Here is a 126,712-nt window from a genome sequence, read left to right as displayed (position 1 = left end):
CAGCCTGTTTGGGTGTGAGCCCCTATTCATCTTTGCCATCATTGCCCTTGTGTTGGTTCAGTGGCAGGTCTCTTTCCTTTCTTTTATGCAGTTTTTCACTCATAAATTGTTACTAGTAAATGTGACCATTTCTGATCATCTGGGGAAATGTTTCTTGCACGTCCTTTGAATTTTGGAGTATACACTGTCTTTCTTTTTTGACTTCTCTGTCACACTGGTCACCCCCCACCCTTAGAATTTACCCTCATATTTATGGTCTCTACTTCTCTAGTTAGTGGGACTTTACATTAGTTTTCCACATTTCATTTTGGCAGCGTGTTCAGGGGGTTATGTGGCTAGCTAGCTTCTTTATGTCATCCACAGTGACTTGTTTGGCATGGTTTTAGTCAGGCACTTCTGAGCATGTCTCGTATGTACTGCTGGCTTGGTGATTTTCCTGATTCTTTCTATTTCAGTATTTTATTCAGTGTAATAAACATATTGGAGGAAACCCCATGACTCATAGAGGAGGTATCATCCTGAATCAGATAGTCTTGCTGCTGCTGCTTTTTCCACAGTAATTATTAATAATACCCAGTGCTTTCCAAAGGAGGTAATTACTGATGGGGAAATTGAGGCATGGGGCAATTTCTTGCCTAAGGTCACCCAGCAGGTCAGTGACAGAGCAAGAAATAGAATCTACATTTTCTGACTCCTAATCAATTTACCCTTCTCACTTTGTCCCCCCAACAGTAGAGATATTTAGCAAGCTCTTACTAGCTGAGTTATGCTGTGTGGAGTTGGTTCTCTCAACATATTAAAACAGGCTCAGTAGTAGTGGTTGGATTTTTTTTTAAGGTAAGTGGAAGTTCAGTAGCTTGACTGTAACTGGGCAGCCTGTTAGAATAATTACATTTTATTGCATAAATATATAGAAGTATTGGGTAGTATTTCTATTAAGGTGAAAGTACCCAGAGCAATGAATAAACGATTGATTTTTCTATAAACAAATACAATAAATAAAACTTTTGCTCTGGTTGGTGTGGTACAGGAGGAATGTTTCCAATAGCACAAAGTCCTAAGGGTTAAAAGAAGTGCAGAAGAAGAATTCTATTTCATTCAAAATAAGAGAAGTACGAGCTGCCAGGATAGAAGCACAGATGACTAGAGCTCTATCTGCTATAGGTACTGATTGCAAGGTAAACACATGAATTCTAACCAGTATCCATATGGGTTCATGCCTATGGTTGAAGATTACAGGCTGAGGGGTCTCTGATGCTGCCTGGGTGTGGGCTGTCATATCCAAATGTACCCATCTCGGAGCTGAAAAGGGTATTGCCGCAAAACCCACCATGTCTGGACTGATGGGGGAAAGGATGAAGGTTAACTTCTTACCATACAATAGGCTTCTCCCATTCATCTTCCATTAGCCCACCCATTGTATTTGTTAAACTAGTTTAGAAGCAGCTGACTCAAGCTCACTCTTCAGTAATCCGCCTCTGTATATCACATCCAGAGAAACAAGTTGTCACACACCAACCACACCTGTCTATTCATTTTCAATTAATATTTTTCTTTGAGATGTCTTTATTTTGAAAGAAAGGGTAGGTGCGCATAAACTCAGAAGAGCGGAAGAAAGAATGGTAGATAAAAATACCTACAGCAAGGATTTGTTTGTGGAGGAGGCCAGGGAAATGTTCCTGCCCCCTCCCACCTCAAAAAACTTTTTCCTTTGACTTTATTATCATCATAGCACCTAGTAGCCCTTACTAAGGACCAGGATCCCATTATGGTAGGCACTGTACAAACACAGAATAAAAAGACAGACTGTAAGCACTTTGGGGGGCAGGGACTAAGTATCAGACAAGAGACAACTGATGGACACAAAGACAGCCATGTGAATATAAGGAAATGTTAAGACAGTATTGGTCAGCCCACCAGTAACGAAGTTGTCAAGCTTTTTGTAGGCATCACAACAGAGAAGTGTTTTAAAGAGGGATTTGAAGGATATGGACGTCGCTTTGCAGACGTTTTATGGGGAGTTCCTCCTAGGCATGAGGGACAGTATAAGAGAAAGCACAAAGGTATCTTCCTAGCCAGCCAGCCCACCCTAGTATGTTTCCCCCTTCTGCCTAAATGATACAATCATAGGAAAACTTAAAATCTGGAAGGAAAGATGTCTTATGGCTATTATAAAGCCCGTCCTGAGATCTGGGTTCTATTCCTGACAACTGCAAAGCTGCTTTACCTCCATTTTTCCACCAGGCTAAAGACAATTACTTTTATCACAGAGATATTCTATTTATTATTGTTTGTAAAAAGTCTGAGATCCTTAGATAGAAGGTACAATAGAAATGGGTAGTACTTATTTATAGGAAGATGTCCAAGCAGGAGGGTGAACAAGATAAGACTCCAAGATCACAATTTGGCTGCAAATTACTGTAACAGTTCCCATCTCTCATTTCTCTTATGGGGAACACCACACTTATTTTAGGCTTTTAAACGTACTCCCTTTTGATCCTAAGACTTTGAAGAGAATGATCATTAGCACTAGTTAGAGCCAGACAGTGGAGGAAGGCTGTGTGCAATTTTTCCCATAATACAAGCTTGGCCAATGGACCTAGGGTCTGCACTTTTAACTTCTGCTGCTGTTCCGTCACATGCTTCCCTCTCTTGAGCAAGTAATGCCAATCATCCCAAATGCTGTGACAATTTTGTGAGTTAGACAAATATTCCCTAGTAAATATACCATACACCAAATTTCCATGAGATATTTTTCCATTATTCTAGACTTCCTGGGGGATTCTAGAGTTTAGGGTGCTAAAGTTCAGTACTCTAAAGTCACATTTATTGGTCCCAAAAATTGTTTTATAGAAATAAGCTCCCTCAAGTGAACTCTGCTCTTTCAATATCCAACTCAGAAATGTTCCTGTTGCACATACGCAGGAGTGGGTAGAGAGCATGGCTCTAAGGAAAACTTCCTGTACCCCAACCCCTGCTCATAACTGTCTGCTTTTCTGACCTTTGGGCAAGGTCTGTCCATTTCTGCAGCATCGCAGGAGGAAAAACAAAAATAATTGGGGAAGGGAGGTGAAAGGAATAATCAGTATACTGCCTGCTGAACCACTGTTACTGGTGTAACTCTTGGCTGGGCGAAGTCACAGAACTTTCCAGTCAGACATGACTGACTATTCTTGCAGCCCTGGGTCTGCTTGCATACGAGGTCTTCAAGCACTGTCTGGACCTAGTCACCCAACAGATATTAAACATGTTGTCTGGTGAGTGCATGTACACCAATAATGTACCAAGATTCAAACAGCTTTAAAATCTAATCCTAACTTAAATAAGCTCTTCTCTCCAAAGGACCACTCTTGCTGCACTTGCAGCTCCATTATCATTAAATAGGAGTTACAAATGCACAATGGAAAAAAATATTTGAACAGCACTTGCATTACACAGGGGGGTAGCTAATGTGGAACCAAGTATGATTTGTTTCAGTGATGTATGGGAGGAGTAAGAAATAAGTGGAAGGAGATGGATGTTTTCACTACCCTTCTCATGTAGCTTTGGTGTGCACTATGAACTATAATGGTCAAAGCGAACAGGGGCCCCAACCACATCCATTTTTTGAGGTTACATTGAAGTCTCTCTCCCCCCAAAGAAATGGGCAAGAGATGCTTTTCATACAAGTGAAAGTTTAGGTCTCCAGTTATCAAGTGATGTCCTTTTTTAAGGTGGCTTGAGCCAATGATCCTAGTTAACAACTGAAATGGGGTTGTAAATCCACAAAAATTTTAGTGTAGTCTCTATATCAGTGGTTATCAATCTTTCCAGACTACTGTATCCATTCAGAAATCTGATTTGTCTTGTGTACCCCAAGTTTCACCTCACTTAAACACTACTTGCTTATAAAATCAGACATAAAAATACAAGTAAGTGTCACAGCACACTATTACTGAAAAATTGCTGACTTTCTTATTTTTATCATATAATTATAAATCAATTGGAATATAAATTACATACATTTATGTACTTACATTTCAGTGTGATACTTGAGGCCATTTTTCACTTGTGAGCATTGTCTGAAGCCCAAGCCCCACCGCCCAGAGCTGAAGCATGTAACATAGCTTCATAGGGCCCCTTGTGGTGCGGGGTCCTGGGCAATTGCCATGCTTGCCACCCCTAATGCTGGCCCTATACTTGCGAGCCCCCTAAACCCATCCTGTGACCCCCCCCGAGGTTGAGAAACACTGATCTAGATGAGTTGAATACCCCCCTGGAAGACGTCTGGTACCCCCAGGAGTACACATACCCCTGATTGAGAACCTCTACTCTAGATCTGCTGAGGGACCCCCATAAACTAAGTTTTGATTTCTCTCGTTTTCTGTTCTTTGCTATAGTGACTTTTTTAGAAAACTAAACCTTTTGTACACTATCTTTAGGATGTCAAATTAGGAACCCTCCTGTTCAGGTAACTTCAAACTTTGTTGAAAGATTTCGTCACAGCCCCAGATCTAACTTACTGATTTGAAACCAGTGTGACTGGATTTTAGGGACAGGGGAACACTGAGCTTAGAATGGAAACTGAAATGCAACTTTAAGTATGGAGTGATGGCAGTCACTCTGTAATATAGTCTACTGGTGAAAGCACAGTATTGTTTTTTAATACTTAACTCCTCTTCGGGGGTGCAATGTTTAAACTCTCCTTCCTATCCTAACTCCACTGCACCACAAATTACATTCTCAGAGGCCCCTCCTTTCAGTCACATAGACATGGGCATTCTTGGTTCTTTGCCACTTTCTTTAGGGGGACATTATTTATTCCTCATGTACATCCTCAAAAATTCAAAAAGCCACCTCCTGTGGCAGTAGGGTGTTAGAGAGGGGAAGCTGGGTGTATCCTGAGTAGCTAGAGTTCATCAGGGAGCTGCAACACCCACTGCCTGGAGGAGGAAGGGTTACATAAAGACGTGTATCTATTTTCTTCTGGGCAGTGTCTGCTAATCAGGGTGTTAGGGATTGCCTGCCCCCTGCTGCTAAATGATCTTTCTGCACCTGTCACATTCAAGCTCCAAACGGTTGCAGGTATATCATTTTTACATCCCTTGCAAAGAAGTTGCTCCCTCAGATATTTCTCACACTTGCTCTGATTAGGGGACAGCCTTGCAGTGGCCCACGTAACCTTGAGCTCTGGAAAAGTCAGAGTACATAAAACAAAGGACATAGTTAACGAAGACTAGCAGAGGGAATACTGTGCTCACAAAGTGCTTGTGACAACAAAGAGTGAATTTTGTAGAGTGATATTGTAAAAAAAAGACTTCTGAAAGTCATGATCCTAGAAACAGAAGTGGGGTTTTTTTGTTTACTGTTTTTGAGGTGCAGGAGAACATTAAAGACCAAAAAACTAGTCAGATTAAGTAATTGAGAAAATGGACACATTGAGGGAAAAAAACATCTAACCCACCCTAGTCTACTGGAGATTTTGTGGCTGAAACGACCTACTTCACAAAAGCTGCCAAGATCACTCAGGAGACAGAATCTGCATAGGCTACATCGGTCCCCCTGATTCTGAAGAATTTACTGGGACTCCCTACAAATGGTGGTGGTCACTTTTGTTGCTGCCTGAAAGAAAATCCACCTCTTTCAATAGAATACAGTTTGTGGTGTCACCCTCACTGCCTGAGTTGAGCCAGGCCAGCCTGATGGGCTACCAACTAGCTCTGAGTTTCCCCAGGATGCTGTCCCTCCCTACCACCATCTGACAAACCAGCCTCAGTACCATTCCAGGTGGCTCTCCCAGTACATTCACAATCTATTGGTGCCCTCCCCATCAAGAAACCCAACAGCAGCATGCCAGCCTCGCTTGCAAGTAACAACGCCCACCAGTATAAGTCTGTCATTTGCTCACCAGAAAAGGCTCATTTTAAGCATATCATTTGTTTATTTTTATTTCCAAAGTTTGTTTTCCTGAAACCAATTTCTTTACAAGTGTTCCTGACATTATTTGTCAAACAGGTATTTGAAACACTTCTTCAGAAGACAACATTATGTAACGTGTGTATTTATGCATTATACACATAGGTATGGTTCATAAAGTTTTCACAGTTAAATTTTTTGTTTTGAAGAACCTGAAGACATATAACTGAAAGACGGAGCAGATATGGGATTTTCAAAGTGCATTAAGGAAAACATTCTTTAAGAACAAAATCCATATCTGCAGCAGGTTCGAAATAGTTCCCATTCAATTATATTATATCACCCTTAGGTTTGGTCACTGAAATAAATTTTCTATTTGGAAAGCAGTGGCATGGAAACATTCATCATATATTTTCAATCAAACAAAGATTTTCCTGTTTGTTTAGAGCCCCTAAGGTAAAGAAAATGGTTCAAGCATTACATTTATCAAAAATTGTATCAAAAGTAACAAAGGACCCAGTTTATTCATAATTTTTCCTTTTCAAAAATAATTTACAAAACAAGAGGTCTTGGCCCTTTATTTGTATAAATTACACAGCAACTATAGTTCTTTTAAGACAACGAGAAGAATCTGCATTTAGCACCTCAATCATTGTTCTTAACGTTGGAAAACTCTCTGATACTGATGGAAGACTCTTGTAAGAAGGAGAAATACTGAAAAAGAGAACAAAATTAAACTGCAATAGAGTTTAAAAATTTACTTCAAGGACAAAGTTTCAGTCTGTACTGATTTAGGGCCCAATCTTGGTCAGGAGTTTGCTGCTCAGATCTTTTGCTCACCATGACTCACACCTCAGCAAGTAGCCTCAGCATGGAGAATGAGCTAATCACAATATAAAGGAGCCTTCTGGGATTGCAATAATTAGGATGAACTATGATTTACTTCTCTAACAACCATTATTCATTTTGTAAAATAACCACTCCAAACTGATATACCATTGCATTACTCTTCATAGTGAAGGTGGTGTCAACACTTGTTTTAATACTTTAATAATACATTAATGAAATGTGTGAGAGATTAAAAATTGCAAAATGAACATTTACAGTTTGCACATGAGTATTAATTTTAATACCATAATATGTATACAAGACGATAAAGTCAAAGTTTGTGTGGTTTCAATTAAAAAAATACAACAAAATATGGTCTGCTTCAATGTTGCATCAATGCAGTACATTTAATGTATTCCTTTCCTTTATATAGTGTTGTTTATATAAGGAAACTGAAATTGTTTGACTCACAAGTACATTTATTATCTGAAAGTGCAATCAGTCTCAGATTCAAATTAATGTACCTGAATGTTTATGCTTTCCTTCATTTAAATAGAATATAGTTCTTGTGAAAGTTAGCAGGTTGACAAGTGCTATATGGTATTTAGCTGGTGGCAATTTTTTAAAAAAATCTGTATTAAGTTACAGTTTAAACAATTTAACAATTCTAATATCCTGCTGATAACCAACGGTGAAATTCACCGCAGTACAGAGGGTCTATGCAAGGCTATATGCACCACATTAACCTTTAGCATAGGCATTAAGTGGATTTTCATGGGTACATATGGCCTTGTGCATGCCCTGTGCACTAGAATGAATTTTATCATGACAGGCTGTAGTACAATAAACTGGCTCAGAGGAAGCATGATCATCTTAACATTTATGGTTTACTAAGGACTATCACAGGTCATATTTGTTTTACATACACGTATACATTTTGTTTAAGTCTGCATATAAGAATTTTGAATTTTTTTTCTTTGACAAGACATTTACCTTTGGAGATTCATCCAGCTTCTGGCTATTTTGCTAAAGGCCTCAGAACCAGGTGCTGTCATGGCTTCAAAATCAACCAACTGAAACAAAACAGATCATCAACAAATAATTACAAAGGAGTAAGAAAGTATAGCATTTTGAAAAGTGCTAACTTATTGTTAGTACATCCATGAGAATGACCAGTGCCTTTTCTAATCTATTAAAAAAGACTAAACCCATGGAATTAGAGACGTACCTGTGTTGTCACCAACGTTCTCATCCTTTTGCAGTGGAATCTAGCATATCTTCTGATGTCTTAATCAGAATTAATGGACACAAGTGATTAAATGCCATAACATTATGAAATCAAGGGTGGTTTTAAAACAATAGATTGCATTCCCCATTAATAAATAAAAATTGGAAGGCTGGATGTTTGTTCTGTAGTATTAGTGGATGGCCTACTGAAGAAATTCAGTAATGCCAGAAATCTGGGATAATATTGGGCTTTTCTTGCATTTTGTATCAATCTAATTCTTCCCATTATGTATTTCTGAACGCCAGTTTAGCATTAGTAAGAACTATGATTTAAGGGTGGGTTTTTTCGTAATTTTGACATGTATACTACTAAACATAGCCAAGACATCTGGGCAACATCACTAAAAGCCAGTCAAAGTGCAACACCCTATTTCAGTGGTGGCAACCTGTGGGCCGCACACAGCCCATCAGGGTAATCTGCTGGTGGGTAGTGAGACAGTTTGTTTACATTGACTGTCTGCAGGCACGGCCGCCTGCAGCTCCCAGTGGCCACAGTTCACCGTTCCCGGCCAATGGGAGCTGCAGGAAGTGGCGGCCAGCATGTCCCTGTGGCCCACGCAGCTTCCCGAAACTCCCATTGGCTGGGAACGGCAAACCGCAGCCACTGGAAGCTGCGGGCGGCTGTGCCTGTGGACTTCTACGTAAACAAGTGTCTTGCAGCCGGCCAGCGGATCACCCTGATGGGCTGCGTGAGGCCCACGGGCCGCAGGTTGTCCACCATGGCCCTATTTCATCTCATAAAGGTCAATCAAAAAACTATTCAGAAAAATACATTTGGCACTCTGCCCTGCCAAATTCATGCTCCGGCGGATTGCTGGAAAGAACAGGTTAGTAATTGGCCCTCCACTGACAAAAACTTGCTCCTGGACATGGAAAATTCAAAGTGCAGTTCACTTTGAAGTGACTAGAATTGGCAGTGAGATTCTATTAGAATTCTTTGAGGGTGTCAAGCATGTGGACAAGGGTAATCCAGCTGATACAGTATACTTGGATTTTCAGAAAGCCTTTGACAAGGTCCCTCACCAAAGACTCTTTAGCAAACTAAGGAGTCAGGGATAAGAGGGAAGGTTCTCTCATGGATAAGTAAAAGATAGGAAACAAAGGGTAGGAATGAATGGTCAGTTTGCACAGTGGAGAGAGGTAAATAGCAAGGTCCCCAAAGACTCTGTACTGGGACCTATGCTGTTCAATATGTTCATAAATGATCTGGAAAAGGAGATGATCAGTGAGGTGGCAAAATCTAAAGACAATACGAAGTGACTCAAGACAGTTAAGTCCAAAGCTGATTGCGAAAGTTACAAAGGGATCACAGTAAACTGGATGACTGGGCGACAAAATGGCAGATGAAATTCAGCGTTGGTAAGTGTAAAGAAATGCACACTTGAAAACCTAATCCCAACTATACATACAAAATGACGGGGTCTAAATTAGCTGTTACTACTCCAGAAAGAGATCTTGGAGTCATTGTGGATAATTTTCTGAAAACATCTGCTCAATGTGAGGCAGCAATCAAAAAAAGCTAACAAAGTTATGAACCATTAGGAAAGCGATAGATAACAGAAAATATCAAAATGCCAATATATAAACCCATGGTATGCCCACACCTTGAATACTGTGTGCAATTCTGGTCACCCATCTGAAAAAGGATATATTAGAATTGGAAAAGGTACAGAGAAGGGATATGGAACAGTTTCCATATGAGGAGAGATTAATAAGACTGGGACCTTTCAGCTTGGAAAAGAGACAGCTAAGAGGGGATATGGCAGGTCTATAAAAACATGAATGGTGTGGAGAAAGTGTTATTTACCCCTTCACATAAACACAATACTTAGGGGTCACCCAGCGAAATTAATAGGCAGTAGGTTTAAAACAACATAAGGAAGTACTTCTTCACACAACGCAAAATCAACCTGTGGAACTTGTTGCCATGGCACATTATGGCCACAAGTATAATTGGGGGCTCAAAAGATGGTCAAGGATGCAACCCCTTGCTCCAGGTGTCCCTAAACTGTGAACTGCCAAAAGCTGGGACTGGATGAAAAGATATGGATTGCTCAAAATTGCCCTGTTCTGTTCACTCCCTCTGAAGCATCTGGCACAGGCCACCATAAGAAGAGAGGATACTGGGCTAGATGGACCACTGGTCTGACACAGCATGGCCATTCTTATTTGTTCTCTACTTATTGTCTTAATTTTCAGTATTGAATTAGCTCAATTTTTTCTTGCTATCAGCCTTCTAAACTCATCAATAGTGAAGAGAGAAGCTAGGTTCTGTACTTCCTTTTTCATGCTTCATCGCCAGTAAAGGGTATTGCAAGCCAAACTCTTATCGGTTACACCTGCATAATATTTTCTTCAATGTTTTTTTTAACTCATTGGAGCTTGGTCAACAATTCTGTTGGTGAGCCATAAGGAGGAACAGAAACCAGCTCATTCTCCCTTAGCTGAATTGGTTCTGCAGTGCTAACAGTAAAAAAAGAGGTTACTCATCTTGTGCAGTAACTGCAGTTTGTTCAAGATGTGTCCTCGTATGGTGCTCAATTTCCATTGCGCATGCACCTCTCGAGTCCTTGATTAGAGATTTGTACACTAGCAGTGCCCCTTCAGCCTGTACACATGCCCTATGCCTCCTCATGCTGGACACCGAGGCAACGTAGGGAGAAGTGGACAAACCACCCTCAGTTCCTTCTCCACACAAATGTGTCTACAGAGAACAATCCAAAGCAGAGGTGAAGGAAGCGCTGGTAGCGGAGCATCTATAGAGATATACATCTCAAAAAACTACAGTTATGGCACAAGGTGAGTAACCTCTTCCTCTCCTTCGAGTAGTGTCTCAGACTGCTCCACTTCAGGTGACTCCCAGAGGGATGAGCGAGCTTTGGAACTGAGCTCAGAACTGAAGATAGTACTGCAGCAGCCAGAGCTGCATTGGATTTGATGACATGGATTAAAGAGTAGAGCTTCCAAAATGTATGTACTGAAACCCACGCAGCAGCCCTACACATCTCAGACACTGGTATGTTCTTAAGCAAAGCAGTGGATGTTGCTTGTGACCTGGTAGAATGTGCTGTCATCCTTTGAAGAGGATGAAAGCCTGCAGTCTCATAACATGTGATACATCCAGATATCCATCCTGATAGTCTCTGAGCAGAAATCATGGATCCCTTGGATCTATTTGTGAAGGAGATGAACAGCCTGGGTAACCTTCAAAATTGCTTTATCCTATCCAAGTAGAAGGCCACAGCCATTCTAAGACCCAGGGTATTAAAAGAGGCCCCTGCAGAGAGTTGTGTGGCTCTGGGAAAAAACACTGGTAAAATGAACAGATTGGCAAAGAAGGAACCTCCAAGAGAACCTTAGATAAGAATTTAGGATGTATATGTAAAGAAACCTTATCCTTGAAGAATACTGTAAAGGGAAGATCTGCCATCAAGGCACCAATCTCCCCAACTCTACAGGCCATGGCTACTAAACATGATGGCTACTAAAAAGGCCATCTTCATAGATAAATGGAACAGAGAACAGGCTGCCACAGGTTCAAATGGATGTTTCATAAGGTACAACAGAACCTCAGAGTTGTGAACATCAGAGTTTCGAACTGACCAGTCAACCACACACCTCATTTGGAACCAGAAGTATGCAATCAGGCAACAGCAGAGACCTCCCACCTCCCCCAAAAAGCAAGTACAGTACTGTGTTAAACGTAAACTACTAAAAAAAGGGAAAGTTTAAAAAAAAAGATTTGACAAGGTAAGGAAACTGTTTCTGTGCTCGTTTCATTTAAATGAAGATGGTTAAAAGCAGCATTTTTCTTCTGCATAGTAAAGTTTCAAAGCTGTATTAAGTAAATGTTCAGTTGTAAATTTTTGAAAGAACAACCATAATGTTTTGTTCGGAGTTACAAACATTTCAGAGTTACGAACAACCCCCATTCCTGAGGTTTTCGTAACTCTGAGGTTCTACTGTAATTGAGTACCAGATTGAGGGCCCAGGCACTGCTAGTGGAAAAATCTCAGATCAAAGCCTCGAGAGGTGCATGTGCACCTGGAGTGTGGCCCCTTAGAGATACTCCTCAAAGAAACAGCTTATTTTTGTCAGTAAAGTCAGCAGCTATGACTAACTACACAAAAGGAACATATCTGATGAGAGAGGTGGTATCATTTTTACATAGTCACTTTTCAGACCAGAACTTCACTTTAAACTCCAGAACCAACAGCAAAGGTTATTCAGCAGTTCATACATAACTCCTGTGGCAGAAGATGGGATGAGATGCTCTTTCATATAAATGTGTTTCAGACCATTTAGAACTCTGTAAATTGCAACCACATTGAACTTCATCTGCAAGCAAAGAGAAAACACTACTATTGCGTGCCCATAAGAGCCCACTGCACTCCAGAGATAAAATTTGCATTCTGCTCAAGCTGAATCTTCAGAGACTTCTTCAAGGGGAACCACAAGTAGGAGGTCACCACTGGGATCTGGCCTCAAAGTTATTAAGGCATGGATTACTGTGGGAAGGTCCACATCAGAGGGGAACAGCTGCAGCCTCAGGGCTAACCATCGATGCTGAAACATACTTTATATCACAGTTGTCATCTGAGAATCCACAAAAACACAAAAAGCAATGAATCCTAAAAAAACACTATAAAATTGTAAGCCACCATGGTAAAGCATGGACAAACACCTGATACACACACCGAGTCCTTGCTTATTCCTTCAGCTGCTTCTCCATACTTAGAAGTATCACTTCTGTTATCTAGGTTGAGCCAGTGTATTTTTATGTAGAACTTGCCTTTCCTTTTGGTATTTTTCCTGCTACTTCTTTCCCACTTGCCATCAGTGCTCCCATGATCACCGAATAAGCTATCACGCTAAAAAATAAAGAGCAACAAGTCTCTTTCCGTAATATTTTTCAGTTGGAATTATTTTACATTACACAAATTCAACTTCTTACTTGTTAGTTAAAAATTAAAAAAGCACTTCAAGGTATTTTTTTTTAATTAGAGATAAAAACGGACATCTGACACCTTAGTAAAAATCAGGGATTCAGGTACTGAGGAGCTGTAGTTCTATAGCCTTATTGATGGACTGGTTACTGACTGATTAATTAGTTAATATTGATTAACCACAGAGGTCAATAAAGGTTTGGCCTCCTGAGGGCTACAGCATCAGGAATGTTATCAGTATCATTAGAATAAGAGACCCTAGAAACACATGAGAAACTGCAGTTTATCACAAGTCCCTTTATTAAAAAATCCACTAAGCAGATAAACAATCCCACATTCACTAAAATAGAATAGCAGATGGACAGATAATGCACAAAATCAGTCACTAACCTGGATCCTCTTGAGAGTGGCATTAAGTTATAGAAGTAATAAACTAAAGACAGGATTAGGTTGCACACAGCATCTGCCTCCTAGGTAAAAAAAATGCAAGCAGGAGCTCAAAAAATACTTTAGTGTACAGATATGAGATGAAGAAACATATAAGAATGTTAGTGTACTTTGTAATACCCTCCATTAAGTAATTATACAATATACTCAACAATACGGTGGGTTGTTTTTTTTTTAAGAAAAATATTTCATAAGTTTCAATAAAACTGAACCATCCCTATCGTGAACATTGGAAGATCAAGTAACTCAAAAAGGTCAAGCTAAGGAACTAGCTTGAACAACAAACTAGCATTGTATTTCATCCAGCATTAAGGCATTATGCTATGTTAAAGATCCTGATAAATCTAAAGCACAGCGAGCTTCTCAGGTAGAATGCAATCAACTTGAAAACAATTCTATTGTTTTATCATGTATTTATGTCAATTCTCATTTTACAACTAGCTGTCAAGAACCAGTCTATGAACAACATTAAATAGTGCTCATCATGGTAATAATATGCCATGGTTGCAAGCCAGGATAAAAAAAAAAATAATGGCATTTTTATTATAGAACATTTCATGCTGTGTGTTTGGAATTAAACTATTACTTAGCAAAGCAGAGCAACTTAATAGGTTTCCATTGTTTAAGGGTAATCTTTCACTTAATTTCTTCTTACTAGTAGCATTTCAATAAGAGGTGAATTTTATTACTTTTTTAGGAACTGTGCCAAACAATCTGAATGCACAGTAAACTGGAATGTATTTTGACAAAAATAAAAAATGATAGTATAGATATTAAAAATTAATTATATAGAGGATTCATGGACCACACAGCATGAAGAGACCACTGTTATCATCCAGTCTGACTTCCAGCATAATACAGGCCACAGAACTTCCCTAATTAATTCCTGTTTGAACCAGAGAATATCTTTTAGAAAAAAAACATCCAATCTTGATTTTAAAATCGACAGTGATGGAAAATCCATCACAACCCTTGGTAAGATTCCAATGGTTAATTACCCTCACTGTTAAAAATTTGCCCCTTAAATCAGGTCAAAATTCATGCTAGCTTCAATCAAATTAATTGCTTCCATAAAAACCTTACCCCAAGTTCTGCAGATAGAATTAGTACTTTTCCTTTGGCTGTTAGATCCTTATATAGTGCATCTATTTCTGCATGATACAATTGTGTTCTTTCTTCCGTTGTCTGAGTTTCCACTGAAAATAATATGTTCCCAACTCTAATACAAAAGATTATTTGAATAAATGTCAAGACGCTAATCAAATACTTAAAAGAGGTGCAAAAATGCAAGATAGTTAAGGCTAATATTTCTTCCTTCTGCCAAAACCTTCTCCCATATCACCCCTACTTAAAGCAAGAAAACAAATCTGCTGCCCACTCAAATGAGAAGCACTGAGGTTGAAATAGAAACATCAGAGAATATATTTTAATATTCTTACTGACAAAGTGGTAGGTGCTATCTGCAATTTTTAATTGCAAATAACTGCTAATATTTTGATGGACGGAAGTCTAGAGGCTTTGGGGATTTTTTTAGACAGAGCATTAAAGTTTTATTTTTTACATTTACACCCTTCCTGCACCAATGTTTGCAGACAGGGTGGAAACCAGCCTCCTCCATTAACCACCGTTATTTGCTGCTCCTTCCATTTGCTCTGTGGTATTGAGATAGACTAGCCTGCCCTCCCTGCTAAGGGCTCTTTTTAAGGTTTCTCTTGGGTGCACGCATTTCTTCATACCAGTTGGTTTCCACTTAACAGCTTCATGGCGGAGCGTGTGTGCTGGCACCACAAGTAGATGCCCCAAATATGTCTAACGCTTTCTGGTTCTGGTAGCAATGCGCTGCTGGTTGGTGATTTCTCAGGTCTCTTCGTTGGTGACTAAGTCTTTCCAACCAATTCCCAGAGTCTTTTGTTGGCATTTATTTTAAAATGTGTCTAGTTTTCTGTTTGATATGTTAGTAGATCTCCAGCTCTCACAGCTGTATGATAGCAATGAGATTAGGTTTGAATTGAAAATTCTTAGTTTTGTTTAGGTGACGTATATCTTTGATTTCCATATGCTGTTGAGTTTAGTAAATGCAATGGATGCCTTTCCTATCCCTGATCTCACTTCCTTCTTGAGGTCTCTGTTGGCTAATATGGTGCAGCACAGGTATATGAACTGTTCTACTCTCAATATTTTTGCCTTCAAATGGGATGTTACTGCTTAATGTCTGAGTTTCAAGGATGTTTGTTTTACCATAACTAAATTTGAGCTCTACTCAGCCTACTATTTTTGCCAAGTTGTCTGTCTTTGTAACTTTTCAGAGGTGTTACTCAGAAAAAAAAAATTTATCCACACAATATGAAAACAAGAAATTTCAAATGATCTGGAGAAAGGGGTAAACAGTGAGGCGGCAAAATTTGCAGATCATACAAAACTACTCAAGATAGTTAAGTCCCAGGCAGACTGCGAAGAGCTACAAAAGGATCTCTCAAAACTGGGTGACTGGGCAAAAAAATGGCAGATGAAATTCAATGTTGATAAAAGCAAAGTAATGCACATTGGAAAACATAATCCCAACTGTACATATAGAATGATGGGGTCTAAATTAGCTGTTACTACTCAAGAAAGAGATCTTGGAGTCATTGTGGATAGTTCTCTGAAAACATCCACTCAATGTGCACCAGCAGTCAAAAAAGTGAACAGAATGTTTGAAATCATTAAGAAAGGTATAGATAATAAGACAGAAAATATCATATTACCTCTATATACATCCATGGTACGCCCACAGCTTGAATACTGTGTGCAGATGTAGTCGTCCCATCTCAAAAAAGATATATTGGACTTCGAAAAGGTTCAGAAAAGGGCAACAAAAATGATTACGGGCATGGAACGACTGCCTTACGAGGAGAGATTAATAAGACTGGGACTTTTCAGCTTGGAAAAGAGACAACTAAGGGGGGAATATAATAGAGGGCTATAAAATCATAACTGATGTGGAGAAGGTAAATAAGGAAGTATTATTCACTCCTTCTCCCAACATAAGAACTAGGGGCCACCAAATGAAATTAATAGGCAGCAGGTTTAAAACAAACAAAGGAAGTATTTTTTTACACAACTCACAGTCAACCTGTGGAACTTCTTGCCAGAGGATGTTGTGAAGGCCAAGATTATAACAGGGTTCAAAAAAGAACTAGATAAATTCAGGGAAGATAGCCACCGATGGACCTATTAGCCAGGATGGGCAGGGATGGTGTTCCTAGCCTCTGTTTGCCAGAAGCTGGGAATGGATCACTTGATTACCTATTCTGTTCATTCCCTCTGGGGCACCAGGCATTAGCCACTGTTGGAAGACAGGATACTGGACTAGATGGACCTTTGGTCTGACCCAGTATGGCCGTGCTTACGTTCTCTCATGGTACCTTCTATTTCAGTCTGTTTTATATGTTTAGAATCCACAGCATGTTTGTTTTGTTAACTTTGAAACTCCAGAAATGGAATTGTTTCCTAATTAGTGCTAATTACTACAAATTTGGTCTTTATGTGGAACTATTCAGATTCTTACCAAAATTTTACACTTGTAATTTAATTTTCATAGTTGTGACAGTTTCACAGAGATAAATACTTTCCTAATATAATGAAACTATCTTGTGCATCATCCCATTATGAATGTGCAGAAGGTCTAGAGATTAAAATTCAAAAGGGAAAAATCCACTGGGGTTCAGTAAAATGTCTACCTTCCACACTAAAGATGCCTGCAGTAGGTTGTAGAACACTTTAAATGATAGTGTAGAATTTAGATTCCCTAAGTAATCTGAATGGAAAGAACATCTAAGAAAATTATCAATTCCCATTATCAATTGTTGTAGTCAGACCACAAAGATCTTTTGAACATGGGCTTAAAAATCACTCTTTAGGAGTGCTGGCTTCTTGCTTCTCAAAGGGGGTATTTACTATCTCAACCAGTAATGGACCCAATGCCTCCTCACTACAATTCACCAACTAGGAATTACATGAGTCTAACTAGTAGGGTATTGCCTGAAGCGCCACAAAACACTCAAAAATCTCAGTAAAATAAGAAGGCCAAAAACCCCTGTTCTGTCCATCCCTACTTTTAGAATGGATCCATTATGATGGTGATTTCCAATCCATTCTGATTCAGAGCACTCAGATCTGTTTTTATGGTCTATGAAGTAGACTGAAAAGTCCTCAAAGCAGAAAACATTTTACTCTATACATGTGGAGATGGCTTGGTGAATCAAAACTGTCAGCCATACAGGTCTGCTGATCAGAATTTTGTGGATACCATTATGAAGGATAAAACTTTTCAAAGTGCATTCAACAGCATGAGTTGAATAATAGGGTCACTGTCGGCTGAGATGCTGCACACTTGAGAACCACTTCCAGACTCAGTGAGACTAAGTCATCTACACAAAGGGCCCAATCACACAAGTACAAAATGCCACTAGAACAAGAAGTTAATTGCTATTGATAATTCATACTTCAACATTTCTTCATTGCCATTTCCTTAAAGATCAGAATATTAAAAATATGAATTTTTAAAGCAAACGTACTTGTCTCCTGTTATTGTAATTGTGAATCCGTCATATTCCTTCCCTTGATCTTTGAGGCTAGGGACTTTTGTGTTTACAGTAAACCCATCTCTTGTTTTACTGTTAAACTGCTTTCAGAAAAAAGGAAATATATTAGAATAAATATAGTAGGATAAGCTTTCTAGCCACTGTTCTGTAACACTGATTTCTAGAGGACAGTTTTAACAAGAGATAGCTAGTGCAGCTATGGTCTTCTAAATAAAAAATTTAAATAAAAAAGACTAAGCTAGAACTACACAGACAAATGTTTTTCCCAAGCCCCAGTATGATACTCATCATTTGGCATATTAATGTGAAAACAGTAACATAAGTTGTAGAGTCTGTATTTTACTTTTATACTTTGTAATTAAATGAATTACTCTAAATTGCATTCCAGAACATAGCTCACAATTTTTTACTGTTAGCCAATCTCATTCAACATCCTTTGCATAGTTTTCTCCTCACCAGAAGGAAAAACAAAACAAAACACTTTTTCAAATTTTGCAAAGCCAAAAAATAGTGATTTAAATTTAAAATTGAAGCCAAAAGCCATAACTAATGTGACAATTATAAACCACAATAACTTTATTCAAATAAAGCTAAGAGTCAAGTTCTATTCAAAGTTACCCACCTATTTGAACAACCAGACCACTTAAATACTAACTGGCTCTCTCAATTTATCCATGCAGCATTAAAGACAATTGCTCCATTTCCATTGTTGAGTGAATGGCTTTTGCAACCATGTCTTTAAAAATACAATAGTATGATCAATGGAATTATGTTTTGGCCAAGGATTTCATTATTTAAAAAGATTAAAAGCTTTTATTGAGAAATAGCATTCCAATGTGATATGTACAATTGAGAAGGATACACATGCAATCCAAATCAGATCAAAATCATTGTTTTTTGAAAACCAGGAATATTTGTTGCCAATTCTTAGGAAGAGATCTTTATTTCTAGCTAAATCATTCACAGTTCCTTAAATAGTTATATATTTTTGTCATCGCTGTACTAATCTGTGTTTTCAAATCAGCTGATAACATTTCCCTTTGTCAAGTACCTCCGCAAAAAGTGGCATCCATTTTGCTTTAGAGGGCCTTACATTATGATTTCCAATATCATAATGTGTTGTTCAGGACAATCAAATATCTTTCAATTTTTCCTTCCCAGCCTTTTGTTTAGTTTTACTGGAATCCACTCCAAAAGAAGGTGAGCACCGGGTTGGAGACTGAGAGCTGACAGGGCTGTAAAGGTATGGTCTTAAACTCCCCTAACCCTCAGACAATCCTTAATATATGCTTTAAGAAAGTAACTTGGAGGTGACATTTGCGCCACTTATCAGAGAACCACACAGAAAACCTAGGTAGCAGTGTTTAAGCTTCTGTGAAGACACCTATACCTGATCAGTTTGAATTACCCTGCTTTGATTGGTGTGAATGTTCCTTTCCGAACTATTCAAGTCTGAATATTTTATTTATATTCTGTTCATTTTAGAGATTTTTTTTTTTTAAATCAAGCCCTTCTTGCCATATTCCCAAAGATTTAAATACTCAACTAACATTAGATTTATTTGAAAAATCTTAGAACTAAACCCTGAGCTGGAAGGACCTAATGGTTAGTAGGGATGAAAGAGTAACTCAGTCTCCATGCCACATAATCCAAAGCCTTTTTATGGAGGCTACCAACAGGGTGCTAATAATTGGAAGGGCCGAGCTGGGTTTGGTGATTCTGGCACTTTTCCACTAGATCAGAGTAGATCACCAGTTCATTCCACGTTGGTCATCAGCCATTAACAGGCAACTACTTTTGCTCATTGCTGCTCTGGGCCACATTCAAATCAGTGGCCCTGAACTGAAAAAAAATGTTCCATACTTGTTAGGATATAGATATTCAGGCCTGTCTGTAAAGGCCTATACTCTAAGAATTTAGGTGTATTCTTATCACTTGGCTAGTGATAGAGGTATAAAAGAAAGAATCAAAACCACTGTCTGCCAGTGTAAGGGCCTTCTCTTACTGTGACAGTTTGTGGCCCTGTGGTTAGGCTCAGGCCTTTGGCTAAGCAGCAGAGGCAGCCATAAGCTGGGAAGCGAACGGTCACATCCTCACATTCCAAACTAGTCACATTGAAATAAGGTGCTATTGGGCTGTTAGGCACTATCAGGACAGGATTGTATTCCTATCACCTCCAGAGAAAGGGAAGTGCCTAGAAAATGTAAAAGGAAACTTAGTTTGATAGCATCCTGTCTGGCAAGAACTCACTTATCAATAGCTGGGATGTGAAATCCTCACTTCTGCATTGTTTTGTCATTATAGTTCCCACTTTGCTGTTGTTTGTCTGTATAATCTCTGTCTGGTTCTGTGATTGTTCCTGTCTGCTGTATAATTAATTTTGCTGGGTGTAAACTAATTGAGGTGGTGGGATATAATTGGTTACATATAATTGGTTACATATAATTGGTTACATGTTACAATATGTTAGGATTGGTTAGTTAAATTTCAGGAAAATGATTGGTTAAGGTATAGCTAAGCAGAACTCAAGTTTTACTATATAATCTGTAGTCAATGAGGAAGTGACTGGGTGTGGGTGGGGGTGGGCATGTGGGTGTGTGAGATGGGAACAGGGAATGGGGGTAAGAAAATTGGAATCATGTTTTGCTAAAGGGGGAAATGGGAACAGGGAATGGGAGTAAGGAAGTTGGAATCATGCTTGGCTAAGGGTAGAAATGGGAACAGGGACACAGGTGTAAGGCTCTGTGGTGTCAGAGCTGGGAAGGAGGATACTAAGGAAGGAAACTGGAATCATGCTTGCTGGAAGTTCACCCCAATAAACATCGAATTGTTTGCACCTTTGGACTTCGGGTATTGTTGCTCTCTGTTCATGTGAGAAGGACCAGGGAAGTAAGTGGGTGAAGGAATAAGCCCCCTAACAATACTCCATAAACTCCAATTCCATAAACTCTTTTCTTCAGTTTGTTCAATTATGTTTTACACAGTTAAGCTGAACCAGTCATTCAGGTTCTAAATAAAAATCCTCATCACTAGGAAGCCTGGCTTCAAGGAACCAGTACACACAGAATTTTTTCCTCCCTTTTACAGGCATATTTTTCTTTTACTAATTAAAAATAATTATTGGATTAAGTCTTCTCAGGTACACATCACATGCATCTAAGGGAAGGATCAAGCCTTAGATGAGCAGATTTGCAGTTATTTTGATTAGTATGTTAATTCTTTAGAATACAGCCAAAGTTCCTACAGTTGTTCATTTTAAATTAGACATACAACTGTCCATTTAAATTGTTACCCACGAGCTGAAGGTTGTTGCAAAACTTACCTTCATTATGGGGAGAAGGTCTTCTACTTTATGTACATTTTCCAGTGCTTCTCTAACTTCTAGCAAACCTTTAGGATTATTAGCACTATAATAAAACATATGCAACAATTTTAACATACAGAAACACAACGGTCAAACAAATCTAGCATTTTTCAGAACATCCATCTAGTGTTACTGTAACCAACCATTTAGATGGTCAATGGAGTGAACTACTACATTATATTCTATTGCATTTCCCTTGGCAAATTTCCCCGCTCTTCCCATTTGGTCAGGGGGTGAAAATTAAACAATACAATAAGACATTTTTTACCTAATGATTTTCTTTCTATGACTGAATTAGGGTTGCCAACCCTCCCAGTTTTGCCAGGAGTCTCCCGGAATCGGGCTCTATCTCCCGGAGGCTACTGAAGCCAATCCAGGAGATTTTAGCTCGCTTAAAGTCTAGCAGCGAGCAGGGCTAAGGCAGGCTCCCTGCCTGCTTGCCCTGGCCCTGTGTCGCTCCAGGAAGCAACCAGCAAGTCCCTGTGGCCCAGGGGAGTGTGTGTGAGGGGGTAGGGAGTCTCAACGCTGCCCCTGCCTGCAAGCACCTCCCCCGCAGTTCCCACTGGCCAGGAACTGCAGCCAATGGAAGCTGCAGGGGCGGTGCTTGCAGGCAGGGCAGTGCACAGAGCCTCCTATCCCCCTCGTGCTCGCTGCTTCCACAAGCGGCACAGGGCGGGGCCAGGGCAGGCAGGGAGCCTGCTTTAGCCCTGCTGTGCTGCCACCCAAAAGCCACCTGAGGTAAGCGCTGCCCCAGCCAGAGCCCTCACCCCTCAGCCCCTTCTACACCCCAACCCCAGCCCGGAGCCCCTCCTACACCCAAACTCCCTCCCAGAGCCCACACCCCAAACCCTGAGCCCCATCCCGGAGCCAGTACCCCAAACCCCCTATCACACCCCAATCTTCTGCCCCAGCCTGGAGCACCGTCCTGCACCCAAACTCTCTCCCACACCCCAAATCCCCTGCCCTAGCCCTGAGCCCCTCCTGCACCCAAATTCCCTCCCAGAGCTTGTATCCCACACCACCTTCTGTACCCCAACCCCCTGCTCCAGACTCAGCCCAGAGCCCCCTCCCTCACTCTGCACCCCTCGGCCCCAGCCCAGAGCCCGCACCCCCTCCCACAACCCAACCTCCTGCCCCAGCCTGGTGAAAGTGAGTGAGGGTGTGGGAGAGTGAGCAACCAAGGGAGGGCTGATGGAGTGAGTGGGGCAGGGCCTCAGGGAAGGGGCCGTGCCAGGCCAGGGTGTTTGGGTTTGTGTGATTAGACAGTTGGCAACCCTAAACTGAATTCACCATAGATTAGACATTCAGATTGCACCTGTTCTGTAAACATTCAGACTGGCCTTCAGACTTCACCACACCCCTTCTTACCATTTCCCCAGATTCATACTTTCAAAGCTGCGAGGAAATGCTAAATTCTGATTAGGAAATTAAACACATACATCATGATAAAGACTTATTCAACAATATTAACCATTTACCTGGATCCACAAAAGACCCACAGACACCCAAAAAAGCTGGTTAGGTAGGGCAAACTGGAAACAGAGGTCACTCACAGAAAGGAAATCAAGTAATAAGATGGCAAATCTTCCATTCTGGAGCCTGATCTCTCACGCACTCAGACATTTGGGACAAACAAGCTGAAAAGAAGAGAACTACACCTCCAGGTTGCATACTAGGTGTCATGATCAAGCTTCAAAACATAGCGAATGCCTATATCATGACAGATCCAACAGTCCAGCCCCTTAGTTTTGACCTTTCACATCATCCCTGAGTAAAGCCTAATTGCTTCTGATGCAGAGTGACCAGATGTGCTATTAAGGATCATCAGTGGGGCCTTTTTGATTCCACATTTTGCCACTGTGGCCAGTTAGACAATGTTGGTCATATACTTGCAGGCTGCACGCATTGGCAAAGACTTTATGGTTCCCTCATGGACTTAAAGGCCCTTCCTTCAGCTACTGAATGGTTAAGACACAGACTACACATGCTTGACTTGATCGTCTATGTAGATGCAATCACAATACACACACACACACAGTATCCCATGTACTCTCAGTATCTAAGCTGTGAGGCTCAAGTACCCTTGACTGGGATAGAGGGGCACACCCTTTTGCGAGTGGAGGAGAAGCCACCTTTTGAAGGAACTGGGAAGATTCTTCAGCAGCTCATAAAGCCTTGCTTACAGGTGCATGCTTCACTAAAGTCACAATATTTCAGTGGGGGTGGGGGAGGCAGGGGTAGTTTTAAATTGTTGGATGCCAAATCTCTTTTAAAAGTTATTAAAAATATTTAGTTTAAAGAACAAGAAGTGCTAGGCCAGCTCTAATTGTTTCTCACTAGTTTAGCAAAGTCATTAGATTCCATGGTGGAACATAAAGCATTTTACCATTTACACAGCAATGGCATTAGGAGCTTTGCATTTAGCTAACATATTTGCAAGTCTGCGTTTCACAAAGGTGTTTATCATTCCCATATTTAAAAAATAAAAGAACATTTAAAACATTTCCAACTACACATTTTCCTCTACATTTTTAAGAGCACAAGCAGATTTCTTTGCCAGAGAGTGGGGGTTGGTAGAGCCCACTTTACCTAGATTTCTTATTCTGATAACACAAACCTACACTCCTTTCACAATCAGGTTTCTTCCAAAAAGTGTTTACACGGTTTGTGTCTGCTTGAGGTTTGCTTGTCTTTGGGAGATAGAAGCAGAAACCTTCTGGAATACCTTTGACTAGTTTTAACATTTTGTAATATAATTAGCCAAATGTGAATTGTTTTATTTCCAAGCATCCTGGCTCTAACATTCTTGTAGCTATATCAATATTCAGAAAACGTGCAAACAAGCTTTTAATGGCTTTTAAAATAAGTTATAATACTTATTAATATAATTTTGTATCACCATTGAGGTCTCTTCTCCCACAAGTATAATACTCTGAAAGCCTTGACTCCCCTTTCTATAAGATCTTTGGGAATGACATCTTCATATTTTATGTTGTGTTTTTCCAAGATGCCACTGCTCCAATCCTGTGGATTGTGAAGAGAGAATCCTTTAGTTATAGGATTGTAGAATTTCAGGGCCTGCCAACTAAGTCTCTTCCATTTGTTGGGCGTTCTTACTTCTTCCTATAGATCTCTTCAAAAGATGAATCAAGGAGGATAGCAAATTCTATCTGAATTTGGGATTGGAGATACATGTCCTTGGCTTTAGTCTACTCATCCTCTCTCTGGCTAGATCTCAATGGTAGTCACCCCCTTCCTCTCTATGGTTTCATATATTTTAAGGCCAAAAGGGAGCATTATGGTCATCTAGTCTGATCTCCTGCATCACACAAGCCATCAAGTTTCACCCAGTGATTCCTATAGGAAAACCAATAATTTGGATGAAGATGGAGCATACATTACAAAATCATCCAATTTTGATTTAAAAATTTCAAGTGACGGAGAATCCAGCTCATGATTTGATAAGCTATCTTCACTGCTTCACACACATCTAGGGGACAAATAGAACCTCTCTCCTGCACCTTTGACTCCTGTCTATTATCCAAAGCCAAGAATTCCCCTTCTTCAGAAGGGAAGCTAGAGTTTGTGGAAAGAGATTAGGATCTGGAGCACTGTTCCTATATTTGGGCTTCTTTAGCATTGGTAAGATTGGTCATCCCTACAACCTCCCCTTGCTTGGTGTTCCCTTTTTGGTTTTAGCCTGTTGTGGAGATCCTGAGCTCCAGTGCTTCCTCATCTTCAGACATAATGGGAGAGGCAGTGCAAAGAAACATCCTAAAGAAAGTCCAGGTCTCACTCTTGGGATGAAGTCAGAAACAATGCTATATTCTTTGTCAGGCAAAACACCAGCGGATACTTCTTTGGCAATACCTCCATGAGGACCCTTGAATCCTGCTCAGTTCTTGAGACACAGTGAATTGGACCATCTTCATTGATCAAGTATTCGACAGAGGGAATTTTGGTCTGATCCCTGAAACTCCCTGATCTAATTAACTTGTAAAGTAAAAAAGCTCCCAGTCCCCTCATAAATATGGTTTATACTGTCAGCCTTTTCCTCCTCACTCCAGAGGCCATGAACTGTTTGGGTCTCCAGGCTTGTGCCTGCTACAAGGACTAAAGGATCTGGAAGGCAGATGGGTAGGTCTTTCTGGATGTTGTGGGCTGATCATCACTGTAAGGAGTTGAACATCTGTCAGAACCCATACCTGATCTTTCATGTCTTCTGGGCAATGGTCCCATACCTTTAGTACGAAGGCTTAAGAACATAAGAACAGCCATACTGGGTCAGACCAATGGTCCATCTTAGCCCAATATCCTGTCTTGTGACGGTGGCCAATGTCAGATGCTTCAGAGTGAATGAACAGAACAGGCAATCATCGAGTGATCCATTCCCTGTCATCCACTCCCAGCTTCTGGCAAACAGAGGCTAGGGACACTCAGAGTATGGCGTTCCATCCCTAACCATCTTGGCTATGAATTTATCTAGTTCTTTTTTGAACCCTGTTATAGTTCTGGCCTTCACAACATCCCCTGGCAATGAGTTTCACAGATTGACTGTGCGTTGGGTGAAAAAATACTTCCTTTTGTTTTAAACCTGCTGACTGTTCATTTCATTTGGTGACCCCTAGTTCTTGCGGTATAAGGAGTAAATAACACTTCCTTACATACTTTCTCCACACTTGTCATGATTTTGTAGATCTCGATCATATCCACCTAGTTATCTCTTTTCCAAGCTGAAAAGTCCCCGTCTTACTAATCCCTCCTCATATGAAAACTGTTCCATTCCCCTAATAATTTTTGTTTCCCTTCTCTGTACCTTTTCCAATTCTAATACATACTTGTTGACATGGGGTGACCAGAACTGCATATAGTATTCAAGATGTGAGTGTACCATGGATTTATATAGAGGCATTATGATATTTTCTATCTCATTATCTAGCCCTTTCCTAATGGTTCCTAACACTGTTAGCTTTTTTAATTGCTGCTGCACATTGAGCAGATGTTTTTAAGAGAATTATCCACAGTGATTCCAAGTTCTCTTCCTTGAGTGGTAGCAGCTAATTTAGAAACCATCATTTTGTATCTATAGTTGGGATTATGTTTTCCAATGTGCATTACTTTCCTTATATCAACATTGAATTTCATCTGCCACTTTGTTGCCCAGTCATCCAATTTTGTGAGATCCCTCTGTAAATCCAAAGCTGACTGTGAAGAGTTAACTATCTTGAGTAATTTTGCATTGTCTGCAAACTTTGCCACCTCTCTATTTAGCCCTTTTTCCAGATCATTTATGAATATGTTGAATAGGACTGGTCCCAGTTCATTTTGCCCCATAGGAGCTGTGGCTGTCCTGATGGGCAAGGGATCCCAACTGCCTATCCAACTCGCAGCACTGGGACCTAACAGATTACGGACGGAGGTTGGGCACTCCTTACTGTCTGCCAAGCCAGGGAAGGATACTTCACAAATAGAGCATCACTTGGATTTGACCCAGTGCTTTCTTGGCTGCTCTGCCATGCCTGCAAGGGAAAGAGGAGCCAGCAGGGAGATGATGCAACAGAGGCTCAGGGAGGGTTAAACCTCCCAAGCGATAACCAACCCAGGAGGAGGAGGAGGAATGCAAAGGAGGAAACACTGCTCAACACTGCCCAAAAAACTGAGCAGAAAAGTTAAAATAGAAGGAGTTAGGGCAGGAGCAAAAGAAACTGCCACTCTCTGTCTGCAGAGGCAGAGAATCTGGCAGCAAGCTGGAACACAGGGGGAGTGGCCAGACTGCATGGCACCAAAATCACTGATCTGTCTTTGTGAGGTGAAAGGTGAGAAGAGCAGCCCAGACGTCCAGAACTGTGGGAGACACTGGGTTGCAAGAGTTAACTCCCTGCTGCCCCCCACCCACCAAAATCAGCATTTAAATCTCAGATTGCAATGGGTGAAGTGGGAATGCTAAATCCACTGCTCTGTCTGTGCTGCTGATGGGAGAATCTGGCACAAAGAAAAAGAGCATGGTCAAGCCCCAGAGCCCAGTGGACATGTCGAAACTATTTCTAATATTGCAGCCCAAATGCCTTAGATTTGGGGGGGGGGGCGGGAGTCATGGTCAGGGTCAGGAAACAATAGCTAGGCTTTGCAAAAAAAGCTTTCTGCTCTCAGACATCATATGGGAGTATAAATTGTATTCCCCTAGCGCCCAGTAAACAAGAGCATGCAGGACCACTCTGAGCAATACGTTTTAATAAAGCACAGAAGTTTATCTATTCCTAAATAGGAGAATAATTTAATTTTCCAAAAGTAAATCTGCTGTTTATGGAAGATGCAAATCAACACCCCCTAGCTACTGAAATATACTGTTTGCACACAGGGTATGTACAACATCGGCAGCAATATCACAAACTTTCCACACCGTGCTTTGCCACTTGATCTAGAGGAACTAGGGATGTAAATACCATTTAAAAAGTTAACCGTTTAAACTAAATATATTTTAATTGTTTAAACTGTTAACTGATTGATCTGTTGGGGCTGACCTGGCTGGTGGGGGGCAGGGTTGGGGAGCTGGGGTTGGCGGGCTGGCCGGACAGCGCAGCAGGGCCCACTCCGGACAATGTGGGGCTGCTGGGCCAGCCGGTGTGGGGCTGTTGGGGCTGACCAGCAGGCCAGCCTGAGGTTAACAGTTAAGGTGGTTAACCGGTAAGATTAATGCTAACCGGTTAACCAGTGAACATCTTACATTCCTATGTAGATATGTCCGCATATCTATTCAAGGGACACCATCATAGGACCTAATCACATCAGCCACAGTATCAGAGGCTCGTTCACCTGCTCATCTACCAATGTGATATATGCCATCATGTGCCAGCAATGCCCCTCTGCCATGTACATTGGCCATACCAGACAGTCTCTAAGCAAAAGAATAAATGGACACAAATCAGACGTCAAGAATTATAACATCCAAAAACCAGTCGGAAAACACTTCAACCTCCCTGGGCACTCAATTACAGACCTAAAAGTCGCAATTCTTCAACAAAATTAGAGACATTAGAAGGTTGTAATTCACTTGTGAGGAAGTCAGAAAATATCCTCTATAGTCCAACAGCAATATTAAGTATCTTCCTTTTGTCCTTAATCACCTCCCATCAAACTTTCTCCAAACTTCACTATTCCAGAGAAAAGCCTTTAGGGTGGCTTTTTAAACTACAGATCACACTCACTTATAAGGGCTGAAAACACTCTGATCCCCAGCCTTCATAATACCTGTCAAAGATAACAATTTCCTACATATTACCCTCCACAGATGATCCATACAAAGCCATGCCCACGTCTCCCACCCTATTATAGGCTGCACACATCAATCACCAATATTGTTCAGAAAAATTAATTATTTCATATTCCCGTAATCTGGAGTATGGATCAACAACATTTTCCATGACCACTTTGAACACCCTCCCTTGTAAGACAGGGCTAAGATCCACCCATGCCTGATATAGGCCAGAAGGATGGGTACAGGTACTCTTAAAAATTAATTACTTGAATTACTATTATCATTCATATGTAAAAGAGAAGATTACTTTGCTTTCTTTCATATGGCATTTCTTCTCCCATTGGTAAGAGGACACAGTTATGGGTGTACTGGAACTTTATGAAAATATTTCCCCAGACTTTCTGTATGGTCTATGAATATAATACAATTTTGAATTGATACTGAAGGTGGAAGGAAAAAATATTAAATAAACCATTTACCCATGATAAACAAGGATCCTGTCTTTGATAAAATGAAGTATTTTTTCAAAATATTCCAGGTACCTCATGTTAATGACTTGTCCCCTATAGAGAGAAGATAAACAAAAATGTCTTTTAAAATGTCTACTAGGATAGTCCACTTCATAACTAACATGTATGCTGTTCATAAAAGCATGATATGTGGTTTCCATACAGTAGTGTATGGAAGAGTAGTGGAAGCTTAATCAGAGGTTTGTCTGAATAAATAAGTAAGCCATGTATTTTCAATAGGGGCTTGTAGAATCTTCAAGGTCTCACTGCTCTTGCTGCTTTTCAACAAGCTATTTTTCATGTGTGCTCTCGCACTACCACCCGTGTTCTTGTGTACAGTTAAAAAAAAAAATCAGTACCACAATTACCAATTTGGATTTGCAAATATTTTTTGTATACTAGAAAGCTGTATGTGTTTATCTGTGAAGAAAAATGCAGGGACTGATAATCCTAACTGTAACTGGTTTACTTTGAGCACTGGTATGTGATTGTGATGTCTGTTCTAAACAACTTAAGTATCCTCTTCTTATGGATGTGTTTGTATTAACTGTCCCTAAATCCCACACATAAAATTGTAATTATTTTTGTTTTAAATCAAAGTTTTCTGGGATGATTCACTGAATCTAGATTCAGAGTAGGGGAATATCTTAAGGACACTGCAAAATATCAAGTATGCACATTTTTTTTTAAAGGGGTGGGGGAGAATGAGTGGAGTGCAATAACTTTAAAACACATTTCCATCTAGAAAGACACCAGATGTTTCCAACTCCAGGACATTTTCAAGAAGATTTTCAGTTCTAGATATTATCTAAATACTGTACTCTACTGCTCTTCCAGGAAATTAAATATTTAATCAGCAGTCCACAAGCAAACAAACAAACAGCTGACTTGGCGCCTTCTTCCTTGAACATTAGGTATGAGCCTGTAAACTCTCAAAAGAGTCCTGTCAGAATTGTAGCCATACATAATGCCTTGAACGGGAACATTACGTACCATTATTGCATTGTAGGAATCCTTCATGTTCTCCAGTCTACAAAATAAGATTTTATATAGCAAACGTTACAGCTACATATACCAGGAGGCTAAAATCACTGTCAATCATAGGAGATATGTTTATAGCCAGTCTCTAGCCTCTTTCTATAATTATTCAGGGCTTGATTATAGCACCTTAACTCATTTTTGTGCTGCACTCCTTACTACTCACACAGTCCTACTGATTTTCATTTACCTCAGTGGGAATAAACACTGATCAGAATTAGAATACTCAAGTGTGTATGTTAGAAAAGAAAGGGAAAGAGAATGGATGATAAACAATTACTGATAAGATTTGCCCTTGTTGTACGTCCCATCTTATTTCATCCTACACAAAAGCTTTCTGTACAACAGGCAGAAGTATAAAGGAGTAAAAATAAGAAAACAGCATTTAACTGAATGACAGCTTGGAGAACTCAGATACCAAAGTCAGCCTAAAAGGATGCTGGATCTAGCCAGTGAGAAGTGGTAATGAATAAGGAAAGACATCAGGTAGAGGCTCAAGAGTTATTTGTTGTTCCTCAACTCCCTCTACTTGATAGGCGCTGCCACCTCTTCAGAATGCCCAAGAACAGATAGTAGTAGTGGGTGTCTCAACATATACTTGGAGGAATACTGACAGCTTTCATCACTGAGAACAGGTCTCAAATCCTTGTTTTGCCCATAAAAACAAAAGTTTAGACTTTCAAAAAGGCAAAGAAAGATTTGATAACTTATAACCAGACGGAGATGAGCCTAAGGCACTCTTATACGGTCTCAAAAGAGCAGAAATGGCAGCTTAAGAATGCTAAGCCCTAGACCCGTACAGAACCCTAAGAAAATCAAGTGAAAAGACTTTGTAAACACTTGTGAGGCGTTCCCAAAGGACCACCCAACAGAAATGTTCCATATTCAAGTGACTAAAAGACTACGGTGGAAAGTTTTCTGGGACTCTCCAGTGGTTAAGCCTCTACAAGGAAAAAATCGAATGCAGAAACCATCATTTATCATCCTCCAAGATGCCAGACTGAGGTAGTAAGAACTGTTGAATGGAATTGGACCCTGCATAAAGGAGTCCCAGACAAAGAAGGTATTGTTAGTATGGACCTAACAAAAGGACTATTATGTACAGAAACAATGGTGACAGTATGGGCCAAAGGGATCCTATGAGACTAGGCTGAGCACCGTCTGACCTGATCTTTCATAACTATGCAAGGAAATCAGGTGAGTGAAGGTAACAAGTTTCCAAACCCTTTTCCCCACTCCCAGGAGAACACGTAATTTATCCTGCAAGTCGAAGTGTGGGAAAAAGAAAGAGGTTATTTTGGTTCACCTCCAGCCTCCCAGCAGTCTACTATGGGCTCTACTGCAAGCAATCAAACTTACTGCTCTTGGTACTCCTTGAAACAACCTACACAACTTTTTGGTTCATCTAACTACTATATATAAAAATCAAATTGGGCTAGTTCGTGCAGCTCTGAAAATTAGTACTACTTTTTTGAGGCTGCTATCTTGTGCTCAAGACTCCAAGTTTGATAAAGATTAAGCCCCTAGCCTTTATGGTTGTGAAAATAACCTTCAAAATATAAACTGAACATAAACCAATGCCTAAATCTGCCTGAAACAACAGCCCAGAGGTATGAAATGATCCCATTAATCTCAACAAGGTTTTCATCTGAAGCCTAGTTATGATATATGAATTAGCAGTATTGCAAAACTATTTCATGGCTGATTAAAGCACACAAGAAAGGATTATCCTATTTGTGCAGATTTGTGCAACAGATCAGCAGTATTGCATAATCTATTGCAAGTGATATCTCATTTTGATGGTCATGAGTGGATGGAAGGCAGAGCTTGGGAGAGTACTACTACCTACTACTCTCTCCATCTGCCTCATTCAATCCCAGATTAAATGGTTATTCTCAGAAAGGAATTCAATGATGTGCAAAGGAGAAAGTGGGCTCTTGGACTCAGAAAGGATGCAGTCAAAACTTGTGATGGGGAAGCAGGAAGGTTCATTAGTCTGGGAAGATTTAGGCCCTTGCAAACTGTAATCCAGGTAGGGATATTAATCAATCTTTCTGTCAAGAAAGCACTATCAGTATTATTCAAGCCATGGTACAAACCCCGGGAGCACAGGTCAGGCCAAAAGGAAAGGTCAGAAATTGATTCAGTCTGGTCCTGCACCTTATGAAGATACAGTAACCCATTTCACTATAAGTATAGCCTAGACATCTCACAGGAACTCACTAGACTTGTTGGAACATCAAACTATAGGATTGCTGGTGTTATCTGATGACAGGCATAAAAAATATTTAGACTACTGAGAGACAAACAGGGTTACTGAACTGGAGGTCAGCAACAGAGAAATCCCTTTGCAAAGTAGGCACTCTTTCCTCACTATTAATAACCCTAGCAAGAGTAGGGCATTCCTTAGAGTTCTTTTTTTTAATGCTGATGACAAGCCAAAACTGGAGGTTCAAGCTCTGCTTCTCCCTCTATCTCCCATATTGGGGGGGAAAAAAACAGGTAATGAGTTATGGCCTGAGGTAGGGGTTGCCCTCCACACTTTAAGAATGAAGAGTGTTTGGATTCTGTTGCACTTTTAATGGGAGAGAGAGGAGGATAAAGCAAAAGTTAAGAGAAGACCGGGGCCCAGGAAGCAGAATTTAATTTGAGAGGAAGAATACAGAAGTCTGAGCAGATCAGTGTCCCTGAAGAGCTGGGAACAGCTAATGTATCTGGCCCTACAAGGCAATTGTTGAGCTACAATCTGTGGAATGGGAAATGGTAGGAGTTGCAGTGAGTGAGTGAGAGAGAGAGAGAGAGAAAGAATACTATTATCCTGTGTACTGCGGGCTTTAAACATCAGTGATTCTTTCTGTAAAATATTTTTAGAAAGATCTTTTTCTAATTTTTTCCTTTTTGAGTAACACTGAAAAACAGGGTTAGAAATAAAAGTAGCAGGACTAAACAAGGATTCTGCTTCCCATAAAGGAAGATGGGAGCATAGCTACATATTTGCGGGTGTACACACACTCTCCATCCATGATTGACAGTGATTTTGCCACATGTCTCTCTCCTTTCTCCATTGCTTCGTGGTAGGTGGAGCTGTAATGCTTGCTATACAGAAACTTGTTTTATGGTATGAAGAAGAAGGAACGTACAACAATGATTTGAATTTTTCAAGTTCAAACCTTTTTCTGAAACTGCAGTTACCTTTCAGCTTCTTAGGTATTTTGACACCTGTGTCTTTAACCTTTCCATGCTGAAACATTTCCTCTAAATACTACTAATGGATGATGGTTACAAAGTAGGAAACACAGATTGCCTAGTACTGTGCAATTACAGCCGGAAGTATTGCCTTCTGGGAGTAGCATTTGTGGAAAATACATCAACCACAATGGGTTTAATCTTAGGTATATGAAGTAGGTATTTTAATTTGGGAATTAAAAACTAGAATGAAAAGTTATCTTTTGGGACCTAGTTATCTCTCCCCAAAATAAAGATAACATAAAATATTAGATTCAGAAAAAAGAAGGGGGTAAAAAAAAATCACAAGAGATGATCATTTGTTTTTAATGAGTGGAAAAACAAACAAAAGCTCTACTAGAATTAAAAACAAAATGTTATAAATTACATAGTATGCACACACTGAACACGGTCAGCTATAACAGTTCATGAGCAGCCTACATATTTTAGCACAATTCCTAATGCAAACAAGATTTGGCAAAAACGTCATACCTGATTAGATTGATGTGGTTATTAAAGCCTCTACTAAGACTTCGAGCTGGCATTTGGTCTAACCAAAGCACGGGCTGGTCTGGATCAGCTATCCTACAAAGAAATACCCTCGTTAAAATTGGTGCCGCTAAAGAAGTCTTACTACAGGTCATATTTTAAAAATCGAGAAAATATCAGTTGTGAAAATTTCTAAAGTTCCATCTTAAACATAACTGCCAACCTGTGGCTCTGAAAAGCTGGTTCATGTATCAGTGGCTTTAGGCAAAGCTTGAACTCAGAGATCATAAAACAAGATGCTGAATTTTTTTTTACTGAAACATGTATCAGCCTCTGTAACAGGAAGAAAGCAGTTAATAAAATTCTCACTAATGCAGCTAGGCAGTTTGAAATAGTTAACTCTATGCTAGCAGAGTATATCGCTGCAACGTATCCTACAATCTTTCACAGCTCTTTTTTAACTACCTAATACAAAAGGGAAAACAAGAGTATTTTCAGGAAAAAATGAACCCACAGAAACTTTTAAACACATGCCGTAACCTAGCAACTTGTATCCTCCTCTGGTATCTGAGAACCATTTCCCAAAAGAAAAAGAGGGCAGTAACGTCACTTCCCTATCTTTTCTCCCATAGGGCTGCTAAAATGGGGGCACTAGCTCAAGAGCGAAGTCCTCCATTTATCCAAAGAACAGGTGGAGCACAGGGGATGGGAGGAAAAGCTTCCTCAATATTGCCTGACAGATATGCTTCAAATATTATTTGGGGTAGATTTACATTTAAGAACAGTAACAGATTACTGTTACTGATTAGCTTGTTATACCTAATAATTGTGCACACTGCCAGTTTAGGATAAAAACTTTTCATATTATTGTTACCACATCCCCCCTCTTCCACTTGTTTCACCCATGTTATATCTTGTCTTTTAGACTAACTTCTCTTGGACAGGTACTGTCTTTTTATTTCATGTCTGTACAGAGTCTACCACAATGGGGTCCTGACTTGGTTAAGGCCTCTAGGCAATACTTTAGTATAAACCATTAGTCTAAACTGTTACAAACATACACTAACTGGTTCTTCAGGATGTATTGTCCACATGATTTCCAGCTTTTGGTGCGCATGCACATAAGACTAGATTGTTCTGGCCAGCCATATCGATTGGGGTCATGTCAGTGCCCTAGATGTCCTCACACTTCCCTCCCCATTGTCTCTCAGTTCTTTTGCCAGAGTCTGTAGTAGTCCTTGATGAGTATCCTCACTGCTGTAGAAAACTAAAATGCAGGACTCTGTACTGGTAGTGATGGACTCACTGATAGATGGTCCAATGTTTAGGGCTGTAGCCTAGGAATAACTCCCTGCTCTGCCAGATTTCCTGTGTGATCTTGGACAAGTCAATTAGTCTCTCTGTGCCTCGGTTCCTCATCTGTAAAACTGAGATTATAGCACTTCCCTACCTACTGTGGGTGTTGTGAGGATAAATACATTGAAGACTGACATGTTCAGATACTACAGCGATGAGGGGGCCACAATGGTCATTTAGTTAGATGTTTCTACCAGGAATCTCAGGTATATCTAGCTGGCTGGATGAATGGATGTATGGAAACGCATTTTGCATGTCAAGAGCTGCAAACCAACGTTGAGGATCTAACAAGAAAATTATGGAGGCCAAAGTGAACATCCTGAACTTGAACCAGCAAATGAAGTTGTTGGGATGTTGAAAATCCAGGATGGGTCGCCAACTACTGGTTCTTTGGAATGAAAAAGTAACAGGAATAAAAATGTCTGCCCCTAAATTCTAAGGGCACTTCCTTCACTGCTTCCAGTTGTAGGACCAACTGGTCCAAGATGATTCTAGCCCAACCTTCCTGGAAATAAAAGAGGCAGTTGCCATGTTGATGTGGAAAGGGCAGGGAGGGGGTCTAAAGCACAAAATATCCTCTGGTGGTTCTACCATGCTTTTGAAATTGCCTGGTGGAAGCCTCAGATTGAGGGGCAGCAGAAGACTAGACAGAGGGCCATCTCCAGTGGAATCTCTCTCTTCCTCTGTAGCTCTGAAGTCCTCTGTGGCCGATGATAATATTGGACAGAGAAGTGCTGTCTGAATAAGGGTTGCTGACTTGTTTAACTTCTTTTTGGGGTGGAAAAAAGAGGCCCAGAGAGTAGAGTTACCTGTCTTTAAGGGAGTGGAGGTCTTTAAAGGAGTGGAGGGCCAAAGTTTGTTGCTCTCAAATGGTAAGTCCTTGCTTGTTGTTTGGAACTCCCTAGGAACCCTCAAGTAGTGAAGCTATGACAACCTTTCTCATTGCTGTTGCATTAGCCATAGTATGCACTGCGGTGTGAATAACACTTGGAGGGGTTCCAGGAGGGATGTTCCCTATGACTCCCAGGCCTCTTTCTGCCGCTTCTCACTGTGCTATCCAGGGAGTTGAGAGCAGATGGGTGGGAGATGAGTCCCTACAATGCTCAGAGGTGGAGGAGTAGTAGTAGTAGTAATATACTTCCTCCAAGGGAAGGGGCCATTCTACTGGGAGTGCCCTGCCTCTGAAGGAGAGGCCAGTACCAGGAATACCTCCTTAGCCTGATATTCTGGTAACTCTGAAGCTGGTGATTTAAATCTCTTAAAGAAAGGTGACTTCAGCACCAAATCCATTTGGCACCATGTATGCTTTAGTACTAAAAGATAGCTGGTAGCAAGGTAGATACTGCTGGATACTGTTTCAAGGCAACCAGGACTGAGGTGGAAGGTACTACTAGGCTTTTAGTACTGATGCACTTGGTGCCAAGACTCTGCGTACCAAGGCGCTCAGTGGTAAGGTTGGTACCAAGAGAAGTGGAGTCCACATATTTAGTACGTACCACTTCTGTTCTCTTAGTGGTCAGTACCTGGAAAGCAGAAGGGGCCTTAACAGGCTTCTGACTCTTAGATGGAGCCCAACACAAATGAGAAGTCTCAACTTACTAGGCACCAGAGATGGTGACCTGTGCTTTGCTCATCCCTAAAACCATGCTCTCTCCTGCCCATCAGAGGACGTCAATGCTGGAATAATGGCAGACAAATGGGGCCTTTCAGTAGATGTGGCCTGAAAACTCGGACTGAAATCTTGGCTCATCAGGGCACTAATGGAGCAAGACTTACCAGATGTCTGAGGCTGGGCAGTAGCTTTCCTCTCTGAGTCAGAGAAGGCTTGTATCAATTTCCCAAGGAGGAACAGCTTCCAGCAGGCTGCTCTAGCTCTAAGTGCATACACAGAAGGAGCAACATACAGATCATCACCCAGGGATGGGTTCCTCTTCTAGGCAGAGTAGGCACTGAGAATACTCATCATTCAGAGACATCAAAGCATCACACAAGAGATAAGCAATGAATTCTGGTGATTTAGCTTCTGCTGTGTTGCTAGCAACCCTGCATTGGGTGTTGGTGTGTCTAGTCTATGTGGACTACCTAACAAAGCAATTTCTTTTTATCAACATGCATTTTACCAACTATAATCCCAATTCACACTAGCAATGCACAGAGCAAAGAGTAGGAATACTTGTGGCACCTGAAAGACTAACCAATTTATTTGAGCATAAGCTTTCGTGAGCTACAGCTCACTTCATCGGATGCATACTGTGGAAACTGCAGAAGACATTATATACACAGAGACCATGAAACAATACCTCCTCCCACCCCACTCTCCTGCTGGTAATAGCTTATCTAAAGTGATCACTCTCCTTACAATGTGTATGATAATCAAGTTGGGCCATTTCCAGCACAAATCCAGGTTTTCTCACCCCCTCCCCTTCCAAAAACCACACACACAAACTCACTCTCCTGCTGGTAATAGCTTATCCAAAGTGACCACTCTCCCTACAATGTGTATGATAATCAAGGTGGGCCATTTCCAGCATAAATCCAAGTTTAACCAGAACGTCGGGGGGGGGTAGGAAAAAACAAGGGGAAATAGGCTACCTTGCATAATGACTTAGCCACTCCCAGTCTCTATTTAAGCCTAAATTAATAGTATCCAATTTGCAAATGAATTCCAATTCAGCAGTTTCTCGCTGGAGTCTGGATTTGAAGTTTTTTTGTTGTAAGATAGCGACCTTCATGTCTGTAATCGCGTGACCAGAGAGATTGAAGTGTTCTCCAACTGGTTTATGAATGTTATAATTCTTGACATCTGATTTGTGTCCATTTATTCTTTTACGTAGAGACTGTCCAGTTTGACCAATGTACATGGCAGAGGGGCATTGCTGGCACATGATGGCATATATCACATTGGTGGATGTGCAGGTGAACGAGCCTCTGATAGTGTGGCTGATGTTATTAGGCCCTGTGATGGTGTCCCCTGAATAGATATGTGGGCACAGTTGGCAACGGGCTTTGTTGCAAGGATAGGTTCCTGGGTTAGTGGTTCTGTTGTGTGGTATGTGGTTGTTGGTGAGTATTTGTTTCAGGTTGGGGGGCTGTCTGTAGGCAAGGACTGGCCTGTCTCCCAAGATTTGTGAGAGTGTTGGGTCATCCTTCAGGATAGGTTGTAGATCCTTAATAATGTGTTGGAGGGGTTTTAGTTGGGGGCTGAAGGTGACGGCTAGTGGCGTTCTGTTATTTTCTTTGTTAGGCCTGTCCTGTAGTAGGTGACTTCTGGGAACTCTTCTGGCTCTATCAATCTGTTTCTTCACTGCCGCAGGTGGGTATTGTAGTTGTAAGAATGCTTGATAGAGATCTTGTAGGTGTTTGTCTCTGTCTGAGGGGTTGGAGCAAATGCAGTTCTATCGCAGAGCTTGGCTGTAGACGATGGATCGTGTGGTGTGGTCAGGGTGAAAGCTGGAGGCATGTAAGTAGGAATAGCGGCCAGTAGGTTTCCGGTATAGGGCGGTGTTTATGTGACCATTGTTTATTAGCACTGTAGTGTCCAGGAAGTGGATCTCTTGTGTGGACTGGACCAGGCTGAGGTTGATGGTGGGATGGAAATTGTTGAAATCATGGTGGAATTCCTCAAGGGCTTCTTTTCCATGGGTCCAGATGATGAAGATGTCATCAATATAGCGCAAGTAGAGTAGGGGGGTTAGGGGACGAGAGCTGAGGAAGCGTTGTTCTAAATCAGCCATAAAAATGTTGGCATACTGTGGGGCCATGCGGGTACCCATAGCAGTGCCGCTGATCTGAAGGTATACATTGTCCCCAAACGTAAAATAGTTATGGGTAAGGACAAAGTCACAAAGTTCAGCCACCAGGTTAGCCGTGACATTATCGGGGATAGTGTTCTTGACAGCTTGTCCATCTTTGTGTGGAATGTTGGTGTAGAGGGCTTCTACATCCATAGTGGCCAGAATGGTGTTATCAGGAAGATCACCGATGGATTGTAGTTTCCTCAGGAAGTCAGTGATGTCTCGAAGGTAGCTGGGAGTGCTGGTAGCGTAGGGCCTGAGGAGGGAGTCTACATAGCCAGACAATCCTGCTGTCAGGGTGCCAATGCCTGAGATGATGGAGCGCCCAGGATTTCCAGGTTTATGGATCTCAGGTAGTAGATAGAATATCCCAGGTCGGGGTTCCAGGGGTGTGTCTGTGCGGATTTGATCTTGTGCTTTTTCAGGAAGTTTCTTGAGCAAATGCTGTAGTTGCTTTTGGTAACTCTCAGTGGGATCATAGGGTAATGGCTTGTAGAATATGGTGTTGGAGAGCTGCCAAGCAGCCTCTTGTTCATATTCCGACCTATTCATGATGACAACAGCACCTCCTTTGTCAGCCTTTTTGATTATGATGTCAGAGTTGTTTCTGAGGCTGTGGATGGCATTGTGTTCTGCACGGCTGAGGTTATGGGGCAAGTGATGCTGCTTTTCCACAATTTCAGCCCTTGCACGTCGGCGGAAGCATTCTATGTAGAAGTCCAGTCTGCTGTTTCGACCTTCAGGAGGAGTCCACCTAGAATCCTTTTTTTTGTAATGTTGGTAGGGAGGCCTCTGTGGATTAGTATGTTGTTCAGAGGTATTTTGGAAATATTCCTTGAGTCAGAGACGTCGAAAATAGGATTCTAAGTCACCACAGAACTGTATCATGTTCGTGGGGGTGGAGGGGCAGAAGGAGAGGCCCCGAGATAGGGCAGCTGCTTCTGCTGGGCTGAGAGTATAGTTGGATAGGTTAACAATATTGCTAGGTGGGTTGAGGGAACCATTGCTATGGCCCCTTGTGGCATGTAGTAGTTTAGAAAGTTTAGTGTCCTTTTTCTTTTGTAGAGAAGCAAAGTGTGCGTTGTAAATGGCTTGTCTAGTTTTAGTAAATTCCAGCCACGAGGAAGTTTGTGTGGAAGGTTGTTTTTTTTATGAGAGTATCCATTTTTGAGAGCTCATTCTTAATCTTTCCCTGTTTGCTGTAGAGGATGTTGATCAGGTGATTCCGCAGTTTCTTTGAGAGCGTGTGGCACAAGCTGTCAGCATAGTCTGTGTGGTATGTAGATTGTAATGGATTTTTTACCTTCAGTCCTTTTGGTACGATGTCCATCTGTTTGCATTTGGAAAGGAAGATGATGTCTGTCTATATCTGTACAAGTTTTTTCATGCAGTTGATAGATTTCCACTCCATACGGCTAAATGCAGTGCCTTGCATAATGACAGGTTTCAGAGTAACAGCCATGTTAGTCTGTATTCGCCAACTGTGCCCACATATCTATTCAGGGGACACCATCACAGGGCCTAATAACATCAGCCACACTATCAGAGGCTCGTTCACCTGCACATCCACCAATGTGATATATGCCATCATGTGCCAGCAATGCCCCTCTGCCATGTACATTGGTCAAACTGGACAGTCTCTACGTAAAAGAATAAATGGACACAAATCAGATGTCAAGAATTATAACATTCATAAACCAGTCGGAGAACACTTCAATCTCTCTGGTCACGCAATTACAGACATGAAGGTCGCTATCTTACAACAAAAAAACTTCAAATCCAGACTCCAGCGAGAAACTGCTGAATTGGAATTCATTTGCAAATTGGATACTATTAATTTAGGCTTAAATAGAGACTGGGAGTGGCTAAGTCATTATGCAAGGTAGCCTATTTCCCCTTGTTTTTTCCTACCCCCCCCCCCCAGACGTTCTGGTTAAACTTGGATTTATGCTGGAAATGGCCCACCTTGATTATCATACACATTGTAAGGAGAGTGGTCAGTTTGGATGAGCTATTACCAGCAGGAGAGTGGGGTGGGAGGAGGTATTGTTTCATGGTCTCTGTGTATATAATGTCTTCTGCAGTTTCCACAGTATGCATCCGATGAAGTGAGCTGTAGCTCACGAAAGCTTATGCTCAAATAAATTGGTTAGTCTCTGAGGTGCCACAAGTACTCCTTTTCTTTTTGCGAATACAGACTAACACGGCTGTTACTCTGAAACCAAAGCGAAGAGTGGACGTTACAAGGGTTTCATTTCGCTGCCACAGGCTGTAAGAAGGAACTGAGGGACAGTTGGGCCCTCTGCCCTCAGGTGGGGGGGTGGGCAGCTTAAAGCCATCTACAGCACAGGCATGGCCCCAATAGACACTAAGAACTAAAATAATCCAATCTCACACACATATGTGCCAAGAGTGACATCCATGTGGCCAATCACTCAAAGAAGAATGAAATAGTTGATTCTCATTTATATCTCTGCTGTGACTGTCACTAAGGGTGCTAATTACTGTGCCTTGTGCATTTCTCAGAAACTTTTGGTCATCAGTTGGATTGCATTTGAAACAGTAATCTAGAACAAAGTTCTTCAAACTGAATTGCAACTCCCAGGAAGGGGCAGTATGTTGGAGAAAGTGGTGAAAAAAATGTAAGATTTTTGTAAATAACTCAGTAAATGTAGTGTATACATTTTTAAAAAAAAAAATTTACAACAAAAATAGTCTTACTATTCAAGTTATTTTTACCTTATTGAGAACAAGTAAAATTGAAAGCAGAGGCTAGAAACATGGTTAGATCCAGGCTCCCATTTAAAAACAATGAGTGCCATCACAAGCTATCAACTTGTTTCTATTCTTCCTTGCAAAGTTCAGACAAAAAGCCCAAAATTTCTTTATAAAAAGGAACTTGAAAGCATGCGCTGCATACCAAATCTTTTTGATTCCTACAATTAACTCAGTAGCATTTATACTATTTAATGAACTTCCCTGTCCAAATGGATTAACTGATGGGGGAAAAAAAAATACAATGCAAGTGTCCTCTGCATGTGAAAAAAGTCTAAACTACTTTACAATAACCAACCTCTGTTCTGCTAGATGGATTTGTATCCCACTACCCTCTGTCTCCTTTAAAATACTTATTTATTTTAGCTTTTCAAATTCATCTTGTGAAAAAGTGCAGTGCCTCTAATCTCTGCCAAGTGCAGACCAAGGAGACCTCAACCTGCAAGAGTATTCCTCCTTTGGATGAAGAGTTGTTAAATATCCCTTTATGAAAATCTTTGCAAACACTGCACAGTGGACCAGCCCATAAGTGAGGATGCAGTTAAAGCAGTAGGGACTAAGATTCTGAAGAGATCTGCCTCCACATCTAGTACAAAGCCTGCAGTTGTTCCAGTCGGTCTTAAATTCCACTAACAGGAATTTGCATCAATATCACAAGGTAAGGCTTAGTAGTTCTCTTCTCTTAAGCATTACCTTCGCCATTTCACAGCAATGTCAAACATATCTCTCCACTGCATCAATCTGGTTTTCCCATTCATTCGAACTTTTGAGTTTGCCCATGTCCGCTGTACAGCTTGCATTACTTCCAATGCAGCCAGCCCCATTGCTGAACAACAAAGAATATATAGAACCAGTTAGTCCAATCAGAGACTCTCCATTTTCCAGGAGGGAACTGAAGCAGCCAAGTTAAGGAACCTGTTCAAGGGAACAGAAGCAGTTAATGTTAATGCTGGTATAAAGACCCAGTAGTTCATGGTTTCCAGTCCAGAGCTAGACCATGATGCCTCTGAAAATAAGTACATGTTAAGATACAAAGTGTGGGTATTTGTAAATTTTACATCTACACATTTTTGGTTAATACATTTCAGGTGAATGGAAATGTAAAGAAAAAAGTTTTACAACTGCATATCACTTTAAGGGTATGTTTTTACTTAAACTGCTACAGCTTTATCACTGTAGGTAACGCACCTCCCATATAAGTTGTAGCTACGGAAGAATTCTTCATCGACCTAGTGCTGTCTACACCAGGAGTTAGTTGGCAAAGCTACATCCTTCAGGGATGTGGATTTTGCACACCCCTGAGAGATGTCGCTATGCCGATGTAAGTACCCAGTGTAGAACAACCTTAAGTTTATTAGCTCATAGTGCTATCAAAAAGAAAAGGAGTACTTGTGGCACCTTAGAGACTAACCAATTTATTTGAGCATGAGCTTTCGTGAGCTACAGCTCACTTCATCGGATGCATACCGTGGAAACTGCAGCAGATATTATATACACACAGAGATCATGAAACAATACCTCTTCCCACCCCCACTGTCCTGCTGGTAATAGCTTATCTAAAGTGGTCATCAAGTTGGGCCATTTCCAGCACAAATCCAGGTTTTCTCACCCTCCACCCCCCTACACACAAACTCACTCTCCTGCTGGTAATAGCCCATCCAAAGTGACAACTCTCTTCACAATGTGCATGATAATCAAGGTGGGCCATTTCCTGCACAAATCCAGGTTCTCTCACCCCCTGAGAAAACCTGGATTTGTGCTGGAAATGGCCCACCTTGATTATCATGCACATTGTAGGGAGAGTGGTCACTTTGGATGAGCTTTTACCAGCAGGAGAGTGAGTTTGTGTGTGTGGTTTTTGGAGGGGGGTGAGGGAACCTGGATTTGTGCAGGAAATGGCCCACCTTGATTATCATGCACATTGTGAAGAGAGTTGTCACTTTGGATGGGCTATTACCAGCAGGAGAGTGAGTTTGTGTGTAGGGGGGTGGAGGGTGAGAAAACCTGGATTTGTGCTGGAAATGGCCCAACTTGATGACCACTTTAGATAAGCTATTACCAGCAGGACAGTGGGGGTGGGAAGAGGTATTGTTTCATGATCTCTGTGTGTATATAATATCTGCTGCAGTTTCCACGGTATGCATCCGATGAAGTGAGCTGTAGCTCACGAAAGCTCATGCTCAAATATATTGGTTAGTCTCTAAGGTGCCACAAGTACTCCTTTTCTTTTTGCGAATACAGACTAACACGGCTGTTACTCTTAAAAGTGCTATCAAAGCAAGCCTCGACATTTTTCATTTCCATTCCCAGATGCAGAGTCCCCCCGCATACCTCTGTGCATTCTCTTATTTGGAAGGAATCCTGGCGTCTCATATTGCATCAGTGAACCCAGACGATCAGCCACACATACAAGTTCTTGCACTTCAGGTTTATAGCTTTCAAAATTCTGAAATAGCACATCCCTTGAAGAAAAAATGTCACAAAGTAAATATCAACCACCACGTGCCATGATAGCTCCTGAAAACAGCTTAAAAACAATCGGTATTTGTGGTGGTCAGTAACACAAGCCCAGAAAAGAATTAAAAGCAGTACCAAAAAACACACGTGCTGTAGATACACTCACAAAACAATCGAGGTGAAATTCTGACCCCAATGAAGTCAATAGCAAAACTCATTCATCTCAACAGGAACAATATTTCACCATCAGACTCAATTATTAGAATAAGTGATTTCCAACAGATATCTAATAAATTGCAAGGCTCTATAGTGAGTCATCTCCTCAGTGTATATTAATCCTGAATTTCATAGGGATCAGAGCTATGGCATGGAAGAAAACATGAGGAGTAACACAGACTAGTGGTCGGATTCTGTAATTCCTTCTCTAAAACTCCCACTGAAGTCAGTCGATGTTTTGCATGCATAAGAAATGTAAGTTTGAGCACATACCTAAAATGACAAGTTTCTAAACCATGTTGTGTCAAATGACCATAAAACTGAAGGCTAGTTTTCAGAGAAAGAAAATCTCATATGGGGAAAAGGTCTACTTCCCTGATAGTTAAACTTTTAAATCCTATTCTGACAAAGGCTTTGCTTCTGTGACTGATTACCACCACTCTAGAGGTGGAATGTAACATAAATTATGCTAAGACAGAATTTCATTAAGTCAGAGTTACAATTAATATATTTAATGTCTGAGAAACTATACAGTTTAAAAAAAAAAAAAACTTAAATACTCAACAGTAAGGAAACTCCAAGTTGAGGTTTCTACACTAAGGATGGATGTCCAGATGGAAGTCTATCTTGAGTTTCTCTAAAACTAAAGTGATCTATAATCTAATTACTAATCCAGGTTCCAAGACAAAATAAAGAACAAAACAGTTAACATGGCTGTGTAACCTGAATTATCTTTACTGAATTACTTGGAACTAGAGAAGATCATTTTGACCAAGTTCTGATTCTGCCTCTTTTTTAGTGAGCTAAATCAAGCATTTGCAGCCACTCTGAACTTAAAAAGTGCCAAACATTTTCTGTGGGCTCCAGGCATCTTCTGTGGGCTTCAGACAGGCTAAGTTAACCATGTGTGATAAATTAACTCTCAGGTGCCCCTTTTTGAAAAAAATCCTACCAGGAATACTCTAAATGGTCTGTCTAAAAACCACTCACTTTATATGTGGCTGCAATCCTGGCTGTTCTTCATAGTCTTCTATTAAAAAGGGAAGGTTTTTGGCCCAATGGTCCTTAAAGTTTCCAGGAAGATCTGTATCTACATTATATTCAGTAAGAGGGGTATCAAGATGTGCATGCAAATATCGAGAATATTCTGCAGAGGTCAAGAAAAACAATACAAATAAGTGTCATTTTTGTTCTTGGCCAACAGTTATTTACCCCCAAATAAGAATTTAAAACAGGATTATATATTTGTTAAGAGATTTAAGATAAATACTTTACTAAATTAATCAATATTAAACTTGATCCTAGCTAAATTGTTAAAAGTCTAGGTCAGTTAAGTGGTACCATAGTTACTTTCACTACTTAACCAAGACCCAAGTTTGATTTCTGGTCCTGGGTTTTAGCTCTGAACAAACAAGCACCAAGACACTTGTGAAGACAGCTCACTCAACACAGCACTCAGGTGAATAAATACATCTTATTTAACAATAGTTTTCCATGAATGACTAACACTTAGGCAATTTTAATCCTGTGTCAAAGGATTCCCCCCAGCCCTGCGTAACCATAACTTACCTCGGAGGTATTTCACTTTTAGGTACTCTGGGCTAGCCTTCTGGCCTGGTAGTGGATCATTTAACATAACTTTAGTCTGAGCTTTTATGCCTTCATAAAATTGCCCCATTGCAACATGACTGAGACCTTTCATATACTGGCATACTTCATTATATGGCTCTAGCTGAAGACATCTCTAGAAGATTAAAGAAATAAGTCAATAAATACAAAAATTAACCTGGATATCTTGGAACAGTCTAATATACATTACTAAGCTCTTTATTCGAAAGGTCGACACCAGGGAATGGTCTTTTACTTTCAAAAGTTGTCAGCAACTGTTTTCCCAATGACTTTTCTTCAACTGATGTTAAAAACACTTTAATTAATTGCTAGCTAAGGTGGAGAAAAATATTTTCAGCACCATTACACAAAATGTAACAGTGCTCGTGAAACTTGATCTTGATCACATTTTCGGTAACCAAGTGATTTTGTTGAAGCTGCACTTGCAGCTAAACAGTTTTCAGCACCAGATGAGTGAGGCTACAAGGAACCCCCTGTTGATCAGCATTGTCGTAACACGTCATTTCCTAGTGCAGACAGACCCTAAAAATAGGAGACATTTTTCTTAAGATGCAACTTTATACAATGTATCCACCATCAGTTCTTCTGTTCCACCAAGCATCATAGTCTGAAATTCACACTGCACTACTATTGACCTTACAGTCAATTCTGCACTACATCATGATAGTTTTAGCATAATGCTAGACAACTGCATACTTTAGAATTTGGTACACCAAAACAAAATTCTCTGATTATATGGATATATTAAACACCCATGGGTTATCTGCATCTCTTCATACAGCACTTGCTATTTAAACTTAAGCTGTTTTTAAATACAACAAGATCTACAAACTGAGTTACAAAACAGGGACACATGGTAATTTACATAAAGATATACAATGTTCTAAATAAACAAGAAGGAAAGTGTGCCTGTTAAGATAGGGAAGTAGGGATTCTTAGACTTGGCTCTGTTCCTTGCTCTGCCAATGACTCACTGTGTGACTTTGGGCAAGTCATTTAACATCTGTGCCTTAGTTTCTGGATCTGCAAAATTAGAATATAATTTATCTACCTCATGGGCAGGCACCTGTTTTTACAATTTCAGATGGATCACTCTACACAAGCGTTAGCTGTTACTGTTCATGATGGAGAAAACTCAAACGATTCAGATAAGCATCCAAAAGTTCAGATGCTTATCTGACCCTTGAGATTACAGAACTGGCTACTTGTCTTATGAGAACAACCCTCCAACCCCTTATGGAATTTCAAAACTTTGGGTACCACTTCTGACCAAAATATTAGTGAATAAGACCAATATGAGTATTTCAGAACCTTATAAAATACCATTTAGGAGTCTAGTATTAACAATTGGTAAATCTGGGGGAAAATGTCTCACTTCCCTCCCATGCCAGAACTGGTTCATCATTCACTAATTGTAAGACTACAAATCATACTTACAAAACAGAGATTGTATACAGAATTGTATTTTACTTGCAATACAAATTTTCATTCATATTCAGAATGTGGAAGATAATATTATTGTGTTTCATTTTAACTGTAATTTGATAAGCATTAGGTCTAATTAAAAAATATCAATCCTTAATTTAGTATGGATCTTTAAGGTCTACCTGTGCTTACCTTAAAATTCTTCAGTGCCTCGTCTAGGCTACCATGATGGTAAAGCATCATTCCCCTGAGCTGTAACGTCTGAACATGATTTTGATTTAGCAACAAAGCCTTCTGGAAACTCTCTGTGGCAGCATCAAAGTTACCAAGTTCCCTAGGTAATTCCATAAAGTCATAAGTGAGGAACATAAAAAGCAGTGGTGAACATACAAACTTACCTTTTCACCAAATAATTTTCAAGATATTAAGAAAAGATATGATATAGCTCGGGCTGTTTTTTTTTTTAAATCACATTAGGGACAATTTCTTTGACTAAGGTAAGAGTTCTGCAACTTATTGAGCAGTGACAACCAAACTATTGTTAACAATTCTTCACTTAAAGAATCTACTCTTGGATATAGAATCCCACTAGACCAGGGGTCTCAAACACGATTATTTTCTGCACCCCCGCCCCCACAGCATTTACCTAGAGCAACTCTGGCCCGGTGCGCACCAGGGGCAGGGCAGGCTCCCTGCCTGCCTGCCCTGCCCCCACACCGCTCCGGGAAGCAGCCGGGACTTGGGGGAGGGGGGGCACAAGGGTCTGTATGTTTCCCTGGCCGCTCCTCCAGGTACCTCCCCCAAAGCTCCCATTGGCCGGGAATGGGGAACCGTGGCCAATGGGAGCTTCGGGGGAGGTACCTGGAGGAGCGGCCAGGGCAACACACAGGCCCCTGTGCCCCCCAGGTCCTGGCTGCTTCCCGAAGCGGCGTGGGGGCAGGGAGGGCAGGCAGACAGGCAGGCAGGGAGCCTGCCCTGCCCACGATGCGCGCCACGCCAGACCCACCCCCCGAAACCCTCCTGCAGCTGAACCCCCTGCCGCACCCCACACCCCTCCTGCACCCCAACTCCCTGCTCTGAGCTCCCCTGCCGCAGCCCTCGGGGACAGGGAGGGGGTGGAGTTGGGATGGGGATTTCAGGGAAGGGATGGGAAGAGGTGGGGCAGGGATGGGGCCTCACGGAAGGGATGGAGTAGGGGCGGGGCAGCGGGGGCAGGGGGTCAGTGGTGCAGCCCTTGGGCCAATGTACTAGTCCTCATGTGGCCCTCGTGGTCATTTGAGTTTGAGACCCCTGCACTAGACCCTGGATTCACACAATTTTGTGGGCATTAACCACTGACTGACTATGAAACTTCATGCATTTCCTGAACAGTACTTTCTCAGAAAAAACAAGAATGAAAGCCTCCTACAATGAGCACCCTTGAACAAGATACAACTGAAGCAGTCCAGCTGATATCCCTCCCCCTCAAAAAAAAGCTATTTATAAGGATGGATTCAGAAGTGTAGGTAAATTTTGTGTCTTTCAGAAGCTGCCAATTGAAAAAACATGTGCCAATTTTCAGTTAGTGGCCAAACTGATCATTATGTTTAGAATTATTTAATTTCAGAAGTAGATACAGCCAACAGAACATGATATAGTTTTAAAAATAAAATTAATATCCTTTTGATAAAACTGGCATGTAAAACCAAAGATTCTGAATTACATTTACAGTATCCAATTTTAATATACTAAATGAGTTCCAATCAACCACGCACATTTAAGATAGCAGCACTAAAAATAAAGAATCAAAGCACATGCAATTACCAAGCAGAAGAACTAGTTTATGTTTTTTAAGCTGGTTCATTAACTGATTAATGTTCATATTCAAAAGCCTTTTCAAAAGCAGATGATCTGAAAAAAGATACGGTCTATTTCAACCACAAGTTATTGAACTTGATGCAGGAATTACTGGGTGATATTTTAAGATTTGTGTTATGTAGGCAGTCAGATTAGATCATCACAATGAACCCCTTCTGTCCTTAAAAATATTCTATACATTTATGATCTAATCTTTAGCTTAAAAGGTGATCTGCAAATACTGTTTGAAAAATGTTGGCAAATAAAGCTTTGTTTTCCAAGTGACTTGAGAGACACATTTGGCGTGTTTTTAAAATTTGCTAAACTTTAAATTAGCAGACCTGAATAAGAAATGAAACAACTCTGCCGCATACCCATGACTGCCAGCTCCCGTCACTTACATATCCCAACATCCATTTTGCTAACAGTTGCCAAACCCCCCATTGACGGAGCCTGCCTATATTAGAAAAGAAAGCAATATTTGTGCTGAAAAACCTCCTCAAGAATAAAGAGGTTACTTTTCAAAAAGTTAATATTGTGTATCTTAATGGATTCAGATTTACACACACACTACTGGGGAAAATAAAACAGGACTTGCCTTACAGGCAGGCTCTAGCACTCAGGCATGGTGGGTATGATGTTACCAGGAAAGTGCATGATTAGATGTGCACCAAGGCACTGGTGATTGCATTGGGTCTGTGCTTGGCAAGAAAGACAAAAGTATGAACTTAATGTGCTGAAATACCACCCTACCTTGTCCATTTTGAGACATCCACGACATAACCTTAATAGGCTATTTTTTTAAAATATGCTATTATAAGGTTGCTTGTGCAATTGTTAATTCTGCCTCCTTGTGCATACAGTCTTGAATTACATGATAATCATACTTTTTTCCCTGCAGCACCTCTGCCTTATTTATTCAGTGGACAGGATGAATGGTGCTCAGGGAATGAAGCAAGAGTGCACAATGAAGGAGGCTTTTTTCTGTAGGATCCTTGCCACATTTGTTGCAGAAGTTGGAAGATGTGTAATGAATGAGGCAGGGACGGTAGGAAGAGAAAGAAGCATCTCATGGTGAAGACAGCTGAAGGCCATCCTGGAGAACAGGATTCTATCCCTACTCTGCCACAGAATTCCAACGTGACTCTGAAGAAATCACATACACCAAGCTTTTCACAGGTGGTCACTAATTGTGTGTTCCTCATTTTCTGGGTTCCCAACTTGAGGCCCTGGGGTCTGATTTGTACCTGTGCTAAGCATTAATAAATGTAAATTAAGTCAATGGGACCTGTGTTATGAACATTTAAAAGGGCTATGAAATGTTAAATATTCCAGTGTCACCAACTCTTGCAATTTCTTCACACGTAACACAATTTTGGCTGGGGGTTGAACCAGCCTCACAATGATGCAAGAAGCTCCATCCCTCTCCTGAATTTCAACCCTGCCTAGTGCAAGGGCCCCCACATCCTCTTATTGGCTACCTACCTCCTGGGAAACAGCTATAGGAGAACGCAGATCTCTCTCTGCTCCGCTCACACAAGTAGAGAGAAGGGAGAAGGAGCAGTCTACACCTTTCTCACAGAAGGGCACACACAGACCAGCAGTGCAAGGGCTCTGCTTCCTCCTCCCTGTGGTGAAAGATGGATCAATCTTCCCTCTGCTCCTCCTCCTTCCCCTCTCTATCCCTACAACACAAGGACTGGGAAGGGAGAGAGCCCCAGGACCTGCCCCCACTCCAGGCATAGAAGAATCATGAACCTGCAGGAGCAGTAGATGTAGGAGATGGGAGAAGACGGAACTGATGCGAGGGCTGAGAGGGTTGGATAATGAATTGCTGGGCTGGGAGGGATGGGGGGTGGACAGATGGAGGGACAGTTAAATTAGAATTTTGGGATTAGGGAGATGGTGCAGAGCTTCCAGCATCAGGGACACAGTAAAAGCTCCTGCAGTGGTGGCCAAAATCACCTTCCTCAAATCAGGGAAAGCTGGCAATGCTAACTGTCACACCCACACATTGGGCAGTGAGTTCAAAAATGACAGATCAAACTCACAACATAATCTTTTAAAAAATAATCTCATGATTTTGGGGGGTTTGACTCATGATTTTTGGGGTTGGTAACTGTGAATTCTCTGAAAAAGTCAGGCCCTAGGATCCTTAAACTGGGCACCCAAACATACGAGACATTTGACAATTTTTGCTTCCATTCTCCATGTATAGAACAGGAATAAAAATCCCCACTTCTTCCTTCAAAGGGATGTTGTGAAGATCAGTGAATTCACATCTGTGAAGCATCCATACTACAGTGATGAGTGTCACAGAAAACCCTTGAAGAACTAATAATTGCATACTCAGTGCAAGGTTTAGATGCTGTGGTAAATAAGGCATAGGCAAATAACAGACTGAATTATAAGGATAAAAACTTGTGAATAGGTACACAGTCAACAAGCACAGTCCATCCTGTGCACAAAATGAGGCAGGGGTCCTGTAGAAAAAAATAGTAGGTGATCATGTTATTCAAGACTATATTATAATACATATTGCCAGGGGGCCAAATTTAGATTACAGGCAACAATTTATATTGCAGCAGCACCAATCACATAATGTAGGTGTTTTCCAAACATAATAGTCCAAAATATGAAAGAAAAAACTGACGAAGTACAGAGAGCTGTGGGGAAGAGAAGGAATACAGTATACAGGCATAGTAGTCAGGGTGATGACTGGTTTATGTATTATTCATTTTTTAAAATATATAACCTATCCACAACTGCTTTTCTTCCTAGTTATTATCTGTAGATCACCTTTTTAAAGACACACAAATTCAAAGCCTTAATAAACAAAGTCAAGTTCTCTTCTTGTCATTTCAATATCATTATTAAAAGCAAAACTAAAGAGTGACCCATTACCTAACTCCTGAATAAGAGTGCAATTTAAATACATTAGGTTTTTCAAAAAGAATTTATTTTGCCGATACTTAAAGCAAAAAACAACAGGTTGGTTTTTAAAAATAATTACTTCCCAGTTTTAGTGTAAATATTTAGATTGCAAATACTTAAGGGCAGAGACCCTGTGTTTATATTAATTAATATAGCATCTATCACACTTGTGGCACTATATAATTAAGTCAAAACTTAAACATGCAAAAACCACTCATTGCTGTCTAAATATTATTTCAGAAACTATCTAGCAAGTTCTTATTATGAGAGTAAGATAGTAAACTGTGGTTCATAATGTTTACCCCCCTTTCATACAATATCACTTGAGGATATGTTTCAACTATGGTACTGATAGAACCCAAAGATCAGGTAAATGAGGGCCTAAGGCGTATGTGTACATGGCAATTGGAAGTGTGATTGCAGCTTGGGTAGATATACTCGTGTCAGCTTTAATCTAGCTAGCAAGGGCTAAAATAGCAGTGAAGACATGGAAGCATGGACTACGCAAACCCTCCTGGGTACATGCTTGCATTGCTAGCTCATTCAGGGGCCCCAACACCACATCTTCACTGCTATTTTTAGCTGTGCTCACTAGATTAAAGCTAGCATGGGTATACCTACCCAAGCTGCAATCAAATCTCTGACTGCAGTGTAGATATACCTTAAGAGACCTGTTCACTTTGGATTTATATTAAAACCTCTTGGCCTTTGTATTATTTATATTGAGCTCAACCCTGAAGTCCATGCTACTGATAACAATCAACAATAACACATCAAAATATAGAGAAACAAATCTATGATTAAAGACTATTGTGTTATTTTTATTGATATGTAGTGTTGAAAGTGTGCTAGAGGCTTTAAGCCTGTGCTATTAAAAAGCTATTTCTGAACGTGCTTACCTATAGGCCTGTCCCAGACTCTTATATGCATCTATGAAATCAGCTTTCTGCTTCAGGGCTTCTTTGAATGATTCAATAGCTTCCTACATAAAACAAAAGTAGACATCATAATTAGCTGTCATTAATTATCCCTGTCTAAAGTTAAATTCTATAACTTTGAATTTAAAGTACAGTAATTCAATAATTACTAACGATTTTGTGCTGTTACGTAAGACCTGTGGAAAGTTTGACCAAGGCATTATACATTACAAAATCCAAAAATGTACAAGTAAAATATTATAGTAGTTTGTGCTACAAATCACAAAACTAAGAAAGCTATAATCCTTTTTATGGCTATACTAAGCTATGAAGTAAGTGACTCTCCCAATACCACATGGAGCGAGGGACAGAACTCTTCTCCTGAGATTCAGTCCAATGCCTTAACTACAAAGCCATCCTTCCTTTCTCCAGATCCCCCCTCCCCACATCATTTACAACACCCCTTTTAACTTTTACAGGCAGACTCACTTCACAGCCCTGCCCCTCTTATTGTTCTGATGTATTCTGCCCTACGTTCAAGTGGTTACAGATTCCGGCTCAAAGCCCTACAGAGGGAATTAATGCCTAGTCTACACTTAAACCAGTCTGCCAGGATAGATATACCAGTATATTGCACTCATGGAGATGCAACTTATACTGGCAAAAGAGTTCTACCGCTGGTATAGCTTAAACTAATTGCCCAAATGAAATAAGCTACACTGGCAAAATAATCTTTTTTTGCTGATCTACAGTAGGGTTTTTGTTGGCACAGCCATGTCAGTTGGAGTTCAAATTACTTTATATGGTCCAGACTTCATTAACCTAAACCTCAGACTCATAGCTCATTAACTAGGACTCAAATTAATTCTCTTGATACTTCTTAGTTTAATGCTTTACTAAATGACAAACAGCACAGGCAGGACTTTAGTCAGTAGAAGAACTTAAGGCCCACTAAGCCCTGAGGCAAGGGTGGGATTTAAACAAATGAATATAAGTGTTCTGAATTAGAGAACAGGTAAACGACAGAACCAGCAAATTACAGTATTTCAATTCTAGTTTGAGTGTGTTAAGAATTCAGTTACTGCACTAATTACAATCATGCATCCACTCCAGGATCTATCTCATCAAGTCTCAAATTAATCAGGGTGCGTTTAGATCACAATTTGGATAGAAGTGCACCAATGGTAACCCAGTGTGCCGGTGATTCAGTAGGTAGCACGTTTCTCTCATGTCAGCACTACACTGGGGATCTAGTTCACTACCAAGGGCCCCCGTGCTACTTTAAGATAAGATTTACAATAGACAGCCTGACCACTTAAGGTCCTTAATCTTCTCTTTCCTGATTTTTGATTGAAAGTTCAGGAATGGAAAAAGTATAGGGGAAAACAAGCAGCAGCCGGGAGATGGACTAGGAAGGGAGGAACCCTGAGAAAAAAGCACCAGCAGCTCCCCCCACTCCAGTAAGTTAGGAACAGATCCAGTATTGTTAACCTCAACCACTCAAAAAATCTGAGTCAGACCTCCAAAATCATGTGATTTTTAGAAAATCCATTTTGTGTGAAGGGGAGTTATTTGCCTTCTGTTTCGAGTCTTTGGAGGCACATGGCTTTTCCCTTCCATAATGTATGCATGAGAGTTTCAAGTTTGACATACATGAAATGCACATGTAAAAATCCGCACTGGCTACCTGGAGAGGATCCCTCCTTACCCTCTCCTAATCCATGAGGTAAGGAAGCTACCACTGTTTTCCTCTCCAGCCCCCTTCCTTGCCAATATTCCTAGGCATTCTTTTTCATTTGATAGAAAGAAATTTTGAACTTAACTGGACACATTTTCAGTGTCAGCCCCTGGGTGGCAAGCACTTTTGAAAATCTGTCCCTATTTGACATCATATATTCCATCATTCACATGCGTTCCAGTGAGAGTATCTGATATCTACATGTCACTATGATGCATCAGATATATTTTCAGTGAACCAAGAAGTGCCACTGGATTTAACAGAGCCTAAAAAGGTTTGGTATGATGATTTATCTCAGGCATGAGAAAAAACAAGGACACCTACAGAATTTCTACAATAGCTAGAATATTTTATAGAAGTAACTTTAATATTAAAGGCATTGTTCTGTAAGTGGATATTTAAAAACAAATTTACCTTCAGAAGTCCTCTATGGAAAAAGGTTAAGCCTTTGTATAGAATAGCTACAGGCTGGTTTTTGTTCAGTTCCAAGGAGCGCTGAAAGTCTTCATGAGCTGTTGCATAGTCCTGTTGGACAAAAACAGCTTTCAGAGGACACAGAAATTGCTAGATCTAGCTGATAAAGAGGAATACAGACAAACCCTCTTATGGTTACATGTATGCATTTTACTCCAACGGAGTGATCTGGAGTTCTAGGTTTATACTAAGATGCTGACTCAATCTCAACAGCGCTGACATAAAATGCCTCTTCTTTAGAAGGAACAAGGAAAGCAAACATCCTTAAGAAGGAAAACAGAAGGCATTCAGCTCCAGCATCATATAAAGCAGCAGAGATAGCCAAATGTCAGTCAGAATGGCAAACTAAAGGGAATGTACAGCACAATTTATTTCCATCTTTCCTCTCATAGCAACTGTTGCAAGAAAAAAATTGGATTAATTGAATGGAGAAATGGGTTGAAAATAGGCTGAGTGAAGTCAACTGAATAAATTGATTTCACATCATCCCCTTGGGATATCAGCTATTCAATGTGCATACCATTTCTGAGGTAACAATATCTAAACTAACCTGAAGCCGTGTCCTTAAAAATGCCAAAATAATAATAATATAGTAAAAGCTGTTTCATTCGGCATGCTGGGGGAAGGGGGTGGGGGGAGAGGGAGTGCTGGTAAGTGAAAAATGCTGCTTAACTAAGAGGGAGGGGGCTCAGGGCAGAGGTTTGGGGTGTGAGAAGGGGTGCAGGATGCCAGATCCAGGATGCCGGATCCAGGGCGCACTCACCTCGGGCGGCTCCCCGCAAGCAACAACCTATCCCGGCTGTTCCTAGGCGGAGGCGCAGGAGGCGACTCTGCACACTGCCCCGACTCCACCCCGAGCGCTAGCTCCGCAGCTTCCATTGGCTGGGAACCGCAGTCAATGGGAGCTGCGGGGACGGTGCCTGTGGGCAGAAGCAGCGTGCAGAGCTGCTCATCATGCCTCTGCCTAGGAGCAGCCACGACTTGTGGGGAACCACCCAAGATGAGTGCCCCCTGGATCTGTCACCCCGCACCACCTCCTGCACCCCAGCCTCCAGCCCCCACGAGCCCATGCCCCCTCCTGCACCCAAATTCCCTCCCAGAGCCCGTGCGCCACACCTCCTCCCATGCCCCAACCCCCAGCTGGCCCTGTACCAACTGCACTATAACCAGAATTTCAATAAAGATCAGAAATGCTAATTTATAGAGCTTTCTGGCTGGAGAAGTGCCGGATAAAACAGCTTTTACTGTAATAATTATTTTCATCGCAAGAAGATAGGATTTCAGCATTTTGCAAGGATAAGAGATTGTTTTATATTGCTGGTCTGGGGTGTGTGTACACACACACAGAGCAGTAGTTCTGTATATTTTTCCTTTTTAAAAATGAGTATCCAACCATAATCCCCATTGGCAATTATGGTATTCACTACCAAAGCAAGTTTCTCTGCGCACCCCCACAGACCCCAGAAGGCACAAAAGTAGTTATGAGATTATAGATTGTCTGCATTAATTTTTATACAATGTATCTCCACTTTGCTCCTCTCCACTAAGTTATTCATGAAAACAAAATACTTTAAGGCCTCCTTGGATCACAATTCTCTAAAAAGGCAAGTAAACTGCTGGTCAATCACAACTATTTGAAGATCAGTTTTCAATGGGGAGGGGAGAAATCCTTATTCTTTCATGAAAGTAGCATCTAATGGCAAAAACTAACCTCAGATATGAAGTAAAGAGTACCTCTGTGCCTGTAAAGTCGTGCCGATGGCTGCAGCTGAATAGCTTTGGTGAGATCAGCCAGTGCCTCACTAATTCGGCCCAGGGGGGACAATATCTATAAATCCAAAGTAAGCAATTAACCTAGAAAGAGTACCCTGAGTTGTCCTAGTGCATGCTGAGCAATCTTAAAACTGTTTTATCTTGCAACATGCTTTCGCTTTCATGCCTGTACAATTAATCTTGTTCTCAAGTATACATGTAGTTTAATTTGTGCATTTACTAGAGCTAGTCAGAAAACAGAATTTTCATCCCACTGAAAATTCTGACATTTTGACATTTGTTTTTCCTCCTGATTCAGGACAAAGTCAAAATCTCAAAATACTTCAAAGAACAAAATATTTGGAAATATACTTTCGTTTTGATAACGTCAATACAATATCCTACAACGTCAGAACAAAATGAGTTGAAATAGTCTATTCTAATTTTAATTCACTTTAAAACTTCTGTCAAAATAGTTGAAGTTGACACAATCAACTTTCTGATTTCAAACAAAATGGTATTTTCCAACAGAAAAAACTGTTCCATCGAAATTTTTTTGACCAGCTCTAGAATATACACCCCTAGATACAAATTAAGAGAGTATTGCAGAACCACCATACCTAAAATAGCATGAAAAACTGTGAATCAGAACTTTTTATTAGAAAAAGTCATATACACATTATGTCGTATTTTGACAGATGTTCATTTTCTTGATATTTGGACTGCAAAAAGAACTGAAAGTTTCTTACTCATCATTTCCTTTCTGCTAGTATTGTCTCCCACAAACTTGGATGTCTGGGCAGCTCCCCTTCCTTCTGCAGCTCACTGATGCAAATCAAAGTCTTGGAGTTATGAGCTCTGGGTCATTCCCCCTTTGATTCCACTTACTATCAGATGAGTTATTCCAAAGCCATAAAAGCTTGTATAAACAGTATTAGTAAAAACAGTCCCAGAGGTAACTAGACCAACTATGTACAGTGAACCATAAAACGTTCACATGGTAAAAATCCCATGCCAGCATCTGATTTTTTGTCTTATAAAAACCATTTGGGGTGGGTAGAATTGTGGGAGCCTCTACCTGCAGAAAGGAAACCGTCGGTAAGAAATTTTCAGTTCTGCAGTCCAGCATTTCCCACAAGTCTGGATGTCTGGGAAGTAGCAAGAGGTGAAGAGATGTAGGGAGGGTTGTAGAAAAGGTCAGAAAGAAGAGAGGGGAGGAAAAAAGGTATCCCTCCCCATTTAAAAGATTTATATCTGGGCTACTGCCTCCAGCACCTTCCTGCCAAATGGAGCTTCTGCAGATGACAGGAAGGCCACCTTATAGTGCTTGGTAAAGGTAGCAGCCGTTGACCAGGTGGCTGCCTTGCCAATTGCTTGTGTGGGTGCATTTGCTCTTTCTGCCTATGAGTTAGCCAGAGATAGCTGAGAGCATGCCCTGAACCCTTCTAGGATCAGACTCTGGTGCCTTGTATGCCTCCATAATGCACAGACTAATCCATCTAGCAATGGAGGCTTGGAAGCTCTGGGTCCTTTGCATTTTGGATGGAAAGACATGAATAGGGCATCCAACCTTCTCAAGGATTCTGTATGTTTGAAGTAGATTTTCAGGCTCTTCTGACATCAAAGGTGCACTCCCTCTTCTCGGTAGGATATTGTGACCTCAGATAGAATGAGGGAAGAACCTCCTCTTGGGAAGCATGGAATAAACTATTCCAGAATTCTGAGCACCACTGTGTCCTCGTGGAACAAGCAGTAAGGCTCCTGCATAGATAAGGCCACCAGCTCAGACACTCATGTGGCAAACATTATGGCTATCAGAAAGCAGGTTATGATAGACAAATGGAATGCTACAATCCATCGGTGATCTTCCTGATAACACCATCTTGGCCACTATAGATGTAGAAGCCCTCTACACCAACATTCCACACAAAGATGGACTACAAGCCGTCAAGAACACTATCCCCGATAATGTCACGGCTAACCTGGTGGCTGAACTTTGTGACTTTGTCCTTACCCATAACTATTTTACATTTGGGGACAATAGATTCATAGATATTTAGGCCAGAAGGGACCATTTTGATCATCTAGTCTGACCTCCTGCACAATGCAGGCCACAGAATTTCACCCACCACTCCTAAAAAAGACCTCACACCTATATCTGTGCTATTGAAGTCCTCAAATTGTAGTTTGAAGACCTCAAGGAGCAGAGAATCCTCCAGCAAGTGACCCGTGCCCCATGCTACAGAGGAAGGCGAAAAACCTCCAGGACCTTCCAATCTGCCCTGGAGGAAAATTCCTTCCCGACCCCAAATTTGGCGATCAGCTAAACCCTGAGCATATGGGCAAGATTCATCAGCCAGATACTACAGAAAATTCTTTCCCGGGTAACTTGGATCTTACCCCATCTAAAAACCCATCACAGGCCATTGGGCCTATTTACCATGAATATTTAATTACCAAAACCATGTTATCCCATCATACCATCTCCTCCATAAACTTATCGAGTTTAATCTTAAAGCAAGATAGATCTTTTGCCCCCACTACTTCCCTCGGAAGGCTATTCCAAAACTTCACTCCTCTGATGGTTAGAAACCTTCGTCTAATTTCTAATCTAAATTTCCTAGTGGCCAGTTTATATCCATTTGTTCTTGTGTCCACATTGGTACTGAGTTTAAATAATTCCTCTCCCTCTCTGGTATTTATCCCTCTGATACATTTATAGAGAGCAATCATATCTCCCCTCAACCTTCTTTTAGTTAGGCTAAACAAGCCAAGCTCCCTGAGTCTCCTTTCATAAGACAAGTTTTCCATTCCTCGGATCATCCTAGTAGCCCTTCTCTGTACCTGTTCCAGTTTGAATTCATCCTTCTTAAACATGGGAGACCAGAACTGCACACAGTATTCCAGGTGAGGTCTCACCAGTGCCTTATATAACGGTACTAAAACCTCCTTATCCCTACTGGAAATACCTCTCCTGATGCATCCCAAGACGACATTAGCTTTTTTCACAGCCATATCACATTGGCAGCTCATAGTCATCCTATGATCAACCAATACTCCAAGGTCCTTTTCCTCCTCCGTTACTTCTAGTTGATGCGTCCCTAGCTTATAACTAAAATTCTTGTTATTAATCCCTAAATGCATGACCTTACACTTCTCACTATTAAATTTCATCCTATTCCTATTACTCCAGTTTACAAGGTCATCCAGATCCTCCTGTAGGGTATCCCTGTCCTTCTCTAAATTAGCAATACCTCCCAGCTTTGTATCATCTGCAAACTTTATTAGCACACTCCCACTTTTTGTGCCCAGGTCAGTAATAAAAAGATTAAATAAGATTGGTCCCAAAACTGATCCTTGAGGAACTCCACTGGTAACCTCCCTCCAACTTGACAGTTCACCTTTCAGTAGGACCCGTTGTAGTCTCCCCTTTAACCAATTCCCTATCCACCTTTCAATTTTCCTATTGATGCCCATCTTATCCAATTTAACTAATAATTCCCCATGTGGCACAGTATCAAACGCCTTACTAAAATCTAAGTAAATTAGATCCACTGCGTTTCCTTTATCTAAAAAATCTGTTACTCTCTCAAAGAAGGAGATCAGGTTGGTTTGGCACGATCTACCTTTTGTAAAACCATGTTGTATTTTGTCCCATTTACCATTGACTTCAATGTCCTTAACTACCTTCTCCTTCAAAATTTTTTCCAAGACCTTGCATACTACAGATGTCAAACTAACAGGCCTATAATTACTTGGATCACTTTTTTCCCCTTTCTTAAAAATAGGAACTATGTTAGCAATTCTCCAATCATACGGTACAACCCCTGAGTTTACAGATTCATTAAAAATTCTAATGGGCTTGCAATTTCTTGTGCCAATTCTTTTAATATTCTTGGATGAAGATTATCTGGGCCCCCCGATTTAGTCCCATTAAGCTGTTTGAGTTTCGCTTCTACCTCAGATATGGTGATGTCTACCTCCATATCCTCATTCCCATTTATCATGCTACCATTATCCCTAAGATCCTCTTTAGTCTTATTAAAGACTGAGGCAAAGTATTTGTTTAGATATTGGGCCATGCCTAGATTATCCTTGACCTCCACTCCATCCTCAGTTTTTAGCGGTCCCACTTCTTCTTTCTTTGTTTTCTTCCTATTTATATGACTATAGAACCTTTTACTATTGGTTTTAATTCCCTTTGCAAGGTCCAACTCTACTTGACTTTTAGCCTGTCTCACTTTATTCCTACATATTCTGACCTCAATAAGGTAGCTTTCCTTACTGATCCCTCCCTTCTTCCACTCCCTATATGCTTTCTGCTTTTTCTTAATTACCTCTCTAAGATGCTTGCTCATCCAGCTTGGTCTACAACTCCTGCCTATGAATTTTTTCCCCTTTCTTGGGATGCAGGCTTCCGATAGCTTCTGCAGCTTTAATTTAAAATAATCCCAGGCCTCCTCTACCTTTAAACCCATAAATTCTTCAGTCCAATCCACTTCCCTAACTAATTTCCTTAATTTTTGAAAGTCAGCCCTTTTGAAATCAAAAACCCTAGTTGCAGATTTATTTTTGTTAATCCTTCCATTCAGTTTGAACTGAATTAGCTCATGATCACTTGAGCCAAGATTATCCCCTACAACCATTTCCTCTATGAGGTCCTCATTACTCACCAAGACCAAATCTAAAATGGCATCCCCTCTAGTCGGTTCAGCAACTACTTGCTGAAGGAATCCATCAGCTATCGCATCTAGGAAAATCTGAGCCCTATTATTATTACTAGCACTCGTCCTCCAGTCTATATCTGGGAAGTTAAAGTCTCCCATGATCACACAGTTTCCATTAGTATTTACTTTATTAAAAACATTAAAAAGGGCTCTATCCATATCCAAATTAGATCCCGGCGGTCTATAGCACACCCCAAGCACTATCCCAGGGGAGGCTCTAATAGTTTTCTTCCCCAATTTAATTGTTGCCCAGACAGACTCAGTCATATCCATTTCATCGCTTATTTCTTTACATTCTATCTCATCATTGATATACAGTGCTACTCCACCACCTTTACCTTTATTTCGGTCTTTCCTAAACAGCACATACCCTTCAATACCTGTAGCCCAGTCATGACTACTATTCCACCAGGTCTCTGTTATACCTATAATATCTGGTTTCACTTCCTGCACCAGTAACTCTAGTTCCTCCATTTTGTTACCTAGGCTCCTTGCATTAGTGTACAAACATCTTAATTTTTGCTGTTTGGCCTCACTCACATTCTGTACCCTATTATTTTACTACCAGTATAACCTATTAGACTTGTATCTACACTGCCCTTCCTCCTACCTACAGCTGTATCCACTCTTACTTCATTTTCAATGTATACCTGTATACAATGTATACAATGTATACCTTCAGATCAGCGGCACTGCTATGAGTACCCGCATGGCCCCACAGTATGCCAACATTTTTATGGCTGATTTAGAACAACGCTTCCTCAGCTCTCGTCCCCTAACCCCCCTACTCTACTTGCGCTATATTGATGATATCTTCATCATCTGGACCCATGGAAAAGAAGCCCTTGAGGAATTCCACCATGATTTCAACAATTTCCATCCCACCATCAACCTCAGCCTGGTCCAGTCCACACAAGAGATCCACTTCCTGGACACTACAGTGCTAATAAACAATGGTCACATAAACACCGCCCTATACCGGAAACCTACTGACCGCTATTCCTACCTACATGCCTCCAGCTTTCACCCTGACCACACCACATGATCCATCGTCTACAGCCAAGCTCTGCGATACAACCGCATTTGCTCCAACCCCTCAGACAGAGACAAACACCTACAAGATCTCTATCAAGCATTCTTACAACTACAATACCCACCTGCGGCAGTGAAGAAACAGATTGATAGAGCCAGAAGAGTTCCCAGAAGTCACCTACTACAGGACAGGCCTAACAAAGAAAATAACAGAACGCCACTAGCCGTCACCTTCAGCCCCCAACTAAAACCCCTCCAACACATTATTAAGGATCTACAACCTATCCTGAAGGATGACCCAACACTCTCACAAATCTTGGGAGACAGGCCAGTCCTTGCCTACAGACAGCCCCCCAACCTGAAGCAAATACTCACCAACAACCACATACCACACAACAGAACCACTAACCCAGGAACCTATCCTTGCAACAAAGCCCGTTGCCAACTGTGTCCACATATCTATTCAGGGGACACCATCAAAGGGCCTAATAACATCAGCCACACTATCAGAGGCTCGTTCACCTGCACATCCACCAATGTGATATATGCCATCATGTGCCAGCAATGCCCCTCTGCCATGTACATTGGTCAAACTGGACAATCTCTACGTAAAAGAATAAACGGACACAAATCAGATGTCAAGAGTTATAACATTCATAAACCAGTCGGAGAACACTTCAATCTCTCTGGTCATGCAATTACAGACATGAAGGTCGCTATCTTACAACAAAAAAACTTCAAATTCCAGACTCCAGCGAGAAACTGCTGAATTGGAATTCATTTGCAAATTGGATACTATTAATTTAGGCTTAAATAGAGACTGGGAGTGGCTAAGTCATTATGCAAGATAGCCTATTTCCCCTTGTTTTTTTCTAAACCCCCCCCCCCCTCGACATTCTGGTTAAACTTGGATTTATGCTGGAAATGGCCCACCTCGATTATCATGCACATTGTAAGAAGAGTGGTCACTTTGGATGGGCTATTACCAGCAGGAGAGTGAGTTGGGGGGGGGGGGGGGCGCGGAGGGTGAGAAAACCTGGATTTGTGCTGGAAATGGCCCAACTTGATGATCACTTTAGATAAGCTATTACCAGCAGGAGAGTGGGGTGGGAGGAGGTATTGTTTCATGGTCTCTGTGTATATATAATGTCTTCTGCAGTTTCCACAGTATGCATCCGATGTAGTGAGCTGTAGCTCACGAAAGCTCATGCTCAAATAAATTGGTTAGTCTCTAAGGTGCCACAAGTACTCCTTTTCTTTTTGCGAATACAGACTAACACGGCTGTTACTCTGAAACCTGAAATGGAATGCTGATGCTGGTGTTAGTAGTTCAAAGAGATGACTTGTCAGGGCTCTCAGCACAAGCAACAGGTTCTTGGAAAAAGCAGCCTGACCACTGACTTGGCTAATTAGATTACTTTAAGAAATCTGCCTACCTGTGGGTTCTCTACCAGGCCACAGGCTCCGTGCTACAAGCAAACTTTTAAATAGTCCCTTGGAGGAACCCCTTCTGTGTGGCAGACCCCTAAGGGATCCCACTCCTTCTTAGGAGTATGTCATGCAGCCTCAATTCCTGAGACTGAACCTCTGAGCTCCAGCACTCCTGTTTGACACCATGAACTCTGCCCATGGAGTCTCACTGAAAGACTCCTGGTCATAGACTTTTACACTCTTCAGGGATCAAAGCACCTCAGCAAGCATTTGCGGCAGGCTGTCTTTTCAAAACAGAGTAGGGTTTATTAGTCAACTGGAACACAGCACTGGGAAGTCCTTAGGTTAGCATACAGAAATAAAGGCTAAGACACAGTCCCCATTCAGGCCAAGCCAGCATTCCAGTGCCAAGCACACGTGGGGTCCATGCTGGCTCTTTACTTCGGTCTCTGTCAGTCCAAAGTGAGTGCTCTGTCTCACCCGCAAGGGTAAGCCTTATTTCAGCTACCTGACACCTTTCGGTTCTTTATCCTCAGGCAGAGACGTGCTGAATTCACATGCCCACCTGCTGGAGTTTCTTGATGTTGGGTGTCAATTGTTCAGTTATTAGGAATTCTGTTGTCCTTCCAGATTTGTCACTGACAGAGGCTGGTTTCAGTCAGGCCTTTAATGACCCATTCCTTCCACCAACTAGGTGACCCAACTACTTCATATCACTTGCAGCATTAACCCATTTATGCCCATTGGATAGCAATGCAAAGTAATGCAAAGCAATGCAACGGAAACTGAGGCATGTCCAGGCTTCATAAAAATATTACAGAAAATTCCCACTTTGTCACACCAGCAAACCCGTGGATCCTGAAAACATCACACTACTAAGGACAAACACCTGACATGCATCGTGGATAGTTATCTGAAGACATCCACACAGTGTGCAGCAGCAGTCAAAAAAGCAAATGGGATGTTAAGAATAATTAAAAAGGGATAGAGAATAAGACGGAGAATATTTTATTGCCCTTATATAAATCCATGGTACGCCCACATATTGAACACTGAGTCCAGATGTGGTCCCCTCATCTCAAAAAAGATATACTGGCATTCGAAAAGGTCCAGAAAAGGGCAACTAAAAGGATTAGGGATTTGGAACGGGTCCCATATGAGGAGAGATTAAAGAGGCTAGGACTTTTCAGCTTGGAAAAGAGGAGACTAAAGGGTGGATATGATCAAGGTACATAAAATCATGAGTGGTGTGGAGAAAGTGAAAAAGGAAAAGTTATTTACTTGTTCCCATAATATAAGAACGAGGGACCACCAAATGAAATTAATGGGTAGCAGGTTTAAAACAAATAAAAGGAAGTTCTTCTTCACTCAGTGCACAGTCAACCTGTGGAACTCCTTGCCTGAGGAGCTTATGAAGGCTAGGACTATAACAGGGTTTAAAAGAGAACTGGATGAATCACTCTCAGGGATAGGAGAAGTGCTCCACCCACCGCATAATTTCCATTCTTTTACGTGTAGCACTGGACTCCTTGCTTCCCCTGGGTTGTTCACATACGTGATAATGAATTTAGGGTGTGGTTCCCCACTATACTGGATTGGAACCATCAAAGTGCCAGCTTGATTGCTATTAATACTAAGTGGTTTACACTATGAGCCATTTCCTCCAGGCTTCAGATGCCTTGAGCTGTTTGCATCCCCAGGTGTGCTCCCCAGTCCTCCAGGCTGGGATTAGGTTGTGAGAACCAGAGAATCTGGAAGACATATGGGCATATCTTCATGGACATTGCCCTGGGCTGACCACCATTTTAAGATGATAAGCACCTGCATCAGGATTTTTGATGATACTTAATGTGTTTTGGGGAGTGGTCCCACACATTTAAGATGGAGCCTTGAAGGCACCTGATGTGTGATTGCACCCATGGAGTGACCCCTGTGCACAACAGTAGGAGGCCTAAAGTAGAAGGCCCAGTGCTACAGTAGGCCTCATGTGGCTCCAGAATAATGGAAGAAGGTCCTGAATCTTCTGGAACCTTTCTAGAGATAGATACCTTGATAGCAAAGATTTGCCCATGTCCACTCCTAAGTAAGGTATTTTTGGTGGATGGAATCAAGAGGCTTTTCTTGACAATGGTAACAAAGAAGCGTAGCTACAGGAGATTAAATGTCAAAGACTTGGCTGTGTGTGTTAATGACAGAGATGGAGCTCTGATCAAGATGTCATCCAGAATTCCAGGAAGGGATGTCATTGGATACCCTGTGACCTGAGTCTGGCTGATTACAAAGAAATTGATGGCAAAGACCCTGAGGGCCGAGGACAGGCCAAATGGGAACATCCTGTACTGATAATGGTTCCTGCCATAAGTAAACCTTAAAAATCTGATAGAAATATGGAAGCATGTATCCGCCAGGTCCACTGAAGTCAGAAAATTCCCCAAGACAGGGATGACACTATAGATGCCAGAGTCTCCATCCAAAACTTTGTTTTCTTCATCCACTTGTTGAGCTTTTTGAGGACAAGAATGGCTTAGATTCCCGTCATCATGTGCTTCTGAGGGAATACTCTCAATTGCTCCCATATTTAAAAGACAAGACATCTCATTCTGGATCAGATTACACTTTATAGGGTTGTGGGAGATGGGGGAATGGATGAATAATGGATGGGGGAGCCCGTTGCTTGAGGGAAAATCCTGGACTCACTATCTCCCTGACCCACCTGTCTGTTGGCAATGCAATCCACTCCTCCAGGAAACAGGAAATTCTGCCTACCCTCTAGCTTCAGCTCTGGGCAGAGGCTTACGTGGTCTTTGTCATAAAGAGGCTTTGGAAAGGGTGGTGTTCCTTCTGGGCTTTCCCCCGAAGCCTGGTCCCACAGCTCTCCTTTGAAGAACCTGCTCTGCCTTCACTGGTGTATCTGAGAGGATGAAGGCCAAAAGGATCCTCTCTGTCTGAAGGCCGGTCTGTACTTTCTCTGAAGGCAGTAAGTCGAACCAGAAAAGCCCAACTAGATTTTTCCACATTGGGTCCGCCACTACCCTGTGTAGCTTTTCCCTGAAAAGAATGGAGTCTTTAAACTTGGCAGAGCACAGAACATGCTTTGAGTGGGTATCCATCTTCCAGGGATGGAGCCGTAAGTGGTTGCTGGTTACTGAACTGGAATCCATGGCTCTGGCTGAGAACCTCATTGCACCCCTTGAGGCCTCACCTATGAATGCTGTTGACAGGGAAACTATTTAAAATAGAGCCAAGTCAGGGTGATCTCTACCCTTTATGGACCTGAGATTTTCCATCCAGGAGAGAGATGCCCTTGCAAAGCAGATAGCTGCTGGGGATGCCCTAAAGGTGGCTGAGGATCCTCAAAAGTCTTTGAGTGGCCTCCATCTTACTATCTGTGGAGCCCTTAGGGTAGAATTCCCCTTCTGAGGGGATAACCGTATCTCTTGCTCAGGACCTTACAGTGGTATCAACCTTCACTATCTCTGCAATAGGAGCTTTTGATTCCTGAATCTTATAAAACCTGAGGTCATCTTTGTCAGTGTGCTTGCCCATATTGGGCTTGTCCCATTCATCCCGAATCACTTCTTCAAAAGATTGTTCAGGAATCGAAACCTCACAAGAGGATTTTGAGGGTAGAAATGTAGTGTCTATTCATGTTGAATATGAACAGTGGAGACAACCTTTCAACGCCTGGCCTCAAATTTCTCAGGGGGAAAAAAAATATTTGCTGAGTTTTAACCTACTCCTGCTCGGATTCAGAATCTGACAATTCACTGTCCTCAGTGGAAAAGGGAGCGGTCTCTAGGGCCCACTGGGCTTATCCCCTAAATTGGCTGGCTGGGTCTTCCTCTCCCTGTTCTGCTCAGAGATTCCTCATCCATTTTTCCCAAGTTGGAGAGGCAACTGCTCTGGTGAGTAGGGGATACCACATGCCTTTCCAAGTCATAGCCCCAAGACCTAACTGAATTACGGACAGAAGACTGGGTACAGCCATCTGCCAAGCCCAGGAAGGCTGTCTCACAAATGGAGAACCGTTTAGATTTTGTTTGGTGCTTTTCAGGCTGCTCTGTCATGCCTGAGAGGTGCAGAGGAGGCAGCAGAAAGACACTGCAGCAGAGGAGCAGGGTGGGTTAAGTCGCAGACTGTAAACCGAACCAGGGAGAAGGAAAGGGAGAACATTGCTCGCCATCACCCAAAGTGCCAAAAAGCTCACTGAAGAAAATAGGCAGGAGAGACAGAACTACTGTCCACATGTTGCGGTGGAGGCAGAGAATCTGGCAGCAAGTGGGAGAACGGGAGAGCGGCCAGAGCACAAGGCACCAAGACTTTGTTCCACCTTCGATAACTGCAGAGAGGAGGGGAGCAGCCCAGACATCCAGAATTGTGGGAGATGATGGGCTGCAGAAATTGTGCACATTTTTGTAATTGACTACATAGAACATTATCTTCAGTTAAAAGTTACGGAATTCTTGATTAATCACATTTATGTTTCTGAGCACAAAAGTGCTATAGTAACACACAATTTGAATGTTGGATGGTTTAACTGGCAGCCTTAATGCAATATGATTGAACTTAGGATTTTTTTGTAGTACAATCACCATAACTGAAGAGGGTTTTTATGCACTATTTTGATTCATTACAATGAGTTACAAAGAAAAGTATGATTCTGCGTTATTCAATATATACAAAGCTAAACACTTGTTTATGTCAATTACCTGCCAATCTATTTGGCTTTAGTCACTAAACATTCTGTACAAGTTTTCACAAATACCATGAAATATGTACTTTTCTTGTAGCAAATACGTATACTTTAAAAGCATTTAAACAGGGAGATATATTTAGTGGAGAAAGCAAGAGTTTTAACCATTAAAAAGGTGAATTAAGCCAGAAGAAATACTTTTAAATATTTGAAAGAGTTGCAATTGAAAAGTCTGAGAAAGAAAAATCTCACCTCTGCTCGCTGTTCAAATACTTCAGGGCGATCTGGTTCCAGACTAATTACTCTGCTCAGCTCATATAGGGCAAGCTCAGCATTGTTTATGTCCTTAAAAAGATAAATTAAACTATATAAGCAGTCAGTGCATGTTTTCTTATTATACTAAGTGATCTTAGAGTTACACTAATAATTTTTAAGGACAAAGGTCAAAAAACAATCAATAAACAGTAACCTCCAGCCATCAAAGTACTTCACTGTCATTTCTAATAGGAACAAGATGCTTTATAGTGCAAGTATTAACTGAACAAGCTGTTTGTATACCAAAACTTAATTACTAAAAGGGACTCCTTTTATCCATATGCATCATCTGCAATATTTTGCAAACAGACTCCTCAGTGTTTCATATTCACCTACTGGGGTTGCACTGCAAATATTCCTTATACAATAAGCATTATGTTTTAGTGCTCAAAATCTCTCCACCAAGAATCGTGGTACTATGAAGTGTATTTTGTCAACTAATATAAAGTCATCGTCACTCTCCCTTATAATCAAAAAATATGAGGCTCTACAACAGAGGTGGGCAAACTACAGCCTGTGGGCCACATCCGGCCCGCGGGACCCTTCTACCCAGCCCCTGAGCTCCTGGCCTGGGAGGCTAGCCCCCGGCCCTTCCCCTGCTGTTCCCCCTTTCCCGCAACCTCAGCTCACTGCGCCACTGACGCAATGCTCTGGGCGGCGAGGTCTTGCTGGGCAGCACAGCTGCAAAGCCACAGCCTGACCAGGTGCTCTGTGCTGCGCCATGGCGTGGCTGGCTCCAGCCGGGCGGCACAGCTGCCTATCCTGGTGCTCTGAGCAGCATGGCTTTAGCGCCACCAGTCACCGGTGCTTCAGGTGCAAGGAGCAGTTGGGGTTGGATAGAGGGCAGGGGAGTTAGGGCTGGTGGTCAGGGGTGTGGATAGGGGTCGGGGCGGTCAGAGGGCGGGGAACAGGGGGGTGTCATAAATATAAAGGGAAGGGTAACCACTTTTCTGTATACAGTGCTGTAAAAATCCCTCCTGGCCAGAGGCAAAGTCCTTTTACCTGTAAAGGGTTAAGAAGCTCAGGTAACCTGGCTAGCACCTGACCCAAAATGACCAATGAGGGGACAAGATACTTTCAAATCCAGAGGGGTGGAAAGGCTTTTGTCTCTGTCTGTCTGTGTGATACCTTTGCTGGGAACAGATCAAGGATGCAAGCCCTCCAACTCCTGTAAAGTTAGTAAGTAATCTAGCTAGAAAATGCGCTAGGTTTTCTTTGTTTTGGCTTGTGAAATTTGCTGTGCTGGAGGAAACGTGTGGAGGAAATTCCAGTTTTTATGTCTTTTTGTAACTTAAGGTTTTGCCTGGAGGGATTCTCTATGTTTTGAATTTGGCGGCCTGTAAGATTATCTTCCATTCTGATCTTACAGAGGTATTCTCTTATCTTTTTTTGTTCTTCTAATAAAGTTCTGTTTAAGAATCTGATTGGGTTTTTTAGATCTTAAAAATCCAAGGCTGGTTTGTGCTCATCTTGTTTATTCTCAAACCTCCCCAGGAAAGGGGGTGTAAGGACTTGGGGGGATATTTTGCGGAAATAGGAACTCCAAGTGGTCCTTTCCCTGTTCTTTGCCTAAATCACTTGGTGGTGACGGCATACTGTTCAAGGACAAGGCAAAATTTGTACCTTGGGAAAGTTTTAACCTAAGGTGGTAAAAATAAACTTAGGGGATCTTTCATGCAGGTCCCCACATCTGTATCCTAGAATTCAAAGTGGGGAGGGAACCCTGACGGGGAGGTTGAATGGGGGCAGGGGTTCCAGGGGGGCAATCAGGAAGAGGGGATTGTATGGGGTGGCGGGGGGGCAGTCAGGGAGAAGCGGTGGTTGGATGGGACAAGGGTCCCAGAGGGGCAGTCAGGAATGAGAGGAGGGGTTGGATGAGGCAACGGGGGGTAGTCAGGGGACAGGGAGGGGTGGATGGGGTGGGGGGGCCGTCAGGGAGCAAGAAGCAGGGGAGGTCAGATAGGGGCCAGGCCACATCTGGCTGTTTGGGGAGGCACAGCCTCCCCTAACTGGCCCTCCATACAATTTCGGAAACCCGATGTGGCCCTCAGGCCAAAATGTTTTCCCGCCTCGATCTACAATGTGTACCATAAAACAGTTTAGTCTGATTCAGTGTACACTAACTGTTTTTTCTTGCTGAGTAAAGCAGTCCCAGCAGAGACAGCTACAGCTAAATAAATGTGATCGGAGTTCCTTCCCTTCTGTGACATCACAAGCTCCTCCTGACACTACTTCCCATGAATGGAGGAAAGCTTTATCCGGAAGAACAAATTAGCAATTCATTAGCTGCATCGGCCAGAAAGGCCAGTGCTGTGTTTCATAGTTTCAAGGACTTTCAAAAATCAAGTTAACTCAAAGACATCTGTATCTCCAATAACCTAGCTGAACCATGACGAAACTAGCTGCAGAGTCTACACAGATAATATTATATCTGGTTCATAAGGCCTCCTCTTTTTATCCCAAGTCTCTGAAGAAAATATTTCCTTAGGCCTTGTCTATATTAAACTTTTCCCTAAAGTTTACCACCATTATCACTACTGATTCACCTGCAACAACGATTGGAACCGTGCGGAGCACTAGTGCTTTAAACCAGTGTCATCTAGACCTTTTGATGATCTCGGTTAGAAAATATGGTGGCATTCCCACTACTTCCCCTACCTATCTAAAGGTTTTGCAGTACTGCCATGTATTATCCTAGTACTGGAGTAACTACACATTAAATAGATTGGCAAAGTCCACATTAGACTTTATAGCTTCTTTGGTTCTTCTGTTGTTTTGGGCTAGAGAAACTCCACTTGAGATAAGAGTTTTGTTTTTGTTGGTTGGTTCATTTGCTTGTTTGGGTTTTGGGGAAGGGAAGGAATTTTAAGTAACCTCAAGCTTTTGCCTGAACCTTTTGCCCATCTTTAGAATCAAGTCAGAAAAAAAAACTTCAAAATATTTCTCACAGAAGCCACCTTTTTTTTTTTTTTTAAATCAGCTGTGCAGAGAACCAGAGAACTCTTTGCTGAGATAGAAATGAATATGAAGATCACAGAAAGTGAGTACCTGTCAACATTCTCTAGCACACAGTGGTTCTGCATAATGGGATTTTCCACTGAGTCATCCAATTAATCTGGACTGGAGGAAGTCAGAATTCTAAAAGCCAACTGCAGCTTCCTGACAGGATCTGGATGCTTAATTATACTATATAAAACAAAAGGCTATTTTTTTAAAATCCATTTTTCCTTACTAATTTTTTTTAAATCATTAATATCCAACTCTTCAAACGCTGGATCATTGTGTTGGTCTTTACCTATTGATCTTTATATTACAAACGGCTTTGAAAATGGTTCAATTAGGTGCTATTGTGTTAAACAAAAGTACAGTTCAGATACTTATTAGTTAAACAAAAATTATTCATGTTAGTGCCACTGAAGACTTGAATCCAAGAATGGGGTATGTATTTAGGGATGACCCCCCCCCCCCACGAGGAGGGGTAGCAACAAACACTACAGAGTATGAATAAGACAATTCAAAGAGTACAAAATAGAAGCTGCTTGAAACAGCCCAAACAGTAATGCCATCATGAGCATCTCACTGTATGTTTGCTAAACAAAGTAGCTGGTCCCCCTCTACCACTTCCTATCAGTCTTTAGGGATCTTCATGAGATTATACACACACACACACACACACACACACACACACACCAAGATTTTGATGTCTGACAGGTATGGTCCCCAGTCATATAGCATCTTCAGATAAGAGGAAGAGGATGTTTCAGAGAAAACATTAATAGCATGACAATACACGCTGAAAGCCTTTGGGACTGTACATATGTTTAATAAATTCTAGTTGATATAGTTCCTGTAATCTCTTACAGTTTGTAGGAAAGTATGTCTGACAATCATTTAAATTATTAAATACTCACATGAAGTCCTTTTTTCCCATATGCTATCCCTCGTCCATAAATAGCACTAACCAGCTCTGGATCTTCCTATTCAGAGCAAAACACACGTAAAACCATCTTTAAAAAAAATTAAAGTGAATCGAAGGTATCTTTCTTCAGCTGCTTACTTTTACTTAATGCTCAGTGTTAATATTAAACAGGCCTCAGTCATGGTCTCCAGGTAAAGACACAAGAGAGATTATTATAACCCATCATCATCACAAGCTCATAACTTGCAATTTATGAGCTAAAAATGTCCATGTTTCATCTCTGCCTACAGGGGAATTACTTGGAAAATGAGCAAAATCTCTTCACCAAATCTAAGTAGAGTGAGTGAAGAGAAACCCCTTTTCCCGTGGTAAAAATAATTCTAACCACAAAGGTTTTTTTTAAATGAAAACTATAGCAAAAATGCCGGATATTAAAATGTGGCATGGGCAGTCATCAGCAAATCTACACATAAGTAACTTTTGTGCTAATTTTTTCCTATTTCAGAGGTTCCCACACCGTAGGGGGTATAGGGCTGTGGCCAGCCAAGTGCCCAACCCAAGGCCAGGCAACGGAGACGAGAGCGTGCACGGAGTCCCCAGTGGTTGCAGGGGCCGGGAAGAAGCACAGCCCCACCCTGGCAACAGCCTGGTGGTCTTCCCCTTCTCCCCTCCCTGATCGCTGGGGACTCCCTGCTTGCTCTCCCAGCTGCTGCCCTGGATACCTGGTCAGTTGCAGCGTTCAATATTTTAGATCTTCTAGAGCCTGCAGGAGCAAGAGGCTCTGGGCAGGAGGAGGGAGGCAAGGAGCCCTGGGCTGATCCATGCCACGGGTTCCTCCAAGGATGGAGCCAGCCAGGTCCTGCTACTGCCCTGGGTGGGAGCTGCCCCCTCCCCAAGGTGGCCCAGTCCACACCTAAAAATTAAGTTGATCTAGCTACGTCACTCAGGGATGTGAAAAATTTTGAACCCCGAGCACCACAGCTAGGTCAACCTAACTCCCAGTCGACAAAAGAACTTCAGCTACCATCTCTCAGAGAGGTGCATTACCTACATGGATGAAAGAAACCCTTCTGTTGATGTGGAAACTGTCTACACTACAGAGGCATAGCTGCAGTGCAAACATACCCTCAGTGTACAAATAAACACATATGCCATTAGAAAAAGTTAAAAAACATAGAAGGATGCTATTACATTACAAAGCAGAACTTTTTAAATAGCATTTTATAGCCTACCACTGATGTATTTTATATCTGTATTGGCTTAAAAAGCAGGCCTATGCTTCAGTCAATTAGACCGTCTTGTCCATAAGGATACATATTTATAAATCAAGTTTGACTAAGCTATGGTACCCTTTTTAAAAAATTGTCAGCCTGCCATGAAACAATCTGAATGATAAAATAATATGGATTCCACGCCATCCAATCAGAAAAGAAATTTATACTAGAGAATAAATAAAATTTTGCTTAAATATTACAGCAGCCAAGTTCTTAACTGACAACCCAGTATTAACCTGGGATGGAGTCTGGTTTATAACAACGTGGAGCTCCCATAATGCCAGTGCCACATATGAGGTTATTCTGCCAGTAAGTTACTGGCAATATGTAGTAAAAAAAAATCTCAATCTAATACGGTACGAAGTCCTAATCAAGTGAACTTTTAGGAGACTGAACTGTGCAAAATGAGGTATGGTTTTTGTTCTTTTGAAGCTATTCCTTCTAAAACAGTTAAATAAATTGGCTTATATTTTAGTAGTTTATTAGGAGACTGGGATCATGAGATTTTTTTAAAAACCACATTTATCCATTGTATTCATTTTCACATCTGATAGCAGAATCTCTCCAATTTAAGTCCTGGGATTTATTAAGAGTTAAATATTTTATCTGCTTTGTCAGCCTCAAATGCTATAATGGTTCTAAGCTAGAATTTTATAACAATCTGTATTTTATACAAATCTATTTCCTCAATGATTGATTTCAAGGTTCATCATCTTTACATTTAAAATTACAAAAATAGAACAAGCGAACAGTTACCTGTAGCATTGTTGAAAAATGTCTTATTGCTTCATCATATAGGCCGCTGCCAATCAACACGTAGGCAATTGCTGGCAAAGCAAGATTACAAACACATTAAAATAAAAACAACATAGATAATGTGTCAGTTTTTCAAATATTCTAAAATTTGGTCACATTTAACAAAATGTAAACTAAGGATATATCTACACTACCCCCCCGGATCGGGTCCAGCTGGGGTCAATTTATCATGTCTAGTCTAGACGTGATAAATCGACCCACGAGCGCTCTCCCATCAACTCCTGTACTCCATCACCGCAAGAGGTGCAGGCGGAGTCGACGGGGGAGCAGCAGCAGTCGACTCACCGCGGTGAAGAGACCACAGTAAGTCAATCTAAGTACGTCGACTTCAGCTATGTTATTCACGTAGCTGAAGTTGTGTAACTTAGATTGATCCTCCCACCCCAGTGTATACCAGGGCTAAGTATCTTACTATAAATCACTTAGCACAAGGAGATCCCAATCCCAAATATAGCCACTTGATGCTATCATAGTTATAGGCAGAGCTAGTAGCCTAGGAGCCAGAGGGACATGCTGGTTGCTTCTGGGAGCTGCACAAAGCCAGGGCAGGTAGGCAGCCTGCCTTAGCCCCGCTGCACTGCCACTGGACTTTTAGCGGCCTATTAATATCTCCCGGATTGCTTTCAATACCCACCGGGAGATCGATGCAGATTCGGGTAGAGTCCCAGCCAATCCAGAAGGGTTGGCAACCCTAGGTTGGGCGCAGAGAAGAGGAACTAGGACTAACTGAGCAAGGATAGCTGGAGCGTAAGAGAGAGGGAGGCTGGTACTGACTGAGCAAGGAGGATGGGAGCCGGTGAGGGAAATGGGGGGAGAGGGGAATACAGATCAGATGAGGAGCCAGAAGAGACTGGGACTGTCTGGACAAAAACTGGAACTAGGAACCAGCACCAGGGGAATTGGAGATGAGCTGACAAGAAACTGGGGTGCAGAAGGAGAACTGGGACTGGTTAGGGCAGGAGTACTCAACAGGCAGAATGGGGACCAAATCAGAACAGCCAGATGCTTTTGAACAGACTGTAAAAAAATTTTTTTTTTTTTTACTTATTATAATCTATTTTTGTATTACTTTCTCTAGCGTCTGGACCTTTTCTATACCATCACAAAAAATGATTGATTGCCTGTGGGTTAGGGAAAGAGTCTGGGATAAGGAACCAGGAGACTAGGATTGAAGTAACCCTAATTTTGTCATTTCCTAACTTCAGAGCGCTTGACTTTGAAACCTTAATGTTCCAGCAAGCGAGTGAGTAATATAAATAATAGGATGGTATTGTGGTTAAAGCACAGTATAGGGAGTCAGTAGACCTGGTTTCTATTCCATCTCCGTCACAGGTTTATTATGTATAATAGGGAAGTCACTTAGGGATTATTTTTGAAAGGTTCTGAGTGCCTGCAGCTCCACAAATGTAGATGTGGGTGCTCAGAACATCTGAAAATCAGGCACCTAGCCTTCCTATTTCAGTTTCCTTATGTGTAAAATGTTCTCTATATCATAAAAGACAGTAAGGCTAAATATATTAGTGATCATAGAACAGTTTGAAATCCTCAGATGGTAGACATTATTACAATGGATTAGTTTAATTTTTGCATATTATTAAGTGTTGATGTGGTCAGTGCAGAATAAGACACAAAGACAGATCCTGTGCTAAGGAGCTTGGAGTCTAGAAGATAGACAAGACAGGTCAACACTGGGAGAGACAGATGATGATAGGTTAGAATGTAGAGGTCTTTTGTTGTGGCTTTTCCTAATCCTGTCTTCTGCACTTATATAATGTTGGGGCATTTGGACAATGTTATTTTTCGTTTTGAAAAGCCATATCTGCCCTCCACAGCTTACTGTCTGGTATAAAGAGTAGTCCACAGTATTTCAACTGAAAATACTTAACTTAAAAAATACTTCACGTGAGAGGCTACTGTGTTTTTTTCACTTGTTTACTCAGCAGTGGTACATGTTTTTTGTAGAAGATTGCCATACTTCTTACAACGGTTTAGATAACTTACCTTTTACAGTTATACTGGAGAAAAGTCTCAACCTATGGCAGTATTTACGTTGTAAGTGTCAGGGATGAAAATTTTACACATTTATGATAAAACGCTTTTAGTAGGTCTTCTAAATAGGTCTGGCAGTAAGCTCTTAAACTTTATTGAAGAGCCAAAATCTGCTCTTGGATACACAGATGCAACTTCTAGTGAAGATAATGGGAACTGCATGTGCCCATCGAATTGCAGAATTTGGCTGTAGCAGCCTAAGATACAAGTTTGTTTGTTCAGAACATCTTATAACTGCAGATATTAAGACAGCTAAAGTTATCAAACTTTTTTTTTTGTTAGTTTACCTTGACAACTGTATTGCTCAGAGGAGTTACCAAGGCTTTATTTTTCAAGCATCAGAAGAGTTATTAGTAGAAACTCAACATGTTATGTTTATTTTAGGATGCAGTACTTGGTGAAGAGGTGTCAAAATATTTGTTTTTGGTGACAGCCCAGCTAAGTTTGTCAGAGGAGTTATCAGAAAAAGACAGTAGGAATTCAGGCTACTTCTCACTTTCTAAATAATTCTTTAGTAAGCAAGATGAAAGCAATAGTTTTGTTAAGGTTATCTACATTCATCACAAAACTCGTTTTTCTAACATGTTCATCTAGCACCATGACAGAAATACTTAGAATATGTAGTATATTTTTCAGTGAGTTTAGTGTTTGTGAAAAGATGCTGGATATATAACCTTAGGGAACAATGATCCATTTATCCACAGAACAGGTAGAGATTGAGTACAGATTTTCACATGCCAATATTTCCCAACCCTGATTTGGAGGGATCATTTCTAGGGACAAGAGAGCCATTCTTCAGCCTATTCAATCCTTGGCATCTCAGCTGAGATTGCCAACAAAGGTGCTAATTAACAGGAATTGCAATGTTTTTCCGTCATGTGAACCTGTCTTTTGCAAAGCAAACACATTCTGATGGCATTGTTGCAAACCATTGCTGATGTAAAGGAAAGAAAAAATACACATCCAGGTGGACAGTGCTGTCATTGTGGGGAGACAGTTCTTAATTTTGTCCTGGACATTGGTTTAGGAGAGGGCCTAGCCCAACCTGCACCACTATTAACATGTCTGCACTGGGCAGAGTGAAGTGTTTGTTTATACTATATAAGGATATGTCTTTGTATACATACAAAAAACTTCACTATGCATACACCTCTTGAGAACCAGTCAGGAGGTGAGGCTGCACACAGTAATGATGCAGTATGAGGAGTGAAAGAGAGCCAATGGCAGCTAGAGAGGCTCCTTGCATTTTCTTCATTTGTCTTTCTTCTCTGCCAAATTCTTAAATCTACTTCATTAGCCATCAGTCATATGATATCACAATCATTCCCAAGGTAATAAACTATGGTAACATAAGGGCAGACTGATAACTGAATACACTAGTTTTATGGAAAAGAGAAGGATTGGGGCAAGGAGCAAAACAGTGAAAAGACACTGCCTACAATGTTGTAGGCGATATGAGCAGGCCACACTTTGAGGAGTCCCCACACAATTCACATTTGTTCCCCTAAGGTTTACTAGAGCAGGAGAAGCACAAATAGAAGGACCTAAGCTCAGAAAAATGCCAGACAACTAGGAAACTCCTAAGAACATGCTCCAGAAAAGATGTATCTGAAAGAAGAGTAGGGCAGGTAGGGTGACAGGCCCTGGAGCCAAACATAGGAATGGGGTTCCTTTGATGTTGCTACCTGGCTCCCATGTGGCAAATGCTGAACCACTGGAGGGGGCTGAAGATTTACGGCTAGAATAAGGGAGTCTCCAACCTTCCTCAAAATTCTTCCAAGAACTTTCCCCCTACCAGACAGAGACCAAGCTGAAGCAAGAGAGAAAATGGCAAACAATTTTTAAAAATAAATAAATAATAAAAAACCCCTCAGCAGCACAGGGTTCCCTCAGAGACCTGTTTAGAAGACACCTGCCTCTCAGCACAGAAGCAGAAGACCGTAGAACAACGTCACAGCACTTCACCAGGTGCACTTCTAGTGTGCCAACAAGTGCACAGAGAAAGAAATCCACAAGAACCTTCCACCCCCCTTTCAGACTTGGAAAAGGTAGGAAAAACAGCAGTTCCAAGCTCGATGGAGCAGCAATTTCACCTGACAGAAAGCTTCTCTCAAATATCCAGAAAATCTTCAGTTATCAGCAATGACAGGAAAGAGAGAGTAGGAAGAGTTCATGAGTGTTTAACAGGGTTTGGGAAAATATTTTCTTCACATTTGCATGACCAAATGAATGGTGAAATGTCCCACTGTGCAGAGTAGAAAGAAGTACTATGGGGAAAAAAAGGTAAATGATGTTCTTTCCACATAATTAAAAACAAAAGGCTGAAATTTTATTGCTCAAGGAGTGATAAAAGTGATCCTAAAGCATCCATCAGAATTACCAACTATAATTTTACAGTATCAAAACTTTGTGCCTGTGAGCGGCATCCAGAATCACCCCAATAAACATTATATAATTATCTTACCCAAATCTTCATTTGTGTTGTCATTATCAGTGGCAAATGGGAATCGTTTTTGTTCCGCAAGTGACTTTGCTTGGCTCTGTAAAACATTATGGTTTTAACGTTTAGCTGACAATAGCAAAAAAAAATCCTACAAAATCAGAATTTAGCATTGGACAATTTAAGGCTTAAATCCTTAAAAGAACATCTGACATCAAAGTAACTACTAGTATTAAAGCACAATGCATGATATAACAAAACTGAAGAAAGGCACTAACATTTATTCCTAACCTTTCGTGAGGGGATAAACTGCTTTTCAGATGTCACTGCTATCCTCTGATACTACAGCCAACTTAACATACCAGATGAAAGAATATACACCTAGGACAACCAAAAAATATAAAACAATGTTCTTACTGTAGTATACATCCCATTTTAACTTGAATTATGGAAATGTCCCTAAGCAATGTATTACATAGTGGGAGGGAAGTTTTACCCTTTGTCCAGTGAGAAGAGTGAAGGACTATAAAACAAATACATAAGAAAATAGACCCAATAATAAAAGACAGAAGTTTCATTAAGTTTTTTTTTTAAATCTGGCATTGTTAATCTCTTCACTACTGCATGCCTTTACAATTAAAGCATATATACTGGAATTATAGAGAAAGTAGGGACCACAAAAGCAGAATTGCCTGGAAAAATCTCTGTCCAGAAAATGTATCTGCAGAACATGATAACATGAAAATGAAGTGTACATGGAGACATCCAAACAATTATAAACACCTTTGATTCATACAGAGAACTCCCACTGACTCCTTGAGTCTTGCCTAGAGCTCCCATTGCAGTTTAGGGTCACAAAGATGCTTTTCTCAAACCATGATGCAAACATACCTCTTATGGATCAAGTTTAAATGAAGGATGTGGTGTTTGGGCTAGTAATCTTTACTAATTTAATTCAAGTACATTTTTAAGTGGTTGAGTTCCTTTTTTGTCAAAGCTGTAGAGAAGAAAGAGGGCTCCAAATGATCTAAAGATTCTGTACCAGATCCTTGCTGGACTAAACTGGCATAACTGAGTTCAAACAGCTAAGTCAATTTACATCAGCTGTGGATCTGGTCCCATGTTTTTTCCCCCAAATGTAGATCATAGAAGTTATTATACAGCTTCATTAATATGTCAGCTACCTCATTATTTAGGAGTTGTACATATTATATCCCTTGCACACCATTCAGAGCAACATATGTCTAGTCAACGGGTCATGTCTGGCCACCTTGAAAACAGAAATGGTAAATGACAGAACACTGCTGACTGAACTGTTCCAACATAGACCCAGAGTTGGATCTCGCTGCAGATATATCAGAATCCTTTATTTTGAGATGGATTACGTCCATTGTCATGTAATAATTGGTTACATTTTCAAAAAGAACTAGACAATTGCTATCAAATGAACAAAACAGATGGATCTCCAAAGTTACCAACTCTATTTTCGATCTTTAAATGTCTATTATAAAAGTCTTTGTCTCTCTGCTGACAAAAACTGTATACACCAAGGAGTCCCAACTCTTCCCAGCATCAAGATATGCTCACATTATGCCAGTTGCCAGAACTTCAAGGATAAATCTGCCAAGTTTTGCCACAACGTAAGTATACAGTGCAGTAAACACCACACAAAACAACCAAAGGCATTAGAGTGGATTATAGGAGCAAAATTGTAGACAGAAGTAGCTGTAGCTGAACAACCAATCAAAAAGACTTTGTACTACTGTCTCCAATTTTTCTTGTTGAAGTCAATGAAGCTAAACCTTTGGCTGAGAGAAATTTAAGGCATATTAATTCTAAAAGAATCAAATAAACGTGGGCAACATTTTTAGTACCAAAAGCAAATCCCACTGTACAGTGGGAACACAATCCTGAAGCTCTTGATCAGTTCGACTCTTTTGGTCTGTCCTGCATGCTTGTACAGCACCTAGCACAATGGAGTCTGATCCTGACTGGGGCCTTTGGACATTACCACAAGATTAATGTTTTACTTATTTGTAATCACATTTACATTAATAAATTTTAAAACTTACAATTAAAAAAAAAATCTGATGAATTTAACCAAAGTTGGGTGAAAGATTTTTGCTACTGAAGTCAATGCTACCCATATTTAGATTACTGCTCATCTAAATTATTCTAAGGGAAGTATCACAGACTGCATGCATTCAAGAATTTAAATATAACAGCTTGTCAAGGTTCCTTCCCCACTCTGAACTCTAGGGTACAGATGTGGGGACCTGCATGAAAGACCCCCTAAGCTTATTCTTACCAGCTTAGGTTAAACGCTGACACCACCAAAGTGTCTAACAATAACAACAGGGGAAGTGCCCACTTGGAAACATCTTCCCCTCCAAAATTCCCCCAAGCACTACACCCCCTTTCCTGGGGAAGGCTTGATAAAAATCCTCACCAATTTACATAGGTGAACACAGACCCAAACCCTTGAATCTTAAGAACAATGAAAAGCAATCAGGTTCTTAAAAGAAGAATTTTAATTGAAGAAAAAGTAAAAGAATCGCCTCTGTAAAATCAGGATGGTAAATACCTTACAGGGTAATCAGATTCAAAACATAGAGAATCCCTCTAGGCAAAACCATAAGTTACAAAAAGATACAAAAACAGGAGTATACATTCCATTCAGCACAACTTATTTTATCAGCCATTTAAACAAAACAGAATCTAATGCATATCTAACTAGATTGCTTATTGACTTTTTACAGAAGTTCTGACCTGCATTCCTGCTCTGGTCCCGGCAAAAGCATCACACAGACAGAGAGAACCCTGTGTTTCCCCCCGCCCTCCAGCTTTGAAAGTATCTTGTCTCCTCATTTGTCATTTTGGTCAGGTGCCAGCGAGGTTATCTTAGCTTCTTAACCCTTTACAGGTGAAAGGGTTTTTCCTCTGGCCAGGAGGGATTTAAAGGTTCCCTTTATATTTATGACACAGCTCATTTGAGAAAGACTTTCCAAAAGTGAGTTATGTCAAGAAGCAAGCGAAAGACAGGTCTGGTTTTCCTTATTCCTCTCTCACTTCAGTTTTCTTCTTTTGCTTTAGATGTCCCTCCCTCACCCATGTCTTCAACTTCATTCCTGTTTTTCTCCTCCCCACCAAAAGTTTCAGCCTTGTTCTTACAGATTCATAGATACTAAGGTCAGAAGGGACCATTTTGATCATCTAGTCTGACCTCCTGCACAACGCAGGCCACAGAATCTCACCCACCCACTCCTGCGAAAAACCTCACCTATGTCTGAGCTATTGAAGTCCTCAAATAGTGGTTTAGAGACTTCAAGGAGCAGAGAATCCTCCAGCAAGTGACCCATGTCCCATGCTACAGAGGAAGGCGAAAAACCTCCAGGGCCTCTTCCAATCTGCCATGGAGGAAAATTCCTTCCCGACCCTAAATATGGCGATCAGCTAAACCCTGAGCATATGGGCAAGATTCACCAGCCAGACAGTACAGAAAATTCTTTCCTGGATAACTCAGATCCCACCCCACCTAACATCCCATCACAGGCCATTGTCCCCTTCAAGACAAGCACAAAATTGTTACATTAAAAAGTTTCACTCTATAGTACATCTCAGTAATGGGCACTAATGGATAAGGCTGCAATTCTGTCATGCAGGTCGTGGAAGTCACAGATTCTATGACATTCCGCAACCTCTGTGACTTTCGCAGCTGCAATGGCCAGTGCGGCTGATCTCGGGGCAAGCCACACCAGGTGCTGCTGGAGCAGCCCTGGGCCCAGCAGCACCGGGTGCTGCTCAGGCGGTCCCGGGACAGCTGGTCCCAGGGAGTGCCCGAGCAGCGGTCCTGGGGGCAGCCCCAGGGAGCCCCCGAGCAGTGGTACCGCCAACAGCACCGACCACTGCTCAGACAGCTCAGGGCAGCTGGCCCTAGGGAGCACCTGAGCAGCGGTCCCAGGGGCAGCCTTGAGGAGGGTCCGAGCAGCAGTTCTGGGGGCTGTCCCAGGGCCAGCTGCCTCAGCCACTGCTTGGGTGGCTGGCCCTGAGGAGGGTCTGAGCAGCAGTCCCGGGGGCTGTCCCAGGGCCAGCTGCATCAGCCGCTGCTCAGGCAGCTAACCCTGAGGAGGGTCTGAGCAGCTGTCCCGGGGGCACTCTCGGGGCAAGCTGCACCAGTCGCTGCTCGCATGGCTAGCCTGGGGGAAGCACCGGAGCAGCTGTCCCGGGGCGGCCCTGGGGAGCATCTGAGCAGTGGTCCCCAGGACATTGGAGCAGGGGTAGCTGAGGCCCCACAGCGGCAGTGTCCTGGGGCTCCCAGAGCAGCAGTGCCCAGGGCTCCAGCACCTACTAAGTTTTAATAAGGGATATTTATATAGTAAAAGTCATGGATAGGTCACGGGCCATGAATGTTTGTTTACTGCCTGTAAATTGTCCATGACTTTTACTAAAAATACCTGTGACTAAATCTTAGCCTTACTAATGGAATGATCACACCCTAGAACAAACATTGCCTAAACTGCACAAGAAAGCCACTGCCCAATACATGCTAAAGCTATACTACTGGCTGGAAGAAAAACCTTTTACGGAAACTGTTAGCATTATTCAAATGCCAATACATACCTGTTATCTTTGATTAAAAAAAAAAAAAAATCTTCGGGAGAAAGCAAATCAATAGTGACTGATATTTAATTGGGATTTTATCAACAGGAATATCAGTTTCTTTATTACTATGCAATAAATCCTAATTATAATTTCCCTATTCACTGACACTGGCATTTCTTATTAAAAAGGCCATAATTCTCATATAGTCTCCGTATTATTGTTTCAGTTTCTGGAATCTGATGCCTCAAATATGATGGGAGGGGCATGGTTTCTTTGTTATACAAGATTGGAATGAACAACAGGATAAAGTGTAATAATATTTCAGTTGTTGTCTCAACTAGGAAATTAGAGCTATACTAAACACCCTGATACAGTTAGAAATCCAAACTCCTGGTAATCATTTTTGGATTTCACTACTATGTTTAAGGTACATTTACAAAAGAATACTTTGCAGGGCTAAGTGTCAAAGGTAATTAAAAGGTATTAGTGAATGAACTAAAAGGTTTTGTTCATAGAAAATCCATCATACAAGATCTTGTAGTTCACATCTGTAGATTAATCTTATAAAATCTGTTATTAAAATTAAGATATGAATAATCATGACCTGCTTCCTCCCTACTGCACATCTTTATAATGCACCTTTCACCATATGTCTAGGAACCAAACATACATCTGACATGAAATGTTGTTGGAACTAGCATTCTGCTCAAGATTTCAAGTGGAAAATAAATTTCAATCAAAAGGACCTTGCACGACTGTTGATAATAGGGGCAAATCACAGGAGCTGGTGATGACACCAACGAGCTGGGATACAGAGTTTGTATCAGTGAAGTCAGAAAAAAATTCCCAGCTGTGATAATAGAATGGTGTTTCCGTTTTAATTTTCCTGGGCAGTTTAAATTAACAGGGTCCAGGATTAGAGAGATTGGTTGTAGAATAAGTATGAAATTAAAGAATTAGCATTATCTTAAGTTTGGTTTTCCCTAGGTATAGCCTGTTTGTACATAAAGTATTCATAAGCATGTGATTAGTATGTTACAATATTAGGTATAATTGCTTATTTTTAGGCTGTAAGACATGTTGAGAGCAATTGTATAAAATAGCATTCGGCCTTTGGACTTAAAGGAATTTATGGTTAAATTAGTACTTGGTGGTCTCTCAAATTAATAATCTCAAATATTATTGACTAGTTCCATCATTAGCTTGTTTTTATTTGCTTGGGATATGGGAAAATAAGGTGCTTTATCCAATATCCATCCAGTTCCCTGGAAAGTGAAACTGTTAGAACAGCACTGATTTCTTTAATATTTTTTGTTCTAGATTTCAGAAAGTTTATGGTCTTGAACTACAGGGAAACGTATAGACGTGTAAGTATATTTCATTAGTATGGAGTGAACACCCTGGGATTACTAGTGTGATGAGTTGGGTCACAGAAATGCCCTCGGGACTGCCACCTGATGTGCTGAGACTACCTCTGAGCCCATTTTCCCTGGCAGCTTGGGACTTCAGTAACCTGTCTTGTTGAGCCTAGCCTGCTACAAACACAGATCTAGGTCTGAACCACGTCCCCCATAAATTGCAGACTTAACTGAAAACAGCTTAAGAAGTGCTCCTGTCTCTACCACCCAGACACCCAGTTCCCAATGGGATCCAAACCCTAAATAAATCCATTTTACTCTGTATAAAGCTTATACAGGGTAAACTCATAAATTGTTTGCCCTCTATAGATAGAGAGATATGCACAGCTGTTTGCTCCCCCAGATATTAGTCACTAACCCTGGGTTCAATAATAAGCAAAAAGTGATTGAAGTATAAAAGGTAGGATTTAAGTGGTTCCAAGTAATAACAGTCAGAACAAAGTAAATTACCAAGCAAAATAAAACAAAAACACGCAAGTCTAAGCTTAATACAGTAGGAAACTAAATGCAGGTAAATCTCACCCTCAGAGATGTTCCAATAAGCTTCTTTCACAGATAGACTCCTTCCTAGTCTGGGTCCAGCAATCACTCACACCCCTGTAGTTACTGTCCTTTGTTCCAGTTTCTTTCAGGCATCTCTTTGGGGTGGAGAGGCTATCTTTTGAGCCAGCTGAAGATAAAATGGAGGGGTTTCCAGGGTCTTTTATATTTTCTCTCTTATGGGCAGAAACCCCTTTGTTCTCCTGTTCAGAATCACAGCAACAAGATGGAGTCTGTAGCCACCTGGACAAGCCACATGTCTGAATGATTCAGCGTTTTGCAGGCCGACACCATTGTTTACATGTTAGTTTGAACGTTCCCAGGAAAGCTCAGATGTGGATTGGCGTCTCCCAAAGTCTATTGTCAGTTAAGTATTTCTTGATTGGGCACTTCCTGAGAATAGTCCTTTCTCAAGAAGTTGACCAAATGCTTCACTGAGACTACTTAGAATCAAACAAATACATAGCCAATATTCATAACTTCAAATACAAAAATGATACACACATACAGACAGTATAATCATAAAAGCAAACTACAACCTTTCCATAGACACCCCACTTAGCCTCCTCTGTACAAGAAATGGCGCAACCATAGGACCCTGGTTGCAACAATGATCTATACGGTCAGAGTTTATGTCAATAATGTCACAACTAGGTCAATCAGGAGATTTGGTAGACATGGCCAAATAAATAACTGCTGTGGTGACAGAACAAAGAATTAAGTCTGAGAACTGCAATGGCTGATTTGCACTACATAGGAGAGTTAGGGTTTTTTTGGTTTTAAATTACCCCAAAAGTGATTGCCTCCAACTGGGATAGTTTTCTCACAGTGCATGTTTACACAGGCTATGACCAATTATTTTTTAAAACAGTTTCCCCTGCGAACACACACACCACGACTCTCTTTCTCACTGACATACTACAGAAATAAGATTATACAAAGTCGTGGCCATTATACAGCACTGAGATCATATATCCTCTAAACTACTCTGATCTTTAATAAAATAAGTTGGGTAGCCAGCATTATTGTTATAAAACACTATGATTTTTTTTTATCTTGAAACTGTCCCTTCAGAATTCTCTATGCAATGATAATCTGCCTTTATTAGTGTATACATCTATAGTAGATGATGACACTTGTGATGTAACAAAATGTGATGTACAGTGACTGAACTGAATCGGAGACAGGTAATGGGATACAAAACTTCTTCCTTTTACAACACCAGTTCATAGTGGCCATTCTGTAGTAACTTAAATTAGTTACTGATAGAGTCCTGGCTCCTTTGGCAGTCTCAGAAGTAGAAGATTCACTATGAAGAATGAGCACTAATCTATCACTTCCAGAGGCAGCATTTCTTGAAAGGAGTTGAGACATACTAACAGAGTGCAAATAAGCAGAGTGCACGGGCCTGGTGATGGCATTAGTTCCAAGGGTAGAAGTCCTAAGTATCCAAAGTTGTCAATCTTTCATGAGCACTTTTCTTGTGTAATGTATTGATCCAAGAGCAGGTGGCCATAGAAGAAAACAATTTGTACAAATTCCCTCGACAAAGCCAAACTGAACTAATTTGTAGTGTAGGATAAATATGAAATTAAAGAATTTTAAATTAGCTTAAGTTTGGTTAAGAAAATATACGTGTTGTAAAGACAGGCCCTGACTAGCAAGTAGAAGGAAGGCCTTGAAAATAATGAGTTATAAGGCCAGAAGGAATGAAGTAGGGAGGATGTCTCGTTCAAAGAATACCTAATATGATACAGGGAAGTTTCTAAAAAGGAGGACTCTGACCAACAGGTGTGACTTCTCATGGTATTAAATAAGACAAAAGGAATCTGTCTTAAAAGGAACCAACATAAACCTTCCCACCCCACATACCAGTGTTATCTTAAAAGTAAAGCCTATGTGGACCCAGCTGCAATGGAAAATCTGTTGGTCAGCAAGGAGGAGGAGAGGAAAGGCCTTGGGAATAAAATCTTATTTGGATTAAGACTGGAATGAAGGGTGAATTGTCTCAAATTGTTTTTTAGATGAAGTCAATAATTGGCAATGACATCATTTGTTTGTTAAAGGGTATAAAAAGAGTTGTGTGTGATGGGTTGGAACCCTTGGGAAACCACCTGATATGCTAAGATACCACTGAGTCTACCTGTTCTGCCAGTATAGGTCTCCTTAAACCTGTCTTGCTGAGCCAGGCTCTTAAAACCTCCTCTAACACACACAGGCAAGGCTACACCTACCTGAAGATCAGCCCTGGGAAGACTCAGCTTAAGGTACTTGCTCCAGCACTCAGATGTCCACCTTCCTTGGAGTGCAGACCAAAGGTCTATTATGAAATTCGCCCCTTCCCTCAATGTGAAGATAAGTGTGCACACTTCTTCCCCACCCCGCCCCAGTTAGAAATTACAGAAACTAGGTTTAATAATAAACAAATTACATTTTATTAACTATAAAAGGCAGATTTTAAGTGGTAAAAGGGGAAAACAAACAGAACAAAGCAGATTACTGAGCAAATGGAATCAAACACGCAAATTAAGCTAGTTTCACTAAAGAAATTGGTTACAGATAGTATTTCTCACCCTAGCTATTGTTGCAGGCAGCTTGCAAAGTTTCTGTGGTTCAGAGTTCCAGTTATATTCCTTTTCAGACTGGACCTCTGTCTCAGTCTGGACACCCCCCCTTGCCTTCCCTTTTGCAGTCTTTCTTCTTGGGCAGACAGGCCAGGGAGAGGAGGAGTCCGGTTTGCCTTCCTCCCCACCCTTAAATAGGCGAGAATCCTTTGTTTCCTAAACTTGACCCCCCTTCCCTTACACTGGAAAGTTACAAGAAGTCCCAGGTAATGTTTAGTACCAGGTGACAAGACCACCTGACCCTATAGTACAGTAGCACTATGGAGTGTCCACAGGAAGGCCAAGCTTTTCACAGCTCATTGTCCTCGCTGATGGGCCATCCGCCCTGTCTGGCTTTTCCATTGTTGTACCTGAAGTGTTAGCAGTGGGCATCATCCAAAGTAGCATAGTTGAAATACAGATCATGGAATCATAGAATATCAGGGTTGGAAGGGACCCCAGAAGGTCATCTAGTCCAACCCCCTGCTCGAAGCAGGACCAATTCCCAGTTAAATCATCCCAGCCAGGGCTTTGTCAAGCCTGACCTTAAAAACCTCTAAGGTAGGAGATTCTACCACCTCCCTAGGTAACGCATTCCAGTGTTTCACCACCCTCTTAGTGAAAAAGTTTTTCCTAATATCCAATCTAAACCTCCCCCACTGCAACTTGAGACCATTACTCCTCGTTCTGTCATCTGCTACCATTGAGAACAGTCTAGAGCCATCCTCTTTGGAACCCCCTTTCAGGTAGTTGAAAGCAGCTATCAAATCCCCCCTCATTCTTCTCTTCTGCAGGCTAAACAATCCCAGCTCCCTCAGCCTCTCCTCATAACTCATGTGTTCCAGTCCCCTAATCATTTTTGTTGCCCTTCGCTGGACTCTCTCCAATTTATCCACATCCTTCTTGAAGTGTGGGGCCCAAAACTGGACACAGTACTCCAGATGAGGCCTCACCAATGTCGAATAGAGGGGAACGATCACGTCCCTCGATCTGCTCGCTATGCCCCTACTTATACATCCCAAAATGCCATTGGCCTTCTTGGCAACAAGGGCACACTGCTGACTCATATCCAGCTTCTCGTCCACTGTCACCCCTAGGTCCTTTTCCGCAGAACTGCTGCCTAGCCATTCGGTCCCTAGTCTGTAGCTGTGCATTGGGTTCCTCCGTCCTAAGTGCAGGACCCTGCACTTATCCTTATTGAACCTCATCAGATTTCTTTTGGCCCAATCCTCCAATTTGTCTAGGTCTTTCTGTATCCTATCCCTCCCCTCCAGCGTATCTACCACTCCTCCCAGTTTAGTATCATCCGCAACATACAGATACATAGTCAATATTCCTAACTTCAGATACAGAAATGATACAGGTTTACTGAATGTGATTATCTAATTTGTATATCATAACCTTTCTAATGATATCTCACGAGCCATCTGGCATAGAGTATAGCTCAGTTATGTCATATTCATATCATAAGCATATTTTCATAAAGAATATGGAATGACATGTCACATTATGAATCTGAGGTTTCTTTGTCAGACCCTACCTGATCATGTTGGAGCACACCACAGTGAGATGGTTTTCCCTTGGTCAAGCCTATTTAGTAAGTATACTGATCACATGCTTATGAATACTTTGTTATTGTAAAAGAAAAGGAGTACTTGTGGCACCTTAGCCCTGGTCTACACTAGGACTTTAGGTCGAATTTAGCAACGTTAAATCGATTTAAACCTGCACCCGTCCACACAGTGAAGCCCTTTATTTCGACTTAAAGGGCTCTTAAAATCGATTTCCTTACTCCACCCCTGACAAGTGGATTAGCGCTTAAATCGACGTTCCCAGCTCGAATTTGGGGTACTGTGGACACAATTCGATGGTATTGGCCTCCGGGAGCTATCCCAGAGTGCTCCATTCTGACCGCTCTGGACAGCACTCTCAACTCAGATGCACTGGCCAGGTAGACAGGAAAAGAACCGCGAACTTTTGAATCTCATTTCCTGTTTGGCCAGCGTGGCAAGCTGCAGGTGACCATGCAGAGCTCATCAGCACAGGTGACCATGATGGAGTCCCAGAATTGCAAAAGAGCTCCAGCATGGACCGAACGGGAGGTACGGGATCTGATTGCTGTTTGGGGAGAGGAATCCGTGCTATCAGAACTCCGTTCCAGTTTTCGAAATGCCAAAACCTTTGTGAAAATCTCCCAGGGCATGAAGGACAGAGGCCATAACAGGGACCCGAAGCAGTGCCGCGTGAAACTGAAGGAGCTGAGGCAAGCCTACCAGAAAACCAGAGAGGCGAACAGCCGCTCTGGGTCAGAGCCCCAAACATGCCGCTTCTATGATGAGCTGCATGCCATTTTAGGGGGTTCAGCCACCACTACCCCAGCCGTGTTGTTTGACTCCTTCAATGGAGATGGAGGCAATACGGAAGCAGGTTTTGGGGACGAAGAAGATGAGGAGGAGGAGGAGGTTGTAGATAGCTCACAGCAAGCAAGCGGAGAAACCGGTTTTCCCGACAGCCAGGAACTGTTTCTCACCCTAGACCTGGAGCCAGTACCCCCCGAACCCACCCAAGGCTGCCTCCTGGACCCAGCAGGCGGAGAAGGGACCTCTGGTGAGTGTACCTTTTAAAATGCTATACATGGTTTAAAAGCAAGCATGTGAAAGGATTACTTTGCCCTGGCATTTGCGGTTCTCCTAGATGTAGTCCTAAAGCCTTTGCAAAAGGTTTCTGGGGAGGGCAGCCTTATTTCGTCCTTCATGGTAGGACACTTTATCACTCCAGGCCAGTAACACATACTCGGGAATCACTGTAGAACAAAGCATTGCAGTGTATGTTTGCTGGCATTCAACCAAAATCCGTTCTTTCTCTCTCTGTGTTATCCTCAGGAGAGTGAGATATAATTCATGGTCACCTGGTTGAAATAGGGTGCTTTTCTTCAGGGACACTCAGTATAGCCCATTCCTGCTGGGCTGTTTGCCTGTGGCTGAACAGAAATGTTCCCCGCTGTTAGCCACAGGGAGGGGGGAAGGTTGAGGGGGTAGTTACGTGGTGGGAAGAGGCAAAATGCGACCTTGTAACGAAAGCACATGTGCTATGTATGTAATGTTAACAGCAAGGTTTACCCTGAAAGAGTGTAGTGACTGTTTTATAAAATGTGTCTTTTTAAATACCGCTGTCCCTTTTTTTTTCTCCACCAGCTGCATGTGTTTCAATGATCACAGGATCTTCTCCTTCCCAGAGGCTAGTGAAGCTTAGAAAGAAAAAAAAACGCACTCGCGATGAAATGTTCTCCGAGCTCATGCTGTCCTCCCACACTGACAGAGCACAGACGAATGCGTGGAGGCAAATAATGTCAGAGTGCAGGAAAGCACAAAATGACCGGGAGGAGAGGTGGAGGGCTGAAGAGAGTAAGTGGCGGGCTGAAGACAGGGCTGAAGCTCAAATGTGGCAGCAGCGTGATGAGAGGAGGCAGGATTCAATGCTGAGGCTGCTGCAGGACCAAACCAGAATGCTCCAGTGTATGGTTGAGCTGCAGCAAAGGCAGCTGGAGCACAGACTGCCACTGCTGCCCCTCTGTAACCAACCGCCCTCCTCCCCAAGTTCCATAGCCTCCACACCCAGACGCCCAAGAACGCGGTGGGGGGGCCTCCGGCCAACCAGCCACTCCACAACAGAGGATTGCCCAAAAAAAAGAAGGCTGTCATTCAATAAATTTTAAAGTTGTAAACTTTTAAAGTGCTGTGCTTAAAGTGCTGTGTGGCATTTTCCTTCCCTCCTCCACCACCCCTCCTGGGATACCTTGGTAGTCATCTCCCTATTTGTGTGATGAATGAATAACGAATCCATGACTGTGAAGCAGCAATGACTTTATTGCCTCTGCAAGCGGTGATTAAAGGGAGGAGGGGAGGGTGGTTAGCTTACAGGGAAGTAGAGTGAACCAAGGGGCGGGGGGTTTCATCAAGGAGAAACAAACAGAACTTTCACACTGTAGCCTGGCCAGTCATGAAACTGGTTTTCAAAGCTTCTCTGATGTGTACCGCGCCCTCCTGAGCTCTTCTAACCACCCTGGCATCTGGCTGCGCGTAACCAGCAGCCAGGCGATTTGCCTCAATCTCCCACCCCGCCATAAACGTCTCCCCCTTACTCTCACAGATATTGTGGATCACACAGCAAGCAGTAATAACAGTGGGAATATTGGTTTCGCTGAGGTCTAAGCGAGTCAGTAAACTGCGCCAGCGCGCCTTTAAACATCCAAATGCACATTCTACCACCATTCTGCACTTGCTCAGCCTGTAGTTGAACAGCTCCTGACCACTGTCCAGGCTGCCTGTGTACGGCTTCATAAGCCATGGCATTAAGGGGTAGGCTGGGTCCCCAAGGATACATATAGGCATTTCAACATCCCCAACAGTTATTTTCTGGTCTGGGAAGAAAGTCCCTTCCTGCAGCTTTTGAAACAGACCAGAGTTCCTGAAGATGCGAGCGTCATGCACCTTTCCCGGCCATCCCACGTTGATGTTGGTGAAACGTCCCTTGTGATCCACCAGAGCTTGCAGCACTATCGAAAAGTACCCCTTGCGGTTTATGTACTCGCCGGCTTGGCGCTCTGGTGCCAAGATAGGGATATGGGTTCCGTCTATAGCCCCACCACAGTTAGGGAATCCCATTGCAGCAAAGCCATCCACTATGACCTGCACATTTCCCAGGGTCACTACCCTTGATATCAGCAGATCTTTGATTGCGTGAGCTACTTGCATCACAGCAGCCCCCACAGTAGATTTGCCCACTCCAAATTGATTCCCAACTGACCGGTAGCTGTCTGGCGTTGCAAGCTTCCACAGGGCTATCGCCACTCGCTTCTCAACTGTGAGGGCTGCTCTCATCCTGGTATTCATGCGCTTCAGGGCAGGGGAAAGCAAGTCACAAAGTTCCATGAAAGTGCCCTTACGCATGCGAAAGTTTCACAGCCACTGGGAATCGTCCCAGACCTGCAACACTATGCGGTCCCACCAGTCTGTGCTTGTTTCCCGAGCCCAGAATCGGCGTTCCACAGCATGAACCTGCCCCATTAGCACCATGATGCATGCATTGGCAGGGCCCATGCTTTCAGAGAAATCTGTGTCCATGTCCTGATCACTCAAGGGACCGCGCTGACGTCGCCTCCTCGCCCGGTATCGCGTTGCCATGTTCTGGTGCTGCATATACTGCTGGATAATGCGTGTGGTGGTTGATGTGCTCCTAATTGCCAAAATGAGCTCAGCGGCCTCCATGCTTGCCTTGGTATGGCGTCCGCACAGAAAGAAGGCGCGGAACGATTGTCTGCCGTTGCTCTGACGGAGGGAGGGGCGACTGACGACACGGCTTACAGGGTTGGCTTCAGGGAGCTAAAATCAACAAAGGGTGTGCCTGTACATCAAGGAGTATTTCAGGCAGGACTGCACGGAGGGTTCCAATAAGAAATGGTGCACCAAAGTTATCGTTGTTATTGGAACAAGGAGGTTAGCCTGGCCTCTGATTGATACATGGCTAGATTAACCTCGCTGCGCCTTCTCTGTGACTGACTGCAGTGTGATCTAGACAGGGGAGGAGGAAAATGAGTACAAAACAAATCTGGTCTATTTCTTGTTCTGACCCACTCCATCTATCCTTTACATCTTTGGCTGGCAGCAGACAAAAAAGGCGCGAAATGATTGTCTGCCCTTGCTTTCACGGGGGGAGGGAGGGTGGGAACGGGGTCCTGACGATATGTAAGCAGAACCACCCGCGACAATGTTTTAGCCCCATCAGGCATTGGGATATCAACCCAGAATTCCAATGGGCAGCGGAGACTGCGGGAACTGTGGGATAGCTACCCACAGTGCAACGCTCCAGAAGTCGACGCTTGCCTCGGTACTGTGGAAGCGCTCCACCGAGTTAATGCACTTAATGCACTTAGAGCATTTTCTGTGGGGACACACACACTCGAATATATAAAACCGATTTCAAAAAAACCGACTTCTATAAATTCGACCTAATTTCGTAGTGTAGACATACCCTCAGAGACTAACCAATTTATTTGAGCATAAGCTTCCGTGAGCTACCAATGAAGTGAACTGTAGCTCACGAAAGCTTATGCTCAAATAAATTGGTTAGTCTCTAAGGTGCCACAAGTACTCCTTTTCTTTTGCGAATACAGACTAACACGGCTACTACTCTGAAATTTGTTATTGTACTGGTTAAACTGACTGCTTATTTTTAAGCTGTTAGGCACGTTTAGAGCAATGCTATAAAATACTATTTGGCCTTTGGACTTCAAAAAAGGAGGTTTTGGTAAAATGAGTGTCTTATGGTCTCCCATAATATTAATAATTTCTAATATTATTAATAATTCCAACATCTAGCAAATAAATACACAAACCCATTTCTCTCACATCTACAACCAATTGGCATTCTTATTGTACATAATAAAATAGTATACACCGTACCAGAATTTTTTCAGTATTGAGAGAAAGCAGAGATTCACAGGATGAAGACCCTCTTAGTTCACAGTCTGACTCATGGAAATGCAAAAGTGGTGAATCTGCAAAAACAAATATTTGAATTATCTCTGGATAGTCTACTTGAACTGTTATACTTAAGCAGGGTATAAATGTACAAGATCATGCAAATGCCATGTTTCCTAATGCCAACCCCACCTTTTAAAAATTCCTCTACAGGGCAGTCCCATAAAGTAGGACTGTTGATATGTTCCATACATCATGTTTGGTCCAGAAGTGATGACAAGAAGTGCAATAGCTGACATGAACTTTATTATACAGTTAGTTTCACTACTATTTCTGCCTATGGAGCTGACCAAAATTTGTGTGCAAGAGTAGTAGCACAGAAAAGCTATATGGGAAGAAAACCAGGAGGAGATGAGGGAGAGAAGGAAAAAAAACCATAAGGAGAAAGAAGTGGGAAAGTGAGTGGGAAAAACAGTGTATGTCAGTTTGAGACTATTTGGTCCCTCATTCCTTGAGCCAGCACATTTAGGTCCTAGGGAGAACCACTGGATGGGTCTACGTCCAGCCTTCAGATAGAGGAAAGGTGGCTGGTATGCTGGCCAGCAAAGAGTGGGGTGAAGACTGGAAAGGGATAGATGAGAAAGATTAAGGAGACAAAAGTAGAAAGAATGGTAAAAATAAGGGATGGGACACAAACACATGAAAAAGCAGTAGTTAACATGTTACAGTGAAAGGCACTATAGAAAGTCTAACATGAATAGAAATCCAAAAATGGGATACACCCAGAAAGAGTATGTAAATGGGGTGGGGAAGTGGGGGAGAGCAAAGGGAAGAAAAAAATAATACATTGCTTAATTGAAGAAATCAAAATAGAATCTCAGGCATTACAGAGTTTAATGACTACAGATACAAGAAACTCTGAAATAAAAAATCTTCTTCACCAGTGTCATAAATATAAAGGGAAGGGTAAACACCTTTAAAATCCCTCCTGGCCAGAGGAAAAACCCTTTCACGTGTAAAGGGTTAAGAAGCTAGGATAACCTCGCTGGCATCTGACCAAAATGACCAATGAGGAGACAAGATACTTTCAAAAGCTGGAGGGAGGGAGAAACAAAGTCTCTCTCTGTCTGTCTCTGTGATGCTTTTGCCGGGTACAGAACAGGAATGGAGTCTTAGAATTTAGTAAGTAATCTAGCTAGATATGCGTTAGATTCTGTTTCTTTAAATGGCTGAGAAAATAAGCTGTGCTGAATGGAATGTAGATTCCTGTTTTTGTGTCTTTTTGTAACTTAAGGTTTTGCCTAGAGGGATTCTCTATGTTTTGAATCTAATTACCCTGTAAGGTATTTACCATCCTGATTTTACAGAGGTGATTCTTTTACTTTTTCTATTAAAATTCTTCTTTTAAGAACCTGATTGCTTTTTCATTGTTCTTAAGATCCAAGGGTTTGGGTCTGTGTTCACCTATGCGAATTGGTGAGGATTTTCATCAAGCCTTTCCCAGGAAAGGGGGTGTAGGGTTTGGGAGGATTTTAGGGGGAAAGACGTTTCCAAGCGGGCTCTTTCCCAGTTATATATCTGTTATACGCTTGGTGGTGGCAGCAATAAAGTCCAAGGGAAAAAGGAAAATAGTTTGTACCTTGGGGAAGTTTTAACCTAAGTTGGTAAAAATAAGCTTAGGAGGTTTTCATGCAGGTCCCCACATCTGTACCCTAGAGTTCAGAGTGGGGAAGGAAACTTGACAACCAGTTTGAAATATTGAAGAAGGCAAAAGACTTCTACCACATGTGCAAGAAGCAAAATTAATCCTTTGCTTATCTACTGCAAATAGCAATGATTTAAAAAACATTTAACAGTGGAAATGCAAAAAACTCTATACGAGCCTTCTTGATTCAATTGTTAAGCTGTTGCTCCTCCACTTTACTATTGTAGGAAACATCTTACTTGTGTGTCCGTATTATAAAACGGAAACAAAAATGGTATAACCAGATAATTCTCTGCTCTTTGCACTTACTGACACTGAATTTAAAAAAAAAAAAAAAAAGATCGACAGAACAAAAAGCAACACAATCTATTTATAAAATACAAGTTGGAACAGCAACTAAAAATTAGTCACTGCAAGTAGAAAATGAAGTTATAGTTCTAAATGAACCACAAAAGGGATGATTCTCATAACAAGAATTATATTAAAAAAGAAAAGGAATACTTGTGGCACCTTAGAGACTAACCAATTTATTTGAGCATAAGCTTTCGTGAGCTACAGCTCACTTCATTGGATGCATACTGTGGAAAGTATAAAAGATCTTTTTATACACACAAAGCATGAAAAAATGGGTGTTTACCACTACAAAAAATGGGTGTTTACCACTTCTCTCCGCCCACCCCACTCTCCTGCTGGTAATAGCAGAACCACTAACCACAACAGAACCACTAACCCAGGAACCTATTCTTGCAACAAAGCCTGTTGCCAACTGTGCCCACATATCTATTCAGGGGACACCATCAAAGGGCCTAATAACATCAGCCACACTATCAGAGGCTCGTTCACCTGCACATCCACCAATGTGATACATGTCATTATGTGCCAGCAATGCCCCTCTGCCATGTACAGTGGTCAAACTGGACAGTCTCTACGTAAAAGAATAAATGGACACAAATCAGATGTCAAGAATTATAACATTCATAAACCAGTCGGAGAACACTTCAATCTCTCTGGTCACGCGATTAGACATGAAAGTTGCAATATTGCAACAAAAAAACTTCAAAACCAGACTCCAGCGAGAGACTGTTGAATTGGAATTCATTTGCAAATTGGATACAATTAACTTAGGCTTGAATAGAGACTGGGAGTGGCTAAGTCATTATGCAAGGTAACCTATTTCCCCTTGTTTTTTCCCAACCACTCCCCCCCCTCAGAAGTTCTTGTTAAACCCTGGATTTGTACTGGAAATGGCCCACCTTGATTATCATACACATTGTAAGGAGAGTGATCACTTTAGATAAGCTATTACCAGCAGGAGAGTGGGGTGGGGGGAGAGAAAACCTTTTGTACTGGTAAACACCCATTTTTTCATGCTTTGTGTGTATAAAAAGATCTTCTGTCCTTTCCACAGTATGCATCCGATGAAATGAGCTGTAGCTCACGAAAGCTTATGCTCAAATAAATTGGTTAGTCTCTAAGGTGCCACAAGTACTCCTTTTCTTTTTGCGAATACAGACTAACATGGCTGTTACTCTGAAACCAGGAATTATACTGTTTGAGGAGTCCAAGATTCACAGATTTTAAGACCAGAAGGGACTACAGCGATCACCTAGTGTGACCTTCTCCCTAATGCATGCTATAAGGTTTCATCTGGTAATTCCTGCAACATGCCCAATCTGCATAAAGAATCAAGGTGGAGGGGTGGGGTGCCGTGCCATTACATCAGAAGTATTTATTATGCCAGCGAGCTACAATTCAACTACTTGTCATTTAGTGATTAAGTTATTTGTGTAAGGATACAACAGTAGTTCTCAAACCTTTGTACTGGTGACCCCTTTCACATAGCAAGCCTCTGAGTGAGACCCCCTTTATAAATTAAAAATACTTTTTTATATATTTAACACCATTATAAATGCTGGATGCAAAGCGGGGTTTGGGGTGGAGGCTGAAAGCTCGTGACCACACCATGTAATAACTTTGTGACCCCCAGTTTGAGAACCCCTAGGATACAAGGGGAAAAAATAGAATGGACTATCTGTTACAAACCACAGGATAGAGAGGACATTTAAAAAAAAATCCTGGACCAATTTACAAGATTCTCAAAACTCTAACATTACTGTACTCACAGAGGAATTTCACTACCCATACATCTATAGGTTAATAAATACAGTCAAACTTGCATCAAATTGTTTCCTTGGTTACTAAGAAGACAACTTTACGAACCATAAAGTAGAGAATCCAACCAGAGGAGAAGCCATCCTGGATCTACAATATAGACAGGAACTGACTGAGAGCATGACAGCAGTAGGAAAGTTTGAGACAACCAGATCCTCTCAGCCAAAAGGGCAGTTTTTTCAATTATTGATTCATTTAACCACAACTGACAGATTTCTAAACAGCTGAGAATGGATTGATGTGCCACTGGTTTTAAAACTAGCATGGATATTGTTTCATAGTTAAATCAATAAGGAGTTGCTGTATGATGAATGCAGTCATAAGGAAGAAAAACTTTCAACTTAATGTTAATGTACCTGATATTATTAGTTCAACTAATCATGAACTACCATTTTACATGTTTTATTTTGCACAGCATCTTTCATACAAGCTGTATCCCAATCAGTACATCGAAATTTTTGTCTTCCAAACATCTCTCCATTGGAGAATTCTAACTCAGCCTGTCATATAAGTACCTATTTCATTATAAACATAAGAAACAGCAAGCCACTGATAAGCGACCTTATATTTATTAGGATCCAACCTGTAAACATACAAAAGTACCGACCTGTCTCGCCTGCAGGCTACATAGAACAAACAAAAAGAAAAGGAGGACTTGTGGCACCTTAGAGACTAACCAATTTATTAGAGCATAAGCTTTCGTGAGCTACAGCTCACTTCCTCAGATGCATATCGTGGAAACTGCAGCAGGCTTTATATATACACAGAGAATATGAAACAATACCTATTCCCACCCCACTGTCCTGCTGGTAATAGCTTATCTAAAGTGATTTCCAGCACAAATCCAGGTTTTCTCACCCTCCACCCCCCCACACAAATTCACTTTCCTGCTGGTGATAGCCCATCCAAAGTGACAACTCTTTACACAATAAGAAAAGGAGGACTTGTGGCACCTTAGAGACTAACCAATTTATTAGTCTCTAAGGTGCCACAAGTCCTCCTTTTCTTTTTGCGAATACAGACTAACACGGCTGCTACTCTGAAACCTGTCTTTACACAATGTGCATGACAATCAAGCTGGGCTATTTCCTGCATAAATCCAGGTTCTCACATCTCCCCCACCCCCATACACACACAAACTCACTCTCCTGCTGGTAATAGCTCATCCAAACTGACCACTCTTCAAGTTAAAATCCAAGTTAAACCAGAAGCAGGACAGTGGGGTGGGAATAGGTATTGTTTCATATTCTCTGTGTATATATAAAACCTGCTGCAGTTTCCACGATATGCATCTGAGGAAGTGAGCTGTAGCTCACGAAAGCTTATGCTCTAATAAATTGGTTAGTCTCTAAGGTGCCACAAGTCCTCCTTTTCTTTTTGCGAATACAGACTAACACGGCTGTTACTCTGAAATAGAACAAACAAACAGTGCTAAGAATTTTGTGTTTTATACTCTTCGAAGCAGGGACCAATTTTGTACTGTGTTTTTACAGCACCTAGCAAAATGGGGATGTGGTCCCTGACTAAGGGTCCTAGATGCTACAGTAATACAAACATCTAATCGTTTCCATTTGCTATAAGGTGGATGCTTTACATAAACAATTTAAAGGGCAGCAGTCTTAAGAGCATAACCAAATATATATATTTACACATACGGACAAAAATATTTATTTCACAAGTCTTTGCTAAACTTGTTTTAAACTTCTCTAAACAACCTTAACAGGATATACCAGTACACACATCACAGAACAACAACACTGGAAACTATGGAAGTCACAAGCTACAGTTACATAAATAAATCTGGCAGTTTCTCTATTACATTGGATTTTGTTTTTTCTATTTTTCATATTGCTATATTCATTTGGTTTTGTTTACATGTATTGCCTGTAAGTGATGCATTATATCTAAGTCAGAAAGGATGAACAAATAGACGCTTATGATCAAATATTATATTGAATGTCCTACAAAAACTTAAGTGTATGCAGAACTTTAGTCCCACTGATGGCTTCTCATGTGAGTAATGTTATGCACATGCTTAAACCTTTGCAAAATTAGGGTCTAAATTAAGCAGATTCTTTATTAACAAACAAAACAAACAGAACCAGTGAAACAATTATTAACTTTACCAGCAAGACAACTTTTTTTTTTAAACTGAATCCTATTCAACACACTAAAGAATAAGGAGCTGGCAAGTCTCCATACCACCAAATACACAATTCAGGCTTGCACAGGCTCTGTATTTGCACACTGCAAACCTGCCAGCTCTCTTTTCATTCATTTTGGATTAGAACCAACAACATCAGGCAAGAGGACTCGCACTTTCTGTCGGCCTTCTGAAAACTGAAAACTTTTTTCTTCGTGTAAGCTTATTGCAACAGACAAAGTCATGATTTGGTATCATCATTGATTATTTTTAATGTACGATACAACTCTAAAGTGTTCGCTGGGAATACAGTTTATACAAAAGATGCTGTAACAATAAGTTACGTTGCACATTTAAATCTTGATTATCTGAAGCTCAGTTATCCAAGAAAACAGGGCTGTATCAACAGCATTTCTTAAAATTAAAGGGCCAGAGCCTACAAATTTCTTCATGCTCATGGAGTTATGCCCAAACAAAGCAGCTGAGAGGATCTGAGCCAAAGTTCTAAAATTGATCAGTGTCCCTATGACAAGAGAAGAACCTGTGCTTTGTTTTTCCTGTTTTACTTTCAGTCACCTCCAGGGTCATCCCAGCCCCACAAAGCACAGAAAAGAAGTGAATTTCACTAGAAATGCCTTTATTACTCACAACCCTTCCTTGTGCAACATACAGTCAAAGAAGAGGAGAAGTCCACATCATCCCACTGCCTTCAGGTGACAGGTACCTAACACAAGTATTTACCGTTCACCTCATACGCTTGCCAGGCTCATGGCACGGTGGACACAGGGGTATGGCAGGGAGGCCAGCGCTGGCCAAGCAAAACAGGGCAAACCCACCACTCGTAAGCTAGGTGACTACAGGGGTAAGTAAGCCCCTTCCAGGGCTGGAAGAAAGGACCCCGGGGGCTAAGCTAGGTGACTACAGGGGTAAGTAAGCCCCTTCCAGGGCTGGAAGAAAGGACCCCGGGGGCAGAGAGCAGCAAAGAATGACTGACAGCCACCGCCTCACAAGAGGCGTGGACAAGGAAGGACACGCTGCGCGTGCACTCACACTTGAGCACATGCCGCGCGCCTCCCCCCGCCACGGCCAACAACACGCCACGCGCCTCCCACGCGCACTCACTCCAGGTGACACGTCACCCTCACACAGAGGGGTCCTGGGACAAGGGGGAACCCCTCCCAGGAGGGATAGCTCAGTGGTTTGAGCATTGGCCTGCTAAACCCAGGGTTGTGAGTTCAACCCTTGAGGAGGCCATTTCAGGATCTGGGGCAAAAATGTCTTGGATGAGTTAACTGGGGATCGGTCCTGCTTGGAGCAGGGGGTTGGACGAGATGACCTCCTGAGGTCCCTTCCAACCCTGAGAGTCTGTGAACTCCTTGCCGCCTGCCTGGGGCGCCCCCTCCGCGGGTCCTTGCCCGGCGGCTCCCCCAGCAGGCAGCGGGGCAGGACGTGGCGCTGCCGGACCCGACTTACCGCACTCGGCCGAGTATTGTTCGTCCCAGTCCGGCGCCTGGGGGCAGCCCCCAGCCTGGCCCTGCCGCTGCTGCCGGTGCCGCTCCTGCTTGAGCAACGACAGGGCCGGGTACTGCTCGCTCAGGTCCAGCGCCGCCCGCGCCGCCCCCAGCAGCACGAGCAGCCCCAGCGCAACGGTGCCCCAGCAACAGCGGCAGCAGGTCCCGCTGGCAGATGCCATCGTCTCAGCGCGCGTGCGCCCCCCGCACTTGCATGTCCAAGGTGGTGCCTTGCTGCCGCGCCCCCCGCAGCGACAGGTGGGGGGGGGAGGGAAACTGCGGCCTCGCTCCCTTATGGGACTTGTAGTTTCCGGCCGTTGCGCCCCTTGAGCGAGCACAGTCTGAAAACTACAGCTCCCATGACGCCCTGCGCGGCGCCTTTCCTCCCCATCAGCCTGACCTGGGAAGCGAGGCAATTGGAAGCGGACGGTTCCTCCTGCAACGGCCCCTCGCCAGCGATGGGGGAGCCCGGCGGCGGCGGCGGCTACAAGTGCGTCGAGTGCAGCCAGGAGGCTCCTGAGCTCTACAGGGACTATCAGCGCGGGGTGCTGCGCATCGCCATCTGCGTGAGTGGGCCGGGCCGGGCCGGGGGGCGGTCCGTGGGGTGGGGAGGGCTGGAGTGGGGGTCGCCCGGGCTCGGGCCCTGTCTCGGTTCGGGGGCTAGGCGTCCGGCCCCCTGAGCGCTCTCCGGGACGGGTATTTTAGCGACCGGCCCCTTTGCTTTCTGCATTGTACGTACAAACACGCACCCTCTCGCCGCGTCCGCAGCACGGGCAGCCTTCCAGCTCCCCGGGGGCAGCCCCTGTGGGAGCGGCGCTGTGGCCGGGATCCCCCCGGCTGAGTAACCCGGCACCGGCGCTCTGTCCCTTGTCCTCCTCTCCTCCCCCTGCCCCCTTACTAAATACAGGTTGCTCCAGGAGGTCGTGCAGTGTGGTTATTCTTGGTCCCGCATCTCTTTAATCTCTCATTCCCGCAAACCCACCAAATCCCCTCAGTCTAAATTGTGTTTTGTTTTCTGTCTAGTTCCTCCTCGTCCTCCTGCAATCCCCTCCAGCCCCCAGTAGGCAGGCCCTGTGTTTGGAGTGGATCTTTCCTCTTCCCCTCAGCTTGGTGGCCAGTCAGTTTTACTAACAGGTGTTTTCGAAGAGCAGATTCTAATAGATTGGGTCCTAAGTGCTGGCTGGCTGTGCCTAGTTCAGGGTATTCTCATGCCACCAGACCTCACAGTCTCATACTAAAGTCAGGACTATCTTGCGAAGTGGGCCCATCCTTCACGTCTCATGTGTTTCAAAACCTAGACCTGAAGGTTACTCAGTAGTGCCTTGAATGAGATTGGGAGGCAGCCTGCCTCAGTACCAAGGTTAGAATGGTGGTCACTTTTATGTGCATTTGAGAACTGTTATAATTACTACTTCATATCCCAGTCTTTAATGTCTGCATTAGAGGCCGTACATACCAAGCAGTACCTATTTGAGGAGTATTTCTTTTTTTACTATTATGAATATTTAACCTTTTTTCTTGGCAATTGGCCTCCAAAACTCCTCACTTTGTCCAGTGCATTTCATTGGCATTAAAAGGCTTACTCAGATGTTCCCAAATGTTCTTACTGACTTCATAGTTAAAGTTGAAATATCCTTTCTGTTTTAAGGACTGTTTTAGACCTTTCCTTATTTATAGCTTTCAGTTTTTGGTAGTACTTACCTGTGTTCTTGTTGCCAATGGTTTGTTTATGGGTATTTCTAGTAGTGGGTGAAAAAATAGGGTCACTTACAGAATTGTATGAAAGACTTTGATTTTGATTTTTGGTTTTGAAATGGAAGTACCTGGAAGTGTGCCTCAATTACCCCTTGTTTTTCATCCATGTTTATGTTATGTCCCAGTACAGCCCCTGAACTTGTCTATTCCTTGCAAATCAGAAAAAATTGCTGGTGGCACATTCTGTAGAAAAATGTTTATGCTAAAAAATTACCCTTGTTAGAATTTCATTGTTATTACTGGGTATATAGCTCATATATTTTTGCATGATATTTGGGCTCTTGGCAACTTGAGGAGAAATACAGCAATGTAACTTGCCACCTGCCAACCCCTAAATTTGTAACTAAACTCCAAATGATGGGCACACAACACAAAATAGTTGAGCAGGGAATTTGGACAAAATGTACAATAACTTTAAGTGTTCTGTCACTTCAGTTTTATGCTTGGCAATTTCTGATATTAATAGTAAACAGCATATACAGTAAACACCTGCTTTGTGAAGGTCTTCGATTAGTTCTGGGTTTTAAAAAGTAGTGGTTAACATAAGCTGAGATAGAACAGAGAGAGAGCCTCTTTCTTGACCTAGAAGAGGCTGAACGCTAGGCAGAGATAAATTATTGATTATGATGGAGAAAGTTGACATTCCCATCCTCTTCTTCTCCCACTAGAGCAATCAATTAATGATCAAACAGCTGCAAGCATGCTCAGAATCTCTCCAGACTCATTAGAAATGTGCACAGTTCAGTAGATCTCTCAGAGCAAAGACAAGGCATTATAACTGAGATTTCTGCAGGTCTTAAAAATGCACATTGCAATGATAGATTGACATTTCCCTTCCCTCCCTTGGTTTTAGTGTTTCCTAAAGATGGTCAGACTGTGGATTTGCCTGATCTTACATTGCAGAAGTTGAAACCTGCACCCAGAAGTATCCTTATTCATTGTAAATCAGTTTGATGGATTGATGATTGCTGTATCCAGATGCAAAAAGTTCAATCAAGTGCCCGGTGGCCTCTCTGTGCATCAGGACCCAGGATACAAGGTGTTAGATAATCTCTGCAAAGCAGGGCAAGGTCTCTGCAATATGCCTTTTTCACTGATCCCGAGAATCATGCAAAAGATGGCATGGAGAAAGCCGCAGTGATTCTGTTTATGCTAGAAGAGTCTATTTCTCTGTTGCCTGATTAACATAGAGTTGGACCAGCCAATGTGTCTACCTCACAGAGAAGGTCAGCTGTTGCCAAAACTTATCCTCCATCCCACACCAAATAGGTTCAAAATGGATACTTGGATGAGGTAAATATCACATTTACAGAGCCTGGAAAGTAGTCAACAAATAGAACTTGTTCTACAGACCGAAGCAAAGTCAATGGTTTAATTACCACATTAACCAAATGCAACATAGCTTTGAATTCCTCCAGCAAGGGTTTAATGTTGGTGTATGAGATTGTCCAAGCAAAAGATCAAGTGTCTGTGTTGTAAGGTCTCAGCATGTTCAAAAAGAGGAAGTTTTATCAAACCCGGACATGCTTCCTTAAGGCAACTACCCTATTTCTAGCCCCAAAAGGCTATACAGCACAACCTTGGAATTTCATTCTGGTCCTAAAAGAATTGACTTGAATCCCTATGGCAGGTGTCATTATACTTTCTATCTATTAAAGCAGGTTTTATAATAATTAGCTCTAATCAAAGGAGCTTTTGAAGTTGGGAGCCTTCTTAGATGAGACCCATTATTGTATTGTTGTTCGGAGAGGTAGTCCTCACAACTGTCATAATTTAGTCACAAAGTAAATTCAAGAAATAGTCTTCCTTCCATCAAGCATCATGGCTCACACTGTAAGAGCACAGTTAAGGACAAAGAAGTCGTGTCTCCACTAATGAGATCTACTGGCCATGTGACCATCCATAGATAAATGCACCAAATTCTACTGAAAAATGGCAATTGATAACCAATATGTAGAAGTCTTCTCTATACCTCATTGGCCCCAGTGAAGATAGAGGATATATGATTTCCTTTATCTTGGGTGCCCATAGTTAAAGGGTGATCCTGCTTCCCATCCTGGAGACATACTGCAAAGAAAGTAAAGGGAAGTTGTCAAGGTTTGACAATGCCCAAAAATTGAGAGAGAATTTCTGTTTTTGTAAACATACCTCTTTGGAAGGAAGGAAGGAAAGAGAAGGTAGGGAAACTCCTAGCCACATTTAAAAGGAGGGCTTCAGTGGGGTAAAAATCACAATCCTAGGTGGCACCGCATAAGCAATTCAAGGCACTTTTATGTAATTCAACCAGTCTCTCCCTCACACTTTAAAATAAAACAGCTGGATTAATTGAGCAATACACACACAATCTGCAGTTAATTTTTATGCAGTTAAAATTTAATTGAAAAGCCATTTTTTTAAGCAGCAAGGAGAGAAAAAGCAGGAATGAGGGCTAAGTATTCATTTGGTGGAACTGGGGCAAAGAAGCTGTCAGGAATCCAAAAGCAACACTGAAAATAAAAGAAAAGGAGGACTTGTGGCACCTTAGAGACTAACGAATTTATCTGAGCAAAAGCTTTCGTGAGCTACAGCTCACTTCACTGAATGCATCTGATGAAGTGAGCCGTACCTCACGAAAGCTTATGCTCGGATACATTTGTTAGTCTCTAAGGTGCCACAAGTCCTCCTTTTCTTTTTGCGGATACAGACTAACACGGCTGCTACTCTGAAAACTGAAAATAAAATAGGTTGTGTTATCATTCTTATTTACGTAATTCAGCAGATTTATGTGGTAGTAGAAGTGTTTTCCTACAATTAGTCTGAGGGAGTTCATGCAAATCGGGCCTCTAGCAGGATAAAGGCAGAGGATTTAACTTCAATACAATCTAAGACTCAAATAGTCTAATTTAATAATAAGCAATTCCCTTTTTATAATGCATCTTATCTGTGCAAGATGGCTGAGGAAGGGTGATTAATTTACATACTTCAGCAGTTATTGCAGACTATTTAATTTGTCAAAACACCCAGCCATGGTTTTGTGATGTGACAAGTTTTTGTTCCTGCTAATCCTCTTTCTGTTGTGTTCTATGTATAGCATGTGTTGGTGGTGACAGACTAGAACTCCTCATCATGATGCTACATTGGCTGTTTCATATGTTTTGTGTGTGTATATCGTTTCCAGAAGCTGCAAAGTAGAAAACCCACAGTTGTCATCAAAATTGCTATTTATTGGTGCATGTTCACAGCAGCCTCCTCATAGGAATCCCTGTTGGGATTTCTGGGTCCCCAGTCTGGGTAGGGTGGGATGGGATGGTATTTCTAAACTGCGTGCAAATCATTCACTAACACCATGCTGCCTGTATCCTTGACCCAGGCATTTGCTTAGTTGACCTTCTTCAGTGTAGAGTCTTTCTGCGTGTCCCCTTACTTTGGCTCTGTCATCCTTTTCTTCTTTGTTGGCTCCAAATAGAGAAGTCTCTCCTAGAGTTCCACTTATGCATCCATGTTCTAAAGTTTTGTGCTTTTAATGCGAACCTGGGGGCACCTGGCATGTCTCTCCATCAAGCACCTACACTATTCCCTTGTGCTCAGAGGTGAGTTCATTTTGCTTCTGACTGTCCAGAGTTTCTGTGAACACCACTCCAAACAGTTCTTTATAAGTTTCTTGTGCTACACCAGCCTGAAGCTTGTGTAAATTAATGCCTTTTCAAAATGTTCTTTCATGATTCGTCTTTAAAAGAAAAAAAAAATGAAATGAGACATTGCATTTAATTAGAACTGTAATCTGTTCCATGGTAGATTTCACACTCTATTAAATGGTCGTTACATTCGTCAATTAATTGTATCCTTTCTTCCATCTCTCTGACTTTTTAATTTCAAGCCTATCAAACTGCTGGTTAATTGAGTCAGTTTTTGAATCCAATACCTCTAACTCTGTCCTACTACATAATCCCAAATAACATTCTCTTCTCTGATCCAAAATGCGGTTCCCTTAGAACCTGGCCAAAATATACTGGCTGGGGGGGGGGGCATACCTCTAACACGAAGTCTTGTGATTCGTTGCTCCTGATGGTGGCTTCACTACTGATGGGGACAGGTTTCTGGTGCATTTCATTAACTGTTTTTGGATTCTTAAACTCTCCAGCAATAACAGGATTAAAAATGGAGGTTCCTGGCCAATGGGAGCTGTGGAGGCAGGGCAGGGGTGGAGGCAGCACACAGAGTTGCCTGCCACGCCTCCGCCTAGGGGCCACAGGGACTGGTCGCTGCTTGTGGGGAACTGCCTGAGGTGAGCACCTCCTGGATTCGGCAACCCACATTCCCTCTCATGCCCCTGCCCCGCACCCCCAGCTGCACCCAAAAGCCTCTCAGAGCCTGTGCTCCACACCCCAACCCTCAGCCCTGCACCCCTCCTCCCCCACACACCCACTCTGAACCCCTCGTGGCTGTTCCTCTGCCTAGGAGCAGCATGGACATGTTGCCGCTTCCGGGAAGCCCCATAGGGAGCCTGCCGGCCCCCTGCCAACCAGACTATAAACCAGACTTTCTATGAAGATTATAAATGCTAGTTTATAGAGCTTTCCAGCTGGGACAGGGCCAAATAACACAACGCTTACTATATTGTGAAAGGGCTGCACAGCAAAGAAAAGGGTTCTTTTCCCCAGCATTGTGTCTTAGTTCAGAGTAGAAAGCTATCTTTATTTACGTTACAGAAATTATTGCAATGTAAGGTTAGGTTTTTTTAAAAATATAAATCGGCCATGCTCAAATAACAAGCCTTAGCAGGCTGCTGGTGCATTCCTTAGATGTTTGAAAGCACTTAGTTGTCTCTGCCTGAGATGGCACACAATACCATGTAGTGCACCAAGGTGTAATTTATTGTTATGTATATAAATCAAAACTTTATTTTAGAACATATAAAAATAGCTGATATCTTTTATTTGGTTGGGATGGGAAACCAACTGAAAGCTTGAACGCCAGGATAAAAAAATGGAGGTAACTTTTTTGCCTGAATTAAAATCCATTGAAAATAGGGGCTTTATCACAGAAATCCTGACATAACTTTAAGAAATACTTGGATGCCACTATAGTGTTGCTGTGCTAAACAAGTAAGAACAGCAGATTTTTAAATAAACTCATGCTAGTTTGCTTGTTTTTACAACTTGTAACTTCGTTAATTTCAGAAATCCTGCCAGAAACCTGTGGACAAGTACATTGAGTATGATCCTGTTATCATCTTGATTAATGCCATCTTATGCAAAACACAGGCTTACAGGCATATTCTTTTCAATACACAGATAAATGTAAGTTGCTGGATTTTTTTCCCCTCTTTGGCTTTGTACAAGATGTATGAGACTAATGACAAGTAAATAAGAATCACAGTGAAAACAAGATTTAGTAGCTGCCCTAAGATGTTGGTTGGTTTTTTTCTCCTGCCCCTCCACAAGTCCAAGAAAGTTTAACTACTATTTTGTTCTCTGCCCAAGTTAAGGGTCTAATGCTATAAACAAAGCAAGTGGAATACCAAACTTTGTAGCTGCTGCTAGGAGAGCTACAGTCCAGGTAGAGTTAGTAAACACAGCTATCGTAGTAAAGATATTGCTTACAAGAGTTAAAAACTTACTTTTGTCAGAAGAGTGATCACACGTGATTTGGAATACACACAAGGAGCAGAGCTGTTGAACAAGAAGGGGCCATATTTCAGTAGTCAGTTTTCTGACCAGAGCCATTGGAAGAGGTCCACTTCTGCTGTAAATTGCTAATTACAATCTCTACTGGAAATGTCTCTTTAAATTCAGCAGTAGTATAAGGTACAATACTAACATATTACTATACTAGAAAAGACTAGTATTACCCTCTTACAGGCTTCCTCTGCTGTAGTAAAATAAGTTACAAAAATTATTATGGCGAAAGATGATGATGGCTTGCATGTTAAGAATCACTGATGCATAAGTACCCAGGGTGAAATGCCCTAGAAAGAGCTAAAGCTGTCATGCAAAATGACTGGACCCAGAGAGCTGTTGAGAGGTTTAAAGCACTTTGTGTGGGTTAAAGCACTTTCGTGTGTCTGGCAGTTGAAATTCTGAAGATCCTATGTGCAGGTCTACACAGTACAACAATGCATACAGGAAGGGTGTGAATTGTAAAGTGCACCAAAGTGTTGCATGCTAACTGGCCAGTGTAAACCCTGCTGGCGCGCCTAAAAGTTCCCTCTAAAACTTTTAATGCACACCAGCAGGGTTTACATAGGCCAGTTAATGCACAACACTTTGTGTGCACTTTAGAATTCACACCCTTTTTAGTACACATTATCGCATCATGTAGAGAAGCCCTTTGTGCTGCAGAGCAGCTGCACAAAAGGAAAGTTAGTCACACAGGGTCCAGGTCACTCAGGAAAGTTAGTCACTCTTTCTAGGCCATGTGATCTTGGTGAGCAATTGTGGATTAGTGGTTTCCCAGGTGAGAAGTGCAGGAGCTGAAGGGTGAAAAGGAGCATGGAGTTTAAGCAATAAGACTTTGGCAAAATACCTGCTTCTGGGAACAGGATAGAGATGTCTTACCTGAGGCTTCTGGAAGGGCTTATCTACATTCAGAAATTGCACCAATGTAACTGAAATTGGTTTAGTTAAACTGGTGTAACTCTTATGACTTAAACCTGGCTTGTAGCAGTTTTGCTTGCACCTGTAAAATTATACAACTGGTTTTTAACTGATATAAGAGAATCCACACAAAAGTTGCACCAGTTTATCACACTTTTAGTTATGCAGGCACAGCTTTGTGTGCAGATCAGGCCTAAGAGGGATTTGTCTATGAATATCTCCGCCCAAGGAAGCAGGACTTGTAAACCAACTGACCACGCTAAGAAAATATCTGACTCTTATCTCTCTGATTTCGGCTCTGAATGGGAAACAGACCTCAAATTCTGATACTGCTCAGCAAACAGTCCATGCAGCATGGGGAGATAGCAGGGCATCCCACTGAGCTCTTCTCCCCACGGGGCTGCTTTGCCTTTCCTGCCACTGGAGTCCCAGTGCTGCTGCCTGCTTTGCAGATCATCCACCAAGGTTTGGGGTGGGGCGTGGAAGCAGAGGCAATGCATGGGACTCCAGCAGCAGGAAAGGTGAAGCAGCCCCATGGAGGTGGGAGGAGGAGGAGCTCAGCCAGCCGCCCTGCTGCTTCCTGCTCCCTGTGCTGCAGGGACACAGAGAGCCACTGCTGGGGTGGGAGGGTGTGTTCTCCTTGTTTCTGGGCATCCTGAAAAATCGGGGGGGATGTGACCCCCCCCAACCTTTCATCTGTTCGTCCCTCCTCCCTGCACTAACCACAACTATACGTCACCTCTGCGTGTGGGCTGAGCTGGGGGTGGGGCTGGAGCCATGGAGAGCTATGCTTTGTGCTCCCAGTGGTCCCCAGAGCCCACTGCCCCACCTGGCCTCGTGCTCTCTGCCCCAGAGCCCACTCCCCGGTCTCATGTCCTCCCCACCCCATCCTTCGGTGCCAGTCCCTGGAGCCCTTTCTGGCTTCTTTCCCTCCCCAGTCCACCTCCAGTTACCTTCTTCTGCCACATCCCAGCCTCCCTCTATCTTCCCCCAGGGCTGCTATCTGAAGTCTCCTTGGTCCCTCCCACAACCCAGAGCCTCCTTCCTGCCCCTCTGCTATCCCAGTCTCCAAAGGGGCTTCACACCACTAGCTGGACCATAGTCCAATAGCTTCACATCCCACATCCTGGCTCCGAGCTGAAAAGTACACATTCATACCCTGTTTTGCTGCCCAGATCCCAGCCCATACCCATTCCTCCATCTCTGCCACTTGGCTCAATTGGGGGCATGGAGAAACGGAGGGGGGGGCAAGCAGCAATGCCAGGTGGCTCAGACCAGCCCCATGCATCCTGTTTTCAGATTAGGGAAATACGGTCACCTAACTTTGCTGGCTGGCAATTGTGGGGTGGGGGGGGGGGTAGGGAGGGAGCTGGCTGGAGATCTGGACCTTGACTATACTTTGACCAAGAAATTTGGAACTTGACAAAAAATGGAATACCCCTGAACTAGGCTGATAGTCACCTCCCTAGTTGAGTTTTCTTATTGCTAGTGGTGGAAGCTCACTTTATTTATAAACCAGGCACATTAGATATGGATACACATGCCCTGGTCTGTGTGGTTTTTTTTGTTTTTGTTTTTTTTTTTAAGTCACATTTTTCAGGTGATACTTTAAGCTCTGTTTGAGACACCGAATTATGCTTGTATTGAGCCCCCTTTTCCCCCTCCACATCCAAACACACTCATGTACCACAACTTTATGCTTTCTTCTGCCCAGAGCTGCTCATATGACTTGCCACGCCCAACCTCTCCAATCGGGCTAATATGTTAAAGCAGCTAATTGTTATTAAAACGTGTGCTAATCTAGTAGAACTGAACCAAAGTCATTTGTTTCTATTCCTGAGCAAAAGTAATAAAGCTACCTCAGCTGTGTGCCTAGAGATGCTAAGAGATGACCTTGAATTAAAAATATTTGATACTGATGCTGTCAACATTCTTTCATATCAGATTCATGGGAAGCTTTGCATATTTTGTTTGCTTTGTGAAGCTTATCTCAGGTGGCTGCAGCTACAGGATTCAAGCCAAAACACAGACCCTGATGACTTAATCAGATATGCTAAAGAATGGGATTTTTATAGAATGTTTGGAATTGCTTCTTTAGGTGAGAACTATGATTATTTCATATCACTTTCAAATAATCTTTTATATTAAATCTTAAAGATCAATACATTGAAGAATTTGCTAGCACAAAATGCATGCCATATTCTACCCTAGAGGTGGCTGAGTGATCTGTGATAGATTTATATATAGACAGTCTAAAACATTTCTGTGGTCCTTCAGGGAAAAATAGCACTACATAAGTTACTTCATTTATTCATATACTGTTTCCTGTATTCCTTTAATGCCACTGTACATGGCAATCACCTGATTACAGTGCAGTCTGGTGTGATCAGCATTAAATATCCATACCAGAAGATGACAGTATTTCAGAATATTAAGTCTGAATAGGCATCCATTTACATGGTGTTGTTTATAAGGGGTAATGGACAGCTATGCCTTATTCCAAAGACTGAACTTCTAGGATATTAGCAGCATGCTGCATTTTATGTAAGATTTAATTGATTAAAATATCAGTTAATAAACAGGTTCTGCCACGTGCTATGTCTTATTTTAGGTTGCCCACCATAACATTTTAATGCCAGTTGCCTTTCCACATGTTGACAGATCAGTCCCAAATATATTACTTCTACTAATAGGGTGCATTAAACAGGTTATATTTAGTTCAAGTTTCTCATTTGTCCTATTTTAAAAATGTTAAGAAACTTTAGGAAATGTTGTATGGATTCTCCATTGCTAGTTTATTTTACATGCCATTGAAAAAGGAAAGAAAACTAAAACCACTTCTTGTGACTGGCCAAATGTTATTTTTATTCTTTTGCTGGAGAGGCAACTAGCAACTGGAAACATAAATTCCTTACATATTGATTCCCTGCAAAGCTTATTCCTAGAGTTGGAGTGATATTGACAATGATGATTATGAAAATAAACAGTAACCAGGAAAAAAAAATTTTACTTCTGAACCTTAAATAAATTTTTAAAAACATTTGCCAAATTGAATAATGACAAACCTGGTAGCTAGGGAAGAGATGTTGTTTCCAAGCTTCTAAAAGTGTATTTGAAACAACAGAAGGGAAAATAAAAATTTAACTTTTTTTAAAGTATATTTAAATCCTTGTGGTACTGCTGTGTAATTCAGACACATCTAATAGAACCATAAGGATTTTCTCAACTTTGAAGTTTAATACCTTCAATCTAGGGGTGTAGCTATGCTACCAAAAACTAAATTGTAATTCATCACCTGTGCACATCCTCAGCAAAAAGTGCTACTGTAGATGAGGATTGATGTTCATATTGCTGTATCTAACCTTGCTCCGAGCAGGCTTTTATTAAAGGGTGGTAAAAGTGCCTCTGAGCTCGGTCTTCGCTAGCACTTTCTCCAGTGCTACCATTGCTGGAGCGGCACTGATGGTGAATTAACCCAAATGTACTAGTGTAGGGAAGGCCTAGTAATTCAGTAACACCTTGAGCCTTTGTGTTCTTCCCTGAGCCAAAAGATTCTTTGTTGCTAAGCTTTCAGGGAATATAAGTAATGATGACATTGGCTTACAGGGTAAAGACTAGCTGAAAAGACAGGCTGTATTTAGGAAGGAAAAATAGAAATAGAGGAAAGTTTGCACGTTAATTTTCCTGTGATGTGTGCAGTCATATAGATAAAAGTGACTGAATCCTTTTGATGGAGATTGGGCTGGTTTGGGTTACTGGTAGAATGAGTCATGCTTGGTTAGGCTAATAAAGATGTATGGTGGGTGTTGAGGCAATGAGAGGATGTTTTGTTCATGACTGATTATAAAATTTTATTTAAATAGTCAGAAGCTCAATTGTATTTGGCACTTGTCATTTTCACAAAGATTAATCAAGAAAGGTTTTGATTTGGTGTGTCATGCTGTTTTTTCTCCCATTTTCCACTCAGAACAAACGGCATTTTTGGTTGGCATCTTTACTGCCCTTTGGCTAGCAAGACCTGAGAGCCTGAAAACAAAGTCAGACTTCATCTTTCTTCTGAAAGCCCTGTTGTTGTCTAGCTATGGAAAACTTCTACTGATTCCTGCTGTTATTTGGGAACATGACTATACGCCTTTGTGCCTCAAACTCATAAAAGTATTTGTCCTGACATCAAACTCTCAAGCGATTAGAGGTACTTTTCTGCTTCTGTTTTATTAGTATAATATCTCTTAAATGTAAGAGATACTGTTACAAGTTACCACTACACATTGTTCTACTTATATTTTCAGTGATTTAAAAAACCAATCTGTTTAATTTCTGAAGTATTGTTGAAATAGGGGTGGCTTGTTTGGTGTGGCTTTTTTTAGCCTAAAATTTTGACACTGGACCTTTCATAAAAAGTGAATGAAGCAGAAAATGTGTGTAGAAAACTTTAAACTTATCTCAGAATAATTATCTCTGTAGATGCAAATCAGTTACAAATTGAGGCACGCAGTGTGGGTCACTCAGACATAGAAAGTAGAATTCATGATTTGTGTAACATTGTAACATATTTAGTTTGATTTTCATCATTTTTACTGAAGTTGAAAATTGTATGTTAGCTTTTAAGGAGGCATTTTCTTCCCAGCTGTGCATAGAATCTTAAAAGAATCTTTTCTGTGTGACCTGTTTAAATGTACATATTGATATAAAGCTTCACACAAACTTTCCATCAACTTCAATTATTGGACATACTGAGCATTTTGTTTTGTTTTCTTTTGCAGTTACCGTGAATTTAAGCCAAAAGCTCACTTTGCTGGCCATCTTGAGTGGATTCATTTTGGAAAATGGTGTAGTCTACTTCTTCCAGAGAATGGGATGGAATGTTTGAAAAGCAGTCCAGTGTCCATTTTCTAAATCTTGGATTATGTTAAAAATCTAAAGAAAAACCAACATGGTACATTCTCAAAGATAATCCTCCTGCAGCAAGCCTCAAATCGGCCTCAAATAGTTTATATGAACAAAAACTTTCCATGATGATTGACTGGAAACAGTTATATGATTTAAAATGAGAAATTCCTGTAGTCTGGCTACAATGTGTTATACCAGAAAACTTCAGTCTGAACTTGCTTACGTTCCCACCAAAAATACAAGTGTGCTGCTACCCTCACAGCTTTCATAGATCCAGCTGTAACAGGAAAATGGATGCTAAAAATTTCAGTACTACCACCAATCGCTACTTCGGATGTTTTTTCAGAAGGAGCTGGATGAGAGATTTTCCTTAGAAGGGAAAAGGAGTAACTGCAAAAATTGAAACGGGAAAACAAAACCAGTACTTTCTAAAAGAGTCATGAACAGATAAAGAACTAAGTACGGCCAGAATCGACTGTTCTGTTATACAGTACAATTACCATGGACAGACTAAGCTTCACTCTTGGATGTTTTCGAAACAAGCAAAACAATAAAGGAGCTATTTTAATCTACAAAATTTAATATTTGTGACTGTTTTAAAGGACTGTTGAAAACCCTAAATGTGTGTCTTTCTTTCTTGAAAATTGTTTAGAAAGGCTTCCTATCGTTTCATTTAAAATCGGTTTAGGTTTAATTTAAAATTTCCACCTTCGCTATTTGATGGGGTTTAAAGGGGACATCAACAACAAACCAACCTGTGTGGTAAAATTGATTTGAAGTGGTCTAACACATAATATAGGTGAGATCCTAACTTGCTGTAAATAGGCCAGCTGAAATCTGGCCTATGCCTTTAAGAAAAAATACTTTACAATGCTTCAGAAACTACTCCTGGGAGGATTCTGTGCCAAAAAAAATTAAAAAATCTGAAAATTTTATTTGTCAAAATAATACACCTGTAGCAACAACAGTTTCAATTGTTTTGGTAAGTTGTTTAAACTACACTACAGAAAAAATTCACTGACTAGTCAGCATTTCCTAAACATATGAAAGTTAAGTTACAAACACTTAGTAACGAATACCCTGCATTCTAGCTATAATCCTGGATTTTCATTTAAATTGCATTACAAAACACTAAGGAGCCAAAAAAAAGATTGCTCAGACTTTCACACATGAAAGTCCTACAGTTTTGCTAATCATTGTCCTAGCCCTGGTTCTGGTTGTCCTTATGTTTTATTGGCTGTTTGGTAAATGTTTTATTTGCCCTTTGTTGTTTTTGTTTTGTAGGGGAAGTAAAACAAATCCTGAACTGTAATCTAACCCCATTGTGCCACTTTCACACAGGAAAAAAGAGAAAAAGCACATAGATTTTCCTAGCTGATTCCCTTACTGTCATTTATAGGGCTTTACATCACTCTGGCAAGGTAGGGGCCTTAAAACTTTTACATGTGTTATGCTCCTGGGGGAATTGACTGAGGCAGGCTGCTACATTTCTGTCTCGGAATGAGATCACTTAACCATCAACAGCAACATTAAAAAAAGTGGGTTTTGTTGTGTTTTTTTGTTTTTTTTTCAAAAGCTATTTTCTTTAATTTAAAAAACAAGTTTCAGTAACATAGTACTAATACTTAGTTGTGTGTGTTTTTAATTTATAGACCTGTTACTAGGCATGCAGGCTGCTACATTTCTACCTTGGGGCCAGAGCCTTCCTCGTACATAATAAAAAGGCATACCCCACTTCTTGCTCAGCAAGCCCCAGTAGCAAGTGAGAGGGACAGTCTCTCCCCCTTGTTGGCCAGCCCCACCCCCTGACAGTGATCAACATCTTCCCCCCACAAGCATGCACACCCAGCCCCCCTCCCTGCACAGTGATTTGTATCTCTGAGGCTGCTCCAGAGACCAGGCATGCTCAAACAGATGTGCTACCTGGGCTGCTGGGGAAGAGGCATGTGTCCCCTCAGAGATTTCTTTTGCATTTTTCTGCACGGGGGGCACAGAAATATGTGGACCATATGAATTCTGTTAGGAGTAAGAAACCTCAGAGACAACGTAGGCTAGTTTAAGGGGCTTCCTGTTTGAAATAGTTTCTCCAATCTCTTTACTCTTCCTAATGAAACCTCTTGTGATGAATAGCCTGAGTTACCTATTGGACTATCTTTTACATGGTAAAGAAACTTGTGACAATCTACCTGTCATTCTTCATACCTAGGAATAATCTAGGGCAAGATTGTTTTATGAAAGGACCTAGAAAGGTTAAAAACATTGAGCCGTAAAATGCACCCCCTTAAAGCTCTTGGAGTTTTGCTTAAAAATTGATGGCACAGTATAGCCCATGGGCAAAAAATAAATAAAATAGAGCAAGTACATCCAAGACCCAATTATTTGGTAGGAGAAAATACATGGAGAGCAATAATGTTGTTAGGACATCTCTTCAACAGCAGGTTAGATAAATTTGCAATGTGAGATGTAGAAGAACCCATCAATGTGAGCTTTAGCTATATCTACAGACATATCAATGCTATGGCACAATACTATGGCACAAGGAGTTAAATTTCAGTACAACACAGATGAGATTACACCTTATATATTAGGCACAATCCCAAGTACCTCTTTGGTAGGAAGACAGCTGTAAGCTTTGTGGAACTGAGAGATGCACAATAAACTTAAAGGGGATGCAGAAGTCTGAAGGGATTACCTTCTGAGGAATTATTATATGATTGTGTATATGAATATCATATGTCTCTAAATATTAAAAGGACAAACATTAAAGAAACCGGTAGTATTTGAGTGGGCCAATGTGGTATAAAGAGATGCCAAGAAACATTTTGTAACATTGGGGGCGAGGTCTCCTAAACTGGAAATCTCCCTAGAGAACATGATACTGATAGCCCCATCCCTTGAGAATGTATTGTCATGAAGATGTCCTGATTAGCAGACTAAACACAAGGAAGTCAGCTAGGCCTTCCTTTCGTTTCTCAGTGACTAGTATTCTGTCAACTCATTAGCCAAGCTAGAGACATATACACTAAAATTTGTTAGCATAGTCTTAATAGACTGTGGCTGGAACAGGGAATACAATAACTAATCTTAATTGAAAAGTTATTTCCCAGCTTCTTTTCAAAAAAAGAAAGCAATTGTCTGTCAAGAAAGCCATGTGTTTTCTGAGTGCTTAATCTCTGCTCTCCCAACCAAGCAATACTAGTGCCTACAGTGCCACCTGGAGTCCAAAATGAAAGGGACTTAGTTTTGCTTTCAAAACTGTCCAGTAGGAAAGTGTGTTCTGAAGTTGATATATGCTTTTTTCCTTTTAAATTTCATTACAGTTCTGTAGAAACTAAATATTTTGGCCTAACACTTTAAATTTATGTAAACTTTACAAATTCAATTTTTTAAAAATTAAAAGTTTTTTTCTACTTTGTAGAAGTGTTAAAAATAAGTGGTGATAATGCTCATGGTAACATATGTAAAATAACTGGTTTTGTGATTACTTGAAAGATAAAGGCACATAACATTATACAGTCACCAATGAAACCTGTTTAATGCTAGTTACTTTGCAGTGGACATCTATTTTATAAGATTACAAAATGGTGCAAACTCTGATTATCACAAGTAGTACCATTACGTTCAGTGAGCCTACACATGCTAGCTGTATGAGGCTGCTCCTTTACAAGGGAGATCAACAGGAGTTTTGTCATTGAGTTAATTGAGAATAGGATCATTCCCAGATACGGTCATGAGGCTTTTGCAAGAAGGTCACAAACATGACTTGTGTTTTTCACTCATGCTTTTAAAGTGCTGAACTGACTTTTTCAGCATTTCTAGTGATACTGCATTTTTAGGACTGGCTAGGAGGAGGAACCAAGAAGGGTAGCATTTTAAAAAAAAGTTCAGAAACATGACCTGTTGGTTTAAATTTCTAAAGTCCTAGAACACGTTTGGGTACTATATAAAAAAAGCAGAAAATTTGGGAAAAGGGTGCAATGACCAGGTATAGTCTCAATACAGGTTTCATTGTTATTTATGAAAGGATAATGTTTGTTTTGTTTTTCTGGGTACGATTTAGCTGAAATTCCTAAATCTAGATGACCCACAGAACCTTAATCACACGGGGCTAGAACTCTGAAACCATTTTTAGCTGATAGGATTGTTGTGCATAAACTAGAGCAAGAGGGTCCTGGTTTAATTGAACAAACGAATCGGAAACCAGATACTCTGAATTCTCTTCCAGCTCCGAGGCTGATGTCTTCTGTGGCCTTGGCCAAGTCATTTACTGCTGTTCCTCCATGTGTAACATGAGGGTAACAATACCTGCCTTACAAGAGTAATGAGAGGATTAAATGGCTAATGTCTGTCTGAAGATGAGAAGGATAAGAGGTTTTTTCTCCTAGCTGCAGGTTGGAAGTCAGTAAGTACTCTGAACTCTGATATTAAAACTGACAAGCCAAGAACCTGAGAATATGAAATTATTCAAGATGGCATGTTTAAAGAATCCTCCTTAGTTATGTTAAGTGAAGCATTGATTTTGACTCTTCCTAACATACAGTTCCATAGCAGAGGTAGCTGCAGCCTCTTCACAATGCATACAGAAAGCTCTGCTTTCCTTAATGTGAAGTTCTAGATGTTATCCCACTTGCCCTGTACCAAATAAGCGTGAAATTAGTTTGGGAAATGGTGGGTGAAAGTTAACTGATCTTAAGGAGAACAAATAGTCTTCTGATGAACAATTAATCCAATATCTGATCTATGCTGTAGTCTGCATTTAAAAAAAAACAACTCAGCAGTGCTTCTAATCACCTTCAGCACTTTTCCCAGAGTTAGTATTTCACTTTAGTTCTAAGCCACGATGGTTATCACTTTCATATTGCTGTTTCTACCTGTGCTATTCGTGCCTATTAGTTGCCTGCCTCCTTCTCAGATTAGGCTGCCATAAATTCATCAAGCCTATGTTCTTTAAGGCATTGGTCCTAATCTTCAAAGCAAATAATGGCTCAAACCCCAGCTACCTTAGAGAGAGCATTTTTCTCTACACATTACTGGGTCTGCTGTACTCTGCTGAAACAATACCATTCACAAAGTCCAGAATCATGCACATTTAAACTGACGGCAAAATATTATCAACTGAGGTGATCACAGGTGCAATGAACTGCCGCAGAACAAACTAATCCAGAATCTCACCAACCTTTAGGAAATTCTGTGCAACATTCTTGCTTTGTTAAAGCTTTTCTACATAACCAGAAAAACATTCACAATATCAGCCATTCCCCTGTCAAATCAACCCTGGCTCCCTGCTGCTCCCCACCTCAAAAAAAAACCTAACAAAAAAAAATCCTATCCCAAGCAGAGCTTTCTATCCTTAAAAAAAAAAAGGGGGAGGTTGCGGGGGGGGGGGCAGAAACTCCATGAAGCCCACTATGGCCTTTGCTAATTTTTTAAATCAGGAATGTGCTCAAATAATACAAATAGCAGTATAAAATCCTACGCTAAAATAAAATGATCACAGCTAACTAGAGTGGAAATTTATACTAATGTTGAATGAAGTACAGAAGGGACTGAAAATAGCAAAGACCCAGTACCAACACTGTACCTATATTAGGAAAAATGTCTGGGGATGTGCAGGATAGAGAGTGTGAGAAGTGAATATAATAATTTCTAGGACAATGGGTCTCAACCTTTTCCCTCCCTTCCACTTAACAATATGGGAAGGGCAGGTGACTTACAACTCCCAGGCTCAAAACCCATGTCACTTTCTGCCCCTCAAGAGAAGCATTCAATGTAAGCCACTGCTGATCAGTGAAGTATTCAGCAGGGGCAGAGCCACATTCAGTAAAGAAAACCCTTGGTATGTCTCTCCACTCAAGCAAGAGCTTCAAATTTTCACCATGTGAAAACTAACAAACTTCATTGTGGCAGAGGAGCTGCCAATGTTGGGTGCCTCATTCTTCACATAAAATAGGGAAGAGGCTTGGATCTATTAAAGTTCACATCTTTAGCAGCCTTGTCAAGTACCTCTAGTTTCCACTGGCAGCCTCTTTTCTGCAAAAGCTTCCTGGTGAATTGAACAATGAGCCCAAATAGCTTGGGGTATAAGCCTAGTCGATCAGCCTCTGTAGTTTCAGGCTTGTCTACAACAAAAATTGTATAACCTCTTCCCCACAGTGTGGACACAATTATATCAGTTGAAAGATGCTCATTCCGGTATAGCTAGGCCTGCACAGAAAGGCAAATAAGCTATATGGGTATAAGGTATTTTTACACTGGTATAAATGCATCTACACGGGGGACTGTACCAACATAAACGGTACAAAAATGGGTGTAGATCAGGCTTTCATCTCATTGCTTGGTCTCTGTCATTGCAAATACCAACACAGTGATGATACCAATCCAACTCAGCTGCAGGAGCTGATTTGTAGAAAGCTTCAAATACTTTTTTTCTCTAATACATCATGTCAGAGCACAGCAAAACAGGAAGTCATTATGTATGAAGCCTTCCCTCTCAGCATGGAAAATAAAAGGTGGACAGATGATGACACAGCTGTAATTTCATTCAGTTGTACTGTATTAAGAAATACTGGCTCTCCTGAACTCTTCTAAACAGCTGTTCCTGAACACCTGGAGCTAGATCATGAATTTGTTAGCTGCCTGTTCTCTTGGAGAGGGGAATTGTTTTGTTTTGACTTGATTGGCAGCAACAAATCTCAGCACCCAAACTATAGGCTCCCAATCAGAGTTTTCCCTGTTATGAGGCATGGCAGCTTTGGCTATGTGTAGTGACACTTAATATGACACTCAGAGGGTCTCATGTTTACAGTATTGCCATTTAATTAAACAGTCTGCTGAGTTTATAAATGTATAAGATTTAAAGTGAAGTGTTTTGTGTAAAGATAGAGGTGTGGTCTACAAATTGGTCAGTACCCCGTCCTTTTAGTGAGCATATTCATGCCCCATAATCCTTTGCCAGCTACTGCTGCAATCTGTGGCATATTGGAAAAATGTCAGATTCCACGCCTGCAGAATTTCAGAGTCCATATGCACTTGACTAGGGCAGCTCACACCTCTCAGAACTATTATTTCAGGCTGTCTTCAGAGCCTGGAAGGCACCCCTGTGTTAGGATACCCATGGCAAACCACCACCAACAACAACAACAACAAATGTGATCGCTGCAACCCTAAGAGCTAGGGACACTTTTTTTAAATGATTTTAAAATGGAAGAAAAGGTGGATGAGGATGACCCATTAGTTGTAACCCCTGTTCTAGGATAATAAACACAGCTGTGTATGATCTCTCTTTTTGCTTATAACAGAAATATTTTGCAGCCTATATTGTTACACTTAGCCTACTTTGAGTAATGCACTACCAAATTAGTGTCTCTATAGGAATGGTGATATACCCATAGGAATGGTGATATACCCTTGACCTCTGTAGGACTGGCTGATGGACTAGTTTTGTATATATACACAAGAATGTAATGATACGGAGGAGGACTGTATAGCCATAGGAATGTATAATATTTAAAGTTGTGGAAAAGGTATGCATGTAAAGCATAAATAAAAAGGACTTTTTGCATGAATGGCTAGCGACAAAGCATGAGAGAAAATGTCTAATTGCATAATCATAAAACAGCATTTGTGCCAGGGCAAGAGTCAATATTTTGCTATTATCTTAGATCTATATATGATCAGCCTAGATCTAAAGAAAACCCCACTGGACATGAAAGAGGATATGAGAGAAGCAGTAAAGGAAACAAATGGGGAAGCTGACCTTTCCTCTCAGTTGTGCTCTATCCTATTCTACCCCAAATGGTTAATCATTAAAATTTAATCCTTTATTAGTCCAATTACAGTTCCCATAATACATTAGATCTTTGCCCATGAATGTCTCTTCTCCTTTATAAAAGTATAGAGATGGTAATAATAATAATATTCTGAATGGATATTATATTTTCTTTCTCACCACAAGTAAATGATGTGCTATAATGGCCTTGCAAGAGGAAGAAATAAACTTTTCCAAGCTGAAAGATGTGATTAAATGTATGGAAAGAACAAAGACAATCTGCTGATACTGGTAAAGCCCCCTTATGATATGAAGAGATCTGAGACTCCATGATGAATATCACACAGAAGAAAGAAAGCACTCCAGGACTTTTAAAATCAGACCTTAAAGGAAATGTAGAAGTGCTGTGGTTAAAAGACAAAATAGTTGTAGCTGAAGGACAAAAGAGGTTTTTGAAATTCAAACGGTGTGTGAGAAAATATAGTTGTCTGCCACATTTGAAGTAAATTTTTCATCATGAGCTGATTCTGATAAGACAGTAGTACTTCATCTTATTTCAAACAAGTATGTTATCGCTTGGATTCAGAGAAATGGTTTATATTCAGTATAACATAGTGTCTATAAAATGGGGTTCATTCCATCACATGGACAACATACAGTGATGATGTTAAAAGCTTAACAACTTATAATTGGCATCTTTTACTAAAATGGGTCTTATTTGAGCTTTGTCTTCTCATTCAAATCTTTGGATCATCTCTTATTTTTACCCTCTAACCATTCCAGTACCAAAACTCTTCACAATAAAAATCTGAATATGTTATTTTTTAATCTAAATGATTTGTGATAGAGGCTTTGGTTAAAATGACATGTTGATTCATTTATGGTGAAGGCACTATAAAGGGTCAAGATTAGATGAATATTAACAAAATACCAACCTCCCCCTGGAAGCTTGTAAAAAGAACCATGTATTGTATTGGTACTTTTACAGAAGAAATAATGACCTTAACACACTGGCTTTTTTTTTTTTAAATGATTCAAATGGCATTGCTGTTTGACCAGTCAGAACAGTTTAAGCGATAATGGCCAGGACTCAGACAGGCATAATTATTGTTTGTGACAGGGTTGAGTTCCAAGAGCCAAAATGAGCTCTAGAATTATTATTTCTGTCTACCAGGATAATCACAAAGAGAGATTTATGACCCATGCGAGAAATGTTCCTGGTTTCTGAAAGAGGAGCACACACAGTGCTGCAAGAATGAAGAAAACGCTTTCCCACTATGAATTTAAGACTATAGTTTGACAGCTAAACTTCACCACAATGTGCCACAATACAATAATGAACAGCAGACTGTAGTCAGTGGCTGCCATGCTTCCAGACTGTGTATAATACAGTATTTGGGGAAACTTCCTGTGCTGATTTTAAATTGAGGGGTCCAGGAAAAGTTGTTTTTTTTTAAAGTCTAAACACAATAGTGATTAATTTTCAATAATAGTAATAATTAAGTTCAGTTGACTACTGAAATAGTGCTGTGTTTAAAAAACAAATGGATTAATCTCTTTAAATTACTTACCAACTTTATCTATAAAATACAAATTCTTTTGCTAAAAGCACATTCCTCTGAAATTAGATCAGTTTCAGATTGTGCAACGCTTGCTATTTCCACATTCTCTGGTGCAGTTTCCTGATTAGCAGGGACAATAGGAAGCCAAGGAAGTAGGGGAAATGGGCTCCTGCTGTGGATATGACAGTGTCATCCAAAAATATTGAATTTTGTCATTTAAAAAAAACCAAAGAGCCAAATTCTCTGCTGGTCAACTGAGTTACACCAGCTGAGAACTTGGTCCAAAATTATTAGCTTATTCTCAAAGGGTATTTTCTATTTACCTCAGTCCAGTGTGCTGTTACTGAATCTGTATCTTTGTAGGGTGAATCAATAAGATCACAGAACACTGAGTACTCTTAGATCAATTTTATTTGCCTACAAGCTATAGACCCCAACAGAGCACAAATCAAGCCTAGCTACACAGTTTAATCTATTATATCTACGCTTGAGCACCTCCACAAACTGTAGGCTATGGCTGTTTTTCCAGGCAATCTGGTCCCAGAATAGATTGTCCTTGTCGGCCCACCCAACGTGGAGCCTGTGGGATTTAAGCACACCAGAAAACCAAATATCTGGTGAGTAAGGCAATGGTTTGGCTCGGAAATTACTTCTATGTACGTTACTGTAAGAGTCAACTGACACATGAAATCTTTTTAAATGAGTCTCTTTAGACTTGCATTATCTAGCATTCAAATTAAATTAATCATCCTTTTAGAAAATGCATGCAGGATATGACAAGGAATATGAGCCTTAAACAGGTTTCTCAATGTGACCTCAAATGGCAGGCACCAAGAAACTATATGTAAATGATTTGGTAATAGCTTGCAGACAACACTAAATGCCAAATATGAAAACAGACATGTTTTGACAAACAGTTGAGGCTATAACACATACCTGTTAGTCCACCTGTTTCAGGTTTCTCACCTTACAATTAGCTGAATTCCAGGGGCTGGGGGGAATTAGTTCACTGAAGGGGCTACATTAATCTTAGTATTACCTAATTTTTTAAATAAAATTGTATTGGTTTTGCTACGTAACAAGATAAATACAGCATGTATGTGCCAATTAAGCAAAGTGGCATC

At 41.4% G+C, this 126,712-nt stretch overlaps 2 protein-coding genes across 4 annotated transcripts; one reads left to right on the top strand and one right to left on the bottom strand.

Moving 5' to 3' along the window:
* Nucleotides 1–5,919: 5,919 nt before the first annotated feature.
* Nucleotides 5,920–103,344, bottom strand: TTC13 (tetratricopeptide repeat domain 13). 2 transcript variants are annotated; one of them, XM_084622887.1, is made up of 23 exons: nucleotides 103,001–103,344; nucleotides 95,490–95,584; nucleotides 79,890–79,965; nucleotides 75,317–75,387; nucleotides 73,279–73,344; nucleotides 69,305–69,397; nucleotides 57,129–57,245; nucleotides 55,358–55,468; nucleotides 53,188–53,270; nucleotides 47,711–47,852; nucleotides 46,034–46,208; nucleotides 45,455–45,611; nucleotides 44,123–44,253; nucleotides 42,485–42,617; nucleotides 33,870–33,962; nucleotides 29,085–29,168; nucleotides 21,309–21,393; nucleotides 17,960–18,066; nucleotides 14,487–14,622; nucleotides 13,347–13,426; nucleotides 12,803–12,881; nucleotides 7,717–7,796; nucleotides 5,920–6,609 (listed from the first exon to the last, which is right to left on the bottom strand). In XM_084622887.1, the coding sequence occupies exons 1-23, from the start codon at nucleotides 103,218–103,220 to the stop codon at nucleotides 6,486–6,488; spliced, it is 2,538 nt and encodes an 845-aa protein (XP_084479013.1). In that variant the 5' UTR covers nucleotides 103,221–103,344; the 3' UTR covers nucleotides 5,920–6,485. The 2 variants fall into 2 exon arrangements, with proteins under 2 accessions (XP_084479013.1, XP_084479014.1); XM_084622888.1 differs by having other exon boundaries at nucleotides 17,960–18,069; nucleotides 103,001–103,330.
* ARV1 (ARV1 homolog, fatty acid homeostasis modulator) lies at nucleotides 102,640–119,595 on the top strand. Of its 2 annotated transcripts, XM_084622890.1 has the most exons (6): nucleotides 102,640–102,654; nucleotides 103,433–103,604; nucleotides 109,953–110,072; nucleotides 113,313–113,466; nucleotides 115,336–115,560; nucleotides 116,132–119,595. In XM_084622890.1, the coding sequence occupies exons 2-6, from the start codon at nucleotides 103,497–103,499 to the stop codon at nucleotides 116,236–116,238; spliced, it is 714 nt and encodes a 237-aa protein (XP_084479016.1). In that variant the 5' UTR covers nucleotides 102,640–102,654; nucleotides 103,433–103,496; the 3' UTR covers nucleotides 116,239–119,595. The 2 variants fall into 2 exon arrangements, with proteins under 2 accessions (XP_084479016.1, XP_084479015.1); XM_084622889.1 differs by lacking the exon at nucleotides 102,640–102,654 and having other exon boundaries at nucleotides 103,383–103,604.
* Nucleotides 119,596–126,712: the final 7,117 nt, after the last annotated feature.

This window comes from Lepidochelys olivacea, assembly GCF_965140295.1.
Source record: "Lepidochelys olivacea isolate rLepOli2 genome assembly, chromosome: 3".
NCBI classification, from domain to species: Eukaryota; Metazoa; Chordata; order Testudines; family Cheloniidae; genus Lepidochelys; species Lepidochelys olivacea.
Note: the sequence above shows the minus strand (reverse complement) of the source record. Positions and strands in the feature narration are given on the sequence as shown.

Coding starts and splice junctions, on each gene's coding strand:
- TTC13 (XM_084622888.1), bottom strand. CDS start 103,220: ATGGCATCTGCCAGCGGGACCTGCTGCCGCTGTTGCTGGGGCACCGTT. Junction 55,469..57,128: donor CTCTTTACTTCATATCTGAG/GTTAGTTTTTGC, acceptor TTTGTCCAACAG/GACTATGCAACAGCTCATGA. Junction 21,394..29,084: donor AGGATCCTTGTTTATCATGG/GTAAATGGTTTA, acceptor GTTTTATTATAG/TGCTAATAATCCTAAAGGTT.
- ARV1 (XM_084622889.1), top strand. CDS start 103,398: ATGACGCCCTGCGCGGCGCCTTTCCTCCCCATCAGCCTGACCTGGGAA. Junction 110,073..113,312: donor TTTTCAATACACAGATAAAT/GTAAGTTGCTGG, acceptor CTTTCATATCAG/ATTCATGGGAAGCTTTGCAT. Junction 113,467..115,335: donor GTTTGGAATTGCTTCTTTAG/GTGAGAACTATG, acceptor TTTTCCACTCAG/AACAAACGGCATTTTTGGTT.